Source organism: Agelaius phoeniceus, chromosome 31, assembly GCF_051311805.1.
Source record: "Agelaius phoeniceus isolate bAgePho1 chromosome 31, bAgePho1.hap1, whole genome shotgun sequence".
Lineage (NCBI taxonomy): Eukaryota > Metazoa > Chordata > Aves > Passeriformes > Icteridae > Agelaius > Agelaius phoeniceus.
In genome coordinates this window covers 2,252,549-2,378,092 of record NC_135295.1, presented here as the reverse complement: position 1 = coordinate 2,378,092, position 125,544 = coordinate 2,252,549, and the positions used below count along the sequence as shown (strand labels likewise).

Sequence of the window (125,544 nt, the reverse complement as noted above, 5' to 3'; positions counted from 1 at the left end):
TTTGGGAATGTCTTCATCACCCCAAAAAACCCCTTTGGGAATGTCTCCATCCCCCAAAAAACCCCTTTGGGAATGTCTCCATCCCCCCAAAAAACCCCTTTGGGAATGTCTCCATCCCCCAAGAAACCCCTTTGGGAATGTCTCCATCCCCCAAAAATCAGCTTTGGGAATGTCTCCATCACCCCAAAAAACCCCTTTGGGAATGTCTCTATCACCACAAAAAGCAGCTTTGGGAATGTCTCAATCCCCCCAAAAAATCCCATTCCCAAAAATTGTCTCCACCTCCCCAATATCCATTGCCAAAAAGCAGCCTTGGGAATGTCTCTATCACCCCAAAAAGCAGCTTTGGAAATGTCTTTATCACCCCAAAAAGCAGTTTTGGGAATGTCTCCATCCCCCAAAAAACCCCTTTGGGAATGTCTCCATCACCCCAAAAATCAGCTTTGGGAATGTCTCCATCCCCCAAAAAGCAGCTTTGGGAATGTCTCCATCACCCCAAAAAGCAGCTTTGGGAATGTCTTTATCACCCCAAAAAGCAGTTTTGGGAATGTCTCCATCCCCCAAAAAACCCCTTTGGGAATGTCTCCATCCCCCAAAAAAACCCCTTTGGGAATGTCTCCACCACCCCAAAAATCAGCTTTGGGAATGTCTCCATCCCTCAAAAAGCAGCTTTGGGAATATCTCCATCCCCCAAAAAGCAGCTTTGGGAATGTCTTCATCACCCCAAAAAACCCCTTTGGGAATGTCTCCATCCCCCAAAAATCAGCTTTGGGAACGTCTCCATCACCCCAAAAAACCCCTTTGGGAACATCTCCATCCCCCAAAAACCCCTTTGGGAATGTCTCTATCACCCCAAAAAGCAGCTTTGGGAATGTCTCCATCGCCCAAATATCAGCTTTGGGAACGTCTCCATCCCCCAAAAAGCAGCTTTGGGAGCCCCAGTGGTGAAAACCCAAATCATGCTCTGCCAGGCCATTGTTTGAATGAAGCCCATTGTTTCCAAGGGGTTCTTCCCTCAAACCCTGTCACCCCCTCCCCATTTCCCCCATTTCCCCCCCTGCCAGCTCCTGGACCCCCCTTTCCCAGATTTTCCTGGGATTTTGGACCCAGACCCAACCAATTCCTCATTTTCCCACTTAACCCCAGAAGAGCTGAGCTGAAACATCCCACAAACAGGGGAGAAGCTTTAGGGAGAGCCAAACCCCCACGTTCCCAGCCCGAACCGTGGGCCCAGGGGCAGCACAAAGAGCTCAGAGGGCTCAGGGCTGCAGCCCCTGCCCCGGGCCAGCCTCAGGGGAGGGTGAGGGTCTCAGCTTCCCCAGCCTCTCAGAAAAGTCTCCTCCATTCTAGCAAATAACCTTTATGTCCAGGGACTTGCAAAGTTTTGCTTTCTCCCTCCAGGGTTAGGCACAGCAGGAGCGACAGAGAAAGCCAGAGCTTGTAGGAGGTTCCTGTGCACAATAACCTCAGAGGAGTTTAGGTCTAAAGACTAAAAGGCTCTATTTACTTTCACTGACAAGGAACAATCTAAGCAGATGTCCTTTGATGGGATTAGTTATTAATCCTTGAATCATGGGTAAATGGGAAAATGATCCATTATTTTCTGCAAAATCCTTCACTACTTTAGATTTCAAGGATGGGGTAGGGGGGGGGTTGTTAGCTGAAAGGTCTCGACCTGTCTGTTTTGGAGGTTTTTAAAATGTATTTTTTACAGTTTGTGCCGTGGAGCGTGACTCTGAAACAAAATTGAAAATAAAATTAAAATAATCAAGAAAAAAGGGGGTTTGATTCCAAGGGGTTTGATTCCACTAACAGCTGAGAGCAGTGCACTGTGTCAGATACACAGCAGTGATGGGCATGGGCATTTCTTGGGTAAATGCTGGGAGGTTTATAATAATAATAAATTAATATAAATTAATATAGTATATAATATATTATATCAATATAATATTAATATATTATATAATATATTATAATATAATATATTATATATGTATAATATAAAATATATATTATACATATAATATATATAATATATATAGTATATATTATATATTAATATTTAATATATAATATAATATAACATAATATAATATAATATAATACAATATGATATAAAATATAATATAATATAATATAATATAATATAATATAATATAATATAATATAATATTTCTCCACAATTATTATATTAATTAATTAATTGATTGATTGATTGATTAATGGAGAAACGCCTGAGATTGGCTTCCCACCCCTGGGACAGGACAGTCTGAAGCTGTCAAGCTGAAGTTTGGAGCTGGGCTTGCCAGGGAACAGGAGAAACAGGGAAACAGGGGCTGGAATTGCCCATCCTGTGGGCAAAAAGAGCTGGAATTGCCCATCCCATGGGAAACAGGAGCTGGAATTGCCCATCCTGTGGGAAACAGGGGCTGGAATTGCCCATCCTGTGGGAAACAGGAGCTGGAATTGCCCATCCCATGGGGAAAAAGAGCTGGAATTGCCCATCCTGTAGGAAATAGGGGCTGGAATTGCCCATCCCATGGGGAAAAAGAGCTGGAATTGCCCATCCTGTGGGCAAAAAGAGCTGGAATTGCCCATCCTGTGGGCAAACAGGAGCTGGAATTGCCCATCCTGTAGGAAATAGGAGCTGGAATTGCCCATCCTGGGGCAAACAGGGGCTGGAATTGCCCATCCTGTGGGGAAACAGGGACTGGATTTGCCCATCCTGTAGGAAATAGGGGCTGGAATTGCCCATCCTGTGGCAAAAAGAGCTGGAATTGCCCATCCTGTGGCAAAAAGAGCTGGAATTGCCCATCCTGTAGGAAATAGGGGCTGGAATTGCCCATCCCGTGGGCAAAAAGAGCTGGAATTGCCCATCCTGTGGGGAAACAGGGACTGGAATCGCCCATCCTGTAGGAAATAGGGGCTGGAATTGCCCATCCTGTGGGGAAAAAGAGCTGGAATTTTCCATCCCATGGGCAAACAGGGGCTGGAATTGCCCATCCTGTGGGCAAAAAGAGCTGGAATTGCCCATCCTGTGGCAAAAAGGGGCTGGAATTGCCCATCCTGTGGCAAAAAGAGCTGGAATTGCCCATCCTGTGGGCAAAAAGAGCTGGAATTGCCCATCCTGTAGGAAACAGGAGCTGGAATTGCCCATCCTGTGGCAAACAGGAGCTGGAGTTGCCCATCCTGTGTCAAAAAGAGCTGGAATTGCCCATCCTGTGGGGAAATAGGGCTGGAATTGCCCATCCTGTGGGCAAAAAGAGCTGGAATTGCCCATCCCGTGGGAAACAGGAGCTGGAATTGCCCATCCTGTAGGAAACAGGGGCTGGAATTGCCCATCCTGTAGGAAACAGGGGCTGGAATTGCCCATCCTGTGGGCAAACAGGGGCCGGAATTGCCCATCCTGTGGGCAAAAAGAGCTGGAATTGCCCATCCCGTGGCTCTGTGGCCACAGCTCAGCTTTCTGGGGTGAAAACACCAACAGTCCCAGACAGACACAAACCCCAGCCCTGCCTCCATGCAGGGAAGGCAGGAATAGACTCCCAATGAATAATTTACTCTGCTTTCTTTTGATTTGTTCTGATTGTGCACAGCAGTGCAGGCTCGGAGGGGGAAACATGTTCTGATTAAAGATTTATACAGGGTCTATAATTTTGTTGTTGTTGCTTAAATCCACTTCAAAGTGTGAGCAGGGTGGGTGTAAAATAAACACTGGGAGCTTCTGGAGGGGTGTGAGTGCACGCACCAGTGCCAAGCTGGTGATGCCACGGATGGAAACTCGGTGCTCTGCAAAGGGGCTCTCCCAGGCATCCTCCTCGCACCAAACACCACCAAAAAGGGACTGAAATTACCTCTATTCCCTCAAACTGCTGAGCCCAGGTTCCTTCTGAGCCGAGAGCACATCTCAAAAATTAAAAAAATATAAATTTGGGCTTTGTTCTTTTCCTACTCTTTCACTATTCTTTTACTATCTTCACTATTCTTTTACTATCTTCACTATTCTTTTACTATCTTCACTATTCTTTTACCACTCTTTTCACCCTTCTTTTACCACTCTTTTCACCCTTCTTTTACCACTCTTTTCACCCTTCTTTTACCACTCTTTTTCTGTTCTCCCACTGTTCTTTGAGCACACAGAGAATAGTTTGTGGCTGCAGGGAGTGATTAGACCTGGAGCTGGAGGAGGATCTAACCGAGGGCCATCCCATACACAAATTTCAGCTTCCACCCTGCTCTGTAACAGAAACTGAGAAAAACTCCAGCTCCTTCCCAGGCTGCCAGGGCAAAGGATTTTCCCTTTTTCCCCTCCCTTTTCCCCTGGCTGCCACATCCCAGAGGAGCAGAGAGCAACCTCTGGCACAAAGGGAGAGCGAGACAAGCAGAATCAGCCCCCATTCCCAAAAGTGCCTTTGACAAACCCTCGGGGCTGCCATTCCCAGCTCCAGCTGGCCAAGCAAGAGCCAGAGCTTTGTCCAAGGGGCTCTCCTTGGAAAAAGCAGATTGCATCAAACGGCATTTTCAGCAAAAAATGGGGATTTTGGGGCTGGCTGTACGTTGGTACAAAGCCCTGCAAGGAGAAGCCCCTCAGAGCTGTGTGGGTTTGATGCCACTTTGCAAACTGTCCTTTGCCAGGAGTGGGAAGCCAATCTCAGGGGTTTTGCCATTAATTAATTAATTAATTAATTAATATAATAATTCTGGAGAAACATTGTTAATACAGTAATTAATTTTATAATATATATAATATATATATTTAATAATAATTTATTTTATTATTATAATATAATATAATTATATAAATTATTATGTTATGTTGTTATGTTATGTTATGTTATGTTATGTTATGTTATATTATATTATATTATATTATATTATATTATATATATATAATATAATATAATATAATAAAATATAATATTATATTATATTATATTATATTATATTTATATTATATTTATTTCTATTTATTTTACATTTATATTTATATTTATTTTATCATAAATATATTTATATTTATATTTATAAATACATATTTATATAAATATAATATATATCATATACATTATATATATTATATCTATATTATATATATTATATAATATATATAATATATAATATATATTATATATTATATGTTTATAAAAACATATATATTTATATTATATATTTATATTTATATTTATATTTATTAATATAATAATAAAGTTTCTCCATTAGCAGCCTCAGAAGGAAAGGCAGGGCTGATCCAGGGCTGATCCAGGGCTGATCCAGGGCTGATCCAGGTCCTGCATCCCTCACACAGGCTGGAAATGCTGCAGGCTGCCCAGCAAAGATTCAGGGCATGGTTTGGGTTTTGAGGGAACATAAAACTCACCTTGTCCCACCCCTGCCATGGCAGGGACACCTCCCACTGTCCCAGGCTGCTCCAAGCCCTGTCCAGCCTGGCCTTGGGCACTGCCAGGGATCCAGGGGCAGCCCCAGCTGCTCTGGGCACCTGTGCCAGGGCCTGCCCACCCTCACAGCCAGGAATTCCTCCCCAAAATCCCATCCAGCCCTGCCCTCTGGCAGTGGGAAGCCATTCCCCCTGTCCTGTCCTGTGGAAAGCCAGGGCAGCACTGGGAATGTTCCTGTGTCTGCTCTGGGCTGCCCTGACCCCCAGGGAGCGCTGACTCTGACCCTCATCCATGGAGAAAGTTTCCTGGATTTCAAAATAGACTGGAACCCACAAAAGTGTGAAATAGATTATAGACAGCAGTGTAGGTGGATCACTGGGTGAGAAACTGAGGGTTTGGGGTTTTTAGTGTGCAAGATGGAGGGCACAGGGTGTCATCCTGGGTTTCTTCTTCCTTCTTCTTCATGGGTTTGGGTGGCATTTTGTAATTGGGCAGAAAAGTCCTCATTGTGGGGTCTTTGGGGTCAGATATTGGGTTAAAAGGGAAAATAATTATAAACTGGATAGTTTATTCTTAAAAGACCTTGTGACAAGAGATTGTTGGCCAATTTGTGCCTTCTAATGAAAAGCTGCCCAACTCATGGTTGTGAGGCTGTTTTACTGATAAACACCTGGGTCCCAACATGAACTTCTGTCACAAGTGCCTTCAATCCTGACCCAGAGAAACTGAGAAACTGATACCATCCCTTCAAAGCCTTTCCAAAGTCCAGAACCCCTTTAGGCCCTGGAAGGGGCTCTGAGGTCTCCCTGGAGCCTTTACTTCTCTAAGCTGAACACCCCCGGCTCTCCCAGCCTGTGTCCAGAGCAGAGGAGCTCCAGAGCCCTCAGATCATCTCTGTGGCCTCCCCTGGACTCACTGCAGCAGCTCCTTGTCCTCCCTGTGCTGGGGAGCCCAGAGCTGGGGCAGCTCTGCAGGGCAGGGTCTCAGCAGAGCAGAGGGGCAGAATCCCCCCCTCACACGCTGCACACGCTGCTGGGGATGAGCCCAGGGCAGTTTTGGCTTTCTGGGCTCCCAGGGCACGGCTCAGTGAAGCCATTCTGGGGTTCTACTCCTTCCCAAGGAACTCAGGAACTGAGGAATTGACTGAGGAACTCAGGAATTGAGGAATTGACTGAGGAACTCAGGAATTCATTCCAGACTGAGGAATTCAGGAATTCATTCTGGACCGAGGAGCGCAGGAACTCATTCCAGACTAAAGAATTCAGGAATTCATTCCAGACTGAGGAGCTCAGGAATTCATTCCAGACTGAGGAATTCAGGAATTCATTCTGGACTGAGGAACTCAGGAATTCATTCCAGATTGAGGAATTCATTCTGGACTGAGGAATTCAGGAATTCATTCCAGATTGAGGAATTCATTCTGGACTGAGGAACTCAGGAATTCATTCTGGACTGAGGAACTCATTCCAGACTGAGGGACCCATTCCAGACTGAGGAATTCAGGAATTCATTCTGGACTGAGGAACTCAGGAATTCATTCCAAACTGAGGAACTCAGGAATGCATTCCAGACTAAAGAATTCAGGAATTCATTCCAGATTGCTGAATCCATTCCAGACTGAGGAATTCAGAAATTCATTCCAGACTAAAGAATTCAGGAACCCATTCCAGACTGAGGAACTCAGGAATTCATTCTGGACCGAGGAACTCAGGAATTCATTCCAGACTAAAGAATTCAGGAACCCATTCCAGACTGAGGAATTCATTCCAGACTAAAGAATTCAGGAATTCATTCCAGATTGAGGAATTCAGGAATTCATTCCAGACTGAGGAAATCAGGAATTCATTCTGGACTGAGGAACTCATTCCAGACTGAGGAATTCAGGAATTTATTCCAGACTGAGGAACTCAGGAACTCATTCCAGATTGAGGAACTCATTCCAGACTGAGGAACTAATTCCAGGCTGAGGAATTCAGGAATTCATTCCAGACTAAAGAATTCAAGAATTCATTCCAGAATGAGGAATTCATTCCAGACTGAGGAATTCAGGAATTCATTCTGGACTGAGGAACTCGTTCCAGACTGAGGAACTCATTCCAAACTGAGAAACTCAGGGATTCATTCCAGACTAAAGAATTCAGGAATTCATTCCAGATTGAGGAATCCATTCCAGACTGAGGAACTCAGGAACCCATTCCAGACTGAGGAATTCAGGAATTCATTCCGGACTGAGGAATTCATTCCAGACTGAGGAACTCAGGAACCCATTCCAGACTGAGGAATTCAGGAATTTATTCCAGACTGAGGAACTAATTCCAGGCTGAGGAATTCAGGAATTCATTCCAGAATAAAGAATTCAGGAATTCATTCCAGAATGAGGAATTCATTCCAGACTGAGGAACTCAGGAATTCATTCCAGACTGAGGAACTCGTTCCAGACTGAGGAATTCAGGAATTAATTCCAGACTGAGGAACTCAGGAACTTATTCCAGATTGAGGAACTCATTCCAAACTGAGGAATTCAGGAACCCATTCCAGACTGAGGAGCTCCCCAGTAGGTGACACAGTGAACAATGGGAACATCCCAAACTGACCCGCACCCCCTGGAACCCCCATTTCCAGCCTCCGGGGCCGCGGTGATTGACAGCTGTCAATCAGCGCCGCCTCGCGCTGCGCTCTGCTGCCACCTGGCGGCCGCTGGGGGGAAACGCACCCAGCCCGACCCCTCCAGCGCCCTCCGAACCTGAGCCCGGCCTGGAAATTGTCAAAGGAAATAAAACCTTGGCTTTAAATTTGTGAAAGGAATCAAACCCGGCCTAGAAACTGTTAAAGGAAATAAAAACTTGGCTTTGAATTTGTGAAAGGAATCAAGCCCGGCCTAGAAATTGTCAAAGGAAATAAAAATTTGGCTTTAAATTTGTGAAAAGAATCAAACCCAGCCTGGAAATTGTTAAAGGAAATAAAAACCCGGCCTAGAATTTGTTAAAGGAAATAAACCCCGGTTTTAATTTGTTAAAGGAAATAAACCTGGCCTAGAGTTTGTTAAAGGAAATAAGAACTCGGCCTAGAATTTGTTAAAGGAAATAAAAACCCGGCTTTGAATTTGTTAAGGGAAATAAAAACCCAGCCTAGAATTTGTTAATGGAAATAAACCCGGCTTAGAATATTTTAAAGGAAATAAACCCAGCCTAGATTTTGTTAAAGGAAATAAACCTGGCTTTGGATTTGTTAAAGGAAATAAACCCGGCCTAGAATTTGTTAAAGGAAATAAAAACCTGGCCTAGAATTTGTTACAGGAAATAAACCTGGCTTAGAATTTTTTAAAGGAAATAAACCTGGCCTGAGGAATTCAGGAATTCTGGGAACCCCTGGGCAGGAGAGGCGGGTCAGCCCCGCTCCTGCATCCCTGCAGCTGCTCCAGGATGGTGACACTGCCCTGAGCTCCTGCCCACATGGGGACAGCCACTGAGAGCAGCTGGGGCCCAGGATGTCACCAGGACTTGGAGATGGAGCCCAGGATGTCACCAGGGCCTGGAGATGAAGCTCAAGATGTCCCCAGGGGCTGGAGATGGAGCCCAGGATGTCACCAACACCTGGAGATGGAGCCCAGGGTGTCACCAGGACCCTGAGATGGAGCTCAGGATGTCACCAGGGGCTGGAGATGGAGCCCAGGTTGTCACCAGGGCCCTGAGGTAGAGCCCAGGATGTCACCAGGACCCTGAGATGAAGCTCAGGATGTCACCAGGACCCTGAGATGGAGCCCAGGATGTCACCAACACCTGGAGATGGAGCCCAGGATGCCACCAACACCTGGAGATGGAGCCCAGGATGTCACCAGGACCCTGAGGTAGAGCCCAGGGTGTCACCAGGATGTCACCAACACCTGGAGATGGAGCCCAGGATGTCACCAGGGCCTGGAGATGGAGCCCAGGTTGTCACCAGGGGCTGGAGATGGAGCCCAGGATGTCACCAGGGGCTGGAGATGGAGCCCAGGATGTCACCAGGACCTGGAGATGGAGCCCAGGATGTCACCAGGGGCTGGAGATGGAGCCCAGGATGTCACCAGGACCCTGAGATGGAGCCCAGGATGCCACCAGGGGCTGGAGATGGAGCCCAGGATGTCACCAGGGGCTGGAGAGGAAGCCCAGGATGTCACCAGGACCCTGAGGTAGAGCCCAGGACGTCACCAGGGGCTTGGAGATGGAGCCCAGGTTGTCACCAGGACCCTGAGGTAGAGCCCAGGTTGTCACCAGGATGTCACCAGGATGTCACCAGGGCCTGGAGATGAAGCTCAGGATGTCACCAGGACCCTGAGGTAGAGCCCAGGATGTCACCAACACCTGGAGCTGGAGCCCAGGATGTCACCAGGGCTTGGAGATGGAGCCCAGGATGTCACCAACACCTGGAGATGGAGCCCAGGGTGTCACCAGGACCCTGAGATGGAGCCCAGGATGTCACCAACATCTGGAGATGGAGCCCAGGGTGTCACCAGGACCTGGAGATGGAGCCCAGGATGTCACCAGGACCCTGAGGTAGAGCCCAGGTTGTCACCAGGATGTCACCAGGATGTCACCAGGATGTCACCAAGATGTCACCAGGTTGTCACCCTGCTGCACCACCCTGCCACACAGAGAGCAGGAAAGAAAGAGCCAGAGGCGTGGAAAATTATCAGAAACGTGTATTTTTTTTTCTTTTTAATAGTAAACCTCTTTACAACAAATATAGTGAAAGAGTTTCCAAACAAAACTCATAAGAATTTTCTCATGGTAATTATTATTATTATTATCATCATCTTTTTTTTTTTTTTTAATATAATTTTTTGTTTTTCTCCTTATTGTGGAATATACAATAACGCATCACCGTACAGCACAAAAAAAGGAATATTGAAAAAACGAAAATCGACGTCTCAACCACGTGCTGCAGTCCCTGGGAAGGAGCCACTGATTGTCAAGGGAGCGAGGGAGGGAGGGAACGGGACAGGGAGTGGGGATGGCATCCCCAGGGCACGGGAGGTTCCCAGCCAGGCCAGACCCCGAGGGTGCAAACACTTCAGGAAAGGTGGAATTAGCGGAAAATCGCGGTTAAAACATCACAAACTGGCGAAATGAACCCTCCCTCCCCTGGTGCCGCTGCTGCCGGGGAGGGATGGGCCGGTCCCGCTGCTCCTGCCCCGCTGCCCCATCCCTTGACTCGCACACACACACGCACACACCCACACACACGGCTGGAGGAGCATCAGGAAAAAAAAACAGGTTAAAAATATATATATATTTATATATATATATATTATAGATACAGTTTCTCCTTTTTTTTTTTTTCGTTTTGTTTTTTTTTTTTTGGGTTTTTTTTTTTTTTTCCCTTTTAAATTGCTTCTCAAAACAATAAATAAAACTCCTCGAGGGGGGGGAAGTGCACGTCCTGGTTTGTTTCTACCTGTGCAGCACCCTGGGGGGAGGATGCAGAGCTGCCTGTGCTGACTGAGCAGGGACATCCAAGGAACCATCACACAGAGAAGCTGACTGGGGGCAGGGGGGCATTTAGGGTTTTTTTTTTATTTTTATTATTTTTTTAGTGCATTATTGAAAGGTCTATTCTATTTTACAAAAGGTTTTGCAGACACCCCAGAGTTTGCTAACACCTACCTGCTTAACTGAGCTATGGGGAGCAAAGGGAGGACCTGGAGGCCGTGGGGGACAGGAGAGGGGGCAGCAGATGGTCCCCACTGCTCCAGCACCTCTGATTTGCCTGCAAAATGCTTGGAAAGGGCCGTGGGGAGGAGGGGAGTCATGGCCCAAGGTGGCCTTGGGGATGCCAGGAGCCCATGGGGACAGCCCAGGACAGAGCTTGGGGACGTTCCTACAGCTCTGCAGAGGGAGGAGCTGGGCCAGTCTCAGGCACCAGCACGAAAATCTCATTGTGAAAACGCATCTGAAGTGAAGAAATGCCCTCTGTGGCCCCCAGCACAATGCAGGGGCTCCCCATGGCCCAGGGTGGGTGTGGGGGGCTGGGGGGAGACACAGGCACCCATCCCCACCCAGGGTGGGGATACTGAAAATCCCTCAATTCCCAAAAACCTGGGGGATACTGAAAATCCCTCAGTTCCCAGCCTGGGGTGGGGATATTGCAAATCCCTCAATTCCCAAAAACCTGGGGGATACTGAAAATCCCTCAGTTCCCAGCCTGGGATGGGGATATTGCAAATCCCTCAGTTCCCAGCTGGGGGATACTGAAAATCCCTCAATTCCCAAAAACCTGGGGGATACTGAAAATCCCTCAATTCCCAGCCTGGGGGATATTGCAAATCCCTCAGTTCCCAAAAACCTTCCCAGCCGGGGGGATATTGCAAATGCCTCAGTTCCCAGCTGGGGGATACTGTCAATCCTTCAGTTCCAAAAACCTTCCCAGGGATGGGGATGTTGTCAATCCCTCCATTCCTGAAAATCTTCCCAGCCTGGGGGATATTGCAAATCCCTCAATTCCCAAAAACCTGGGGGATACTGAAAATCCTTAGTTCCAAAAAACTTTCCCAGCCTGGGGTGGGGATATTGTGAATTCCTCAATTCCCCCAAATCCTTCTCAGCCTGGGGGACACTGTCAATTCCTCAGACCCCAAAAACCTTCCCAGGCTGGGGAATATTGCAAAATCTTCCCAGCCTGGGGGGCATTGTCAACCCCTCAGTTCCCCAAAATCCTCCCAGCCTGGGGGGATATTGTCAATCCCTCAATTCCTGAAAACCTGGGGGATACTGAAAATCCTTAGCTCAAAAACCTTCCCAGCCTGGGGGATATTGCAAATCTCTCAATTCCCAGCCTGGGGGATATTGCAAATCCCTCAGTTCCCAAAAACCTGGGGGATACTGAAAATCCTTAGTTCCAAAAAACTTTCCCAGCCTGGGAGATATTGTCAATCCTTCAGTTCCAAAAACCTTCCCAGCCTGGGATGGGGACATGGTCAATCCCTCAATTCCTCAAAAACCTTCCAGCTTGGGGGATATTGCAAATCCCTCAGTTCCCAAAAACCTTCTCAGCCTGAGGAATATTGTCAATCCCTCAATTCCTGAAAACCTGGGGGATACTGAAAATCCTTAGTTCCAAAAAACTTTCCCAGCCTGGGGGATATTGTCAATCCTTCCATCCCCAAAAACCTTCTCAGGCTGGGAGATACTGCAAAACTCTCCCAGCCTGGGGTGGGGATATTGTGAATCTCTCAATTCCCCCAAAACCTTCCCAACCTGGGGGATATTGCAAATCCCTCAGTCTCCAAAACTTTCCCAACCTGGGGATATTGTCAATCCCTCAGTTCCCAAAACCTTCCCAACCTGGGGAATATTGCAAATCCCTCAGTCTCAAAAACCTTCCCAACCTGGGGGTATTGTCAATCCCTCAGTCCCTAAAACTTTCCCAGCCTAGGGGATATTGTCAATCCCTCAGACCCCAAAAATCTTCCCAACCTGGGGGAATTGCAAATCTCTCCGTTCCTGACACCTTCCCAGCCCGTTTGGAGCCAGTTTTGGCACAGCCTGAGCCACACCACCCTCTTCTGGTTTAACCCAGCACAATCCAAACAGGCAGAGAACGGAGCTTGGGAAGGAGATCCTGGGAAGTAACCGGGGATTTTCCCTGGTTGGGAAGAAGGGGGGAGCTGGAACCACCCTGCTCACTGCTCCAAGGTCCCTGATTCCTGCCTGGAGTGGGGGAGAGACCCAGAGCATCCCTGCCCAGCTGGGAGATCCCATTTAAAGCCACCCCTGGGTGTTGCTGAGCTCCCCAGAGCCATGGGGGTGTTGGGAACCCTGGGGAAAAGCAGGCCTGGAATTGAATATATCCCAATATCCCACTGCCAAATGGCTGCTCCTCGATCTGGGATATGGAAATTTGGGGAAAAGCAACCCTGGAATTGAATATATCCCAATATCCCACTGCCAAGTGGCTGCTCCTGGGTCTGGGACATGGAAATTTGGGGAAAAGCAGCCCTGGAATTGGATATATCCCAATATCCCACTGCCAAATGGCTGCTCCTGGGTCTGGGACACGGAAATTTGGGGAAAAGCAACCTTGGAATTGAATATATCCCAATATCCCACTGCCAAATGGCTGCTCCTGGGTCTGGGACACGGAAATTTGGGGAAAAGCAGCCCTGGAATTGAATATATCCCAATATCCCACTGCCAAAGGGCTGCTCCTCGATCTGGGACATGGAAATTTGGGGAAAAGCAGGCCTGGAATTGAGTATATCCCAATATCCCACTGCCAAATGGCTGCTCCTGGGTCTGGGACATGGAAATTTGGGGAAAAGCAGCCCTGGAATTGAATATATCCCAATATCCCACTGCCAAAGGGCTGCTCCTGGGTCTGGGACATGGAAATTTGGGGAAAAGCAGCCCTGGAATTGAATATATCCCAATATCCCACTGCCAAATGGCTGCTCCTCAATCTGGGACATGGAAATTTGGGGAAAAGCAGGCCTGGAATTGAATATATCCAAATATCCCACTGCCAAGTGGCTGCTCCTCGATCTGGGACACGGAAATTTGGGGAAAAGCAGGCCTGGAATTGAATATATCCCAATATCCCACTGCCAAATGGCTGCTCCTTGATCTGGGACATGGAAATTTGGGGAAAAGCAGGCCTGGAATTGAATATATCCCAATATCCCACTGCCAAATGGCTGCTTCTGGGTCTGGGATATGGAAATTTGGGGAAAAGCAGCCCTGGAATTGAGTATATCCCAATATCCCACTGCCAAATGGCTGCTTCTGGGTCTGGGACATGGAAATTTGGGGAAAAGCAGGCCTGGAATTGAATATATCCCAATATCCCACTGCCAAATGGCTGCTCCTCAATCTGGGACATGGAAATTGGGGGAAAAGCAGGCCTGGAATTGAATATATCCCAATATCCCACTGCCAAGTGGCTGCTCCTTGATCTGGGACATGGAAATTTGGGGAAAAGCAGGCCTGGAATTGAATATATCCCAATATCCCACTGCCAAATGGCTGCTCCTCGATCTGGGACATGGAAATTTGGGGAAAAGCAGGCCTGGAATTGAATATATCCCAATATCCCACTGCCAAATGGCTGCTCCTGGGTCTGGGACATGGAAATTTGGGGAGCAGGGAGCCCGGGGAGGGGGTGCAGGGGAAGAGCCAAGAGGGTTAAACAAGAAATCGCTGTACAACTCGGCCATGTCCAAAGTCAGTATTATTACAATATACTCTGACAAAAATATAATCTCATTTCATATCAATACAACAAAACAAAAAAAAGAAAAAAAAAAAAACAAAACAAAAAAAAAACCCAAAAATAAACAAAAAAAAAAGAACAACAAAAAAAAACCAACCCAAAACCAGTTTTCTGTACTGTTACCATTGCTAACAGATTGAAACTCGCTATTTACAGTTACAGTAGCCAGGTAAAATACTACAGGTGAGAGACCAGAGAGAGGAGGGGCAGAGGGACAGAAGGGAGAGAAAATCACCAGGGGAAAGGGGAAAATAAAGGGGGAAAGGCCCTCTTACATCCCAAATGTGGCTTCCTGCATTGGACAAGGAAGGGTGATGGATGGAGGTAGTGAAAACATAATACTTGGTTTAGGGGTCTGGTTGGGTTTTTTCTGTGGAAAGGAAAAGAGAAAAAAACCAAAAAGAGAAAAGTGAAGTGAGAGGGAAAGGTGGAATAAAAGGATGAACATGGGAAAGGGAAACCAGAGCAAAGCTTCAGCTGAAGCCCACTGTTAGACACTCTCCCACAGCCCAGGGAGAGGTGGATGGGGATGAATTTTCACTCTTTTGGGTGGTGAAAATCCCCAAAACATCCCCAAATGGTGCCCCCAGCTGGAGAGACGGGAGGCAGGATGTGGCAGGGCTAAGGAGTGGCTGGGAAATGCTCCTTGCCCAGCTGATGGATGCTCTCCCCTCTCTCCAGGAGGGCACAGGGGACTCCCAGAGCACCAAGTGCCCCTCAGCCCAGCCAAGCCTCGTCCCCAGAACTGGTGACAAACACCCCAATATCCCAATCCACACCCAAAGTGATGGGGGCAATCCCCCAACCAAGCAACACAATGGGAGAAAAAAAGCATAGGAAGTGAAATTTTCAAGGAAAAGGTGGGGATGGTTTTTTTTGTAAATTTGCTTTTTCCTTGGTTCGCTGAAATTATTCTGGAGAGGAAGAAGGAAGTGACAAAGGGGGAAGGAAAAGGAAACACGTTCTCTTCTTTCTCTTTGCCCCACTTTCCCCAGGCCCACACGTGGCCCATCACCACCAGCTCTGGATTGAACACTTCCACTGCCCCCAGACCCAACCTGGCAGGGGCCTCAGACACAAACCCCCTGCCCAAGGGACCCCCAGAGTGTCCCTGCCACAACCACAGCCCCTGGGGGCTCAGGTGCCCCTGACACCCCCAGAGCCACCGCCAGCCTGCCCCAGCACCGAGCCCAGCATCCAAACACCATGAACAGCCAGGATCTCTCTGTGTCCCTGCACAGCCAGGTCCCCTCTGTCCCTGCACAGCCAGGATCTCTCTGTGTCCCTGCACAGCCAGGATCTCTCTGTGTCCCTGCACAGCCAGGTCCTCTCTGTCCTTGCACAGCCAGGTCCTCTCTGTGTCCCTGCACAGCCAGGTCCCCTCTGTCCCTGCACAGCCAGGATCTCTCTCTGTCCCTGCACAGCCAGGTCCCCTCTGTCCTTGCACAGCCAGGTCCTCTCTGTGTCCCTGAACAGCCAGGTCCCCTCTGTCCCTGCACAGCCAGGATCTCTCTGTCCCTGCACAGCCAGGATCTCTCTGTCCTTGCACAGCCAGGTCCTCTCTGCTACCCCCAAACAACCCCTGAGCAGGAGTCACCCTGTGCCTGTGCTGACCACCCCATCCCAGCTGACCATCCAACCCCAACTGACCATGATCTCCAACTGACCACCCAAGCCCAGCTGACCCCAGCTGACCATTCAAATAACCCCAAATGACCATTTGAGCCCAAATGACCACCCAAACCCAGCTGACCATCCATCCCCAGCTGACCATGATCTCCAGCTGACCATCCATCCCCAGCTGACCATCCATCTCCAGCTGACCATCCATCCCCAGCTGACCATGATCTCAACTGACCATCCATCTCCAGCTGACCATGATCTCAACTGACCATCCATCTCCAGCTGACCATGATCTCAACTGACCATCCATCTCCAGCTGACCATGATCTCAACTGACCATCCATCCCCAGCTGACCATCCATCCCCAGCTGACCATCCATCTCCAGCTGACCATGATCTCCAGCTGACCATCCCTCTCCAGCTGACCATCCCTCTCCAGCTGACCATGATCTCCAGCTGACCATCCATCTCCAGCTGACCATGATCTCCAGCTGACAATCCATCTCCAGCTGACCATCCATCTCCAGCTGACCATGATCTCCAGCTGACAATCCATCTCCAGCTGACCATCCATCCCCAGCTGACCATCCATCTCCAGCTGACCATGATCTCCAGCTGACCATCCATCTCCAGCTGACCATGATCTCCAGCTGACCATGATCCCCAGCTGACCACCCAACCCCAACTGACCATCCATCTCCAGTTGACCACTCCACAGCCCCCAGAGCAGGCAGGACCACCCCCACTGGTCCATCACCATCCTCACTGCACCCATGCAGTATTTCAGGCCCCTTTTAGTGCCCTTCCCACTATTTTAGGTCCTATCCATCATTTAGGGTCCTGCTCCATCCCCGAATCTCCTCCAGGGCTGGGCAGGTGCCTTCTCACCCCATCCTTGCTCCTACAGCTTCTGGCAGCAGCACCACCCGAGCCAGCCACACCCTGGGACCTCCTCCCTTCCTCCCTCCCTTCATCCTCCTCTCTGCACACACCTCGGCCACCCCAGCCCATGGCAGAGCTCTGTGCCCCCCCAGGGATGAACCCCCTGCTCTGCCCCTGCCCCACACCAAAAAATGGGCACAGACACCCCCAAAAAACCTGGCACAGAGACCCCAAAAACGGGCACAGACAACCCAAAACCCGGCACAGACACCCCAAAAACGGGCACAGACACCCCAAAAACGGGCACAGACACCCCAAAACCCAGCTTTGCCAAGCCCTGGGAAAGACCAGCCTCCCCAGGCCGGGGGTCAGAGCCCCCCCTGTGCCAGCCCCCCTGGCTCAGCCCCTGGCACCCCTGGCACCCCCTGGGCACGGGGCCGTGCCGCTGCCCCCACCCCGCCTTACCTGGGCTCAGGTGAGGGCTGGAGCATCCACAGAGAGAGAGTTCAGAAGGTAAAGATCAGAAACAGACTTTGGTTAAGTAACCACACGTTTAGAAAGGAATATATCAGTTTGGAAACATCTCAGTGCATACTTCTTATATGAAAATATACACAAATGTATTTCATTCTCCAAAAAAGGAACAATTAAAAACAAAAGCAAACTAGCCCAAACACAATATATTAGCTGTTTTTTTGTTGGTTTTTTTTTCTTTTTTTTCTTGTTGTTGTCATCCTTTAAAATCTTTAACGCTACACTTTGTTCAGGTTACACTTTTTTTGTCTTTTTTTTTTTTTTTTGTAAATGCTTTTTTTTTTCTTCATGCATTTTACACCTTTATAGCCTTTGAGAATAAATAAGCTCCATTTTGCTTCCACATCTCTAAAAACTGCAGCATTTTAACTATTGTCATTTAAATCGTGCAATTTTTTTTTTGCAACACCCCTTTTAAAAAAATGGAAAATATATATATATATTTTAAAACTAAACCCTATACAACGCAAAAATTCCAAATTAAAAAAAAAAAAATTATACACAATTGTAACTGTCAACAGTACAGATGAGCACGAGAAATAAAATTAGATCAGAAACATATTTATAGAAGCACAAAGGAGGGTGTTGGTTTCTTAGATTGTCATTCTTCTTGTTGTCTTTTGAAAATTAGGAGGAGTTTACCAGATACTACAGTCTGGGGGAGGGGGGAAATAAAGGAAAATGACCCGGACAAAAAAAGGAAAAAAAAAAATAGAATATAATAATAAAATAACCCCAAGCCCCCAACAAAGTAAAGACCCCAACAAACAGCCCCCAAACCCCTTTCACTGCGACGTGAGGCCAACGGCGTGGGTGACCTGGGCATCCCCACCTCCCCACGAGCCTGGCACAGCTGTAGGTACCAACCTAGGGCTGGAGCTGCCCATGGCACCAACCCAGGGCTGGACCTGTCCATGGCACCAACCCAGAGCTGTAGGTACCAACCCAGAGCTGTAGGTACCAACCCAGAGCTGGACCTGCCCCTGGCACCAACCCAGAGCTGTAGGTACCAACCCAGAGCTGGAGCTGCCCCTGGCACCAACCCAGGGCTGTACCTGCCCATGGCACAGCCCAGAGCTGTAGGTACCAACCTAGAGCTGGACCTGCCCCTGGCACCAACCCAGGGCTGTACCTGCCAGTGGCACCAGAGCTGGACCTGCCCATGGCACCAGGGCTGTACTTGACCCTGGCACCAGCCCAGAGCTGGACCTGCCCCTGGTACCAACCCAGGGCTGTACTTGCCCATGGCACAGCCCAGAGCTGTAGGTACCAACCCCGAGCTGTACCTGCCCATGGCACCATGGCACCATGGCACCAGCCCAGAGCCAGAGCTGTACCTGCCCATGGCACCATGGCACCAGCCCAGAGCTGCACCTGCCCATGGCACAGCTGGAGGTACCAACCCAGAGCTGCACCTGCCCATGGCACCAGCCCAGAGCTGGAACTTCCCCTGGCACCAGAGCCATCCTTGCCCTGGCACCAGAGCCATCCTTGCCCTGGCACCAGCCCAGAGCCATCCTCGCCCGTGGCACAGCCCAGGGAGCGTCGAGTGCTGCAGCTGCAGATCCAGCCAGGCAGATCTGACCCTGCATCTGCCCAACCCAGTGTTTGTCTCTTGCATTTCGTGGTTCCAGCCTCTCAGCTTCCAGGCAGAAGGGTGAACTCGGGAGTCAGGGCGTGAAGTCAATGAGCAAAAATGGTTTTTTTTGGTTTTTTTCCCCCCCTCCTGAGGGTCGCTCCGCACCGACGGCGTCGAGTGCTGGGGGGGGTCTCCACTGCTGCCTCCTCTCCGGGGTCTCTGAGCCAGCTGGGCCCTCCTGCCACGCTGCTCCCGTGGGGTTCCTTGGGTTGAGTTTATTTTTTGCGAAGACAAAAAAAAAAACCAAAATAAAATACAAAAAAAAAAAGAAAAAACGAGAGCGATGAGACGTCATTATCCCGCCTAATTTCCAAAGCAAGGCCGTGCAAAGAGCTCAGGTGCGCGTCCAGCTACGTCCGGCGGGGCGGGCGAGGAAGACCACGGTCCACAGCAGCTCTCCTGCTTCCCCAAGGGCTTGGCAGGGATGAGGGAGGGAGGAAGATCCGCTCCTGGTGCTGGCATTGCAGAGGTGAGAGCCGAGCGTGTCCCTGGCACCCGCTGGGTGTGGCTGGGGAGGGGGCACGGGGGGGTTCAGCTGCACAAAACCTGCCAGGGGTCCTTGCTCCACCCAGAGCACGGAACAGGAGAGAGAGAATTGCAGATTGATGGCTGGAGAAGAACAAAGCTGTCACTTGTGGCAGAAGTTTGGTCTTTCCGAGGTGTGGAGGGGAGGGTTTTGTCTGGCACCTTGCCTTGATCTCTCTCTCTCTCTCCATGCCTTGATCCACGAGCAGGGATGGTGCTGAGGGTACCCAGAACGCCGGCACTGCTGAGCCCCCACCACCCACCCTGACCCACAAAACCAGCTCCTCATCTTCACCCAGCTTCTGAAGGATTTCCTCTCCTCCAACCACTCCCTTTAGGCTGCCCTATTCACTCCACAATAATCATCAGCTTTTTTTTTGCTTTTTTTTGCCTTGTTTTTTCCAATTTAGAAACTTTTTGGCTGGGAAAAAGTTTGTAAAACCCCGTAAATTTGGTTTTGCCCTCATCCTAGGAGGTTTTTATGCCATCTGCCCCATTCCAAGGCTGAGCTGGCTGCTGACAGCTGGCAGAGGGATCCAGGAGGGGGGAATAAACCCCACCCTGACTCAGCTCCTCTCCCTTTGCTCTGCCTCAGGGCCCAGCTGAAGCCCAGGAACCCCCAGCTCCTCCACAGCCCCCCAAGGCTGGCCAAGCTCCAGCTGGCAAAGGTGGCATGGGGCAGGTTTTGTGCCAGTTTGGGACTGCCAGCCCTGGGGTGATGGGGCTGGGAGGGGGCACCAGCACCTGCAGGGAGAAAGCCCATCCCTAATGGCTGTGCCAGCCAGGAACGGCCCCTTCTCCTCCAAACCCCCCAGCCATGAGCAGGTTGATGCATTTTGGGATCAGGGCACTGCCACCCATCCCTGGGAAACTGCCAGAGCAAGTGGTAACATGAGGAAATCCCTGGGTTTTTCCTTCTTCCTTCCACCAAATCACTGCTCAAGGAGATTTTCTGCACAGCTCACTGTTGCCTTTAGAGGCCTAGAAACCTTCAGGCAAAATCTCATTTTAGGATCATTACTTCAGTTGCATCTTTCAGCAAAAAAAAATCATTTCTTCCCATTTTCCTGATTTAAAGCTTTGGCCCACGTGCAACATTTCCAAAATGTTTTTATGGACTTTGTTTGCTAGAACCCACAATTTTCTCTCCAAACCAGCACTAAGATTCCCCTCTCCACACACCTGCTGTGCTCAGGTGGAGTTGAGGGAAGCAGGAGCTCCAGTGTTCCAGTGACCCTGGTGAGGAACAGTGGAGTTCCCTGCTCAGGTAGGAAATGGGACTGTCATGCAAATGGGACTAAGCCTTAAAAATCTGCCTCTTCCTCCTCCTGATGCAGCTTCCCTGAAGCAGGCTGAGGATGTGGCTGCATCCCTGAGCTGCTCTCCACCTCCCTGCCCAGCTGGTGCAGGAAAACCCTTCTGGAGGAAAACCCTTCTGAAGGAAAACCCTTCTGAAGGAAAATCCTTTTGGAGAAAACCCTTCTGAAGGAAAACCCTTTTTTCTGGAGGAAAACCCTTCTGAAGGAAAACCCTTTTGGAGGAAAACCCTTCTGAAGGAAAACCCTTCTGGAGGAAAACCCTTCTGAAGGAAAACCCTTCTGGAGGAAAACCCTTCTGGAGGAAAACCCTTCTGGAGGAAAACCTTTTTGGAGGAAAACCCTTTTGGAGGAAAACCCTTCTGGAGGAAAACCCTTTTTTCTGAAGGCAAACCCTTCTGAAGGAAAACCCTTCTGGAGGAAAATCCTTTTGAAGGAAAACCTTTCTGGAGGAAAACCCTTCTGAAGGAAAACCCTTCTGGAGGAAAACCTGTGCCTACCAAAGCCCTTCAAGCTTCCAGAGAGCTGCCTCGTGTCTGACCTGTCCCTCCCTGCACAGGGAGCCTGGAATGGCCAGGAAGGTGCATTTTGGGGTGCTCTGTGCCCCATCTCCCCCCAGAGCCCATCCTGCTGCAGGTGCTCTGCCTTAGGGCTAGGATCCCACCTCCCAGAGGGTCCTGCTGGTCCTCAGGGCAGCATCCCTGGGCTTGGTGAGGACACAGATCCCTCCCTGCAGCCCCCATTCCCCCCAGCCCTGGCCGGATGCCCTGCATGCGTCCCTGCTGCTGTGCTAGAATGAATGCCTACAAAACCCTAAAGCTATTTCTCAGGCAGTTTTATGATAACTTCCCCCCCTCCCTACACACACCCCACCCCAGCCCCATGCCCATCACCCGTTTTTACCCTCCCCCTGGCCCTTCCCAGCCCCTCTGGAGCTCGCAGGGGTGCCGGTTATGTGACCCAGGTATCCAACCGCATGCGCTTTACGGAGGGGCTCTCCCCCTCGGCCTCGCTGCTGGCTCGCAGGAGACCCAGGGAGGAGCCAAAATCGGGGCGGGCGGGGTCGTCGCGCTCGCTGCTGCCCTCGTAGGAGCTGGTGTTGCTGCTGAGGCTGTCGACGGGCGAGCGGCCCGTGGGCTCGTGGCGGGGCGGGTGGGGGAAGGTGCTGAGCGGGGTGGCAGTGTTCCTCTCGCGGTTGGGCGACACGGGCTCCGACTTGATGCTGATGTTGGGGTTGGTGTTGACAGTCAAAGTGGTGGTGTGGGATAAGTGACTCCCTTGTCTGCTCGGTGGGGGGAGAGGGGGAAAGGAGGAGGAGGAGGAGAAAAAGGTGGAGGAGGGGTTAATGGGAAATCTCTCATTGTTGTCTTTTTGGTGGCCTTCTAGCCCCCAGTGCACAGAATTCAGAACTTGGACGCACTACAGCTGAATGTTTATAAGCATTAGAATGTTTATAAACCTGAATTAGAGAGGTTTATAAACACTGGACACTTCCACGATTATAAACCTGAATTAGATTATTAATCTGGATTCATAAGCACAATTATGACTTCAGAATCAGGTATCACCCACAGAGATGGGATCAGACCCTGTGGGCAGCATTCCCCTTCCCCAAGCACCCCATGATCCAGCCCCAATCCCACCCAGTGTCCCTCAGCAGTGGCCCAAAGCCATGGGTGTCCCTACAGCTCTGCCCCTGCATCCCTGAGGCTGCACAGACCAGCACATGGTACAGCCAGGAAAAAACTGGGAACGTCCTCAGCCTCTACTACAACACAAAATTCTGTCCTGGCTTTCCACACATCCTACAGCCCCACTGCTGCAGGAGGTGCTGGCAGCTCCTGAGGAAGCTGCTGCCTGTCCTGCCTGGAAAACATGCACCAGGTAGTGAGGAAACACTAAACTCCTACACAAAACCTGGTCCATCCATCCATTCCTCTGTCCATCCACCTATCCCACCCCTTCATCTGTCCATCTATCCTTCCAGTCCTCTATTCATCCCCCCTTCATCCATCCATCATCCATCCATCCATCTGTGCATCCATTTATCATCCATCCATCATCCATCCATCCATCATCCATCCATCCATCATCCATCCATCCATCCATCCATCCATCCATCCATCCATCCATCATCCATCCATCCATCATCCATCCATCATCCATCATCCATCCATCATCCATCCATCCATCCATCCATCCATCCATCCATCCATCATCCATCCATCCATCATCCATCATCCATCCATCATCCATCATCCATCCATCATCCATCCATCCATCATCCATCATCCATCCATCATCCATCCATCCATCATCCATCATCCATCCATCATCCATCCATCCATCATCCATCCATCCATCCATCCATCATCCATCCATCCATCATCCATCCATCCATCCATCCATCCATCATCCATCCATCCATCCATCATCCATCCATCCATCATCCATCATCCATCCATCCATCCATCCATCCATCCATCCATCCATCATCCATCCATCCATCCATCCATCCATCCATCATCCATCCATCCATCATCCATCCATCCATCCATCATCCATCCATCCATCATCCATCCATCCATCCATCCATCCATCATCCATCCATCCATCATCCATCGATCATCCATCATCCATCCATCATCCATCCATCCATCATCCATCCATCATCCATCATCCATCATCCATCATCCATCCATCCATCCATCCATCATCCATCCATCCATCATCCATCCATCATCCATCCATCCATCATCCATCCATCCATCATCCATCATCCATCCATCATCCATCATCCATCCATCCATCATCCATCCATCATCCATCATCCATCATCCATCATCCATCCATCCATCCATCCATCATCCATCCATCCATCATCCATCCATCATCCATCCATCCATCATCCATCCATCCATCATCCATCATCCATCCATCATCCATCATCCATCCATCCATCATCCATCCATCCATCATCCATCCATCCATCCATCCATCCATCATCCATCCATCCATCCATCCATCCATCCATCCATCATCCATCCATCCATCATCCATCCATCATCCATCATCCATCCATCATCCATCCATCCATCATCCATCCATCCATCATCCATCCATCCATCATCCATCCATCATCCATCCATCATCCATCCATCATCCATCCATCCATCCATCCATCATCCATCCATCCATCCATCCATCCATCCATCCATCCATCCATCATCCATCCATCCATCCATCCATCCATCCATCCATCCATGCATCATCCATCCATCATCCATCCATCATCCATCCATCATCCATCCATCATCCATCCATCATCCATCATCCATCCATCCATCCATCATCCATCCATCCATCCATCCATCCATCCATCATCCATCCATCATCCATCCATCCATCATCCATCATCCATCCATCATCCATCCATCCATCATCCATCCATCCATCCATCCATCCATCATCCATCATCCATCCATCCATCCATCATCCATCTCCATCCATCCATCATCCATCATCCATCCATCATCCATCCATCCATCATCCATCATCCATCCATCATCCATCCATCATCCATCCATCATCCATCCATCCATCATCCATCCATCCATCATCCATCCATCATCCATCTATCCATCCATCCATCCATCCATCATCCATCCATCCATCCATCCATCCATCCATCCATCATCCATCCATCACCCATCCATCCATCCATCATCCATCCATCCATCCATCCATCATCCATCATCCATCCATCATCCATCATCCATCCATCCATCATCATCCATCATCCATCCATCCATCATCCATCCATCCATCCATCCATCCATCCATCCATCCATCCATCCATCATCCATCCACCCATCCATCCATCCATCCATCCACCCATCCATCCATCCATCCATCCATCCCTTCATGGTGCAAAAGTGCCTTTGGCTCAGTGGCTGGGGCACTCACTGATCCCCCCTCAATTCCTGCCTCTCTTTGTCCCGTGGTCTCAATGTGATCATGTGGCTTAAATCTTTCTTTTGACTTTGTGTGGGTGCTTTACTCCACACCAAAAACCCTGCTCTAAGGTGCAAGTGCCTGTAGGTTCTGCCCTGAGGAAAAGCAATCTCTTTGCAATACTAAAAGCCACTTTCCTCTGTACCAGCAGGGCGCAATTCCAGGCACCTTATCCTGCAATGTCCATCCCATCCAGCACTGCCTGTTCTCAGCTCCCCCCAGGTGAGTGCAGGGATCAATCCCACAGTGGAGAGGCTGCTGGATGAGGCTCTGGGAGCATCCCCAAATACCCTGATCCCAGCCAGGGACTCTGGGTCACCCCTACAGTGAAAGCACTGCCCAAACCTCCCAGCTGTGCACAGGGACTCTGGGCCACCCTTACAGTGACAGGGACAGCACTGCCCAAACCTCCCAGCTGTGCACAGGGACTCTGGGTCACCCTTACAGTGACAGCACTGCCCAAACCTCCCAGCTGTGCACAGGGACTCTGGGTCACCCTTACAGTGACAGCACTGCCCAAACCCCACAGCTGTGCACAGGGACTCTGGGTCACCCCTACAGTGACAGCACTGCCCAAACCTCCCAGCTGTGCACAGGGACTCTGGGTCACCCTTACAGTGACAGCACTGCCCAAACCCCACAGCTGTGCACAGGGACTCTGGGTCACCCTTACAGTGACAGGGACAGCACTGCCCAAACCCCAGAGCTGTGCACAGGGACTCTGGGCCACCCTTACAGTGACAGCACTGCCCAAACCCCAGAGCTGTGCACAGGGACTCTGGGTCACCCTTAGAGTGACAGGGACAGCACTGCCCAAACCCCACAGCTGTGCACAGGGACTCTGGGCCACCCTTACAGTGACAGGGACAGCACTGCCCAAACCTCCCAGCTGTGCACAGGGACTCTGGGTCACCCTTAGAGTGACAGGGACAGCACTGCCCAAACCCCACAGCTGTGCACAGGGACTCTGGGTCACCCTTACAGTGACATCACTGCCCAAACCCCACAGCTGTGCAGAGCCACACAGCTCCTGCCCCCAGGAACACAGCGTGGACCCACCAGGGCCTGGCACTGGGAGTCTGGAGAACACAGGGGGCTCTCCCAGCTCCCTGGGGCTCTGCAGGTGTGGCACCCCCTGAGGAATTGTCCATTTCCCTCTGGTGTCACTCACATTAAGTTTCCTAGGGACACCGGGACCAGGTGCTGCTGCTGCGGCTGCTGCTGCGGCTGCTGCTGCTGCTGCTGCTGTTGCTGTTGTTGCTGCTGCTGCTGCTGCTGTTGCTGCTGCTGCTGCTGCTGTTGCTGCTGCTGCTGCTGCTGCCAGGCAGAGATGTTGCCAAGGGACAGCCCTCCAGGTGAGCTGAAGGCCGGCAGCGAGGAGAGCTCAGCACTCGTCAGCTGATAATCTGCAAGGGAGGAGGCCTGCAGTCAATTCCATGTCAAAGCTGTGCCCACAGTGCCCCCAGCACTGAGGGAGGATGGAGACACACCAGAGACACAAACACACGGTGGATGGGGTGTCTGTGGCCAGAGCACACAGCTCCTGTGTGGATGGTTTGTGTTGGGATCACAAAATCAATCAGGCTGGAAAAGACCTCTGAGATCCACTTCAATCTAAGACAAAACACTACATCAGAAAAGGGACATTTAAAGGCCATCTAGTCCAACATGCAGGGACACTTCTCACTATGCCACACTGCTCCCTGTTCAACCTGGCCTTGGACACCTCCAGCAATGGGGCAGCCACAGCTTCTCTGGGCAGCCTGTGCCAGCACCTCCCCACCCTCAGTGTGAACAATTCCCTCCTTAAATCCAATTCCCTCCTTAAATCCAATTCCCTCCTTAAATCCAATTCCCTCCTCAAATCCACTTCTCTTTCACCCAGAGGGTGCTGCTGGCAGGACCTGCCCCCTCCACAACACCCCCAGTGCCCCTGGCACAGCAGTGCCCATGGCAGCTGTGTCTGGCTCCTCCCAGGAAGGGCCATGAACATGTGAGACCCCCCCAGAGCCCCCTCCAGCCAAATGTACAGAGCCAGACACAGCTCCTGCCCTCCTGGGGCAGCAAACCTGGCAGCTGGCACCCAGCTGGGCCTGGGCACCCTGACCTGGGCCTGGGCATCCTCACCTGTACCTGGGGCACCCTCACCGGGGCCTGGGCATCCTCACCTGTACCTGGGCATCGCCACCTGGGCATCTCCACCTGTGCCTGGGGCATCCCCACCTGTACCTGGGGCACCCTCACCTGGGCCTGGGCATCCCCACCTGTACCTGGGGCATCCCCACCTGGGCATCCCCATCTGTGCCTGGGCATCCCCACCTGTACCTGGGGCATCCCCAGCTGGGCATCCCCATCTGTGCCTGGGCATCCCCACCTGTGCCTGGGGCATCCCCACCTGTACCTGGGGCACCCTCACCTGGGCCTGGGCATCCCCACCTGTACCTGGGGCATCCCCACCTGGGCATCCCCATCTGTGCCTGGGCATCCCCACCTGTACCTGGGGCATCCCCACCTGGGCATCCCCATCTGTGCCTGGGTATCCTCACCTGTACCTGGGCATCCCCACCTGGGCATCCCCACCTGTGCCTGGGCATCCCCACCTGTACCTGGGGCATCCCCACCTGGGCATCCCCACCTGTGCCTGGGCATCTCCACCTGTACCTGGGGCATCCCCACCTGGGCATCCCCACCTGTGCCTGGGCATCTCCACCTGCACCTGGGTCAGCCCCACTTGTACCTGGGCACCCCCACCTGTGCCTGGGGTACTCTCATCTATACCTGGGGCACCCTCACTTGTACCTGGGGCATCCCCACCTGTACCTGGGGCATCCCCACCTGTACCTGGGCCGTACCTGGGACAGCCCCACCCATGCCTGGGACACCCCTCGCGCGCCGTGTCCCGGGTGGCAGCAGGGGGCGCTCCCTGCCCGCCATGGGGACACGGAGCTGTCACCGTGACCCCCCCTCCACAGGACTCCCCCACACTGTTCCCACCCCTCCACGGGCACCCCCCACCCCAGGACCCCCCCAGATTTGCAGGGCAATGCCTGTTCCCTACAGACCCCACTGAAAATCCCAGTGGGGCACCTCCAACCAGAGGGGATTTTACAAAGAATGCTGGTGGAGAAAGCCAGGGAGGGAAGGAGATGGTCAGGCCTTGGTCAGCCGTGTCAGCCTGCCACAGCCACCCAGCAAACCCTCCTCACACCCTCTCCTCCCCCTCCCTAGCTCTAATTTTGGGTGTCTCGTGGTTTCAGCTGTCCCCACCCCAGCAGCACACACAGAGGTGGCTGTGCTGGTGCTGAACTGCTGCCAAATCCCCAGCACACCCCACCCAAGATCCTGGCACCGGCTTCCCTGCTCCACACCCCCCTGCACTGCCTGCTCTGCTCTGGGAGCTCCTGACACTCCTGGCTGCCCCTCAGCCCCCAGCAGGGCTTCAGCCCCAGGTCACAGGGCTGGGAAGGGGCAGGTTTGACACCCCAGCACAGGAAAGGGCACAGAATTGTGGCCAAAGGGCAGCTCAGCACAGCTGCACCAGCCTGGAATCCAGGCAATGCCCACCCAGCTACCAGGTGAGTCCTGGGCAGTGCTCCAGGCAATGCTCCAGGGTGGGAGTTTGCTCAGGGCATCTGCAGCCCTCCACCACCTCTGCAGCACCACAGAACCACTGAATTATCTGGGCTGGAAAGGCTGTCCCAGACCATGGAGTCCAACTGTTCCCCCAGCACTGCCAAGGCCACCACTGAGCCATGTCCCCAAGTGCCACAGTCACCTCTGTTAAATCCCTCCAGGCATGGTGACACCACCACTGCCCCAGACAGCCTGTTCAAAGCCTGAACACCTTTTCCACACAGAATTTTTCCCTAATATCCCACCTAAACCCCCCCTGGGGTGGTTTCTCCTTGTCCTGCCCTTTGTCACCTGGGAGCAGAGCCCAGTCCTGGCTGTCCCCTCCTGTCAGGGAGTTGTGGACAGTGACAAAGTCCCTCCAAACCTCCTTTTCTCCAGGCTGGAAAGGCTGTCCCAGACCATGGAGTCCAATGGCTCCCCCAGCACTGCCAAGGCCACCACTGAGCCATGTCCCCAAGTGCCACAGTCACCTCTGTTAAATCCCTCCAGGCATGGTGACACCACCACTGCCCCAGTCTGTTCCAAGGCCTGAACACCTTTTCCACACAGAATTTTTCCCTAATATCCCCACCTAAACCCCCCCTGGGGTGGTTTCTCCTTGTCCTGCCCTTTGTCACCCAGGAGCAGAGCCCAATCCTGGCTGTCCCCTCCTGTCAGGGAGTTGTGGACAGTGACAAAGTCCCTCCAAACCTCCTTTCCTCCAGGCTGAGCCCCCTCAGCTCCTTGTGCTCCAGACCCTTCACAAATGAAGCCAATTCCTGCCCAGCTAACAGGGCAGCTCTGGCAGCACTGCCAGGTTCAGAGTTTGCACCCTCCAGTGGTGCCTCCACAGCACCTGGGCAGGAACACAGCTCTGCCCACGGTCAGCTGAGAGAAAAAATAACTGCAGAGAGCTGAAATTCAGGCTCCTCTGCTCTGAGCAGTGCACAGGGCTCAATTAAAACCTATTTTGGGGACTCTGGCTGGCTGGTGAACCACATGGTCACGCAGGAGAGCAGCCCCATCACGCACAGCCAGCATCTCTGGGACTGCACCTACTCATTAGGACAGGGAGTATCCAACTGCCACTTCTGCCTTCTTCCAGACAAGCAGCTTTTGTACATTTGTTGCAAACTTTTCCTCAGAACAAGTTACACAGGCAGCCAGCAAGCCCTCAAAGCCTTGCTGGAGGTCTGACAGGTGAGAGATGAGCAATTCTTGTGTTTGGGCAAGTGCACTGTCACTGTCGCCTGGGGCTGGTTCCAACCCAGCACCCGAATCAGCTGTGGCTGGGAGCAGGTTGGGTTGCATTCCTCCCAAACTTTCTGAGGGATTTGTTGTCATTATTACAACATCCCCAGAGCTCTGAGAGCCCGGGGATGGGTGTAGCTGTAATTAGCACCCACTTGCACAGTGCAATGGGCTGCATCAGCCCTCACAGCCCTTCTGGCTATGACAATGAGCTCTCACCACTGACACAATGAATTTCCCTTGCTTTTAGTCCTGTGGAGGAACCCTTGCACTCAATGTGCTGCAGTGGAGAGTGCCAGGAGCATCACTGCAGCTGCTCAGGGAGCCCCAGGCACACCTGCAGCAGCACATTTCCCTCTGGGGCTGAGACACCTGAGAGCTCTGTCCTGGTCAGGTCCTGTCTGCTTAAAGCTCTGTCCTGGTCAGGTCCTGTCTGTGCCAGAGCTCTGTCCTGGCCAGGTCCTGTCTGAGTCAGAGCTAACTGAGACACCTGAGAGCTCTGTCCTGGCCAGGTCCTGTCTGTGTCAGAGCTGAGACACCTGAGAGCTCTGTCCTGGCCAGGTCCTGTCTGCTTAAAGCTCTGCTCTGGTCAGGTCCTGTCTGCTTAAAGCTCTGCCTTGGCCAGGTCCTGTCTGTGTCAGAGCTGAGACACCTGAGAGCTCTGTCCTGGTCAGGTCCTGTCTGCTTAAAGCTCTGTCCTGGCCAGGTCCTGTCTGTGTCAGAGCTAACTGAGACACCTCAGATCTCTGCCCTGGCCATGTCCTGCTTTAGATTTCTGTCCTGGCCATGTCTCACCTGCTCAGATCTCTGTCCTGCCCATGTCTTACCTGTGTTGTAGGCTGTGGGCATGGCTGAGAAGGGCAGCCCCTGTGTCAGCAGACTCGGAGTGGCCACGGACACGACTGGTGTGGTCAGAGAGTGAGTTGCTTGAGAGACACCCAAGCGCTGTGTGTTCTGCTGTGGGAGCAAACAGGGAGGGAGTTAAACCATTCCAGATGGTTGGATTGGGTCATTTTCAGAGGTTGTGGCCCCCCCAGACCCCCTGGGCATGCACTGGGACTGAGCATGGAGACCGTGGGACAGGCAGGGTTGATCCTCTGGCCATTCCACACTGCAAAAAAGCAAAGTACAAACCACACCAGGCACTGCCACTCATCTGCAGGTCACGGCCTTGAGTCCCCTTCCTTCACCCAGCAGCACCAGCCATGCCCCTGAGTGCATGGAGGGGGAAACCACCAGGAGGCCTCAGACAATTCCTCACTGCTTTCCAGAGTCAGCCTTGCTGAGCTCCCAAGGAGTGACAAAGGCATCAAAGCAAACCAAAACCAGCACAGAGCTGACATCTCCCTGCAGCTCTGGTGGCCAGGAACAAACCCCTGCCTCAAGGGAAGCTGAGGACACCAAGCACTGGCCTCAGGATTTTAAAGGGACTCTGGAATCCCTAAACTCCAAGTCCAGAGCTCAGCAACCTGCTGGCTCAGTGCCCTCACAAGGTTTTGGTGACTCAGGTATTAGCAGGTCCACCATGGAAAAATTCTGCCCTTGGACCAGAGCACCCCAAGCTCCCCCCTTTGGTTTTCCAGGCAGTTATGTGGGCAGACCCACAGGTCAGATTCAGCCCTGTTTACAAGGCAGATAATCTGGGCTGTCTCTGCTGATCTGATTTAAATCAGACTCAAGAGGCTTGACTCTAATCCCAAGCACCCAGCACACGTCACCCTGTGAAGACTGGGGCAGTGCCCAGCTTGAACCACGCCTGGCACGAGGGTGCAACTGTGCAGCTCAGGGCTCCCCAGGCTGGGCACACACTCTGCAGTGCTCCCCCATGGCCAGGGAGACCCTCCTGGCACAGGGCTGGAGGCTGGCACCCTGCCCTGGCCACCTGCAGGGGCTGAGAGCACCTGGCTGTGCAGGATTTGCTCCCCTTGCACCCACACAGTGCCCAGCCCCGGGTGCCCCTGGTGGCCTGGGCAAGGAGATTAGCAGGGCTCTGACTGCTAAAGCTGTGGGGGGCTGCAGGAGAAGGTTTTCCTGGCACACATCCTGCTGGCAGCCAGCCCTGGCCGTGCTGTGGGTTAAGGATGTGGCACAAAAGATCTTTACAAAGGCACAGCCCTGTCCCTGTCCTGCCTGCATGAGAGACCAGGGGGATGCAGGGCCCACAGCCCCATCCCTTCTGCAGGGCCCACAGCCCCATCCCTTCTGCAGGGCCCACAGCCCCATTCTGCCCCTCTCTGCAGCCCCATCCCTTGTGCCCCTCTCTGCAGGGCCCACAGCCCCATCCCTTCTGCAGGGCCCACAGCCCCATTCTGCCCCTCTCTGCAGCCCCATATCCCTTGTGCCCCTCTCTGCAGGGCCCACAGCCCCATCCCTTCTGCCCCTCTCTGCAGCCCCCACAGCCCCATCCCTTGTGCCCTTCTCTGCAAGGCCCACAGCCCCATTCTGCCCCTCTGCAGGGCCCACAGCCCCATCCCTTGTGCAGGGCCCACAGCCCCATTCTGCCCCTTTCTGCAGGGCCCACAGCCCCATTCTGCCCCTCTCTGCAGTCCCCACAGCCCCATCCCTTGTGCAGGGCCCACAGCCCCATTCTGCCCCTCTCTGCAGCCCCATATCCCTTGTGCCCCTCTCTGCAGGGCCCACAGCCCCATCCCTTGTGCCCCCACAGCCCCATTCTGCTCCTCTCTGCAGGGGCCACAGCCCCATCCCTTGTGCAGGGCCCACAGCCCCATATCCCTTGTGCCCCTCTCTGCAGTCCCCACAGCCCCATCCCTTCTGCAGGGCCCACAGCCCCATCCCTTGTGCCCCTCTCTGCAGGGTCCACAACCCCATTCTGCCCCTCTCTGCAGGGCCCACAGCCCCATCCCTTGTGCCCCCACAGCCCCACATCCCTTGTGCCCCCACAGCCCCATCCCTTGTGCCCCCACAGCCCCATATCCCTGGTGCCCCCATATCCCTGGTGCCCCTCTCTGCAGGGCCCTGTGCCTTCCCTGGCAGGGCACAGGGGTGAGTGTGGCACAGGGACAGCAGCAGGGCAAGCTGTGCCAGCCCCAGGAACCCCCCTGGTGCCCTGAGGTGAGCGTGGGCGCCGTTGCCATTGTCACAACGCCCGATTTTCAGCGCAATCCACGCAGGGAGGAGCTGTGCAAGCTGCCCCCCACACCGTGCCACTCACACCGTGCCCACAGACAACACTCCCAGGTGGTGCCAACCATGCAGCATGCTGCCAGGGCATGGACCCTGCTGGCTCTGCAGTGGTGGGAGGGTGGACAGCAATGGGGGGACACCTCTCTGAAGCCTGGCAGGGAGGAGAGCAGGCTCAGAGCTGCAGGAGCAGCACTGAGGGTGGCAGGGCTGGGGCTGTGGGCACTGGGGATGCACTGGAGGGATCCTGACTCATCTTACAGCTGCCTGGGATGAGGTGGGAGCTGCCACTTGCAGAGAGGATCTGCTGTGTGTGGGCTGAGCAGCGTGGAGGGAGCAAAGCTGGGGAGAAGCTGGAGGAGCAGGGGGGATCTGTGGGGCACACACCCTGCAGTTCCCTTCCTGATGCAGCAGTGCCAAGGTGCCTGTGCCAGCCTGGCCACATTTCACCACCCTCACTGGCATCCACCTGACTGCTGCCACCTTGGCTGGGGCGAGTGTCGCAGGCATCTTTTATGGAAAATAATCCTTTCCTTGGGAATTTTCCTCCTGAGAAGCTGGGAGGCCTCAGGAACAAAATGCAAACATTGATTATCTGCTGCTGTGGAATGCAACAGGTGCATCTGGGATTGGGCTCATGTGGTTGTTTCTCATTAATGGCCAATCACAGCCCAGCTGGCTCGGACTCTATCAGAGCCACAAACCTTTGTTATCATTCCTTCTTTTTCTATTCTTAGCCAGCCTTCTGATGAAATCCTTTCTTCTATTCTTTTAGTATAGTTTAAATATAATAACTCTCATAAAATAATAAATCAAGTTTTCTGAAACATGGAGTCAGATCCTCATCTCCTCCCTCATCCTCAGACCCCTGTGAACACCCTCACAAGGTGAGGACGTTTTTCACTTCAGGCCAAAAGCCACCAGGTGAATTCAGCCCAACAATTAAAACTGCAAATGCCACCCCAGTGGATTTGCACCAATGCTGCTGCAGTGTGCAGCCAGGGAATGGGCACAGGGATCAGGAAGGAGCAGATGGGGAGGGCAGAGTGACTGCTCCCCCTCCACACACGGGGAAACTGAGGCACAGAGATGCTGGAAGGGGGCCACTAAGCAAGAAGGGTTTGGGGACACAAAGAGCAGCAGAATTTGTGTCTGTCATGCCTGGCCCACCCTTGCCCTGGCCAGGAGTGTCTCAGTGCAGGCTGCCAGAGGGATTGGCTTTCTCCTGTGTTTTTGGAGAGCTTTTCCCTGGCTGTGGGATCTGCATCCTGCAGCAGCTCCTGCCCTTCCCTTGCTGGGCTGACCCTGTCTCCCATCTGCCCTGCACCAGAATAGCAACAGAGCAGAGTGAATCCTTGCCACAAACAAGGTGGCATTCACTTTGCTGCCAGGGAGAGGGGAAAAAAAAAAAAAGCCATAAAAATAACACAGAAAACTGCCCTGTGCACAAGGGAGGTTTAGGGAGTGCACAAAGCAGCCAGTGGATTTACACAGGCTTTAAATAAAATCTTTAATATGGGAAGAGCCTGATTTACTCCCTGTCTCCCATGTGCTGGCCATGGGCCAGGTCTCCCTGTGCTGGAGCTGTGGTGGCTCCAGCCAAGCCCCATGGGCAGGTCCAGGGCAGTGGCAGTGCCCAGCTCAGCTCCACAGTCCCCACAGGGACCCTGGCTGACCTCCCCAGGGGGACCAACACAGCAATTTTGGCCTTGGTGGAGAAACAGGCCCTTTGCAGCTCCTGCCAGCTCCTTTCCCACAGGGAACTGGGTTTTCCTAAGAGCTGTTTTTCTCTGGATTTATTTTCTGCAGCAGGACTGGATCCAAGCTGGTGCCCACATTCCCACCACAGAGAGCCAGTGCCCACCCCTCTGTGTGCCCCATGCCAGGCCAGGACAGGACTGAGGGGACAAACAGCCCATGGGCCACCACACCATGCACACCCAGAGGGGAACTCACCAGAGCCAGGTGGTCCTCGGTCTGTGCAGGGGAGAACAGGGAGAGAACCGAGAGCACTGTTAACTCACACAGCCCCCCCCAGCAGCACCCTGCCCACTGGCACCTCACCCTCACCTCCAAGGGGCACACACAGGTCAGGGTGGTGCTTGGGAGAGGGTTTGTGCCAGCCATGGGGCACAAACAGCTCAAAATGGTGATTGGGAGAGGGTTTGTGCCATTTATGGGGCACAAACAGCTCAAAATGGTGATTGGGAGAGGGTTTGTGCCAGCCATGGGGCACACACAGGTCAGATGGTGACTGAGAGAGGGTTTGTACCATTCATGGGGCACACTTGAGTCAGGGTGGTGATTGGGAGAGGGTTTGTACCATCCATGGAGCACAAACTGCTGAGAATGGTGCCTGGGAGAGGGTTTGTACCATCCATGGGGCACAAACTGATGAAAATGGCACTTGGGAGAGGGTTTGCACCATCCATGGGGCACACACAGGTCAGATGGTGCTTGGGAGAGGGTTTGTACCATCCATGGGGCACAAACTGGTGAAAATGGCACTTGGGAGAGGGTTTGCACCATCCATGGGGCACACCCAGCTCAGAGTGGTGCTTGGTACAGGGTTTGTACCACCCATGGGGCACACACAGTGTCAGGGTGGTGACTGAGAGAGGCTTTGCACCATCCACGGGGCACACCCAGCTCACAGTGCTGCCCGCTCCAGGATGCTGCAGGCACGAACCCCATCCTTCCCCCTCACATCTCCCCTCCAGCACGGCCCCATCCAGCTCCCAAATTACCACTACAGCCCCAAATTACCCCTCTGGCACCCCTTGGCACCCCCTGGCAGCCCCAGCAGTGGCACGGTGGCACTCACCAGGTGGTGCATCAGCCCCTTGCTGCCCTGCGAGGTGATGACTCGCAGGTCGGGCTTGCGGCTGTTGGGGGCCAGCTGAGCTCCGTGCGCCCCCGGTGGTGGAGGGGACTTGGCCGGGATGATCTTGCCCAGGCTGCTGCCGTTGGACACGGGCAGGAGCCCCGGAGAGGCCCTGGCACTGACGTAGCCGTTTCCTGCAGTGGGAAAAATGCGTGTGTTTAATGATTGGGTTTTTTGCAGATATTCAAATGGATGTTAGATGGGTTGGGTTAGAAAGTGATGCTGTGTTCATTCTCTTAAGTAGTGTGGTAAATAGAGTTTTAGGTTATAACAAAGTGTTAAAATAGAAATGATGCTGTGTAGGATACTTTTCTAAAGAAAGGACTTGAGATAGCAGCCACAGGACACCTCAATCTTTCAGAGAAAGAGAATTTATTGCCCATTATCAGGAGAAACGAATTTCTTCCTGCCTCAAAGGTGCTGTTAGGATTCAGAGGAAGAAGTTGATGATGACCAGACAGAATCCTGTGTTTGAATGGAATTTATGCATCATGTATGAAGTGTATGAATATGCAACAGGCTGCTGTTTTTAAGGGTTAATCCTTTGTTAATGGGGGTCCTTTTTCAGGCTGGTGCTGCCCAGAAAAAGGCACCTGGACATCCTAACTCTTTGTGTCTCTATTGTCTCATATTGTCCTAATTCAAATTGCCAAAATTATTATTACTCTAATTGTATTACTACTTTTTATAACCATTTTATTACTAATAAACTTTTAAAATTTTAAAAACAAGTGATTGGCACAGGAACAGGGGGCACAGAGAGGGAGGAGGTGAAGGCTGGAGGAGTGGCAGTGGTGATGGTGATGGACACACTGCACTGGGGCTCCATCAGTGCTCCAGTGCTGGGGAAGATGAAACATGATTTAAAACATGATTTTTTTCATCATTTTTAGAAGAAAAATGATTTATAAGGAAAGCCTTACAAATATGATTGTCTGGCAAAAGATTTTGAGAATATGGAAACTATAAGCGAGATTGAAATGAAAGCAAGCTTTGAGATCCCTCAGTTACTGAACAACTGGAAAACAATGGTGTGGCTGGACTGAAGGTGATCCCCTTTTGATGGAACAACACCCTCTGCTTGCAGACAGGCCCAAGGGGCAGAGCAGACCCTACAGCTTGGCAGAAGGGGCCCAAAGAGGAGTTTTTAGGGTTTAAAATGTAACACAGGATGGTAATGTAATGATTCTTATAGGCTGGATGGAAATGCTGTAGGATTTGTATCTTGTACTGGATTGGTGAGTGAGAATCAGAATATTCAGCACAGAAGAAGATTTATTGTATTGTAATGGGAACCTCACTCTCTTACCCCTTTTACTCTCTTACCCTTTTAAGCTCTTACCCCTTTTACTCCTTTACTCTCTCACCCTCTCATCCTCTCTCCCCCTCTCTTCTCTCAGTCCTGCTCCAGCTGTGCCTGGCAGCTCCCAGCAGGGCCCTGCACCCAGGCCCTTTGCAATGAACCCCAAATCCCAAAAAGCCCCTGCACCCAGGCCCTTTGCAATAAACCCCAAACTCCAAAAGGTCCCTGCACCCAGGCCCTTTGCAAAAACCCCAAATCCCAAAAGGCCCCTGCACCCAGGCCCTGTGCAATGAACCCCAAACTCCAAAAGGCCCCTGCACCCAGGCCCTTTGCAATAAACCCCAAATCCCAAGAGGCCCCTGCACCCAGGCCCTTTGCAATGAACCCCAAACTCCACAAGGCCCCTGCACCCAGGCCCTTTGCAATAAACCCCAAATTCCTGACCTGGCTGCAGAGATTCCTCACCTCCATCCATCCCGACCATCCTACACTCCATGACTGCTCCTTCCTGTGGGAGAGCAGCACCTCATCCCCCCCAAATCCCTCCTACACCCCAGCAGGTTCACCCCAGGACAGGCAGCAGCCCCCAAGCTGCCCAACCTGCAGGGACTTCCCTTTGTGTTCCTGCAGAAACACCCAGCAAATCTGAGAGCCTGATCTGCAGCCAGGCTCTTTCCCTGCTTTGCTTGGGCACCACAGCCCTGCCAAGATGGGTAATTATTGGCACATTCACTTTTAAGGCCTCTCTCTGCTCCTGGGGCAGTGAAAAGGGGCTGTGGCAGAGTGAGGACTCAGTTCACTGCTCCCACTGCCCCTTTGAAGATCTGAGGTTCCCTCCTTTCCTCCTCCTCCTCCTCCTCCTGCTGCCCCACTTAAGGATTTTATGTGCAAAGAGAAGGGGAAAAAAAAAAGAAGAAAGGAAAGGAAGAAAAAAAAAATAAAAAGGAAAAGATTTGATGAACATCAGGAAAGGAATAAATTGGATCAGATTACTGTTCTGATGAGGGTTGGTTTTTTTTCATGAATAGGCCCCAAAGATAGAAAGGCGTTCAGCAATCACCAGGATTCAGCCCTCACATTCATTGCACGTTAGACCGGGAAAAATAGGTCGCTGATTGCATTATTAATGACATGCACATCGAGCTGCAGCTGCATTCCAGCAGGGGCTGCTGCCACCAACACTGCAGGGAGGGGGGCTCAGCAAAACCCCTGCACCCCTGGAGCTGCCCAGGGTGGGCACAGCGGGCACAGGGGTGGTAATGCTGCCCTGGATGCCAGCCCTGGGCCAGCTGTGGGACCAAGGGGAGCATTTCCAACCCCTGTGCCATCTGTGGGACCAAGGGAGCATTGCCACCCCTGTGCCATCTGTGGGATCAGAGCATTGCCATCCCTGTGCCATCTGTGGGACCAAGGGGAGTGTCACCACCCCTGTGCCATGTGTGGGACCAAGGGAGCATTGTCATCCCCTGTGCCATGTGTGGGATCAGAGCATTGCCATCCCCTGTGCCATCTGTGGGACCAAAGGGAAGTGTCACCACCTCTGTGCCACTTGTGGGATCAGAGCACTGCCACCCCCTGTGCCATCTGTGGCACCAAGGGCAGCACTGCCACCCCTGTGCTATCTGTGGGACCAAGGGGAGCATTGCCACCCCTGTGCCATCTGTGGGGTCAGAGCATTGCCACCCCTGTGCCATCTGTGGGATCAGAGCATTGCCACCCCTGTGCCATCTGTGGGATCAGAGCATTGCCACCCCTGTGCCATCTGTGGGATCAGAGCATTTCCACTCCCTGTGCCATCTGTGGGACCAAGGGGAGCATTGCCACCCCTGTGCCATCTGTGGGACCAAGGGGAGTGTCACCATCCCTGTGCCATCTGTGGGACCAAGGGGAGTGTCACCATCCCTGTGCCATCTGTGGGATCAGAAGGGAGCATTGGTGACACTCCCCTCTGACCCCACAGATGGCACAGGGGGTGGCAATGCTCTGATCCCACAGATGGCACAGGGATGGTGACACTTCCCTTGGTCCCACAGATGGCACAGGGATGGCAATGCTCCCCTTGGTCCCACAGCTGGCACAGGGATGGCAATGCTCTGACCCCACAGATGGCACAGGGGGTGCCAATGCTCCCCTTGGTCCCACAGGGGCACTGGCTTTTAGATTTATCAACAACAAAGGTGCAGAAATTCCTCAGGTGACCTGCAGTGCTGGTGGCCATGGAAAAGCCAAAAGAAACATTGAACCCTTTGATATTCTCCCTCCAATGCCATGGAATAGCCTAAAGAAATCTTAAATTCTTTGATATTCTCCTTCCCAAGGCCATGGAAAAGCCATAAGAAATGTTAAACTCTGATATTCTCCTTCCCAATGCCATGGAATAGCCAAAAGCAATGTTAAATTCTTTTATATTCTCCTTCTCAAGGCATGGAAAAGCCAAAAGAAACGTTGAACTCTTTGATAATCTCATTCCCAAAGCCATGGAAAAGCCAAAAGCAATGGTAAACTCTTTGATGTTCTCCTTCCCAGGGCCATGGAAAAGCCATAAGAAATGTTAAACTCTTTGATATTCTCCTTCCCATGACCATGGAAAAGCCATAAGAAATCTTAAATCCTTTGATATTCTCCTTCCCACTGCATGGATGCCCACGGGGCTCCCATGGCGAGCCTGTTTGAGGCACACCCTGTATCCCTGTGGGTTGGGGTGGCTCCCTGGGCTGCTTTGGGCTCCAGTGCTGCCCCCACTCACCCCCAAAGATGGGTGGGGTGGCCTTGGGCTGTCATTGCTTCTGTCATTGCCACGTGCAGCCAGCATGGATGCAGAGACAGGGGCTGCACTGCCCAGCCAAGGGAAGGAGTCTAAAAGAGGAGCTGTGACCATGTTCACAGGGCTCTGAGGGGAGAGATGAGGATCTGACTCCATGTTTCAGAAGGCTTGATTTATTATTTTATGATATATATTATATCAAAACTATACTAAAAGAATAGAAGAAAGGATTTCATCAGAAGGCTGGCTAAGAATAGAAAAAGAAGGATTGTCGCAGACATCTTTTATGGAAAATCCTTTCCTTGGGAATTTTCCTCCTGAGAAGCTGAGAGGCCTCAGGAACAAAATGCAAACAATGGTTATCTGCTGCTGTGGAATGCAACAGGTGCATCTGGGATTGGGCTCATGTGGTTGTTTCTCATTAATGGCCAATCACAGCCCAGCTGGCTCAGACTCTATCAGAGCCACAAACCTTTGTTATCATTCTTTCTTTTTCTATTCTTAGCCAGCCTTCTGATGAAATCCTCTCTTCTATTCTTTTAGTATAGTTTTAATATAATAACTATCATAAAATAATAAATCAAGCCTTCTGAAACATGGAGTCAGATCCTCATCTCTTCCCTCATCCTCAGACCCCTGTGAACACAGTCACACATGATAACAAAATCCTGGGACTGACTGAGACAGTCTGGACAGCTGGGCTGTGATTGGCCATTAATTAGAAACATCCACATGAGCCCAATCCCAGATCCACCTGTTGCATTCCACAGCAGCAGATAACCATTGGTGACATTTTTCTCCTGAGGCCTCTCAGCTTCTCAGGAGGAAAAATCCTCAGGAAAGGATTTTCCATAGAAGATGCCTGTGGCAGGAGCCCTCTGGCTCCTCTGGGCTGCCTTTGCAGGGGGAATTTGAGCGGGGACCCTCAGGGCTCAGCACCCCCAAAGGGGCAGGGGTGGGTGCTGCATGCCCAGGGTGGCACAGCCATGGAGTGTGGGCAGCATGCAGGGACACAGCACTGCAGGATCCGGCCAGAGGCACCCGCAGCTGATGACTCAGAGGCAGCAGGTGATCACTGAGTGCTGCAGAGACTGCAAGCGAGGAGGAGGAGGAGGAGGAGGAGGAGGAGGAAGAGATGTAGCAGGTATTTGAGCACTGCCAGAGCCACAGTGCCCTCCCAGAGGCACGAGGGGAGCCCCAGGGAGGGCGGGGAGAGTCTGGGGACAGCAGGGGTCTGGGGCTGGCCCCGCTGCTCAGCCCCATTTCCTGCAGTGGCAGCAGGAACGCAGGGAATGCTCGGGTGACGTCAATGCTGACATTCAGGGGCCCTGCCAAGCTCTGCACCCGCAGGGGCTGCTCCAACAGCTGACACGGGGGTGGATGGGGGGGAACGAGGCCCCAGAGCTGCCTGGGGCACGATGGCCCCTTCCCTGTGCCCTCCAGGATCAGCAAAGCTCCGTGCTGGGTGCTGGGAGACACTGCCCCTCAAAGCACCCTGGTGGGTTTTGCTGTGTGAACAAATCCCTCTGGGGCTGGCACGGTGCTGCCCAGCACAGGGAAATGGCAGAATCCAGAATCCTGAGTGCTCTGACAGCTGACATGGGGGTGGCTGTGGGGAATGGAGCCCCCAGAGCTGCCTGGGGCACGATGGCCCCTTCCCTGTGCCCTCCAGGATCAGCAAAGCTCTGTGCTGGGTGCTGGGAGACACTGCCCCACAAAGCACCCTGGTGGGTTTTGCTGTGTGAACAAATCCCTCTGGTGCTGCCCAGCACAGGGAAATGGCAGAATCCAGAATCCTGAGTGCTCTGACAGCTGACATGGGGGTGGATGTGGGGAATGGAGCCCCCAGAGCTGCCTGGGGGCTGTGCCACGATGGCCTCTTCGCTGTGTACCTCAAGGATCAGCAAAGCTGGGGGCTAGGAAAGCCCAGGGAGACACTGAGACACTGCCCCACAAAGCACCCTGGTGGGTTTTGCTCTGTGAACAAATCCCTCTGGTGCTGGCACAGTGCTGCCCAGCACAGGGAAATGGCAGAATCCAGAGCTGTATGATGGCCCCTTCCCTGTGTACCTCAAGGATCAGCAAAGATTCGTGCTGGGTGCTGGGAGACACTGGGATACTGCCTCACAGACCACCCTGGTGGGTTTTGCTGTGTGAACAAATCCCTCTGGTGCTGGCACAGTGCTGCCCAGCACAGGGAAATGGTTATTCCTGGCAGAATCCAGAGCTGTATGATGGCCCCTTCCCTGTGTACCTCAAGGATCAGCAAAGCTCCGTGCTGGGAGAGCCCAGGGAGACACTGAGACTCTGCCCCACAAAGCACCCTGGTGGGTTTTGCTCTGTGAACAAATCCCTCTGGTGCTGGCACAGTGCTGCCCAGCACAGGGAAATGGCAGAATCCAGAGCTGTATGATGTCCCCTTCCCTGTGTACCTCAAGGATCAGCAAAGATTCGTGCTGGGTGCTGGGAGACACTGGGATACTGCCCCACAGACCACCCTGGTGGGTTTTGCTCTGTGAACAAATCCCTCTGGGGCTGGCACGGTGCTGCCCAGCACAGGGAAATGGTTATTCCTGGCAGAATCCAGAGTGTAGGGGATGGGGGTCAGGTGGCACCATGCTGCAGAGCCAAAACTGGACCAACTCCACCCGAAAACCAGCGGGATCTGGCTCCAGTTTGGTTTCATCTGGGGTGATGTGGAATTCCACGCTGCTCTGTGCTGTCAGCTGGGCACCTACTGCAAAAAGGGGTGAGGAGTCAGGCTCAGGAGCTTTTGCTTGTGCCCTTGCCCTGGGATGGATGGCATCTACCCTGCCAAGGCTGGGAGCACTGCCAAGGCCAGTGCTGAGAGCAGCAGCTGCTTCCCAGCAGTACCCAGGGCTGGCTCTGGTTTTTGGGCTGTGCCTGCACCAGCAGTGGCCCAACATCCTCAGCCTGCAGATGGCAGAGGCAGATGTGGGGATGGAGATGTTGTTAGTGCATTTTACAGCTGAGGAGCTGAGCCATGAGGCCTGAGCCTCATTAGCACTGAGGCTCTCACAGTGGAAAAGGCCCTTAATGAGCTTCTTTTCCTTGCAGTAAAGTTCCTTTATAGGGCCCAAGCACGAGGAGGAGCTGGGTGTTAATTGATCAGAGAATTGGCTGCAGCAGCAGGAGCTGAACCCAGAGCTACCCAAATCCTGCTCTTTGGGGGTCACCTCCCTGCTCTGCAGCTCTCCCCAGAACCCTGGGCAGATGGAGACTGCTTGGTCACTGAAACCAGCACCCCCACCAAAGGCAGCCTGGAGCTCCACATGCCAACCCCTCCCACTGCCAAGAGCAGCAAAACCTTCCCCAGTGCTTCCCCACGGGCTCAACAGCAAAGCAAAATCCTGTGGGAGGTGTGGGGAGGGCAGGAGTGCCCCATGGAGCCAGGGCAGGGGCTGAGGGCTCCTTACTCACCCACGGGGCTGGGGCAGGCTCCGTTCGTGTTGTTCAGGTCTCCCCCAAGCATCGCCCCTGCAAAGCAAGAGCAGAGATGGGATCAGCATCAGGGCAGGAACAGGGGGAGCATCCCCGCTTTTGAGGGGCAGGGAGCACAGTGGAGGAAGGCAAAAAGGGAAAAAACAGGACTGCCTTGCTGGGGAGAAAGTCCTGGGCAAAAGGAGCAGCATTCCTGGTGATCAGGTTGGGAAATGTTATCCAGGCAGATCCGTTTCCTTTGGGAAGGAGCCAGGTGCACAGAGCCTGCTCCAGAGGAGGCAGCTTGGAAAACACTGCAGCTATTTGATTCCAAGCCCCCCTTTTGGGGGGGACACAGAGCTGGTGCTGCTGGGGGGAGAGAGAGCCCCAGCAGCATGAGAGGAAACAAAATCCCCCCCCCTGTAATGTTCACAGGGATGGAAACCACCCCACACTGCCAGGACACCACAGAGATCCCCACTCCCATCGTCCCAACACTTGCAGCAAAACGCTGAAATTCCCCACCAGACTGGGGAAAACTGGACCTTTTTATTCCCAAAAGGTTCACACCGATGGAAACCATCCCAAACTGCCAGGACACCACAGAGATCCCCACTCCCATCATCCCAACACTTGCAGCAAAGCGCTGAAATTCCCCACCAGACTGGGGAAAACTGGACCTTTTTATTCCCAAAAACCACAACGTTTTGCCTCGCCTGGAAGAAGACTCGATCTTTCTTCTGCCTTGTTATGAAGTTATTTCTGAAAGCCACCTATTCCCCAGCCGGGGCTGCCTGACCACGGCTGCAGCCAAGAGGCGGCGCGGAGGCTCCGGAGCTGCGACCGCAGTCAACCCGGAGCCCCGGGCTGGCCAACAGGGGGCTTTCGGTGCCAAACCCCACCTCTGAGCACTGCCCAGCCCTTCCCAAGCCAGATGGAGAAACCTGAGACACGAATCTTGATCCAGCCCGTGGCTCTCAGCGAGCCCCTGGAAGATGGAGGAGGGTGGGAGGGCTGAGCTGAGGGGAGAACAGTTACTCCTCATACGGCCCCAAAAATTGTATGGCCTGAGAAAGGGTGAAGTGACCCACTAGGTGTGGCGAGTGTGACACTGCAGCACCTCCCTGAAGGGATGGGGAGGCAAAGCCAGAGGTCCCTGTGCCTCCCAAGTGGCACAGAAGGGGCTCCAGCAGGGTTTTGTGGCTGTGCCCTGCTGTGGGAGCCCACCTGCAGCCCAGGCACTGTGGCCATGCTGCCACCTCCGTGGGTGAGTGATGCCAACCCACCCCCAGCCCTGTGCACCCACCCTTGGCTGCCCTTCTCCCACAGCATCCCTGAGCCAGCAGCACCAGGCACTGTCAGGGTACCCACCCAGCGCTCGCTGTGCATTTGCTTTGGAAACAACACAACCAGCTCTGGTGCAATGCTAAAAAAAAAAAAATTAAAAAAAAAAAGGAAAAAAAAAAGGATTTTTTTTCTAACATGCAAGGCCCTGGCTCCTATAAACAGGATTTCTTCCGTGTCCCAGGCAGCCAGTGAATGAGACACAGATGGCCAGACTTGGAACACCTCTGCGCTCACAACCACAAAATGATCCCCTGAAATGAGCAGGGAGAGAGCTGGAAACAGCGAGCCCCCAGAGGGGTCTGCTCCACCAGGAAGCCTCTTCTGCTCTCAGCTGAGGGGCCTCAGAGAGGGCAGGAGATCCCTGCAGCCTCAGCCATGGCTGCATGTGCCCGAGGAGGGCTCTGCCAGCCCTGCCTGCAGGGAAATGCTGCTCTCTGGGACTGATCCTGGAGGAGAATAACCCCTCTCTGCTCTCTGGGATCAGTCCTGGAGCAGAATGTCCCCTCTCCTGCAGCTCTGGGGCCTCATCCCGATACCTGAGTGCTCTGAGGCACTTTGGAGATGGTGGTGAGAGCAAAGAAGCTGTCTCTGAAGCACAGTTCCTGCTGCATCCCAGCCAGGCCATTCCTCCTGCTCATCCTGAGCCAGCACAAACCTGCTTCTGGAAGCACCTCCCAACCTTCCCTCCAAATCCATCCCCTTTGCAAAGCTCCCCAGAGCTCTCAAAGCCCCAGGGACCACAGCTGAGGACCCAAATGGTGCTCACTGGCACCAGCTCTGCCATTTGCAGCCTGGGTGAGTTTTACAGTGGCATCCAAAATAGGAGGAATATGATTTATGATCATAAAAGAGAGCCAGGCTGTGGTCACACACATTGTCCTGTCCCCCCTGCCACTACAGGGGACGTGGGTGACAACTGCTCTCTCCCCCAGCCTGTCCTGTGCCACCATGGGCTGGTCCCTGCTGGAAATGTCTGCTCCTCAGATCTGTCAGCACAGCCACATGAGTAATCACCCACAGCCAACTGCAGGCAGCACAGCCCAACTCAGAACAGCCCTTTTTAGGCAGCCAGACCCATGTCACCAGAGTGCCACCGGCGAGCTGGGTGCCAGCAGCCACCCCCAAGCCTGGGCATGGTGCCAGGTGAGTCATCTTGCACTGGCCAACCCAACCCAGCTCCTGCAGGGATCCAGCCCAGATCCTGCAGGGATCCAGCCCAGATCCTGCAGGGATCCAGCTCTCAAAGAGCCTCGGTAAGGTGGGGAGGTTGCCCTCAGTTTGGGGCACAAACAGAGCATCCATGGCTGGCAGGAGGTCACACACACTGAGGGGCAGCAACACTTCCAGAGAGCTTCTGCCACCCACAGGTGCTGGAATGTGGACCCTGGACAGGGGATGGAAGCAGCAGGGGTGTCCCCTCTCTCAGGATGCCCCACACTGGGTGCTGCAAGCCCAGCAGGCAGGAAGGATGAGGAGGTGAGTGTTGGGGAAGATGGAACAGGAAAGCTTTACAAATATGATTGTCTGGCAAAAGATTTTGAGAATATAGAAACTATAAGTGAGATTGAAATGAAAGCAAGCTTTGAGATCCCTCAGTTACTGAACAACTGGAAAACAATGGTGTGGCTGGACTGAAGGTGATCCCCTTTTGATGGAACAACACCCTCTGCTTGCAGGCAGGCCCAAAGAGGAGTTTTTAGGGTTTAAAATGTAGCACAGTATGGTAATGTAATGATTCTTATAGGCTGGATGTAAATGCTGTAGGATTTGTATCTTGTACTGGATTGGTTAGTGAGAATTAGAATATTCAGCACAGAAGAAGATTTATGGTATTGTAATGGGAACCTCACTCTCTTACGCTTTTGCTCTCTTACCCTTTTTACTCTCTTACCTTTTTTACTCCTTTACTCTCTTTCCCTCTCATCCTCTCTCCCCCTCTCTTCTCTCAGTCCTGCTCCAGCTGTGCCTGGCAGCTCCCAGCAGGGCCCTGCACCCAGGCCCTTTGCAATAAACCCCAAATCCCAAAAGGCCCCTGCACCCAGGCCCTTTGCAATAAACCCCAAATCCCAGCAGGGCCCTGCACCCAGGCCCTTTGCAATAAACCCCAAATCCCAGCAGGCCCCTGCACCCAGGCCCTTTGCAATAAACCCCAAATCCCAGCAGGCCCCTGCACTTGGCCCTTTGCAATAAACCCCAATACCCAAAAGGCCCCTGCACCCAGGCCCTTTGCGATAAACCCCAAATTCCAGCAGGGCCCTGCACCCAGGCCCTGTGCAATAAACCCCAAACTCCAAAAGGCCCCTGCACTTGGCCCTTTGCGATAAACCCCAAATCCCAGCAGGCCCCTGCACTTGGCCCTTTGCAAAAACCCCAAACTCCAAAAGGCCCCTGCACCCAGGCCCTTTGCAATAAACCCCAAATCCCAGCAGGCCCCTGCACCCAGGCCCTTTGCAAAAACCCCAAATGCCAAAAGGCCCCTGCACCCAGGCCCTGTGCAATGAACCCCAAATCCCAGCAGGCCCCTGCACCCAGGCCCTTTACAATAATAAACCCCAAACTCCAAAAGGCCCCTGCACCCAGGCCCTTTGCAATAAACCCCAAATTCCTGACCTGGCTGCAGAGATCTCTCATCTCCATCTGTCCCGACCATGCTACCCCCGACGCCCCGGCAGGTGAGGGGCTCCCAGTGGCTCACCTGCACTGGCTGGCCTCTGTGGCAGCCCTGGGGACACCGTGTTCCTCTGCAAGGCTGGCTGCTGTGGGGACAGGAGCCGGGGGTCTGTCAGCGAGGAGGTCACCAGGGACTGGGTGACCAGGGAGCTGCCAGGGTTGCTGAACTGCAGCGAGTTCTGGTTGGTCACCGGCACCGTCACGGGCATGGCGAAGTTCGGAGCGGGCACTGTGGACTGAACAGAGAGCAGAGGGTAAAGGGGAGCCAAGTTCCTGCAGCACAGCACAGCACAGCACAGCTGCTGGCAAAGGGGGCAGGCTCCTCAAACCTGCACTGCTGTGCTTGAACCCTGGCACCTTGCAGGGCATGCACCTGAGCCCAGTTCCCCAGCAGGAAAAGTTCCTGCAGCACAGCACAGCTGCTGGCCAGGGGGGGACAGTCAGGCTCCTCAAACTTGCACTGCTGCACTCAAACCCACACTGGAACCTTGCAGGGGATGCACCTGAGCCCAGTTCCCCACCAGGAAAAGTTCCTGCAGCACAGCACAGCTGCTGGCCAGGGAGGGACAGGCAGGCTCCTCAAACCTGCACTGCTGTGCTCAAACCCACCCTGGCACCTTGCAGGGGATGCACCAGAGCCCAGTTCCCACCAGGGAACACCAGCAAGAGCAATGGGCCGTTCTCTTGGACATAGCCAAGCTCTGCAAACAAGTGTTCTGGCCTCTTTTTCAGGCTGTATTTATTTACCCTCTGTGCTTTCAGGGCAGGCAAGGAGAGGCTGGGAGCAGCCCAGAGCATGAAGGTGGGCACCAGCCTGGTGGTCTGCTCCCAGCAGCACTGAGAGCAGCCCAGCTTGGCACTACCCTTCACCACAAGCAGGATTCTATTCTCCCTTCCTCAGCCAGCAGGAAGCCAGCAGTGGATCCCCATTCTGGGTGGCCAAGCACCTGGGAAGGACTCGTTTTGCTCCACAGAGCCCCTGGGTCACTCTGGGATCCCTCCTGTCTCCGCTGGGAAGGATGAGCTGACCCCAGGGATGCAGAGCATCACTAAAGCCCTATCCTTGGCTGCAGGTTGAGGAGCAGCTTCACCTACCAGCATCCCGTGGGAGCCAGAGCCGCTGTGATTATCCCAGCCACTTGTCTTATGTCACTGATTTGCTCTTCGTTAACAGGAGCTGGCACCTGCTTAGAGGCTTTAGCACGGGCTTTGCTTAAGTCCCACTTTAATTTGCTCTGGGATGGAGAGGGAGAGTAGCCCAGCACTGAATGGGACCATCGCAGAGCCAGAGTGGATCCCCAGTGAGGGAAGAGGGACTTGCAGCCTCCCCTCCTCCAAAAATCTGCTCCTCTTTAGGTCCTGCTCCTTAGGTGAGAGAGGGGGATGGCAGGAAGGAGTAGGACAGTGCTCACCCACGCCTCCCTGCCAGGAACTCTCCCCACCTGCCTCCCAAGGGCATCCTGTCCTTCAGAGCTACCCCGTGGCTGCAGCCGAGCCGCGGGGCCAGCGGCTCTGAGCCTGCGCCCTGGGGCTCAGCAACTCCCACAGCACCAGGGAGAGCTGGAACACGGAGCCCTCCCTCTGCTTAGCCCGGGAGCTCATCCTGCACGGCAGCAGAATCACAGGAGGAGGAGGAGGAGGAGGAGGAGGAGGAGGAGGAGGAGGTGGAGGAAGGTTTCTCGGGCGTTGCACGAACACCGGAGCAGCGTTGTGTAATAAATCACTGCCAACGCGTCCGCGCGCCTTCAGAGCTCCCAGAGAGGGAGAGGAAGAGCTGGAGCTCCTCCACACCACGGCATGAGCAGTGCCATGGTGGAGCTGGGAGCTGATACAGCAGCCCCAAGAGCTGAGATTTGCCTTAATGCACCTGCAGACAGGTGGGAGGCTGCCACTGCCCCGGCACAAGGGCAGCTTGCACATGGGTCCAAAGTCTGGGGGAGAAGATGCACACATCAGCCAAAATCCACCATTTCTGCTCTTGTTAGAAGGGAGGGCAAACACCAGAGGCAGAAGCCCCACAGGGCCCCTTCGTTAGCAGACACAGCTGTTGTTAAGCTGCTCCTCTGGGTTAGTTCTGCTCACACACAAAACCAACCCAGCGTTAAAATGGAAAAGCGTCTCCTTCAACCACACACTCCACCTGCACTGCTCGGCCCCTTGCTGCCAGGGAGGTTTAGTGGGGGAGCCAGATGCTCTATGCCCTGATGAGGAGCCACCCAGCACTTGAATGCCACCTGCTGAAAGGAGCCCTGGGCACAGATTGTCCCTGTGGATTGGCATGTCTGGATGGTGGGACCCCACTCAGGGCCCTGCCTTTGCAGCAGGCACGGTCTGAGGCTGAGCAGCCCCTGCTCACGAGGGTGTTCTGCACTAAGGACAAAGCTCAGGTGGCTTTCCAGCCTATTTTCCACTGTGGTAGGGCTTGTGCCAGGTGCTGGAGGGGTGCATGTCCTGCTGGGGCTCTACTCCCACCCCACACACCCTGGCAGGGTGGGAATCTGCACCCTCCTAGAGAAACCAGGGAGGCTGAGGCAGATCCACGTCCTGACAGAGCTAATCCTGCCCTGAACCCCTCTCCTCGCTGTCACAGCAGAGCTGCAAGAGATCATCACCACCTGCACTTTCCTCCACCTCCTCAGCCCCTCCAGGTCTCAGGGCAGCCTCCCCACCTCCTCCACCCTGAGATCCAGGGGATCAAAATGCAGATTTTGGGATCCTTTGCAAGGCTCGTGGAGCAACACAGCGCTGAGTCAGCAAAAAACCCCCAAAACCTGGAGATTTCACAAGGCCCAGTTCTCAACAAAAGCCTGAATTTTAACTTGTGGGGGCTTGCAAAGCACAGGAGGGCAGATTATTTTGGGTGGGGCTCTGTGTGTGTGTGTCATTTTTGCTGTGCTGCATCCAGCCCTGGACAGGAGCCTCCCCCCTGCTCCCACAGCATTAATTACTGCTGCAGCAACTCGGGGCTAATCCCCTGAAGAGCCCTTGCCTGCATCAATAGTCTCTGCTCCCTTGAACTAACAACTAATTTGAAACGTGTCCCCCTCCTCCTCCTCCCGTCTCCTGACACAAATCCCTTTCAGCACTGTCCTGATGCCACCCCAGTGCCAGTGACAGCTCTGGGATCACAGGCTAAAACCTCCCTGGATTTCTGCCACAGCCACCAGCTGCCCTGAGGGCTCGGTGGATTTGGGGGGAATTAATGTGGAATAGCCCAAACCAGGCTGAGCTTTGCAAGGATGTGAGAGGTCGGCGCCCGCCACCAGCTCACATGAACACCGGGATCTTAACCCAGACAAAAATCTGGGGGTTTTTTTTTGAGGAAAAGAGGGTGAAAAAGGAGACCCTAATCCAGCAGAGGAGATGAGACAAGCAATACCATCCTGCACTGCCTGGCCAGAGCCAAGGAGGGTCAGGAAGGAGTCTCCCAAGGCTGGGCAACAGGAAGGGCACTCAAGAGCCAGGTGCATTCAGGGCTGCAGGGGCTGCTGGCATCGGCTCCAAAGCAAAGCCATGCAAAATCCAAAATCCACCCCCCCATCACCTGGAGGCACCGGGGAGGGGGCCAGGGGGGGCTGCAGGCCACCAGCTACTCACTGCGAGCCGGTAACTCTGCATCATTTTATCAAACTCCTCATCAATCTTTTTATATTTCTCCTCCGTCTGCGGGGTCAGAGCAAACACTTCGTCCCCCTCGGGGCTCTCGCACTCCCTGTGCTTCTTGTTCAGCGCCTGTTACGTGTGGGGGGACACAGGGGGGGCCAGGGACAGGGCGAGGGGAGGTCGAACAGAAGAGAAACAAAACAGAAAAGAACATATAATGAAGGATTTCCAGCCACGGGCAGGTACTTACACCATATCTCTTGAACAGGATATCCAGATCCTCGCTGCCTTTGCGGTATTTATCCTCCATCAAGGGGCTCTGGTCTATGGAGTCGTCGCCGTCGGGCTCTGGGCTGTCACAGCCGTTAAAACCTTTCTTTCTTAACGTCTGCAAACACAACCGGAACAGTCTGAGGTGGGGAACGAGGGCAGCTCCCTGTGGGAAAGCCAGGGCAGCACTGGGAATGTTCCTGTGCCTGCTCTGGGCTGCCCTGACCCCCAGGGAGCGCTGACTCTGACCCTCATCCATGGAGGAAGTTTCCTGGATTTCAAAATAAACTAGAATCCACAAAAGTGTGAAATAGATTATAGACAGCAGTGTAGGTGGATCACTGGGTGAGAAATTGAGGGTTTGGGGTTTTTAGTGTGCAAGGTGGAGGGCACAGGGTGTCATCCTGGGTTTCTTCTTCCTCCTCCATGGGTTGGGGTGGCATTTTGTAATTGGGCAAAAAAGTCCTCATTGTGGGGTCTTTGGGATCAGATATTGGGTTAAAAGGGAAAATAATCCAGGTGTCAGCTCTTAATTGGATAGTTTAGTCTTAAAAAACCTTGTAACAAGAGATTGTTGGCCATTTTGTGCCTTCTCATGAAAAGCTGCCCAACTCATGGTTTTGAGACTGTTTTACTGATAAGAAATAATAAACACCTGAGTGTTTATTTAAACATGAACTACATCTCAAGTGCCTTCAATCCAGACACAGAGAAACCAACAACTGGTACCAGGTCCCCCCAAGAACCTCCCCTGGACCAGCACTTGCCCCTGTACAAACCAACAGCATCACCCCAAGACATCACTGACTTCAGTGGGGTTAAAAAATCAGGATACAACCCCTGGGCTTTGATGCCAGGGTGTCTCTAATTTAGGAATTACAGCATGGGGAGCAACAGAGAGGAACTTCCTTGTTTTTAAAGGTCACTGACTTCAGTGGGGTTAAAAAATCAGGATACAACCCCTGGGCTTTGATGCCAGGGTGTCTCTAATTTAGGAATTTCAGCATGGGGAGCAACAGAGAGGAACTTCCTTGTTTTTAAAGGTTCTGTTTACACCAGGACTGATTTGGCCATGCACAAACTCAGGTCCCCCCAAAAACATCCCCTGGCCTGCATGGACCAGCACTTGCTCCTGTACAAATCAACAGCATCACCCCAAGATGTTGCTGACCTCAGTGGGGTCAAAAAACCAGGATACAGCCCCTGGGGTTTGATGCCAACTTAGGAATTACAGCATGGGGAGCAACAGAGAGAAACTTCCTTGTTTTCAAAGGTTCTGTTTACACCAGGACTGAATCTGGCCCTGCACGAACTCAGGCATCTTTGTCACCTTCAGGTGCCACAACATCACGAAGGGGAAAAAAAAAAACCTTCATGCTCTTTGCTGTCCTGCAAAAAACAGGGAAAACCTGCTTCCAAGCAGCTAAACAGGAAAATAAACCCCGAAATTATAGGCAAATTGTCCAATCTGACAGAATTTCCTGACAAAAGCAGACGAGCGGCATTTGCCAAACGCAAAGGTGCCACAGGAAGAGCAGGACAGGACAGGGCATGTGGCACAGTGACAGCTGGGAGCCCTGCTGGGGTGACACAGGGGGTGATGGTGACAACACTGGGCAGCAAAGCCCATGCCAAGACTGGGCTCACAGACAGGGAAGGTTTGGGCACTGCTGCATCGTGTGGGAACTCAGCACATCGCTCCCGATGTCCAGAGATGCCAGGAGAACCCTTGGGGGTCTCGGAAATCCTGGAATGTTGCCAAGAGTGACAGCAGTTTGAGGACATGAGAATCACTTTAGAGTGAAGGGTGTAACAGGGACACATTTAGAGGGTGAAATATAAACTTTAAGGTTTTTGGTACAGGGGGGTTATGGAGACAAGATGGAGGGATCAGGGCGTGTCTCGTCCTTCTTCTTTCTTCTTCTTGTCTTCCATCTCCTGTGGTGATGTTGGCACTTGGGGATTGGTTTATGGTGAAGGTGCACTTGCCAACATGGGTGAAAAGTATTGGGAAATAAAGGTAAATATTGTGTATGTAGATTTTAGTATAAAAAGACACGACCGCCCCGTGGGTGGTCAGAGTGCCCTTGGCTGCCTTGCAGGTCAGACCTCTGCTGGGCAGACAGAAAATTTTGTAGATAAGAAACAATCAACAATCTGAAGATGGAAAAGCTGAAGAGTCCAGACTCGTCCTTTGAAACGCGGGGCACCCAAGAACCGCCCTACCCGTGTGGGGCAGAGACAGACAGACAGACAGACAGACAGACCCGACAGCATCGAGGTGATGAGGTGAGACAAGCACTGTGCCCCCAACAGGGCACAGGGACACCCCAAAGTGCCTCTCTCATGCTCACCAGCACACTGAGACCCACTTTAAATCCCTCTGTTTCCAACATATCAAAAGCAATGAAGGCATTATGATGGAACCAGCACTTGCCAACTCTTTTTCTTGTTTTTTTTTTTGCAGGAGTCAAAGATACAGAATTTCCTGGAAGTCTTGATGCCTTTTTATGCCAAATTCAGCAAGGGAAAAAAAAAATAATCTTGACAATTCTCTGTCTTCCTAAACAGCAACAAACATCTCCGTTCTGAGGCCAAAGCTTATTTGGGAGTGGCTCTTCAACTACCTGAGAGCTGCAGGAAACACAGGGCCCCTGGGGGAAATAAAAACCCTGCAGTGAATAAATCCCAGATGGGTTGGGAACTCTGCTGGCAGCATTTGCTCAGCACCACAGGTTGGGCTCGGTGGATCCTTTTGCAAGCAGAGGGCACCACACCCAGCCCAGCCTGATCTCCATCCAAGCTGAAGCTTTTCACAATATTTCCCATTAAAATTGCTCCTTCCTGGGCCTTCCCAGGCACCACTTTCACCCTCATTCCTGGATTCAGCTGCAGAGGGGAAATGTTCTTGTTCACATACAGAAGGACCCCACTCACTCCTGACCATGGTGGCATCTGATGCCCTGTCTGGTGTCACCAGTGATTCCTGACATCTAATAATTATTAATTAATTATCTGATAATAATGATTAGGAATAGTTCTTATACCTAACATTAACATTATACATATTATATTGTATTATATTATATTGTATTATATTAATATATTATATTATATTATATTATATTATATTATATTATATTATATTATATTATATTATATTATATTATATTATATTATATTATATTATACTATATTATATTATATTGTAGTATATTATATTGTAGTATATTATATTACATTATATTATATTAATATATAACATTATATTATATGAATATATTATATGAATATATTATACGAATATATTATATTATATTATATTATATTATATTATATTATATTATATTACATTATACTATATTCTATTATACTATATTATATTAATATAATATATTAATATATTCTATTATAATAATAACTGAGTAATTCCTGGTGTCCCTAATTCCTGTGCTGAGTGTCTGTAGAACAAGGCACTGGCAATCAGTCACTGCCATGAACAGGAGATTCCCAGGCCTTTTTCTGCAGTTTCCTGAGGACTTTTCCCTATTATTTTTCTATTTTAGTACGTGTCCTTGTTTGTTCTCAGAATGGCCCAAAAGAGGAAGAAGTGCTGCTGCTGGGGAAGGAACAGCTTTGCCTTTTTTTTTGGTGGTTTTTTTTTTGAAACTGCTTTTTGTGGATTTTTTTTTTTTCCAAAACCTTTTGTTTCGCCGACGCAGCCAAAAGACAGAAAGTTGAGCTTTTCCCTAAAAAAAAAAATAAGTTTTTTTTTTTTTCCTTTTTCTCTTTCAGAGGCAAAATGGAAAAAAAGTTGTTCCATGAGCAGCGAAGCAATGAAGCTGGGTTTCCTCTCTGGTGTCTAACACGGGGCTGTGCCCATCTCAACACAATTCCCTCTGCAGGGACAGGAGCTGGAGCTCTCATTTCTTCCCTACCATCCCTGCCTGGGGATTGGGAAGGTAATCCGTGAAAAAAAATCAAAATAAAAAAAATCAAATCAAAATCGAATCAAAATCAAATCAAAACCAAAAAACTAAAATTAAAAAATCAAAAAAAAAATCAAATCAAAGCCAAAAAATCAAAATAAAAAATTTAAAAAATCAAATCAAAAACAAAAAATCAAAATCAAATCAAAATTTAAAAATCAAATCAAAATCAAAATCAAATCAAAATCAAAAAATCAAATCAAAATCAAAAAATCAAATCAAAAACAAAAAAAAAAACAAATAAAAAACAAAAAGTCAAATCAAAATAAAAAAATCAAAATCAAATCAAAATCCAAAAAATCAAAATCAAATCAAAATTTAAAAATCAAATCAAAATCAAAATCAAAAAATCAAATCAAAATCCAAAAAATCAAATCAAAATCAAAAAATCAAATCAAAATCGAATCAAAAACAAAAAATCAAAATAAAAAAATCAAAAAAATCAAATCAAAATCCAAAAAAATCACAATCAAATCAAAATTTAAAAATCAAATTAAAATCAAAAAAAACAAATTAAAATCCAAAAAAATCAAAATCAAACAAAAATTAAAAAATCAAATCAAAATAAAAATTTTAAAAAAAATCAAATCAAAATTCAAAAAAATCAAAATCAAACCAAAATTAAAAAAAAAATCCTTGAAAATTCCTCTCCTCCAGCAACAGCTGTTGGCAGGTTCAGAAGATGTAGGGATGGATGGATTTTTTCAAGAGGTTCAAGCCAAGCAAAAAGATCCTTTTTAAAACCTGCAGCAACGATGCCACCAGGGAGGTTTTTAGGCAGCTCCCAGAGCCCTCAGCTCTGCCTGTATTTGACACCTGAACCAAGCACAGGGACGAGCACAGGGCTGCCACCACCAGCCCGAGCATTTTGCCACAATAAATGGCAAAAAAATTCAAAATACATTTTTAAAATTATAAAATAAAAGATAAAAAAATTTAAAAATAAAACATATAAAATCATCCTGGGGGTTGTTTCCTCAAAAACTGTCAAGGAAAGCAGTGGGACAGGGTGGATGTGGCTCTGCTCACCCTGAAATATCTCACAGCATCTGCCCTTCATCTCTCCCCAGCTCCTTCTCTAACACATCTTTGTGTTTGCTAACCAGCTCTGCCTTGGTGATTTTGCTCTCCCCATAAAAAATCAGCCATAACTTCATTGTCTGTGACACCCACAGTTCCTTGCATTCTGGGTTTGCAGCAGCTGAGCTGTGAGGGGCAGCTGTGGTGCCACCATCCCTGCTCCTGCAGGAAAGCCACCACCAGCCCCAGCATTTTGCCATTTCTAAACCCACATAAAATCATCCTGGGGGTTGTTTCCATAAAGACTGTGTCCAGGAAAGCAGTGGGACAGAGTGGATGTGGCTCTGCTCATCCTGAAATATCTCACAGCATCTGCCCTTCACCTCTCCCCAGCTCCTTCTCTAACACATCTTTGTGTTTGCTAACCAGTTCTGCCTTGGTGTTTTTGCTCTCCCCATAAAAAATCAGCCATAACTTCATTGTCTGTGGGACCCACAGGTGGGTTTGCAGCAGCTGAGCTGTGAGGGGCAGCTGTGGTGTCACCATCCCTGCTCCTGCAGGAAAGCCACCAGCAGCCCCAGCATTTTGCCATCTCTAAACCCACATAAAATCATCCTGGGGGTTGTTTCTTCAAAAAACTGTGTCAAGAAAAGCAGTGGGACGGGGTGGATGTGGCTCTGCTCACCCATACCCTGAAACTGCTCTAAGCATCATCCCTTCATCTCTCCCCAGCTCCTTCTCTAACACATCTTTGTGTTTGCTAACCAGCTCTGCCTTGGTGATTTTGCTCTCCCCATAAAAAATCAGCCATAACTTCATTGTCTGTGGGACCCACAGGTTCTTGCAGGGTGGGTTTGCAGCAGCTGAGGAGCAGTGAGGGGCAGCTGTGGTGTCACCATCCCTGCTCCTGCAGGAAAGCCACCACCAGCCACAGCATTTTGCCATCTCTAAACCCACATAAAATCGTCCTGGGGGTTGTTTCCTCAAAAACTGTCCAGGAAAGCAGTGGGATGGGGTGGATGTGGCTCTGCTCATCCATACCCTGAAACAGCTCTCAGCATCATCCCTTCATCTCTCCCCAGCTCCTTCTCTAACACATCTTTGTGTTTGCTAACCAGCTCTGCCTTGGTCTCTCTGCTCTCCCCATAAAAAATCAGCCATAACTTCATTGTCTCTGAGCTCCTTGCATTGTGGCTTTGCAGCAGCTGAGGAGCAGCAAGGGGCAGCTGTGGTGCCACCATCCCTGCTCCTGCAGAAAAGCCACCACCAGCCCCAGCATTTTGCCATTTCTAAACCCACATAAAATCATCCTGGGAGTTGTTTCCTCAAAAACTGTTCAAGGAAAGCAGTGGGACGGGGTGGATGTGGCTCTGCTCATCCTGAAATATCTCACAGCATCTGCCCTTCACCTCTCCCCAGCTCCTTCTCTAACACATCTTTGTGTCAGCTCAGCTTTGCCTTGGTCTCTCTGCTCTCCCCAGCCACCAATGCTGTAAAATCAGCCATAACTTCATTGTCTCTGAGCTCCTTGCAGGGTGGGTTTGCAGCAGCTGAGGAGCAGCGAGGGGCAGCTGTGGTGTCACCATCCCTGCTCCTGCAGGAAACCCACCAGCAGCCCCAGGAAACATCAAACCAGAAAAAAACAACACAAAAAAATCCTTCCTGTAAACCTGTGACAGCGACCCTGAGCTGGGATTGTGGCCCTGGGGCTGGGCTGTGACCTGTGACACTGAGAGGAGCTGCAGGGAAGGGGATGGGGACAAGCCCCAGGGCTGAGCAAGGCGCTGCTCTGCAGCACAGGAAGCACCAGGCTGGAGTGGCAGCAGGACACGAGCCAGGGCAGCGTGCCTTGCAGCAATCTGCTGCTCTCTGAGACAACAACATGAGAGCTTGGGGACAACAAAATGCCATTTCCAGCCATACGGGCGTTGGCTGCTGCTTCTTTTGGGTTTTTTTTACCAAAAAAAAAAAAAAAAAAAGTGCATCCCACATTTTGAGCTTTTTTGTCGAGATGATGTAAAAGGAAAATAATTCTGCTGGAGCGGGAATGAAACCCAAAGATTCCTGTGTTTGGGATCTCTGCAAGGTCTTTTAGAAAAGAACTTTCCTTCTCATTCTTCCTCTTTTATTTTGCCAGGGAAAAAAAAACCAAAAAACCAGAAGATGCAAAGAGGTTTTCAGGAAACCTTTCTGTCACTGGGCTGCAGCCAGCAGAACACAACAATTTTTCATATGGAAGAAATTTAAAAGCAGAAAATTTTCAGAGAGAACCAGGGGGAGAATTTCCCATTGCAAAGCCCACCTCAGTCATCACCTGCCCCTCAGGTCCCCCCCATTCTATCAGGACCCGCTGCACATCCTGCTTTTCCAGGCAATATTCTCACTTCCATGACTGCAGCTCACAGGGGAGCAGATTTCCAGCCCGAGGAGGGGAAGAGAGCAGCAGGAAATGCAGAACATGTGAGAGGAAACCATGCTCAACCAGGATGCAGTCGACTTCCCTTAGAAGGAGGGAGCCTCAACCACTCTGGGCTTTGGGGAAGTCTGGATGAGGATAAGGATGAGAATGAGGATGAAGACATTGACACTGGCAGCTGCCCCTGCATTTCAGCACCTCCCCAGCATCCTGCAGAATGCCTGATTTAACACATCCTGGGGAATGCCAACCCCGCGAAGGCGACCGAGGGGGAAAAATCAGCCCCTCCGGGACACTCAGCCAAGCAAAGGGCAGAAACAGCTGGGTGCCTTTAAGTGGCTGTGGAGCATCCTGGTGCTTGCTGAGCTCTGCCCTGTCCAAGCCCTCTCTGAGGAGCTGGCACGTCAGCCAGGCTGGCAGGAAACGAGAAGCGACAGCGAGCCCCAAAGCCGGCGTGATCCCGGCTGGGCGGGCACGTGGCACCCAGCGTGCCCAGCTGGGGGCTCAGCTGGCCCCCCCCGACTCAGGAAACCCCCCTCTCTGCACCAGAGAGATTTTCTCTGACTTAAAAGCCTGCAGGAACCGGGATTTGGTCTGGCACGGAGAAGCTGCGGGGGCTGCGTGGCTGGATCCCGCTCCTGATGGACAAAGCTGAGCCCTGGCACTGCTGAAACCCCACCCTGGGGGGGTCCCTGTCAGCACCCAGGACACCCCTCTGGCTGTCCTGAGCAGCCCAGAGCCCGGCCAGGGGGCTCAGGGAGCCTGGCACAGAGCCCACAATGCCTGTGTGGGTTTGATTATGACCCCTGGAGCAAGTCACCAACCTTAGATGAAGATCTGCAAGCCACAACAGTTTAAGTAGAATAATAGTGAAGTTATCACGGGGTGGAAAAGTAGATTTTGGGGTTTTCTGGTATGGGGGTTCAGGGGGCAAGATGGAGGGATCTGGGCATGTCCAGCCTTTCTCCTTCTTCTTCTTCTTGGCCTCCATCTTCTGCTGTGATGGTGGCACTTTGGGATTGGTTTAGAGTAGAAGCTCAGTGTCTAACACAGGTGATAGGTATTGGGAAGTAATTGTAAATATTGTACAGGTAGTTTTTAGTATAAAGACATAACCCTGCCCTGGGGCAGGCAGAGTGCCTGGAACTGTCCTGCTGGATGGACCTTGGCAGGGCAGGAGAGAATTTTTTATAGATAAGATACAATAAACAACCTTGAGAGCGAGAAATGAAGAGCCCTGACTCCTTCTCCAAGTGCTTGGGCTGGGAAAAGAGACTTTGGAACTTTTCTTGGGGTCACTGTGAGCAGCAGAGATCCCAACAGGGAATGGGCCCCAAAAGGCAGCTGGGGTGTGGGACCCCTCCTGAGCTAGGGCTGGGTATGCTCAGCATGGAGCAGCTCTGCCTCTCACTAAACATCCACAGGAGAAACCCCTCGAGGACATTCCTGTGCCCTCAGTCCCACCCTCAGATGCACCTCCCCAGCACCAGAAACCAGGAGATCTCATGTTTGCTGTTGTTTTCAAACGTAATTTGGACAGAGCAACTCATGCTGCCTTGAGCTGTGGTACCAGTGCTGCTGGGCCCAGCCTGGCAGTGCTTGGCTTAACCCTCCAGAGCCACTGCTCGCTCCCCTTCCAGCAGAAAAACAAAATCAAGAGGCTTCTGCCTCAATTCCTCCAGGTCCTGGCTGCTCCTCATCCTTCCTGAGATGCTGCCAGAGCCACTCAGGGCCGAATCCCTCAGCAGGAAGGGCAGGCAGACATCACAGGGAAGGTGGGCTGATGCAGCAGCCCCTTGAAATCCACTTAAAATCACATTCGGTGGGAAAATCCCAGCCTGGGCTGTCACAGTCTCTAAATGCTCAATGTGGGGAAGCTTCCAGAACGAGAAGAAACTTTTTGTGAGTCAAGTTCAACTGGGAGCCACCAAGAAACAGGAGATAAATTGGATTTGTGTGCAGTGGGGACACAGCTGGGCTGTTGGAACCTGACCTGGGTGAGGAGAAAAAGAAACCAGCACCGAGAGTAGGAATGGGGGGGCTTGGATTGAGAAAACATTAAAAAATCTTCAAGCAACCCCAACTCCTCCCAGACAAGACAAAGATGAGGAGGGATGCTTGAGCAGCCTCCAAACCTGCCTGCACCCCAGCAGGTTTTGCTCCATGAGAGCTCTGCCAGCAATCCAAGCCGAGCCCGGCGTGTTTGGGTTTTTTTCCCTGCCATCCACCAATATCCTTCCGCTCCCGATGTTCCTCTCTGGCTGGCTTTGGATGCAGATCCAGCTTTTCATGTGGTGCAAACACAACGTTTCTTTGGGTGCCAAGGACTGTGTGTAACTTGTCGGCTTGGGAGTGTTTGCATCTTGGACCATAAGGGAACAGAGAAGGCTGCCCAAAATGTTTATGGTATTTTTAGGCCAAGACAAATCTGTTCAATGCTGCGAGCGCGGGCTGAGCATCCCGGAGAGGCTGCCAGCATCTGCACAGCAAAAAGGGGCATGACCTGCATCCAACTGGCCAAAAAGGACATTTTGGAACCATTTTTAAGGCTCCTACAAAGCTGTGCTGTGGCAGAAGGGTCTCCAAACTCCCAGCGAAGGAAGGCAGATGCTGCGAGATGCTCGGTTCAGCCATGGGGTGAAAACTTCAAGTTCAAATCTCTCAAAAAGATACATTTTACAGAGCATAAAAAAGAAGAGGAAAGCAAGATTTTTGGGGCAAGATGCAGGCTGGGGTTTTTTTTCCCTTCCCCATGAAATCAAAGGCTGAGCACACTTGCCAAGGGGCACCAAAGGAATTCAGAGGCAGAAGCAGTGCAGGCTGTGCTGCTCCACTCTGCCACCAGTGGCTCTGAGGGCATTAACTGCTGCCCATAAAGTCACTAATTACAAAGCCAAGCCCTTCATTTGCCTGTCTGTCCTGGTTTAATGGCAGCTGCCCCCATGCTGAGGACCCTGCAGCTCCATCTGCCCAGCCACTGTGAGGGGGAGGATGTGACCAAGGACCCAGGCACTGCTGGCACTGTCCTGAGAGCCAAATGTGCCCCCTGCTCCAGCCCAGAGATGCTCTGCCAGCACCAGGGACAAGGACAAAGCTGAGCAGAGGGCCAGTGTGGGCAGCTGAGCATCTCCTGCAATGGCAGCAGGCTGGAGGAGGGCAGCCTTGAAGTGAGCAGAGCTTGGGCACGGTGCCAGTGGCAGTGCTGGGCATGGGTCAGACTGAGAGTGCTTGGGCCATCCCTGGAGACCCACAAAACACAGCCAGACAGGCCTTGAGCAAACCCACCAAGCCATGAGCTTGGCCATGCTTTGAGCAGGCCCTGGACCATCCCATGAGCTTGGCCATGCTTTGAGCAGGCCCTGGTCCATCCCATGAGCTTGGCCATGCTTTGAGCAAGGCCTGGACCATCCCATGAGCTTGGCCATGCTTTGAGCAGGCCCTGGACCATCCCATGAGCTTGGCCATGCCTTGAGCAGTTCCTGGTACATCCCATGAGCTTGGCCATGCTTTGAGCAGGCCCTGGTCCATCCCACCTGGACCATCCCATGAGCTTGGCCATGCTTTGAGCAGTTCCTGGTCCATCCCATGAGCTTGGCCATGCTTTGAGTAGTTCCTAGACCATCCCATGAGCTTGGCCATGCTTTGAGCAGGCCCTGGACCATCCCATGAGCTTGGCCATGCCTTGAGCAGGCCCTGGACCATCCCATGAGCTTGGCCATGCTTTGAGCAGGCCCTGGACCATCCCATGAGCTTGGCCATGCCTTGAGCAGGCCCTGGACCATCCCATGAGCGTGGCCATGCTTTGAGCAGTTCCTGGTCCATCCCATGAGCTTGGGCATGCTTTGAGCAGGCCCTGGACCATCCCATGAGCTTGGCCATGCCTTGAGCAGGCCCTGGTCCATCCCATGAGCTTGGCCATGCTTTGAGCAGGCCCTGGACCATCCCATGAGCTTGGCCATGCTTTGAGCAGTTCCTGGTCCATCCCATGAGCTTGGCCATGCTTTGAGCAAGGCCTGGACCATCCCATGAGCTTGGCCATGCTTTGAGCAGTTCCTGGTCCATCCCATGAGCTTGGCCATGCCTTGAGCAGGCCCTGGTCCATCCCATGAGCTTGGCCATGCTTTGAGCAGGCCCTGGTCCATCCCATGAGCTTGGCCATGCTTTGAGCAGGCCCTGGACCATCCCAGCTGGTCCATCCCTCCTGAATTCCCCTGCAATTTGGCCACTGGTGCCCTCCCACAACCTCACTGTGTCTGAATATCAGGTGGGGGCAGTGTCACCAGCTGCACCAGGTATTTCAGAACAATGCCACCAGCTGCACCAGGCATTTCAGAACAATGCCACCAGCTGCACCAGGCAGTCCAGCAGCAGCCCCAAATCCACCTCATGGTTTGTCTGGATTCCACAGCAGGGTCCAACACAGCAAACCTGCCCCTCAAGCTTCAGGCCAGCGGATCACCACACAACTGGAGACAACTCTACCACCCAGAACAGAGTTATTTTCACGGCTTTGCTGAACCCAAACCACGCCAAATCCACCTGAGTGTGGCAGATCTGCTTGCCCCATGCCCTCCCTGCGTGCAGAACGGTCCCAGCCTCAGCCCTGGCCCCAGCCTGGTGGCACAGCTGGGCCTCACCTCGATGATGTCGGCGTTGGTCCGGCTCTCGTGGGGCTCGTTGTACTCGGTGTACTTGAGCAGCACCTTGTCCATGTCGGTGCTGGCATACTGGAACAGCTTGTTGGAGTGGTTGAAGATGATGAGGGCGATCTCACAGTCGCACAGCACGCTCAGCTCGTAGGCTTTCTTCATCAAGCCAAACTTACGCTTGGTGAAGGTCACCTGAAAGCAAGGACAGCCACGGTCAGAAGCTGTGGCCACGCTGCCAGCAGCTCCCAGAGGCAAATGGAATGACCACTGGGGGAAGAGGAAAAGGAAGAAGGGGAATGCAGAAGGAATATTCTGTCTCAGTTTCCCCAACTGGAGCCAACCCCAAGCTCTCCTCTCTCGCCTCCCTCTTCCCAACGGTTCCTATTGCTGCCTATTTTGGGATCCTCCAAAGGCAGACACTTCACAAGCACAAAGATGATTATCAGCCTTGGAAATCACATATTGCCAAATCAAGAGAAAATAAATTTCAGCAAAATCCCCAGCAGAGCTGCCATCTGTCCGGGGGCTGCGGGTTTTTAAGTGGAATATTCAAGCCATGGAGATCTTGTCCTCTCTCGCTGCAGCTGTGCTGTGAGTGCCCAACCCTGGGGGCCACAGAGCTGGGGCTCAGCACCCCAAAACCACCCAGGGGTAACCACTTTCCTGCTCACCAGCCCCCATTGATCCCTCCCCCAAGGGCACCATGAGCCCCCCTATGCCAGGGGCTGCCCAGCTGCCACTTCCACCTTGCTGAACCAAAACCTCCCACCTTGCTGCCCCTTTGTGGGACCTCACTGGGGGGTTCTCCTTTCCTTGCCTGCCCAAATGGGGTCCCCTGTCTCCCCAGTCTGCCCTGCTTTGAGCTGTGAGCAGAGCAGGAGCAATCCTGGAGGGCTGGGGCTGGGTGCTGGCTCCAGCAGCAGCTCCAGCTGCAGGGCAGACGTTGGGCTGTGACTCCCAGCCCACGCTCAGCTCTCACCACCACACTCCTAACAGGAGCCAGCTGCTGGAGAAGGAGCTGGTTTGGGGCTCCCTGGCCCTGCTGCAGTGCAGACAGAGCTGCTGAGGGTCCCCCACCCCCTGAACAGGCAGCACGCTGATGGGGAAGGCACGAGGCTTGGCCAATGCCCTCCGAGCAAATAAAAAAACAGAAGAAGAAAAGAAGAGGCAGGAGGTCATGGCTTTGTGCTAAGCATTGCTCTGGGAGCAAAGCAGCCTCCAGGGAAGGGTTGGAGATGAGCTGAGATGCCCTGGGGTGCCAAGACCTGCTCCCTTCTCCACGTGGGAAGGTTGCACTCCACTCTGGGCCTCCACCACAGCATCAGTTTTGCAACTGAACAGCTTTAATTTGCAGAGCTGAGGGAGGAGAGTGAATGAGGCTGCTGCATCCCAGCCACAGGCCATGGAGCTGCCAGCAGCACCCAGAATGCAGCCTCAGGGTCCTGCAGCCCTCGAGACAAAGCCACGAGTGGCAGGAGGGCAGAGCAGGGGCAGCTCTGGGCACGCTTGGCAAGGGAGCTGCTGCCCCTCCCCAGCACCTCCCAGAGATAATTAAGCAGTAATGAGATTCTGCTCTAATCGCCTCGGCCCCTGGGAAGCGCTGGGCTGGTCCCTGTGCTGCTGTGGCCGCCACGTGCGCCCGCTCTGGGCTCTCACATCACACCAGCAGCACCCCAGAGCACTCTGCTCAAATGGAATCACCTGAGGGCAGCTCCTTTCACCGACAGCTCCCCCTCCCCAGCAGCATTCTGCCCTTCTCAGCCACCCAAAACCTCTGCTGGGGGGCAGCTCCCAGCACCAGGAGCTGGCAGTGCCACAGGTGGGAGCCAGCTGTGCTTCTGCTCCTGCAGCTGTGGCAGGACAGGCTCTGAAACCAAAACCTGGTATCTCTGCCCCCTTCCCCAACAGGACCTGGTATCTCTGCCCCCTTCCCCAGCAGGACCTGGTATCTCTGCCCCTTTCCCCAGCAGGACCTGGTATCTCTGCCCCCTTCCCCAGCAGGACCTGTCTTCCTGACCCCCTTTGCCAGCAGGACCTGTCTCTGCCCCTTTTCCCAACAGGACCTGTCCCTCTGCCCCCTTCCCCACCCAAACCTGTCCCTCTGTCCCTTTTCCCAACAGGACCTGTCTCTCTGTCCCCTTCCCTACAGGACCTGTCCCTCTGTCCCCTTCCCCACCAAAACCTGGCCCTCTTCCCCCTTCCCCACCAAAACTTGTCCCTTTGTCCTCCTCCCCAACAGGACCTGTCTCTCTGTCCCCTTCCCTAACAGGACCTGTCTTCCTGACCCCCTTCCCCACCAAATCCTGTCCCTTTGTCCCCTTCCCCACCAAAACCTGTTTCCCTGCCCCTTTTCCCAGCAGGACCTGTCCCTCTGCCCCCTTCCCCACCAAAACCTGTCCCTTTGTCCCCCTCCCCACCAAAACCTGTCCCTCTGCCTCTTTTCCCACCAGGACCTGTCCCTTTGTCCCCTTCCCTAGCAGGACCTGTCCTTCTGCCCCCTTCCCCACCAAAACCTGTCCCTTTGTCCCTTTTCCCAGCAGGACCTGTCCCTCTGTCCCTTTTCCCACCAGGACCTGTCCTTCTGCCCCCTTCCCCACCAAAACCTGTCACTCTGCCCCTTCCCCACCAGGACCTGTCCCTTTGTCCCTTTTCCAACCAGGACCTGTCCCTCTGTCCCTCTTTCCCCACCAGGACCTGTCCCTCTGTCCCTGCTGGGGTGGCCTCCAGGCTCTGCCTGACCCTCCAAGCAGCTGGAGGAGCCCCAGCAGGAAAACACCTGAGGGTCTCCACCAGAACAAAGAGCCCAGGGTTGTTCCTGCAGCCACAGAGCCAGGGACAACCCGGCCAAACCACACCTTGATGGGCTCAGCCACCAAGACTGGAGGCAGTGAGGTGAGGCTGAGATGTGGGGTTCAAACCATGGGGCAGCTCTTGGCTTTGAAGAGCAGGGACAAAACATGGTTTGGGTTCTGCCCTCGAGCAGTGAAGAGTGTGGGGTCACCTCCCCCAAATCCACCAGCAACCTGGGCACAGCTCAGCAGAACACAAACCACCAAATCACCCCTGTAGAGATGAGGGGATGCTCCCTCTGCAGACAGAGCCCTCCCTATTGGCACCATCTTGCAGGGGAAAAGCAAAGATTTGCCCTTTAGCCACCACATCACACAAAAGCATCACCCACCAGGGCTTTGTGCATCCACTCATGACCTGGGACAGAAACCTCAAACCTCCCCTGACACTGTGCATGAGCCTCATCTAGAAGAATTAACCTTGTAAGTCTAAGAGGGTAATCAAATCTCATGCTCCAGGGCCTAAGCCGATCACCAAAGGGGTCAGGAAGGAATTACTGCCCCACACTAGCAGGGATTTTTTGCCTTTCCCCTGATGTAAAGCATATTGGCAGTTGCCAGAGTCAGCAGCCTGGCCCTGAAGGACTGATGGCCTGATCTGTTGTGGCAAATCCTCTGCACTAATTCCTCTAATGACATTAGTGACTCTTACTTGCTCCTCTCCTCCCCTGGGTTTGGCTGCTGCTGGAATTCACACAATCACACACTGGGCTGGGTTGGAAGGGATCTAAATGCTCATCTTGTCCCACCCCCTGACATGGGCAGGGGCATCTTCAACTATCCCAGGCTGCTCCAAGCCTTGTCCAGCCAAATATTGCCAAATATTGCCAAATATTGCCAAATATTGCCAAATATTGCCAAATATTGCCAAATTGGTGAGAGGGGAGAGCCTGGGGTTGGGGCCTTGGACATTTCCAGGGATGGGGCATCCACAGCTTCTCTGTGCCAGGGCCTTCCCATCCTCACAGGGAACAATTTTCTCCTGATATCCAACCTAAATCTCCCTCTTTTCAGTTTAAAACCATTCCCCCTTTGTCCTGTCACTCCAGGTCCTTCTCCAAAGTTCCTCCCCAGCTTCCCAGAGCCCCTTTAGATCTCCATGGAGCCTCCTCCAGGCTGAACAGCCCCAGCCTGGCTCCAGAGCAGAGGGGCTCCAGCCCTCAGAGCAGCTCTGTGGCCTCCTCTGGACCCACTGCAGCAGCTCCACGTCCTGCTGGAGCCTCTTGTGGCCACCACCACTGGGGAACCCCTCATTCTCCAGGGCATCCCTGCACTATTCCCACTGCTGTCCGCCCCAGGCATGCCAAGGAGACACCAGGATATGCCAAGGAGACACCAGGATATGCCAAGGAGCCACCAGGACGTGCCAAGGAGCTGCCAGGATATGCCAAGGAGCCACCAGGACATGCCAAGGAGCTGCCAGGATATGCCAAGGAGCCACCCAGGAATGCCAAGGAGCCACCAAGGAATGCCAAGGAGCTGCCAGGATGTGCCAAGGAGACACCAGGTCATGCCAAAGAGCCACCAAGGAATGCCAAGGAGCCACCCAGGAATGCCAAAGAGCCACCCAAGAATGCCAAGGAGTCACCAGGACATCCCAAGGAGCCACCCAGGAATGTCAAGGAGCCACCAGGACACCCCAAGGAGCCATCAGGGCATCCCAAGGAACCACCAGGGCATGCCAAGGAGCTGCCAGGATGTGCCAAGGAGCCACCAGGGCATGCCAAGGAGCTGCCAGGACATCCCAAGGAGCCACCAAAGAATGCCAAGGAGCTGCCACGACATGCCAAGGAGCCACCAGGTCATGCCAAGGAGCTGCCAGGATATGCCAAGGAGCCACCAAGGAATGCCAAGGAGCCACCAGGACGTGCCAAGGAGCCACCCAAGAATGCCAAGGAGCCACCAGGACACCCCAAGGAGCCACCAGGGCATGCCAAGGAGCTGCCAGGACATCCCAAGGAGCCACCAGGACATCCCAAGGAGCCACCAGGACGTGCCAAGGACAGTGTCTGGCACAGCTGGGGCATCCAGCCCTGCATTCCAGCAGCTCAGGAGAGCTGACACTCAGCCAGAGCAGGGGGAGAGCTGCCCTTGGGGCAGGGCTGGGTTGAGGATGGTCCCAGGCTGGGTTTAAGGCAGTGAGGGTGCTCCCAGGCTGGGTTTAGGGCAGTTCAGGATGCTCCCAGGCTGGGTTTAAGGCAGTGAGGGTGCTCCCAGGCTGGGTTTAGGGCAGCTGAGGAGGTTCCAGGCTGGGTTTAAGGCAGCTGAGGATGCTCCCAGGCTGGGTTTAAGGCAGTGAGGATGCTCCCAGGCTGGGTTTAAGGGCAGTGAGGATGCTCCCAGGCTGGGTTTAAGGGCAGTGAGGATGCTCCCAGGCTGGGTTTAAGGCAGCTGAGGAGGTTCCAGGCTGGGTTTAAGGCAGTGAGGATGCTCCCAGGCTGGGTTTAAGGCAGTTCAGGATGCTCCCAGGCTGGGTTTAAGGCAGTTCAGGATGCTCCCAGGCTGGGTTTAAGGCAGTTCAGGATGCTCCCAGGCTGGGTTTAAGGCAGTTCAGGATGCTCCCAGGCTGGGTTTAAGGCAGTGAGGATGCTCCCAGGCTGGGTTTAAGGCAGTTCAGGATGCTCCCAGGCTGGGTTTAAGGCAGTGAGGAGGTTCCAGGCTGGGTTTAAGGCAGCTGAGGGTGCTCCCAGGCTGGGTTTAAGGCAGTGAGGATGCTCCCAGGCTGGGTTTAAGGCAGTTCAGGATGCTCCCAGGATGGGTTTAAGGCAGTTCAGGATGCTCCCAGGCTGGGTTTAGGGCAGTTGAGGATGCTCCCAGGCTGGGTTTAGGGCAGTGAGGAGGTTCCAGGCTGGGTTTAAGGCAGTGAGGATGCTCCCAGGCTGGGTTTAGGGCAGTTCAGCTGGCAGCCTGCAGCACACATCAGCTCCTCATCACTGACCCACAGCAACAGCAGGAGAGGGAGGGGAGTGAGAAGCCAGAGGTGGCTCTGGGGACACCTCAGTGCAGCCTTGCAGCTCTTAAGGGGCTTAGCAAACACACACACAGGGACTTCTTACATGGGGAGATGGTGGTGGGACAAGGGGCAGAGTTTCAAACTGAAAAAGGGGGGATTTAGAGGGGATATTGGAAGGAAATTTTTCCTGGGAGGGCGGGCAGGCCCTGGCACAGGTGCCCAGAGCAGCTGAGGCTGTCCCATCCCTGGCAGTGCCCAAGGCCAGGTTGGGCAGGGCTTGGAGCAGCCTGGGACAGTGGAAGGTGTCCCTGCCATGGCAGGGGGGTGGGATGAGATGGACTTTTAAGATCCTTTCCAACCCAAACCATTCCATGGTTCTATGAGATAAAATGACACAGGACACTTGTGACTCTGGGGATCAGATCCTGGCATTGCATGGCCCAGGAGAGTGCAGCAAGAGGCTTCTGCCCCTCTTTACAGCTCCTCCCACAGTGGATGGAGGAGACCCCACTGCCTGCAGCAATCCTTTATCGTGAAATGTCCCATCTTCCTGTATGTTTTCCTGTATGTCCTTTTTTCCCAAAGAAAGGGAGCAGTGAAAATTGATTGCAAAGCTGTGCTGCTGACCAATTTACCAATTTACACCCCATCTGATGGGGATGGCTGCTGGGAAGCAAAGCAAGATGTGCTGCACTGGCTTGGAGAGCGACGCTCCCGTGCTGGGTTTTGGAAGAACCAGCCCAGCCAGGAAAAACCAGGGTCCCCCAGCCCTGGGAAATGGGATTTGGGGACACCTGATGTCAGAGATGCACTAAAGCCATCATCACACCCAGCCATGCAAAAAGCAACTCCTGCTGCCAAATCCCACCCTCAGCAAGGGTCTTCATCTCCAGCCAGGGCTGAAGAGCTGCTCATCCCTCAGGAACACCCCATCACTCAGCTGCTGCCTCCTTCCTTTCCCCAAGGTCTACCCAGCCATTCCCCTCCAGCATTACCAATTATTTTCCATTTGTCTGAACAAGGCTCCAGTCACTGCAGATCCCTCACTCCCCCTGTGCACCCCATAAAATACACTCCAGATCCTCCAACAACCCCTAAGGCTCTGTTTCCTCCTCATGATGGATCTAAACAGCCCCAGGAGCAACTGGGACATCAGCAGAAAGAATTTGATGCCCACCCCCAGCCCCCATCACCACGTGAAGCTATAATGAGGAAAATCTGCCATTTCCTATTGTTTTGCTGAGGAGCAATAAAGTGGTTCACCCAATTCTGTTCTCTGACACTCTTTAAGGATTAACAATATATCCACATGCTTTTTTTGCTGTTTTTTTTTTTTTTTCTGTTTTTCTGGAGTGAAAGTGGCAGGAAAGAAGTGTGGCAGGTCATGCTGGACTAAAGGCAGAGGCTTGGATCTGCTGAGCCAAACTCCAGGAGCACAGAAAGCAAAGGGAGCTGCCTGGAAGTCCTGTGGTAATGGGAAATACATGGCCAGAGTCATCCCTGGGCTGGCAAAGTGCTGCTGCTCCACCACTCCAGTTGAAGGAACATGGAAATTTGGGAATAATCTGCTGGTTTTTGTTTTCCCTCTGAGATACATGAATGCATTCCTACACACATGCACATGCGTGTCTCGGGCTTGGCTTCAAAAGAGCCCCAAGGAAAAAAGCCCTGGAGTCATTTAAGTCTACAATTGAGGGGGGGGAAAAAAAAAAAAAAAAGGGAATAATTGGAGTTGTTTGCGTTCAGCAAAATGGATACTTGTTGTGGCTGTTTATGATTGGAAAAACCACATGGAAAATGTCAACTGAAATATATTTTCTGCGAGACAAAAATAAGAAATAAAAAAAAAAAACAGGGGGGGGGAACTAACTAAGTGGGGAAGATACTTTCTTCTGGAAAAGCACTTAGATGGAAAGAGCTCCAAGAGCTCCAAGGCGAGGAGGAGCAACGCCTTGGTCCTGGATCCGCCTGGATCCGGCCTAAATCTCAGCTTGTTTTATGGACTGGGAAAAGCACGGCTCTGGTAGCCCTGGAGGGATGGGAATGGGTGATTCTGGAGCCCCAGGGGCAGCAGGGACACACAGCACTGACCTGCCGGTTGCGCTCGTCCGTGATCCGCTGGATCTGGATCTTTTTCCTCCCCATCTTCTCGGGAAATCCTCAGCGCAGCCGGGACCACTGGGGCTCAGCGAGGGGAGCAGCAACCCCACTTTAGAATGCTTGCATCAAAAAGCTTTGGATGGGGTGGGGGGGCTTTGCTCTCGGATGGAAAACAAACCCAAAAAAAGCCAAAACCAAAAATATAAAAAAAAAAAAAAAAGTTGGCGCAGCTCCGTGCTCAGTTCATGGTACCGTCCTGCACAGGCAGATCCAGCGGGGACGAGGAGGCAGCAGCTGCTCAGAAACCTGCACAGGACAGAGACAGCAGTGAGACTCTGCTCCCAAACCCCACACAGGCCCAGAACCCAGCCAGATCCCAGCCCTAGGCCAGAGTGGGCTCTGCTGCTTTGTCCCAGCCAGCTCGGGGCCAGGAGAGCTGCAGAGGGATTTATGGATTTATTTATCCAAACTGGTCTCCAAGAAGCCCGAGGATGGAGGCCAGGAACACACATGGCACAGGACACACGATGCTGGGTGAGGAGGAGGAGGTGGCAGCAGTGAGCCCCTGAATCACTGCTCCTCTCTGACACTCCAGACTTTTTTTTCTTTTCTTTTTTTTTTGCTCTTAATAAAGTCATAAGCAGTCGAGTGGCTGGTGATTAGCTTGGGCAATTTAAATCCGTCTCCAGTTTCTGCACTAATCTCCAATTTGGAATTTTTAAAATGTCTTTCTTTGATTGCTTGAAAGGAACCTCATAACCAGGCACAGAAACCCAATTCTTGTAGGAAAGGAGGACTCTGAAGGCAGCTGAGACAGCCTGGCCTTCACTGGGCTCAGCCACAGGGTGTTTCCATGGATCTGGGGCTTGGCTTGTGCCCAAAACTCTCCCCAAAGGGATGAGTTCTGCAGCTCTCAGGGGCTCCCACGTGAATCTGCATCCCCCAGCAGCAGAGGCTGCACCCAGATGTACCAGGGCACCTCCTGGCACAGCCCCCCAGCCCATCTCATGCCATTTCCCAGCACTGTGCTGCACTGCAGGGACAAAGAGGGAACTCCAGCCAGTTCATTTTCCACAGGTATGTCCTTCTCCCTGCTCTGAGCAGCTGGGTAACAGCAGTGATAACGCTGCATTTAAGGCAAGGTGCCCTGTGCCAAGACCCAGGCAAAGGGAAAAGCCAGTCCCAAAATAGCTTCCTATCTGCCAAAACTTGGCAGCCCCCAGCCTGACACAAAAAGCATTAAAAAAAACCCAAAAAAACCAGGTTTTTCTCCCAAATTCAAAGCAGCAGCCACAGCCAACCTGACCAAGCTCCTCCTGCTCCTCTCCCACCCCAGAGCACCCCCAGACCCTGCTGAAGACCTTGGCCCCATCCTTCAGCTCCTCACCAGACCATGCTCCAACAAGAAACCCAAATGGTCTCACTACCACACTCAGTTTTGGGGTTCACTGAGTCATGTGAGTCACTTCATCTTTTTCTCTGCTTTTTTTTGGGGGGGGAAGTTAATCATGGTGCATCATGTTCTGTGGTTCCCCATCCTGACACCCACAATTTGCCCTCCAGGGAGGATGAGGTATGGGGAGGCCAGGAAGAAGACCAGAGAGACAAAGGGCAGCAAAACCTGGTTTTTTTACCCATAAATCCCATCAGTAAAAGACTCTTTGCAAGGACAGATCATACAGGGATGGCATTTAATTCTTAAGTAATTATTTACCAAAAGAGGTGCATGTTTCCTTCCCAGCAGCAAAATGGGAGCAACCATGCAGCTGTGAGGAGCACTGTCACCATGGGGAACACTGAGCCAGTGCTAGGGGCATCCTTTGGCTGCTGCTGCCCATCCCACCATGGAAAGCCCCAAAAATACAAGTCCCAGAGCATCACCAGCTCCAGAGCATCACCAGTTTCAAGGTATAACCAGCTCCAGAGCATCACCAGTTTTGGGGCATCACCAGTTTCAAGGCATAACCAGTTTCAAAGCATCACCAGTTCTGGGGCATCACCAGTTCTGGGGCATCACCAGTTCTGGGGCATCACCAGTTCTGGGGTATCACCAGCTCCAGAGCATCACCAGCTCCAGGGCATCACCAGCTCTGGGGCATCACCAGTTTTGGGGCATCACCAGTTCCAGAGCATCACCAGTTCCAGAGCATCACCAGTTCCAGAGCATCACCAGCTCCAGGGCATCACCGGTTCTGGGGCATCACCAGTTTTGGGGCATCACCAGTTTTGGGGCATCACCAGTTTCAAAGCATCACCAGCTCTGGGGCATCACCAGTTCCAAGCATCACCAGTTTTGGGGCATCACCAATTCTGGGGCATCACCAGTTTTGGGGCATCACCAGCTCCAGAGCATCACCAGCTCCAGAGCATCACCAGCTCTGGGGCATCACCAGCTCTGGGGCATCACCAGCTCTGGGGCATCACCAGTTTCAAAGCATCACCAGTTTCAGAGCATCACCAGTTTTGGGGCATCACCAGTTTTGGGGCATCACCAGTTTTGGGGCATCACCAGTTTCAGGGCATCACCAGTTCCAAGCATCACCAGCTCCAGGGCATCACCAGCTCCAGAGCATCACCAGTTTCAGGGCATCACCAGTTTCAGGGCATCACCAGCTCCAGGGCATCACCAGCTCCAGGGCATCACCAGTTTCAGAGCATCACCAGTTCCAGAGCATCACCAGCTCCAGAGCATCACCAGTTCCAGAGCATCACCAGCTCTGGGGCATCACCAGTTCTGGGGCATCACTGCTCCAGCTCACACCATGTGAGCATCCCTCGAAGGTCAGTGATAAAGCAAGACCCAAAAGGAAAAGAAGGATTTTTATTTCATCCACCTGGAGCATCCTCTTGGTATTTCCCTCACTTTGAGCCCACCCAGGAGAGACCCCACAGCCCAAAGGCTCAGAACCAGGGTGAGGATTTTGCACACACACCAAGAAATTTTGGAAGAGGGGGAACTTTTTGTCGGGTTTGCTTTGCTGCTTTTCCCTTCAGAGTCGCCACTTCTCTAAACTGGCTGAAAAATATTCACCTTCAACATCTTCAAAACCACCAGCAGCAGCACAAAGCAGCAACAGCTCCACAACCAGACACAGGGCAAGATGCTAATTCTTTCCGTGTGCTGCAGCTCTTGGACAGAGAAAGCCTCTGAAAGACAGCGGATTTACTGTCCAAACCAGAGAGGAACTCTCCAGAAGCAACAATAAACACTGCAGAACAACGGGCAGTAAATTTCAACTGAGTGAAAGGAAACATATTTTAACACAATTTCGTTGTGGGACTTGTTCACAGGATGCTATGGCAGCCAAAAGCTGCACGGTGCTCTAAGAGATGAGATGGGATGAGGATGGGAAAAAGGCCCAGGGCTGCTCATCCCTGCCCTCAGCTCCACACCAGCTGCTGTTTCTTACATGGCAGCAGTGAATTTCCAACCACATTCCTCTCCCCAGGCCACAAACACAGCCCAAGTGTTTCAAACCAAATCCCCTTTTTCAACCACCAAACCGGGTTCCTCCTGCTGCTCTGAGTCCTGACTCTGCATCCTCAGCACCTTGGGGACAATGGTCCCAGCCTCAGGGTTTTTTGGTGCTGCTGGATAAAGTTTTCCACAGGAAAAAGGTGATTTGACAGGTTTTTGCTCATCATCATGGGGAGAAAAGGAGCTGCCATGTGATGCTCTTGACCCCTGTACCCTGCAGGAGAAGGAAAAAACCCCATGGGGAGGGCAGCCCTAGGATGGGGTGAGGAGCAGGGATGGAGAAGAGCACAGAATGTTTGCTGCCCTCCAAATGCACCTGACAGAGGGGATTTCAAACCCCTCCCTTTTCTCTTCATGGAATTGGGGTTTTGGGGTGACTTCATTTGTTTTTAGGTTGGGTTTTTTCCCCCACCGTATTTTTAAACCCAGGTATTTTCACGTTTCCTGCCCAGGTGGCTCTTTCAGAAAGTCCAACCACTGGTTTGAGTTTCTGAACAGCAGCTGGAAGGGCAAGAAACCTGGAGAGCTGCCCTCATCTCTGCTGGCCCTGCTGCTGCTGGGGCTCAGCCCCAGCCCAGGAGGATCCCTGGAGCTCCCTCTCCCTCACCACCACATTGCTTTGGCTCCCTCACTGCCCAGCCTGAGGCACCCAGAGCACCCAGGACCCTCCTCTGTGCTCAGGTGGAATTCAAGCACCTGAACCAACACCCAGATCACCCAGGACCCTCCTCTGTGCTCAGGTGGAATTCAAGCACCTGAACAAGCACCAAGATCACCCAGGACCCTCCTCTGTGCTCAGGTGGAATTTAAGCATCTGAACAAGCACCAAGATCAGCCAGGACCCTCCTCTGTGCTCAGGTGGAATTCAAGCACCTGAATAAGCACCAAGATCACCCAGGACCCTCCTCCATGATCAGGTGGAATTCAAGCACCTGAACCAGCACCAAGATCACCCAGGACCCTCCTCTGTGCTCAGGGGGAATTCAAGCACCTGAATAAGCACCAAGATCACCCAGGACCCTCCGCTGTGATCCGGTGGAATTCAAGCACCTGAACCAGCACCAAGATCACCCAGGACCCTCCCTCTGTGCTCAGGGGGAATTCAAGCACCTGAACCAGCACCCAGATCACCCAGGACCCTCCTCCATGATCAGGTGGAATTCAAGCACCTGAACCAGCACCCAGAGCACAGGACTGCCACAAGGAGCTGAGCTGCTAAATAACTTCTCACTTTGGGGGTCTTGAATGATTTTATAAACAATAACCCCGCTCATTAAAGCATCATCTCCTCCTTCTCAGACAGCAGCTTCTTCCTTTCTCCTGAGCCTCGTTTTCCAAGGAAACCACGGAGCATCCCAGCTCCCCCACCCTGACAAGGAGGGTCCAAGGGCATGGAAAAGGACCTGCAAATCCGCTGGAAAAAAGCCAGCCCGAGCCTGTGGCACTGGCAGGAATCTCAGGCAGGATCAGGGAGCTGAGCATGAGAAGCTCTGGGCTGGAGGAGCTCCCCCCTCCCCGCACTCAGCTCGCACAAGTGTGACTATCACGGCAATTAGCACACATGCCAATTAACTCCGAGCAGGTGCTGGTTAACTCTGTGCTGAGTAATTCATCCCCGGCTCCCAGTAAATTGCTCCAAATTGGAGAGACAGGCGAGAGAGCAGAGTTAGCATTTTGCAAACGGGAGGGGGGAAAAGAAAGAAAAAGCGCAGAGGAATCTCAGCTGGGAGATGTTTTTACAAAACAAGGAATCTGGGGAGCTGAGCACACAGAGGAGCTGATATCTCTTTCAAGTCTTTATTTCTGGATTTATTTTTTTTTTTTTAATCTGCTGTACAAACTTCTGATCTGGTTCACCTACTTCTAAGTGGTTTCACCTTTGCTTTTTTGCTCAGGCAGCGGGGGGCTCTGCACTGCTCCATAACTCGTCCCTTTTCCAGCCCCACGTTTCTCTGGGCACAAGCAGGGAACGCTGAGAGCCTCACATCCACTTTCTATGGCCGTTTGCTATTTTTAATATACTTTTATTGCATCCCTTTTTAGTTGCTCCTTACTAAAGTTAGCTCGACACACCGCCCCTCTCCAGAGCAAAGGAATTCTGCTGCCCTTCCTTAACACCCCCCTTGCAGTGCTCTGTGCTCTCAGCACAATGTCAGCTGAAAGAAACCAAACCTTGGCCATGCAGCTGCAGAGGCAAGATCAAAAAGATTAATCTGAAAGCTTTAGGAAGATAAATAAAGGCAAATAAACGCATCCTTTCCAAAAAAATGTATTTTCCTTTGGAGCTCTTTGCTTTTTCCCAGCATGTGGCACCGTGCTCCTCAGTGCAGGGACACACAGCAGAGCCAGTGATATGAGGGAGGGCAAAATTGGGATGGGTTGGCACCTGTTCAAGGGATGTTTTCCTGATCTCCATCCCCAAAACAGGCCCAGTGCAACGAGAACATCCTTGGCTGCAAGGAAACCTGCAAAAGGAGCTTCAAAGGACATTGGAAGGTTGGGAAAAGGAGAAAAATGCTGCTGTGAAGACACAGCTCATCTTATGGAGGCACAGAAAGTCCCAGCTTGGAGGGAGAGATGCAGGTGACAGGCATGGCAGGTCACAGCCCAGGCCAGCAGCTGCTCCCTCCAGGCACCCAATGCTCCCACTGAGGGACCAACCCAGCTCTTACCCAAGATTTGCAGAAAACACCTCCCCAAGATGTGTTTCTCCTTAACAGGCTCCATCCCATCGAGGTCTGGCTGAGAGTAAAGGGAGGCTCCTCTCTGCCACAATCCCCCCCCTCTCCCAAGGAACAGGAACTGAATTAATGGACCCAAGCCCCAGCACATTTTGGGGGCTGTCAGGTTTACCCACATACAGAAATGACAGCAATAACTTGTCCCAGCCTTGCAGCTTCTCTGTGGGAAAAAGGTCATGGCAAGGGAGTTTCAGCACACAGCCAGTGGGCAGGTGGGGTACAAGGTGTTAGAGAACTCTACAATGGTCAGATTCTTAAAGCTCATCTCATCCTCCCTCTCTGTCACCCACTCACAGGGACACAGTTCTTCCCAGGACCCCACAAATTTCTTCCCAGCACCCCACAGATTTCTTGCCAGGCCCTTTGGCAGTGGGAAGCCTTGCTCCATCACTCCAGGTCCTTGTTCAAAGTTCCTCTCCAGCTCTCCTGGAGCTCCTTTCCACACTGGATGGAGCTCCAAGGTGTCCCCAGACTCCCCTACAGCCCCAGCTCCCCCAGCCTGGCTGCAGAGCAGAGGGGATCCAGCCCTCAGGGCATCTCCATGGTCTCCTCTGGACTCACTCCACAACATTTGTGCTCTTCCTCCTGAGCTGGAGGCAGCACTGCAGGGGTGTCTCACCAGAGTGGGGCAGAGGGGCACAATCCTGGCCCCTCACAGGCTGTGGGACCAGCTGGGCACAGCAGTGGCTCTCCAGGCTGCCAGCACTGACAGCTGGGCCATGCCCATCTCCTTGTCCACACCAACTCACCCTGTCTGTCCACTCAGGCAGGAGAGCCCAGGTGAGGAATGCAAACCAAGCCCTGAGCTGGCCTGCAGTGGGAAGTGGCTTACACCACACTGAGCCCCTCACTGGCCCTGCTGGGCGAGGGAACAGAGCAAGGGGGGAGGAAGCAGTGATGCTTTGGAGGTGGCAGTGATGCTCTCGAGGTGGCAGTGGTGCTTTGGAGGTGGCAGTGGTGCTTTGGAGGTGGCAGTGGTGCTTTGGAGGTGGCAGTGATGTTTTGGAGGTGGCAGTGATGCTTTGGAGGTGGCAGTGATGTTTTGGAGGTGGCAGTGATGCTTTGGAGGTGGCAGTGGTGCTTTGGAGGTGGCAGTGATGTTTTGGAGGTGGCAGTGGTGCTTTGGAGGTGGCAGTGATGCTTTGGAGGTGGCAGTGATGCTTTGGAGGTGGCAGTGCTGCTTTGGAGGTGGCAGTGGTGCTCTCAAGGTGGCAGTGGTGCTTTGGAGGTGGCAGTGGTGCTTTGGAGGTGGCAGTGATGCTTTGGAGGTGGCAATGGTGCTTTGGAGGTGGCAGTGATGCTCTCGAGGTGGCAGTGGTGCTTTGGAGGTGGCAGTGGTGCTTTGGAGGTGGCAGTGATGTTTTGGAGGTGGCAGTGATGCTTTGGAGGTGGCAGTGATGCTTTGGAGGTGGCAGTGATGCTTTGGAGGTGGCAGTGGTGCTTTGGAGGTGGCAGTGGTGCTTTGGAGGTGGCAGTGATGTTTTGGAGGTGGCAGTGATGCTCTCGAGGTGGCAGTGATGTTTTGGAGGTGGCAGTGATGCTTTGGAGGTGGCAGTGGTGCTTTGGAGGTGGCAGTGATGCTTTGGAGGTGGCAGTGATGCTTTGGAGGTGGCAGTGGTGGCTTTGGAGGTGGCAGTGATGCTTTGGAGGTGGCAGTGATGCTCTCAAGGTGGCAGTGATGTTTTGGAAGTGGCAGTGGTGCTTTGGAAGTGGCAGTGATGCTTTGGAGGTGGCAGTGGTGCTTTGGAGGTGGCAGTGATGTTTTGGAGGTGGCAGTGGTGCTTTGGAGGTGGCAGTGATGCTTTGGAGGTGGCAGTGGTGCTCTGGAGGTAGCAGTGATGCTTTGGAGGTGGCCAAGAGCAGCTGCTGCACCACTCCTGCCCCAAAGCTGCAGCTTTTAGCTCAAGCAGCAGCTGCATGGGGAGGTGAGATGGCCCCACTGCCCCAGCAGCCCCCAGCCCAGCTGAGACCCCTGCACCTGCTGCCAACAGCCACCAAAAGCAGCTGCAAATAAAGAGCAGCTGCAGCTGAGGTCTCTGAGCCTCACCTTGAGGACACCAAGTCCTGCAGTGACACAGAGCAAAGTCACTTCCCCACCCATGGCCAGGCCTGGATCCCATCCCTTAAGGACATGGATTTAGCTCAAGTCACCTCTTGAACCCGCCTGTTTAACTGCACTCCTTGCCTTCCTGTTTCCTTTCTTGCTGCCTCTTGTGAGCTAATTGTTGTTTTTTTAACATATCCTCCATGCTGACACCAAGGACTTTTAGTTTCCTTCTGTGTGGTTTCTGGATCAGCAGGACTGACTTCCTTCTCCTTTGCAAAGCCCCTTCCCTAAAACACACAGCCAGAGCTCATGTTAACCTTGCTCTTCCTCTCTGGCAAAGGCCCTGGCACGGTGCTGGCTGCCAGCCCTGCTCTGCTGTGCCACGGGGGCAGTGCTGCCAGGGGAAATGTGGCCCTCAGGAGGGATGCAGCACCCAGGGATGTGCCTGGCAGGGCAGCAAGGGAGGTGCCAGCGAGTCCCCAGCACCCTGAGGGACTCCAACTCGCCAGCTTTGCATTGTTTAGCACCTCTTTATCTCCAAACCGAGATAAAAACCGCACAAACATGCTCGAGTCTCCTCCAAAGCTTCTATTCTGGTTTCAGGATGATGCTATCTGGGTTCCTGTGTCGAACCTCCAGATGCAGGCAGGGGGAGGGGAGAGGAAGGCGCCCGAACCGTGGCTCCAGAGCAAACCTCCTGCTCAGAAACGCAGCTGCCCGACCCTGCCCGGGGCCAAATCCCGCTGGCCAGGCAGGTGCCAGCCCAGTGCTGAGCTGCCAACCCTCCTGCACCCCTGGCAGGGCTCAGATTTCCCGGGGATGGGCAGCCAAAGCAGCCCCCAGCTCCTCCTGGCAGCTGCAGGTAGCTCAGGGGAGCAGCAGTGAGGATTCAGGATTCAGTGAGGATTCAGGATTCAGTGAGGATTCAGGCAGGCCCCCAAGGAATTGGAAAGACACTCACACACACACACACAGAGATATTCCTGACCCAGATTCAGGCACTCTCCGAAGAAAAGCAGATGCCAAGCGTGCAACCAGCTCTGCTGAGCTGTAACAAAACCTCACATCGTGCCAAGCCCAGCCCTGGCACTGGAGAACTGGTGCTTGCTGAGCAAGGGTGGGTGAAAGGAAGGATTTGGGGGAAATTATTAAACTGGGGTTGATCTTCTCTTCCCCCACATTGTGTGTGCCAGTGTGGAGTCAAACACCAGCACAGGGTGACAGTCCCAACACCAGCACAGGGTGACAGTCCCAACACCAGCACAGGGATGACAGTGCCAACACCAGCACAGGGATGGGGATGACAGTCCCAACATCAGCACAAGTATGTCAGTGCCAACATCAGCACAAGGGTGACAATGCCAACATCAGCACAAGGGTGACAGTCCCAACACCAGCACAGGGATGACAGTGCCAACACCAGTACAGGGATGTCAGTCCCAACATCAGCACAGGGGTGACACCAGCACAGGGATGGGGATGTCAGTCCCAACATCAGCACAGGGTGACAGTGCCAACACCAGCACAGGGATGTCAGTGTCAACATCAGCACAGGGTGACAGTGCCAACACCAGCACAGGGGTGACAGTCCCAACACCAGCACAAGGGTGACAATGCCAACACCAGCACAGGGATGACAGTGCCAACACCAGCACAGGGATGGGGATGACAGTCCCAACATCAGCACAAGTATGTCAGTGCCAACACCAGCACAGGGATGTCAGTCCCAACATCAGCACAAGTATGTCAGTCCCAACACCAGCACAGGGGTGACAGTCCCAACATCAGCACAAGGGTGACAGTCCCAACACCAGCACAGGGATGTCAGTCCCAACACCAGCACAGGGATGTCAGTCCCAACAGCAGCACAAGAACTGGAGGCAGCACCCAAAGCAGGAACCCTGGTGCCCTACAGCCCAGATCACAGTTTCATCCCACACCACAGGCAGCCAGGGATGCCAGCACATGCACAGAACGACCAGCACATCCCAAACTGGGGACATGTTCTGCACAGGCAGGGTGACAGTGACCTTCTCTGCACTGCCAGCACAGCCAAGGACAGCAGAGGCTGGAGGGGACACAGGGCAGGAGCTCCACTGGCAAACCCACAGCCCTGCTTGGTGCTGTCCAAAAGCCAACCAGGGAACCCTCACCCGAGGGAAGGACCCAGTTTCAGGAAGGAAAAGCCTCTGGGACCAGGACAAGCAGGGCCTTGCAGCCCCTCACACCACTTGGCTTCCCAGAGAGGCAGCTGGTCCTCTCTCCTGGAGATGCTACAGGGAGGGAGGAGCCACTGCAGGGCTTGGAGTTAAACAGCAGGGCTTGGACAGTCCCCTACTAAAGGGACCTTCAGAGCACCCTGAGAACAGCTACCAAAGGTGATGCAGCTGCCAGATTAAGCCTCATGACCTTGAGCAGTGACCTTGGTGGTGGCATCCTTGCAGCAGAGGTCACCCTGAGCCTGACTGTGCTGTCCCAGGTGGCTCAGCAGCTTCTTCAGGTGTGCCCATCCAGGCTGGGAACCCTGCATGCCCTGGGGGCACCTCAAATATGCCCAGAGCATCCCCTTCCCCAGTGGTACCAACTGCATCCACCCTCATCTCCTTCCACCTTTCACCCTCCATCCCCAACCCCTCCCATCCCCATCTTCACACCCAGGGAGCAGCAGCCAGACCCCCAAAGCTGCTCCCCCCTTCCCCCATGTTCTCCATCTCTCACCAGCTCCACAGGTGCTCCCTGGGGGCACCCCAGAGCTTCCCCTTCCCCAGTGGTACCAACAGCAGGCACAGGGCAGCCCTGTGCCATCCCTATCCACCCTCCAGCCCTTTCTATCCTCACTCCCAGCCTCCCTCATGCCCATTTATCCTCCATCCCCATTTACCCTCCATCCCCATTTACCCTCCATCCCCACTTATCCTCCATCCCCATTCACCCTCCATCCCCATTTACCCTCCATCCCCATTTATCCTCCATCCCCATTTACCCTCCATCCCCATTTACCCTCCATCCCCATTCACCCTCCATCCCTATTTACCCTCCATCCCCATTTACCCTCCATCCCCATTTATCCTCCATCCCCATTCACCCTCCATCCTCATTCACCCTCCATCCCCATTCACTCTCCATCCCCATTTACCCTCCATCCCCATTTACCCTCCATCCCCACTTATCCTCCATCCCCATTCACCCTCCATCCCCATTTACCCTCCATCCCCATTTACCCTCCATCCCCATTTACCCTCCATCCCTATTTACCCTCCATCCTCATTTACCCCCATCCCCATTTACCCTGAATCCCTATTTACCCTCCATCCCCATTCACCCTCCATCCCCATTTACCCTCCATCCCTATTTACCCTCCATCCCCATTCACCCTCCATCCCCATTCACCCTCCATCCCCATTTACCCTCCATCCCCCATTTATCCTCCATCCCCATTTACCCTCCATCCCTATTTACCCTCCACCCCCCATTTACCCTCCATCCCCCATTCATCCTCCATCCCCATTTACCCTCCAACCCAACCCAACCCCATCCCAATTTCCCCAACCACTCCCATCCCAATTTCCCCCTTCACACCCAGGGAGCAGCAGCCAGACCCCCAAAGCTGCTCCCCTTCCCCCATGTTCTCCATCTCTCACCAGCTCCAGAGGCAGAGACTGGGGGTAATTTTTTTTTTTTTTCCCTCTGCACTAAAGTAGGGTTTTCTAAATGATGGCAAGCAAGCAGGAGCCCATTATCCAGCTCTTGTTGCCCACCCCCACGGCTCCCTGCAGGGCATGAAATAACCACCTGCCAGCTCCCCGGAGCCCCTGCGCCGTGGCAATGAGATCTCAGCTTCCCCTGTCACTATTGTCAGAGCAAAATTTAGATACCTGGTAATGAGGAGGTTTAATATGACAGATGAGAGGTTGACTCATTAAAAAAAAAAAAAAAGGAAAAAAAGAAAGAGTGAGAAGGAGAAGGAGCTGAATTCGGGGTCGGATGCTGCACTCGGTAAATCAGGAGGCTGTCACAGCTCAGCCTGCACTGCTGGGGTGCAGGAGCAGCTCTGCACCCCAAACCAGCCCCATGCTGGGCACCCTCACTGGTGCTGAGGCCACAGGGAGCAAAGGGGAGCCATGGAGGGGGTGGACACGGCTGCAGCTTTTGGGGCCACCCAGTTCTGCTCCCCTCCTGCTCTGGGGTGGGGGGATGTGAGCCCAGGAGAAGCTGAAATGTTCCACTCTGAGGGTTTTCCTCTCCCAAAGAACCTCAATATCACCCCAACATTGCCTCCATCCTCCTCAGCACCCCCTGCCTGAGGGTGCACCCATAGCCCAGTGCAGCATCACCTCAGTGGTCACCAAAGACATGGGGGGATGTAAGCCCAGGAGAAGCTGAAATGTTTCACTCTGAGGGTTCTCCTCCCTCAGTGAACCCCAGTATCACCCCAACACTGCCTCCATCCTCCTCAGCACCCCCTGCCTGAGGGTGCACCCGTGCAGCATCACCTCAGTGGTCACCAAGGACATGGAGGATTTGTCACACAAGGCGCCCAAGGGGGACAATCACTGCCTCCAGCTCCAGCACAAGGCAGGATCTCAGCACTGGGACCCACTGGGGCAGCTCAGCAGCATCAGGGCAAAGCAAATCCCTCCCTGCTGGCAATTTGGGGGCTCTCCATGAAGGGATTTCCTCCCAACAGCACAGGGGACAACTGTGTCTCCTCCTGGTGGGTTTTACCCAGGGGAAATCCCATCAGACCCAACTGCTGCTCCAGGCCATCCAGAGAGCAATGGAAACCCACAACAGCCCCACAGGGAGTGAAACTGTCCCAGGGGAACTCTGCCCTTCCCTCCTGTGTCACTGGGATGGGGACTGGGCAATGCCCTCAGCACCAGCCTGGCACATCCTCCTGCTCTCTGCCCAAGGGCGCTGTGGGCACAAATCATGAAATCCCAGAATGGTTTGGGTTGGGAGGAAACTTAAAACTCATTCCAACCTCTATCCCAGGCTGCTCTGAGCCCCATCCAACCTGGCCTTGGGCACTGCCAGGGATGGGGCAGCCCCAGCTCCTCTGGGCACCTGTGCCAGGGCCTCAGCACCATCACAGGCAAGAATTTCCTCTCAATATCCCACCTAACCCTGCCTGCTGGCAGTGGGAAGCCATTTCCCCTTTGTCCTGTTGTTCCAGGCCCTCATCCCTCCCCAGCCAGGTCCAAAGCCCCTCTCCAGCTCTCCTGAAGCCCCTTTAGGTGATAGAAGGGGCTCTAAGGTCTCCCTGGAGCTGTCCAACAGTTCCAGCTCTCCCAGCCTCATCTCCATCCCCAGCCCTGACAAATGTTCAGTGCCTCTGTGCCCCATCCCCACCCAGAGCAGCTTTGCAGACCCTCCAAAGCCCAGGGTGGGCTCAGCCTGGGAGCCAGGGCTGCCCAGAGCCCCAGTGCCAGCCCAGAACTCAGCCCTGCAGCACAATCCTCCCTCCCAGAGCACCACCTCAGCAGCGCCGCTCCCAAAGGCCACCAAGATCTTTCAAGCCCACCTCCCACAACCATTTCTTTGTTGGATTTGCACCCCCAAGCACTGCTGAGGAGCAGCCATGGTGTCCAGAGGCTGCTGATTTGATTTAATTTGCATAAACTGACTGCTGACTGCATCCATGCCCAAGGCAGCCATCACTTCTGTCAGGGCCCAAGCAGGCAATGCAGATGTTGCTCCTGCATTGTCCCAGGCATTCTCCATCAGGGTTTCCATGTCTTGAGCTCCTGGGGAGGAAGCACCAGGTTCCCCCAGGGGCTGCAGGGTCCAGAATTCATTTGGGGTGCAAAGGAGCTGGTGAAATCAGGAGCCCCCCAATGCTGGGAAGGTGATGGTGGTCACCAGAAGGAGAAGAAGCAAAAGATCTTAATTTGGCACTGATATGGCAATGTTAATTACTGTGAGGGTGATGCCATAGCAGAGCTCACCAGAAGGAGACATGGATGGAAAAAATGTGGCCAGCACCAAGAGGCCCAGGCAGGACCACGCTCCTGCCTCCATCCCAGGGCTCACACTCCCCCAGCACAGCTCCAACCTGCCCGTGGCGCTTCCAGCCTGGAAACAGAGCCACAAAAATTGGCATCCTGGCCATCTGCCTTCCTCAGAGGTGACAGGCCCACCCATCTTTGCACATTCCCCAAAAGCCACTGTGGTCCACAGCCCCAGACTCTGCTCAGAGCCAAACTAGAGCTGGAAACTCACCACCAGACACTGTTATTCCATGTAATAAATGAAACCAAGGCCCAAACCTAGCACTGGGGATGTAAAAGCACCAAAACCAGAGATCAAGGCCCTGAGCATAGGAAGCTGTGTGAGGAGGAGCCACCAAAGCCCACCAGGAGGCACAGCCCATGGTCTGGCTGCCACTGAACCCCAACCCAACTGGCTCTGAGCAAACAGGAGGAACTGGGACAAGATGCCACATGGCAAAGACTGGTTTAACTTCCTCTTCTCCTGTGCTGCCTTGAAAACACAGCGTCTGCAACCCAGCCCATAAATAAACCAGCCACCAGCAGCACTCTGCTGTCCAGAGCTCAAGCAGGGCACCACTGGAGCATCCCAGGGTGCAGAGACACAAACTCAAGGTCCCTCATCCCCAGCACGACACAGGGATGCCCCCTGTGCCCCAAAGGCTCTGCCATCAGCTGGGAGCCAAGCCCAGCTCAGCCACAGCCTGTACCCACGTGCATCCTGAGCCAGAGGGGTGAGGATCCGGCCCCAGGCTCATCAGGCAGCTCAAATCCAGCAGGACAGCTGGCTCTCAGCTGTTGCTGCTCGCTCACAGGACACACATTCTTGTCCCAGGCACACAAATCCTGTCCTGCTGCTCCCCAGCACCGCCCAGGCCACAGCCATGAGCTCTGCTGACCCCACAGCAGCCCCCACAGACCTGGATGATGCTTCCCACTGAGACAGATTCACCCAGAGCCCATCCCAGCACACATCCTCCTCCAGGAACAGCGTCCTGTCTCAAAAGGGGATTTTTGAAGGCCAAATTCTGTGTTTCAGCAAGGGGGATTTAGGTCCCCAAGCAGCTGAACCCTTCTCTTCAAAAGCCACCTGCCAGAGGGATGATGACTGTGGCCAGCCCTGGGGATGTGGATATTGCCCACAAGGACATCCCAGCAGAGCATGGAGGTGACGCTCAGGAGAGCAATGGGAAATGCCAACGTTTGGCACCTTCCAGAAGCACTATCACACCCTGGGTCTGGCAAAATCTGTGCTGGAGAATCACTGGCACATGGCCATAGCCCAGGCCAAGGGCTTGTCATGGTTCTCAGCCACATTGTCAGAGGGATGGCAGAAAAGCCACAGGGATGCTCCCAAAGCACACAGGGGATGGACCCCGAGGGCAGGTAAGAGCCATTGTGAGTGCAGGAATGCCATGGATGAACACCAGCCACAATTCCTCTTGGAAAAGGGAAAATATTGGGTAAGAAAATCAAATACCACAGGTTTTTGTCAATACTCCCCATGCCAAGATGGGATGAGAAAAAGTAAGGCATGAGTTTGTAGAAAGAAATGAAAATATTTCGATCACAAGTTTTGCTGAAGGATGGGGATGTAAAAATGCATCAATGAAGAGTTGCCCAAATGGGTTGTTTGCCCAAAAGAGGAGGAAGAGGAGGAAAGGGCTCTGCAGCTGCTGTTGCCTAGGGCAGCACTGAGGGCAGCCCTCAGTTCCAAAAGCAGAAACCCTGGGACCCTGTAGTGGTTCCCCAACAAAGGAGACCAACCCTGTGACACGTCCCTCCAAGGCAAGCAGAGGGGAGAACCCACCTCAGGCACCCAGCAATGGGAAAGGGCAGGGTTTAACTCAAAGCACAGCCAAAGTTTATCCTCCAGCCTGACCCATGAGCATCAGAGCTAGAGCAGCACATGCCTGGGAAGGGAAACACTTCTCCCTCCCTCCCTCTTGGGAGGGAAACACTAAAAACACTTCTGAAAGATGCCCTTCCTACAGGCTCTGCACCTTCATTTTCACAGACATGGATATGAACATTATCAGCATTATTAACAGTTATCCCAAAGCAGCAACAGCATAAAAACCCTGAAAAAATCAAAAGGAAAAAGCTTTTTCTAGGATGAGCCCTGGTCCCAGCCCCACTACATCCATCCCCACCACATTTAACCCAGCCAGGCTGGGCTCTAGAGCAAAACAAACATTCAGGAAACTGTCAGGGGAGGAGAAGGAGCTGGACAGAGAGCCCCAGTGTGACACCTGGCCTGACACCAGCGCCTGGCACCTGGCTCACCTCCGATGCGCCCGCGGCTCCTGCCGGGCATCCAGCCCTGGCCGAAAGGACCCAGCAGCAAAGCAGGAAGGTGTTAAAGTCCCCAGCACCAACCTCTGAGGAACCACAATAAATAACCTCTGAGTAAACACAGCGGCTGCTCCCCATTCGCCTTCCTGTTTGCTTTCGCAGATCCGGGCTGGGACGGACACTTCCAGCTGCTGGCCCCGGCCCGGCCCGGCAGAGCTCCCGGCGGAGCCCCGGCACCTCCGGGCCCGAACCGGCCCTGGGCAGGGGGCACGGGCTTTGCAAAGGGATTTATCCCCCGGGACAAGCACTGGTCCTGCGTCTGAGCCCGTTCCTGCTGCCTCTTCCTTCCTGGTCTATGTTTGTTTTGATTCCTGAAAGAGGAAATCCCAGCTCGCCCACTCCCCCCATCAGGGAGCTGTGCTCACCTCTGTGCCTCAGTTTCCCCCTCTCTCCCTCCCTGCTCAGCCAGCCCTGGAATAAACAGAACAAAACAAAACAAACAAAAAAGCAACGGGTCCTGATTCCTGATTTAAGGGCACTTCTGTGCTTTAGCACGAACACAAAGGAGAGGGAAAAACAACAACTCACAGCGAGAATTTGTGTCAGGAGCAACAAGGGGGTCCGGGGCAACCCCTCCCTGGCAGAGCAGCGCCGACCGTGGAGGCTGACAATAGATAAGGGTCTAAATTCGGCGCTGGGCTCCGGCCCCGGGCTCTGTAAGGCGATCGGGGTGGGGGAGTGAGTGCCGAGCTGTTTATTTGGCTCCAAACTCCGCACCGACACTGCAGCGTCACCCGTGTTTAAAATAGGAAGGAACGAAAAGAAGGGGGGGGGGGGAAAAAAAAAAAGGAAAAAAAAAAAAGAAATAAAAAGGGAGAAAAGTGCACGCACGCGTTGAACAATAACAACAAAATAATAAAATAAAAAAAAAATCAAGAGAAAAGGAGGCGGGCGGGGGGGGTAATAAAAGAAAACCCAGTTGGGCTGGCGAGCTTTAAAGCGACGCCTGCCTTATAAAAAAAGAAGTTTCTAATTTTAACTCTCCAGTGGAAAGAGTGAGAGGTACTTACAGGAGACAGGGTGGCTGCGTCCTTCTCCGCGGCTGCTGCGCGCTGAGGGCCGGGAGGAAGCGCCGGCCGGAGCCGCCATCCCCGAGCGCTGCCCCGGCCCCGAGCCCCGGCACCCCCGGCGCCGCGCTCTGAAGGGCACAGGCAGATGCGGAGGCAGCAGGAGGGGGTGGTGGAGCGTGCAGGGGGGAAGGGAGCGGCCGGAGCTTGCCAAAAGCAGCGGCCGGGCTCGTTTCCTCCGGCAGCCCAAAGCCGGGGCAGGCCCGTGGCGAGCGGACGCCGCAGGACCCCCGGGAGGCGTGAGCCAGCTGCTGGGTCAGATGACATTTCTGCGCCGACGTTTCTGACCAAGCTGGCTTTTCCCCAAGGGAAAAGGGCTTTGAAGACACGGGGTTTTTTTTTTTTTTCCCCCCTCTCCCGCCCGCCAGTGGCAAAATAGCGGATGAGCTCAGAACCCAAAGCGCAGGGCAGTGCCGTGACCAGAGAAGGCCACCCGGCTCCACGGGGACTGGAAAGGTGACCTCCAACAGCTCAGCCACATTTCAGCTGCGGCAAACACAGCAGGAGCCACTGCCTCGCCAAATTCAGTATTCCATATCCCAAAGGGTCAAGAGTGGGGATTTGGTTTCATTGTGCCCACTGGCTGGATTTTACAAGCTCTCCCTGGAGATCAGGAGGGTCTTGCAAAGAGCCAGGTGCCAGGTGTGGTGGCACACTCACTCCTCCAGGACAGTGGGAGCCTGGGAGTTGCGAACTCCAGCTGCCAGTGAACCTCCAAGAGAACATAGGCAAGGGCTCAGAGAGCAGAGGAACAGACCTGGTGAACCCAAGGGCTCTTCCCAAGCAGCTGGAAATCAGCCTCAGGATGCAAAATCTCACAGGGTGGCACATCCCTGCATGCAGGGCTGGACGCGTCATTTACCGAGCGTGGCTGCATCAAGACCATGCCACCGTCTTCAGGACACGAAAGAATGGATTCAATTAAGGTCACAGGCCCTTGAAGAGTCTTCTGCCACAGAAGAAGGTTTGCCTGGTTGGCCTCAGACGGGGCTGGCCTCAGACAAATGCCTATTGATGGCAGGCAGTGATGCTGCACGTCCAGGACGTGGCTTCACCGGGATTCAATCGCCCGGTGCCGGCTGTCACAGCTCCCGAGGCTGGGTCGATACTGCTCCTCTAATTGCTCAGCTCCTGTCACTTGCACAGCCAAGGGGACAAGTCTTAAAGCAGTCCCCAGAGATGCTTTTCCAAATCCTCCTCCCTGAGCGCACCACTTGCTGAGCTGCTGCTTGGAGCGAGCAGTTCTGCAGTCGCAGCCATCCCTAAACTGCTCCTCCTCGCTCAAAACTCTGTGCTGGCAATACGAGGGCTTTGAGGGAGGACACTGCCAACCCCAAACCCAAGAATTTGTGTGAAACTAGAGAACAAGGAGCTGTTGTCACTGGTCAGAGCTGGGCAGTGATGAGGGGGAGAAGGCAGTGACAGAGATCCTGCCACCGCCCACCTGCATCCGGGCTGGGGCACGGAATGTGCCCTGTCCCGGGGTGTTTGGGAGCCAGGGAGGGTGCTGCCCTCCATGCACACCCCACAGCAGACAGAGCCACTGCCCCAACACTCCAAGTAATCACTCACCACACCAGAACACGTGCCCTTGAGGTAGTATTCATTTGTGCCCAGGGGAGTGGATCAGAGCTGGTCCCACAGCAGCCCCCAGAACACTCTCAGAGCACTCAGACAGAGCCAGCTAAGCCCTCAAACCTTCCTGTGCCTTGGCCCATCACTGGCACACACCAAGCACCGCTGAGACACAGCAGGGCCCTGCTGCTGCACCCCCTGACCCAGCCTGGGGAGCTGCTCTTGGTTCCTATCAGCAGATGAAGCCCTTGGTGCTGACCTTGCAGAGGACGCAGTGATGCTGCCCCCAGCTCCCATCACCAGGCCTCCAAATAAATTACCTGCCCCCTTCTCCAGCACTAAAAGTCATCACAACCCCACAAAACTGCTCACTAAGCAGTCGTGACAGAGCCCTCTCCGTTCAGGAGCTAGGGGCATATTATTTTAAAAAAATCTTTCCTTTTATTGATTCCACTCTCAGGTACAGAAGATGCATTTCATGAAACCATAGAGCCCTCATAAAGCAGCCCGCAGTGGTGTCTGTACCACAACCTCACTGCAGACACAGGAGACACAAACATTTACTGTAAGAGCAATAAACAGGCCAAGAAGGTTGAAAAGGAAGAAACCCTGGACATGAGGCCCTCTCCCAGCAGCACCTTATTTTAGAGGAATGCAAGGGACAAAATAACAGCAGGTTTGGCCACAAGTCTTGTCCACACCGGGAGAAAACAGGGCAGGAAAACCCTCCCTTGCACTGATCCACAGGGCTGTGTTGCAAAACACCCAGAGAACCCCAAATCAGTGCTGTGGCTACGGCTGGGAGCCATCAGAGCTGTGCCAGCTGGGGAAGTGAAGGGCAGGATGGGCACTGGGGAACAGCAGTGGCAGCCACCAGGACCCCCATGGGCAGAGCAGGTGAGGGGTGCACAGTGCAGGAAGGTGTTCCCTGTGCCCCTCCTGCACCAGCCCTCACTGGAGCAGGGCTGCAGGGTCTGGCTGGCACCACTGTGGGAGCCTGAGACCCTTGAGGGGGTCTCTGTGGGACCCTCTGCAGCACACAGGGCCAAGCAAACGCAAAGGGAAGGCAGGAAGCCAGAGTTTGGGATACTCCCCATACCTGCTATGCAGCCTCCTGCATCTTCTGCTCTTGGCAGGGATGAGCTGCAGCCACCGCTCCTCAATCCAACTGCAAAGACAAAGCAAGGAGCTGTCAGTGTGAGGGGACAGAGGTGGGGACAGAGGCAAGGACAGGACTCCCCGTGTGTCCCATCCAAGCACAGATGGAGGGAACAGCGAGGGGAGCCCAGTATCCCCTGCACTCCTGGCTGATGGGTCCCCTCCTGCACTGCCCTGATCCTCAGCATCGCTGCAAGGGCCATGCAGGCTGGGTGGGACCTGGCCAGGTACCTGCAGGGATCCAGGAAATCAAGAGCCCTGGGGCTGTGCAATGTGGGAAGCACCTCGGTGTGACCAGAGAGAAAGAAATTAAAAAGAGTTCAGGAATTAAACAAACCATGAACCAAAAGTTAACATTAATGAGGGATGTGGCCCAGACCGACAGCGTGGCCAGCAGAGAATTGCTCAAGGCTGAGGTGAACTTTGTGTTTTCTGGGAAGATTCTCATGCACATCCCACAAGAACAAGCACTGACCAGCTTGCTCAGACACTGTCCCAGGGAATGCATGCAGCACATGTGCTTGGCCCAAGGAGAATCTGCCACGGCCCAGAGGGAAACACAGCTCCTAAAACTCATCCCACTCACACTGGGAGACGGGAGGAGACCCATGGGGCAAAGCCTCAGCTGGCCTTGTGCTGGTCATCTACTGGTGGTCACAAGCATCTGGCACTTGTGCAGAGCCCACCACAGCACACTCCCATGAAGGGAACAGGGTCACAGGCACCTTTTATCAAAAATCCTTTCCTTAGGATTGTTCCTCCTGAGAAGCTGAGAGGCCTCAGGAACAAAATGTAAACAATGGTTATCTGCTGCTGTGGGATGCAACAGGTGGATCTGGGATTGGCCCATGTTGGATGTTTCTAATTAATGGACAATCACAGCCCAGCTGGCTCGGACAGAGAGTCCGAGACAGAGCCTTTGTTATCACTCTTTGCTATTCTATTCTTAGCCAGCCTTCTGATGAAATCCTTTCTTCTATTCTTTTAGTATAGTTTTAATATAATATATATAATAAAATAATAAATCAAACCTTCTGAAACATGGAGTCAGATCCTCATCTCTTCCCTCAACCTGAGACCCCTGTGAACACCGTCACAGAAAACGGTGCTGAACAAAAGGGAAACTGAGGCACAGAGCTCCCGAGCTGCAGCCTCACCCCCAGCACCTGCACCAGAGCGAGGAATTGTGCTCAGCTTTCCGGCGTCCTCATCCTCCGCTCCAACCACAAACCAGCCTTCCTCCCCCGGCCTCCTCCCCTCCCACAGCCAGCTCATTTCCTGCCATTACAAAATTCCCCCTGAACAAAGCTGGAGCCAGGAGCGGCTCCGGCCGGGGCTGCCCCTTCCTCCCGCTGCAGGAGCCAAGCACAGGGGACAGCCCCGAGGTGTGAGCTGCTCTCCAGCCTCAAACCTCGCAGAACTCGGGCTGGAGTCCTGCAAATGCACCAGGCACAGGGATCCCCTCGTCAGGACAGACAGACGGGCCTGTCCTCCACAACAGGGAGCAGCAGGGACAAGGACGGGGGGCTCCTTGTCCCATTAAGCCCAGACCAAGCTGCCACCTCCCCTCAGGACCACTCCTTTATTTCTCTGAATCCAACAGTGTCCTGCAGAATGACTGACCACTTGGGGACAGGGACAGCCACAGAAGAAGCACCACCCTGCGAGTGCCACGCTGCCAGCCAGGACAAGGGAGGTGCTGTTCAATGCCAAGGGTCTCTCAGAGGGCTCCTGAACCTCCTCTCACTGGCCCAGCAGCTCCCACTGGTCTCAGCACTGCAGAGCCATGCAGGGATGGTGGCAGAGCCACACGGGGACCAGGGACCAGAGGCTCCTGAACCTCCTCACGGTGTCCCAGCAGCTCTCTCTGGTCTCAGCACTGCAGAGCCACATGGGGACTGGAGACCACAGGCTCCTAAACCTCCTCTCAGTGTCCCAGCAGCTCCCACTGGTCTCAGCACTGCAGAGCCATGTGGGGACCAGGGACCAGAGGCTCCTAAACCTCCTCTCAGTGTCTGACCAGTTCTCTCTGGTCTCAGCACTGCAGAGCCATGCAGGGATGGTGGCAGAGCCATGTGGGGACTGGAGACCACAGGCTCCTAAACCCCCTCTTGGTGTCTGAGCAGCTCCCACTGGTCTCAGCACTGCAGAGCCACACAGGGACCAGGGACCAGAGGCTCCTAAACCTCCTCTCAGTGTCTGACCAGTTCTCTCTGGTCTCAGCACTGCAGAGCCCTGCAGGGCTGGTGGCAGAGCCACGTGGGGACCAGGGACCACAGGCCAGGCTGAGTGGAGGATGTGGCCAAGGCTGGCTCTGCTGTGGGGGGACTGGGGTCAGCTCCACAGCCCACTAGGATGCAGTGGGGGACATGTGGCCAGCCTAGACCTCAGATGTCTGTACACAGAGTTGTTTTGTCTCAGTGGGAGATGCTGCTGGACACACCAGGAATATCCAGGATGCTCATGGTGCCATGGGACAGCCAGCACAGCCACACAGTCACCACTCACAGACTCTTGCACTGACAGAGCTGCCCACAGCTGGAGGTGGGCAGCAGCCACATCTGGCTCCCAGAGCCCTCCAGGACAATGACTTTGGACAACAACTGACCCCACCCAGCCCACAGTGCCCAGATGGTGACAAATAACAGCAGTGCCTTTGCTGACCCGATCTGGCAGATGAGCTGCCCTTGTAGGGCCAAGGTGGGGAACTCCAGGGGGAGCAGGATTGGTTTTGGGGTGTTCAGCCTGCAGATAACTCTGACATTGCAGGGCTGCAGCCCCGTGTCACCCGAGACAGGGATGAACAGCACCCGTGGGGTGATGGTCCTGAGACCCTGACCCTCCAGAGCTGCTTCACGCCCCAAGCTGCAGAATCCGCTGCCCTTTGGACTTTTGGTGGGACTTCCAGCACCAGCAAACCCCAGTGAACCCCCAAGTCCCCATTTTGCAACATTCTGAGCTGGTACAAAGGAGCAAAGCCCCCGCTCAGTGGCACTGCCAGCTCCCTTGTCTGTCCATGCTTGTCCTTTGCCCTGCCAAGCGAGGCAAAAATCCTGGCACTGCTCCCAGCAGCTCTGGAGCATTTCAAAAGGTGACCATTCGACCTGCACAGTGACAGCAGGCCCTGCTGAGGGGCTGGGGCTGGGTCAGGCCACTGGCCAGGGCTCACCCCACCACACACGTGCTTTGCAAGCCTTCTCCTCATAAACAGAGCAATGCTGCCCAGGGAAGGGGGAAAGTATTGTGTTTTCAAAATGCTGTTATTTTATAAGCTGAGGGAAAAAAAAAACCCACATAAGGTAGGGATGGAGGTGGCAAAGGCAAGTGAATTCCTGTTTCTGAGTGAGAAAAGAAGGGGAGAGAAAGGGGTAAAGACAAGACAATCTTTATGGCCAGCTTTGGGGCAGAAATGCTGAAGTGCTAACACTGTTGCTATTTGAAAACCAAAGCTTTGGTTTCACCAAGTAACAAACCAAAATTCCTGAGGGCAGGAGAACCAGGGGAACCTCCTGGGATCCCCATTTTGAACTGATGCAGTCAGGCTGGCACAACCTGCCACGCAAAGGCAGCAGGGAGCTGCTCCAACCTGCCCATAAAGATCCTGGAGGATGTGCAGGATTTGGTGACTTCCCTGGATATCTGCTCAGCTGATGCTCAGCAGCCCCTGTGCCACAGCCAGTCTTTGCTTGCACCCTCAAACACATATATATTCCCACATATGTAACTCCAAAAAATATATATATTCCCATACACATAGCCCTCTCAAAATACCCATATTCCCATGTATGTAACCCACCAAATATATGTATATATATATAAATTTGTATTATTTATATATTTGTATATTTTTTTGTATATTTTGTATTATTTGTATTATTTGTATATATATAAATGTTGGGGTTTATCTATACATATATATTTATATATTTATATATATAATATATATATATTTTACATATTTTTCTTTTTTATATATATATTTTATATATATTTCTATATATATTTATATATTTTTATATATTTTATATATATTTCTATATTTTATATATTTATATATTTTATATATTTATATATAATATATATATTTATATATATTTTATTATATATATTTATTATATATATATTATTAGAGTATATATCTATTATATTTTTATTTATTATATATTATATATATATTCCCACATGTATAGATAAACCCCCAAATACAAATTTATTCCCATGCATATAAACCCCAAACACATACAACCCCTGCCTACACCACACATACAAAAAATACCCAGAAATAAAGAACCATGGCCACTGCCATGGGGACCTCCAAGCACACATCTGGAAAGCCCAGGGGGGATGGATGGGCAGAAGAAGGAGCTCTGGGGCTGGAGGGGCCAAGAGGGAGGCGCAGATTTTGGAGGGGAAGAGCCCTGACCGCAATCTCTCCTTCCCCTTTTCTCGTGTTTCCTCTAGCAACGGGCTCGGGGCTGCAAACATTTGGATGCCAAACCCAAACTTCCCCACCTCAGGCTCCCAACCCAGCCCACTGCTCCTCTGCCAGGTGCTCATGGACTCCCACCCCAAACCAGGGAGACCCCAGACCCCATTTCCCAGAGCTGGGCCATGTCAGTCTCAGGGAGTCCCAACAGCAGCAAGGAGCAGACAAAATAAAATTTAAAATAAAAAAGAAAGAAAAAAGAAGAAAAAAGAAGGAAAAGGATTTTCTCCATTTTTCTCCATTTCCCCAGTTCATGAAACCAAAGCATCTCAGTCATGGCCCAGCCTTCAGTTTGCACCAGCCAATATCTCCAAGGTTTAATTAGACCTTGTTGAGCCTTTTCCAGTTGGGTTTCCTCTGGCTTGACACCACGAGGTGTGAAAGAACAAACTGGGAGAGATCTCACTCCAAGCAGGGGCATCAGGCAGGACAGGCTGGCACTTAAACACAGCAAGGAGCCCCAGCTCCCAGCCATCCAGTGGTGCCAGAATCCCAGCAGCACAGCCCCAGGGGCTGTGGAAAGGGGGACAGGAGGAGGAAACCCACCTTCAGTGGCATGGAGGTGCCCAGCTTGGCAGGGCAGAGGTGAGCAGTGCCCAAGAACGATGGCACCAGCCAGCTGTGCCAGGGGCACATGCAGAGCATGGCACCTGCACTGAGCTCCTCCAAAGCCCACTGAGGGATGGCATCAAGGCACCCCAGATCAAAGCAGTAGGAATTGTTGGAGTTCACACCCCTCCAAATCCCATGGAGGGATGGCATGAAGGCACCCCAGATCCAGGCAGAATTGTTGGGGTTCACCCCTTGCTCCTCCAAACCCCATGGAAGGATAGCATGAAGGGGTTCACACCCTGCTCCTCTAAACCCCACAGAAGGATGGCATGAAGGCACCCCAGATCAAAGCAGTAGGAATTGCTTGGGTTCACCCCCCTGCTCCTCCAAACCCCAGATCCAGGCAGGGTAGGAATTGTTGGGGTTCACCCCCTGCTCCTCCAAACCCCATAGAAGGATTCCATGAAGGCACCCCAGATCCAGGCAGAATTGTTGGGGTTCACATCCTGCTCCTCCAAACCCCACAGAGGGATTCCATGAAGGCACCCCAGATACAGGCAGGGTAGGAATTATTGGGGTTCACACCCCTCCAAACCCCACAGATGGATGGCATGAAGGCACCCCAGATCCAGGCAAGGTAGGAATTGTCAGGGCTCACACCCTGCTCCTCTAAACCCCATAGAAGGATGGCATGAAGGCACCCCAGATCCAGGCAGAATTGTTGGGGTTCACCTCTTGCTCCTCCAAATCCCACAGAAGGATGGCATGAAGGGGTTCACACCCTGCTCCTCTAAACCCCACGGAGGGATGGCATGAAGGGGTTCACCCCCTGCTCCTCTAAACCCCATAGAAGGATTCCATGAAGGCACCCCAGATCCAGGCAGAATTGTTGGGGCTCACCCCCTGCTCCACCAGGTCACCCTGCCTGGCACCAAACACAGCCCTGGCTTTGGGCAGGGGAGCTGGGGCTGCTCTCCAGGCTCCAGGCAAGGTCGGAGCAGCACAGCTGTCACTGCAAGTGTTGCAACAGCGGCTGCTGGCCCTGCAAGGACCACGGGGACATGAGGGGGCGTCGAGGGGGGGGTGGTGGCACAAGTGCAACCGTTGGAGCCACCGAGTTTCGCTCTGGCTGGCTGAGTTCCCCTTGGGCAGCAGAGATGCAGAACTGAAACCTGCAGCTGCGTGGCCGTGGGGGCGGCCGGAGGTGCAGCAGGGCTGGGGGCCCAGGGCAGAGCCACGCGCCACCACACCAGTGACCAAAGGCTGCTGGGGGACCCGGGCAAGCTGGAGAGCACAGGGGTTTCCACAGAGCCCATCCTGCTCCTGCACAGCTGGGCCACCCAGCTCCCTGCACATCTGGCGGGAGCAGGAACACCCTGGGTGTGCAGGTACCCACAGCTGGGCAGGCTCCCCGCTCCAGGAGCCCATCCAGGGGCTGACAGTGCTGCAGGACAGTGCAATCCCAGCCCACTGAGCAGCATGGAGTGATCCCAGCAGCAGCACCTCCTAATGCAGGGAAACTGAGGCACAGAGAGGAGACATGAACCACAGAGCATCTCCCAAACCCCAATTTCCTCCCCCTAAGCAAGCCACTCACCTCTTGTCCCAACCTGCTGGCACAGCAGCACAAGGAAGACCCCAAAAGTGACCCCAGAACCCCCAGCACCCACCTTGCTCCTGCCCTCGCTGCACAGCTGGGCCACCCTGCACATCTGGCGGGAGCAGGAACACCCTGGGTGTGCAGGTACCCACAGCTGGGCAGGCTCCCCACTCCAGGGGCTGACAGTGCTGCAGGACAGTGCAATCCCAGCCCATTGGGCAAGTACTGGGCAGCACAGAGTGATCCCAGCACCAGCAGCACCTCCTAATGCAGGGAAACTGAGGCACAGAGAGGGGATGTGAACCACAGAGCTGGACACACAAGCATCTCCTAAAGCCCAATTTCCTCCCCCTGAGCAAGCCACAGCAGCACAAGGAAGACCCCAAAAGCGACCCCAGAACCCCCAAGGACATCATGGGGGCTCCTATAAGAGCACAGGGACAGCGAGACGTGGGTGCCCCATACCCCAAGCAGCCAGCACTGTCCTCACCCTGGTGACAGTGACAATACTTCAGGCCACATTGCCACCTGCTGGCACCAGCCCTGGGGGCTGAGAGCGCTGGCCCCTTCCTTGATGGGGACAGCGAGTGGCTCCGTGCTGGGTGTCAGGTCTGGGATCATGTCCAGGTTTGGGTACAGCAGGCCACTGCCAGATCCAGCTGGAGAAGCCTCTCACTCTCCTGAACTCGTTTTATCCAATTTCATGGCAGCCTGGGACAGTGCATGTGCAACCCAAAGCCATCCCAGAGGTGCTGAGAGGGGCTGTGGGTGCCCCCACGCTGCTCACAGCCCACACACTCTCCTGAGCACCAGGGAAAGTGCTGCTCCAGGGGTGCAGGAGACCTCACAGCAGCAGGGAGAGCTGCTCCAGACCTGCATTTCCAGCTCCTGCTGGCATTTCCAAGGCAGAGGTAAAGCAGAGATGGCACCATCAAGTGTTTTGCAACCCAGACTCCCTGCAAACCTCTCCTGTCTGCTGCTGCCTCTCCCCAGAGGCCACAGATCCAATTCCCACCTCTCCCTCGCGTCCCATGGGGGGACAGATCCTCTGCCACTGCTCTGCAGCCCTCCATGCACGCAGCCATCCACGTCTCTCATCCCCACAAACCCCACCCGAGGCGTGGGGGAGTGCAAACGCCACCTGCACACACCAAAACTTCATCCCTGACCCTCTGTGGCCACTGAGTAACCCAGCCCCTCCGTGGGTTACACAACCAGAGCTGCAGGAAAACCAACCCAGAGCGTGGAACAAGCAGAGCCACTGTCCCCAGAGGGCTGGAGGCACAAGGAGCAGGTGGGTGATGCTGGAATCACAATCTCATCCCAGCACACCTGGGCACACAGCATTAGCACCAACAGCCTCATCACAGGCAGGGCTCTGATGTGCAGCTGCTGTGTCCAGAGTGAGCAGCTCAGGGAAGGCACAGGAGCTGCTGTGTGCACGCCCAGCATGGGCAAAGCCTTGGCATGAAGAAGGTGCCAGCTCCTCTCACTGCCCCATCCTGCACGGGCAGGGTCTCCAAGGACCCCATGGGAGCTGCTCTGTGCATGCCCAGCACAGGCAAAGCCTTGGCATGAAGAAGGTGCCAGCTCCTCTCACCTCCCCTTTGGGAAGGGTCCTGCACAGGGCAGGGCTTCAAGGACCCCATGGGAGCTGCTCTGTGCACGCCCAGCATGGGCAAAGCCTTGGCATGAAAAAGGTGCCAGCTCCTCTCAGCTCCCCTTTGGGAAGGATCCTGCACAGGGCAGGGTCTCCAAGGACCTATGGGAGCTGCTGTGTGCACGCCCAGCAATAGCAAAGCCTTGGCATGAAGAAGGTGCCAGCTCCTCTCACTGCCCCTTTGGGAAGGATCCTGCATGGGCAGGGTCTCCAAGGAAGGACCCCATGGGAGCTGCTCTGTGCATGCCCAGCAATAGCAAAGCCTTGGCATGAAGAAGGTGCCAGCTCCTCTCACCTCCCTTTTGGGAAGGATCCTGCACAGGGCAGGGCTCCAAGGACCCCATGGGAGCTGCTCTGTGCATGCCCAGCACGGGCAAAGCCTTGGCATGAAGAAGGTGCCAGCTCCTCTCATCTCCCCTTTGGGAAGGATCCTGCATGGGCAGGGTCTCCAAGGAAGGACCCCATAGGAGCTGCTCTGTGCATGCCCAGCATGGGCAAAGCCTTGGCATGAAGAAGGTGCCAGCTCCTCTCACTGCCCCTTTGGGAAGGGTCCTGGCACAGGGCAGGGTCTCCAAGGACCCCATGGGAGCTGCTGTGTGCATGCCCAGCAATAGCAAAGCCTTGGCATGAAGAAGGTGCCAGCTCCTCTCACCTCCCCTTTGGGAAGGATCCTGCACAGGGCAGGGTCTCCAAGGACCTATGGGAGCTGCTGTGTGCATGCCCAGCATGGGCAAAGCCTTGGCATGAATAAGATGCCAGCTCCTCTCAGCTCCCCTTTGGGAAGGATGCTGCACAGGGCAGGGCTCCAAGGACCCCATGGGAGCTGCTGTGTGCATGCATGGGCAAAGCCTTGGCATGAAGAAGGTGCCAGCTCCTCTCAGCTCCCCTTTGGGAAGGATCCTGCAGGGGCAGGGTCTCCAAGGACCCCATGGGAGCTGCTCTGTGCACGCCCAGCAATAGCAAAGCCTTGGCAAGAAGAAGGTGCCAGCTCCTCTCACTGCCCCTTTGGGAAGGATCCTGCATGGGCAGGGTCTCCAAGGACCCTATGGGAGCTGCTGTGTGCATGCCCAGCAATAGCAAAGCCTTGGCAAGAAGAAGGTGCCAGCTCCTCTCACCTCCCCTTTGGGAAGGGTCCTGCACGGGCAGGGTCTCCAAGGACCCATGGGAGCTGCTCTGTGCATGCCCAGGAATAGCAAAGCCTTGGTAAGAAGGTGCCAGCTCCTCTCACTGCCCCTTTGGGAAGGACCCTGCATGGGGCAGGGTCTCCAAGGACCCATGGGAGCTGCTGTGTGCATGCCCAGCAATAGCAAAGCCTTGGCATGAAGAAGGTGCCAGCTCCTCTCAGCTCCCCTTTGGGAAGGGTCCTGCACGGGCAGGGCTCCAAGGACCCCATGGGAGCTGCCCCAGGCAGACACAGCCCTGGGAACCTGGCCCTGGGTGTCTCCAGCCTCGCTGGTGTCCAGGCCAGCTCAGCCCCAGCTCTGGCTCTGTCACACAGGTCCAAACTCCAGGGCCATGGGGTGAGGTGTGGCCAAGGCAGGTGGGGGAGACGATCACCACCACTAAGAGCAAAGCCCAGGCACCTCATGGCCTTGGCTCTGCCATCACCTGAGTTAGGAACCACCAACCATGGGGAAATTCTTCATTGCCACAGCCTGGGCAGGTGCTCAGGGTATCACCTGAGGTCACTCAGCCTGGCCTCTCCCCATGGAAACCAAACAAACGTGATCACCCGTGTCCAGAGGCCATCCACCTCCCTGCTCTGACAGGTGGTAGCAGCTCCTAAAACACCTCTCAGCTGCAACTGGCTGGCATGCTGGGCTGGCAGAGGGCTTTCCCACTGCTGGCTGCCACATGAGCCCCCAAAATCCCTTCCAACAGCACTGCAAAGGCAGAAGGAGGAGGTAGGCACGTGTAAGGTAGGGGGACCAGAAAAATCTCAGCTGCCCCTTGCTGCTGTCCTCCATTCCAGCCCAGCCCTGCAGCCTTGCTGGAAGCTGAGAGATTTTTGTGAACTGTTTGCAAGGGCAAGATGAGGAGGAGAGGGAGGAGAGGGGCTGCTGTCAAACACCAGCACTGGGAGGCTCACGCTTCATCCTGGGCTGTGCTGCAGCCCCTCTGGTGTGTCCAGAGTGGAGCCAGCCCTGGGCAGGGCTGCTGCCCTCCAGCACCTTTCAACAGCCCCTGCCAGCTGTGCCAGCATCAGAGCAGCTGGAAAATCACCTGGCACAGCCATGATGTGAGCCAGAGCCAGGGCTGCTCGGCCTTGGGGAGCAGGGAGGGTGTGTGCAAACCCTGACCCCTCACACACACACCCACACTCAGGGGCTCGTGGCTGAGCATGGATGTTTGCTGCATCCAGAGAGGCAGGTGGCACATCCTGCTGGAGCAAGGCTTTGCCACCCAGCTGCCTCTGGAAAGCCAGCAGGGAAAAAACCTGAGCCAGAGACAAAATCATCCTCGGGGCAGTACAAATCACCCAGTTCGAGCCCCAGCTCCCTTTCACGTCCTTGACAAATCTCTACTCCCCAAACTTCAGATCCACTATTAAAAAAAAAAAAAAAACACACAAAAAAACACAAAAAAAACCCCAAAAAACCAACAAAAAAGAAAAAAAAAAGATTAAAATATTTCTCCCCAGCGAGGTGCAGAGAAACACACAAGAAACACACATTCGGTGCCGTCGTCAGCAACTCCTACACCAGCCCCCACGTTCACCACTGCAAGGGGGGAGCAGAAGGGGGTTCACAGGCACCTACACTGAAAAAATGAGATTTCTGCCTAATTTGGTTAATCAGCCAACCGAGCAGCATGGATCCATAGGAGACTGTCCTGTGTTCCCCTTGTGGGGCAAGAAAACCTCCGTGGCCAGTGCAAGCATCACCTCCCTCTGACAGAAGCAGTGATCCTTGCAAAATTCCAAATTCCAAATGCTGCTCCCAGTTTAAAAAAATAAAAAATAAAAAAAAAAATGGGGTTTATCAAGTCTTGGAATCACCAGAAAAAGTTGTGGTGTTGTCAAAGGGGACCATGGACCTCAGCATCCTCAGTGATTCTCCCCCTCAAAACCCTTCAGTGGTTAAAGGAAAATTCAGAGAATTTCAAAGGGAAGGGAAGGGAAGGGAAGGGAAGGGAAGGGAAGGGAAGGGAAGGGAAGGGAAGGGAAGGGAAGGGAAGGGAAGGGAAGGGAAGGGAAGGGAAGGGAAGGGAAGGGAAGGGAAGGGAAGGGAAGGGAAGGGAAGGGAAGGGAAGGGAAGGGAAGGGAAGGGAAGGGAAGGGAAGGGAAGGGAAGGGAAGGGAAGGGAAGGGAAGGGAAGGGAAGGGAAGGGAAGGGAAGCAGCTCACTGGCCCAGAAGCCAATTACAACCAATGGAAAGTGTTTTGCTTTTTAATCTCCTGATTTTTTTAGCTAATCTCTCCTTTGGAAAGGGACGATCAGCTCAGCAGCAGGATGCTGCCAGGGGGATACAGCACGTGTGGAGTCCCAGTTGGAATGGAAACTCAAGCCCTTGCTCTCCAATCCTGTCCTTTTCGGGTAGATTTATCCTGGTTTTTTCTCAGAACGACTGTACAGGGGCAGAGAAACAACAGCAAAACTTTGGGAAACTTCTGACCAGGGGATTTTGCTGTGCTTCTGTCTCTCTTTTCTGAAGAGGGGAGTTTTCTCTTTTCAAAATACTCTTTTCACTTTGAGTTTCTCACCAGTTTGCACAGGAGGATTTGGAGGTGGGAAAACCCTCCCCAGCTGCTGCAGACCCTTCTGCTTCTGTGGGCTTTGCCCTCCTTGGAAGAAAAGCCAAGTCCTGTTCCTCACCTGCCCAGAGATTGTGGGATCACAGAACTACAGAATCATTTCAGTTGGAAATGGTCAAAAGATGATCCTTTTCCTGCTACAAAGGAAGTTCCATTCTGGGGAAGTTCATCAAAATGAGAAGTTTTAGAACTGAAAAGGACACACACACACACCCAAAAATGTGTTTGTTTCCTTCTCCAGTCCTGGGCAAGGCCTCTGCAGGACCCAGCAGAAGGGGAAAACCAGACCCAGCAGTCCAGGAGAAGACAGGACCCTCCTCATCCACCACCAGTGCACAGGACAGCAGAGCTGGGAACCAGCTGGAACCTCCTCACCCACCCAGACTCTCCCAAGCACGTGGAGAGCCAGGGGAGGGAGGAGGCCCTTGGATGCCATCCCCAGAGCCCATAAATTACAGCAGGGAACAGAATTGCATTTGCCCTATTTCTTATCTGCTTGGAAATTGCGCTGCTTTCCCAGCTGCAAAGGCAGCTCTGTTCCCAAGAATTTCAGCAAAGCCATGACCTCTTTCCAGGATCGTACAGTATATGGTGGCAGGGAGCCAGGGCTAATTATAGGCACAGGAAAAGGGGAGAGAGGCATTTGGAAAAGCTCTACCTTCCCAGGCACAGGAGGAGAGTGGGGCAGCACAGGCACAGCCAAGCCCCTGACAGGAGCAGCCCAAAGGGCTGCAAAAGCCAGGCAAGGAGAGCAAATCCCAGGGATCCCGTCCTCCTGGGACTTCACTATCCTCATGTTCTGGAAAGGTGAGGAAAGATGGAAGGATGATGGAAAGATGAAAGCCAGCATAAATCTTATCTCACAATAGTTCACAATTCCAAGGTGCTCTGGTGGGGAGCAGGACAGGTACAGCACCAGCCCAGCCCCAGCCAGAACCTGTCTGTCAGTCCCACACCTGGAATCTGAGCAGCTGGGGTTCCCTGCTCAGAGATCCCATCTCCAGAAGGTGAAGGATGCCACAAGCCCCTCACTGTGCCCCTGCACCGCCCGAATGCACGACCTGCAGAGCTGCTCCCCAGTCTGGGAGCAAACAAACCTGCATTAATTTACAGCCCAGGCAAGGCTCTCAGGCAAAGCTTGGAGCCGAGTTCATTGTCACTCACTGAGCAATGTCACAGGAGCCACCTCCCTCCCTCAACCCCGTGCAGAAGTGGACAAGGACACGGTGACACATGTGCCCACGAGACCTTCCAGCAGGGAGGAGGCCGGGCAGCAAAGTACAAAACAGGCAGCGACACTTTTAACCACCAGGCTCCTCTTCAGAGCCACATTTCTGCACGGAACAAAACCTGGGGAAGGTAAAAATCCCACCTAATGTTTTTCTTTGAGGAAGGAAAAAGAAAAGGCAGGAACCTTCTCGCTCGCCGCAATGGTTTTCATTTTCCACCAAATTAACTCGAGCCTCGGCTCTGGCTGCCGGCAGATCCCCTCCTGCCTGCTCACTGCCTGTGTGCTTGTGGGAATGTGTGGGTGTGTGGGTTTTGTTTTGCTTTCTGCACCGCTCTGCAGACCATCTCCTGCTCCGGGCCAGCGCAGCCTGCACGGCTCAGCCCAGCTCCAGCAGCCAGCAGGGAGGGTGGACATCCCACCCCTCCAGCTACACCCTCCTGCTCCAAGGGCTTCCAGAAACGTGGCCTGCAGGTATCCCAGCCCTCAGGGTGCTGCAGAGCTGTTGGCATTGCCAGTCACGCTGAGAAGGTCGCTGTGTGGAGGGAAGGGTGCAAAGTGCTGGCATGGCTGTGGCCCCTGGGACAGGGGACAGCAGCACCAAGCAGGGCACAGCCTGCCAGCAGGAGAGCAGCTCTCACTAAAGGAAGGAACCTGCCTGCCCATGCTGGCTCCAACTGGTGCCCTTTTCTAACACTCTCGTGGCAGAGGGCAGGGGGATCAGTGCAAACCCCTGGGATTGTGTCCTGCCAGCTTCCAGGGTAACAACCCCAGCTAAAACCCTGCCCTTGGTGTCCAGCCCCGGGACTGCAGGTGCTCCCAGAAATGCCCTAAAGACTGACCAAGCCTTGGTACAAACCAAAACCAGCACTTTCTACTTGACACCCCCCCCCTCCCCAGCTCCAACACATCAAGGAATGGATGGGAAGGCAAACAGAAAGAGAAACAACATCCCCACAGCTCACACCAAAAACCAGCACCCAGCACCCAGCCCAGCAGCAGCACAGAGCACAGACACCCATCCCCACAGAGCTGAGCCCACCTGGCTGGTGCTGCTGGCACATCCTGGAGGAGGTTGGGCCAAGGCAGCCCCTTCCCTTCCCTTCTTCCCTTCCCTTCTTCCCTTCTTCCCTTCCCTTCCCTTCCCACCCAGCTCGGCGGGCGCCGCCACGCACGGCTCAGCCCTAACGGGATAACAAGCTCACAATGAGATCCTAATGAAGGATTAGCGAAATACAGTTTAAAGAGATTAAGGCTGGGTGCAGCACTGAAACTTTTTTATTTATTTTTTTTTCCTCCTGAGAGCCCAGCAGAGGTGAGACACAGATTTAGAGCCAACACGGATGGAGCTGGCATTCGCCGCCGGCTCCGGCGGCTCGGGATGGTTTTCGCATCGCATTCGTGCAAAGAGGGGCCAGGGCTGTAAAAAGGATGGAGGAACACACAAAAAATGGCTCGTGGCGCCTGCAAGCCCTGCCCAAGGCGCTTCACAGCCAGCCAGAGGCTTCCTTCATCTCTCCCCTCCCACATCAGTCCCTTCCCATCTGCATCCCAGCTGCGCCCGATGCTCTCAGTCCCGTTCCTAATGACTGTTGATGTTATCCGCCCAAGCCGGAGCCTTCCAAGGAGCCCCAGGGAAGCAGGTACTCAGCTCTCATTCAGGGAAAGTTATTAATAGTAATTTCTTGGCTCTACACAAACAGAGCAAGAAGTCAGCCCTGGCCTGGGAGAGCTTGGCGTGACTGCCAGCCCCACGTGCTCCGAAAGGTCAGGAGTCTGGTTCGCCCCCAAATCAAACGAGGATGTTTAAAATAGAAGGCAACACATCTGGGGTTGCTTTTTGGCTTGTTTTGACCACTCGTATTTTTTTCTTCAACCACCAACACCACATATTTTCTCCTCCTGAGAAAGGGCAACGTGACTGTCGCCCCATCACGGGCACCCAGGAGTGGGAATTTGCTAAACCAGCCCCAAAAGTGCAAATGCCCAGGGGGGAAATGGGAGAGCAAGGCTGGTGCTGGGGGGATCTGCTCCAACCCACCCCTCATTTCAGCCAAGTCCTCAAAAGCCACACGACAAGAGGGAGGTGGGGAGCTGAGAAACATCCCTGTTGAGAGACTACAAAACAAATCAAATGAAGATGTTTGGAGCAGATCCAGATGTTTATTAGTGACGCACATGGAGGTATAAATAATTATCCGGTAGGAATTTTGTTCACAGGCAGCTCTCCCTTATCTAATCAGATCTCAGTGCGACATGGCCCCGGCCTCCCCCTGCTTGAAAAGTCTTGAGAAAACCAGATGCAAAAGAAAAAAACCTCACTAGGGGCACCAATTTAATCCCATTAATCACTGGATACTGGGAGCAGAGCTGCCAGCACTCAGATCTCATCCAGGCACAGCTTAAGGGAGGATTTTTTCCTCCAGCAGGAGCACTGGCAGAGGGTCAGATCCTGCACGAGGGTGCAGAGAAGGGCCAGGAGCTGAACCCTCACACCCTGCCCCACGTCCAGCACCAGGCAGGGGTAAAGTGGCATCTGTGGGCACAGGAGCCACCGTGGCATTGGCTGGGCCCCTCCACACCAGCGCACAAGGAGCTGCACAAGCTCTCTCCTGTAAGAAACCAACTGCTTAAAATATAACTGGCCAACAAACCCCTCCCTTGTCCGGCTGCGTGGTACCGAGCGGCCTCTCCACGCCCGGACACTGCAATTACCTAAAAATAAATGGACCACAAACCTCAAGAGGCCAAATGGCTGAGGGGGATGAGGACAGCAGGGAACGTGCCCCAAGCAGCACCGAGCTGGCTGGAGGGACCAGCAACCATGAGCGGCTCTCAGGCACCACCACGAAGCCCAAGCCAAAGGGTTCACATGCAACCAAAAAACAGGTAGGGAAAAAGGCTTTCCTTGCTCAAAAAGCACCACCTGAGCTGATTTTTCCTGGCCCTTAGCATCACCTAGCCCATGGGAGGTGCTGGCACCACCACCCCCCACATCAGCAGCCCCTCACCCTGCCAAGCCCCCCAGCACTGGAAATGCCAGCATTTCCCATGGTTTTCCAAAAATTGAACCAGCCCAACCCACCAGAGGAGAGGCTGCAGAGGGTTTTGCAGTGGCCAGAGAGGAGCAGTGTTGGAAACTTACTGTACGAAATTGGCCGCTCGGCTCCAGCTCCTTGTCCCTACTGGTGGGAAAGTCTATAAATCTCTAATAAAGAAAAAAAAAAAATCCCCTCCCATTTTATTCCTTCTTCTCTCCCCCCTTTCCAAAGGATTGCGAAACTGAGAGGGCAGCCAGGGCTTGGATTCGCAGCATTTCTGAGTTCCTACAGAGTCTGGGCTCCCTGCCACCAGCAACAGCGGCTCTGGGGGTGTGGAAAAAGGGAGGAAAAAAAAAAATAAAAAGAAGAAGAGGAGTAAAAAAAAAATAATATATATATATATATAAAAAAAAAGTCCTGTTTATTTTGGGGGATGAGAGAGAAAGCTTGCACTGCACAAAGCGGGGTGGAGGGGGAGCGAGGCTCTGGCACTCCTGCAGGCACCACACATTTGGGAATCAAAAGGGTTTGGTTAAAACACCTCAATATTGGGTGGGAATCCTGAGCTTGCAGAGGATGCTCTTTCCCAGAGTGTACATGAGCAAGAAGCAGTCTCATACAGAAGAAGGCAGCGCCCTCCAGAGCAGCTGGACCCCCTCGAGGGCACCCATGGGTGCCCTGCCCTGCCCTGACGCGGCCCCGGGTGCTGTAAGGGGAATTACTGAAGACAGGCTGGAAGAAAAGCCTGCTCCAGCCATGACCCAGATTCCCCTCCAGCCTGATCCCTCACTGAAGTCATAATCCTTGGAGGGCTTCTGGTCTTTTTTTTTTTTTTTTTTTTTTAAATACATCCCTGAGCGTTGCCATGGTGACGAGGGGGATGCTATAATTTCAGCATTATAGACTTCAGCGCGAGAACAGGAGGGAGAAGGTGGTGGAAATATGGATGAGCAGCACTGGTAATGCGTTTTTAGGGGAAAAAAAAAAAAAAAGAATTAAAAAAAAAAAAAAAAGAAAAGAACCAAGGCAGCACCTTTGCTTGGGCAGGCTGAAAGGATGCAGGGGATCATGGAATCATGGAATGGTTTGGGTGGGAAAGGACCCTAAAGATGTTCTCATTCCAACCCCTGCCATGGGCAGGGACACCTTCCACTAGACCAGGTTGCTCCAAGCCCTGTCCAACCTGGCCTTTGGAACTTCCAGGGATGGGGCAACCTCTGCCAGGGCCTTACCACCCTCAGAGGGAGGAAGTTTTTCCCCATATCCCACCCAACCCTGCCTTCTGTCAGTGTGAAGCCGTCCCACCCTCGTCCTGTCACTCCAGGCCCTTGTCCAAAGTCATCTCCAGCTCTCTTGGAGCCCTTTAGGCACTGGAAAGGGCTCTAAGGTTTACCTGGAGCCTTCTCTTCCCTGGCATGGGGACCTGCTCCTGTGCCTCAGCCCCACGTTGGGGCATCGTTGGCACAGCAGCTTCCCTGGGCATGGGCACTCCAGACCCCACAGGGCTTTGGGGGATGCAGCAGCCACCCTGCCAGGATGCAGCAACAAGTCCTAAATCCCCCCAAAAAAAACTTGTGGAACCCAAGGTGCCCCTGAGCAGGACCACCCTGTTTTGGGGTGGCCTTAGCCCAGCCCTCCACGCAGCCAATGCCAAAACTTTGCAAAGAAGCAGCTCAAAAAGAGCTGCCCTCCCCTTTTTACCTCTATTTCCTACCACCTTTCCTTTCCACCTGCAGGTCCCCAAGGTATCCCATTGTGAGCAGCATGTGGGAGACCCTGTGCTCCTGTCCAGCTCTCTGCTGGAACAAAACCCAACACTGCCTGTGTTCTTGCAAGGACACGAGATACCTCTGGGTGTTCTGAAGTTCAGAACTTCACCTTGCTTCAGCCCTAGAGAGCCCCTGGGCTGATGTCTGTGAGTTTTCAGGCTGCTAAGTGATCTGTGACCCCATAGGAGGGATGAATCAGGAACTCACCACTGCCCATGAGATACCTCTGGGTGTTCTTAAAGTCACACCACCTTGGTTCAGCCCTAGATGTCTGTGGGTTTTCAGGCTGCTAGGTGATCTGTGACCCCACAAAAGGGATGAATCAGGAATTCACCACTGCCCATGAGATACCTTTGGGTGTTCTGAGGGTCACACCACCTTGGTTCAGCCCTAGAGAGCCCCTGGGCTGATGTCTGTGAGTTTTCAGGCTGGCAGGTGATCTGTGACCCCACAGAAGGGATGAATCAGGAACTCACCACTGCCCATAAGATACCTTTGGGTGTTCTGAAGTTCAGAACTTCACCTTGCTTCAGCCCTAGAGAGCCCCTGGGCTGATCTTTGTGAGTTTTCAGGCTGGCAGGTGACCTGTAACCCCACAGGAGGGATGAATCAGGAACCCGATGGCTTCAGCCCCACGCAGACCCCAGGGAGCTCAAGCTCTCCTGTGGCACAGAAATAGCAAAACTGTATGAGCAGAAGCCCAACCAGTTTTAGCCACGTTTCCACCCCGCTCACAAGCCCCGCTGCCGGGCACTGAACCGGCACCTGCTGTGACGAAAAATTTCCGAAAGACGCACAAATAAAAATAAAACCATAGACAAACAGCTCTGCCCAAACCCAGCCCAACGGCCCATGACCCCATCACAAGAGAGACGGCCTGCCAGGGACTCATGGGGTCCCAAAGGAAGCCACACTGCCCCTGGGGATGCCAGGGCCACACCACGCACAAGCAGGGAGGTGACAAAAGGCTGGTGCATGGCACTTGGCACTGCATCCTCTGGCCATGCAGCCTGCACCCCTCAGCCTCTCTGAGGGGTGGCAGAGAGGTCCTGACCACAAAACCCAGGTGGTCAGGGTCAGGGACACTGAGATATCAGTCCTGCATTGGAGCCCCGGTGCCTGGGCACAGCTCAGAGGGGATCCTCGAAGGGCAGCTGGGACAAAAGGGGCTCCTGAGCTCTAAAAGCCTAAATAAAACCACAGCACATCACTGCAAAAGTGGGAACTCCAGTGCAGGGTGGCAGCAGGTGCCAAGGACCCCCAGCAGGACTCAAAGTGCTTGTTCCTTGCTGCAGAAAATCTCGTATAACCTCGGTGGGAAAAATAGCGTGACTGTTTTGTTTCCGTGCCTGAAGGGGAGCCAAACACCCAAACTATCACCTTCAGCATCTGACCTGTCAGGCCTTGGGCCATCAGGGCGCTTTCAGCAGTGCCCCGAGCTCCAAATTTAGCCTCAAAGGTATTTATCTCTGAGAAGCTAAAACCAAAGCTCCATTTGCATAACAAAAAGACCCCGATGCTCGGTGCAAGTGCTGCTGGCAGGGCAGAGGACATGCAAAGCAGCCTCTTTCTCCAAGCAAAGGCGCTGAAGGTCACCCAGGCAGATGCTGAGCTTACCGTGGCTGGTCCTTTCCCACTGGAAAGGACAGGGCAAGAACATCTTCCCATAAGGAAAGCATCTTCCCAATCTTCCCACTTGCACCTCGTCCACTCGGAGCAGCTCTCTCCAGCACAAAGGCAGGTGTGAAATCCTGCTCAATAAAGCACACACTCACATCTGGCCCTAAAGCTGAAAGACCTGAGGGCGACTACCAGGAGTTTTCCAAACTCTCTCAATCTGTGTTGAGAGCTGGGCTCATCATTTTCCTCTCCTGGGTGCCCATGGCTGACACAAGGACAGGCAGCTTTGTCCCCTCCAGAGCAGTGCCCATGGGGCAGCAGGAGGCACCCAGACCTTGGCCTTTTTCCAGCAGCTCCCACGACCCCCGGGGCCCCCAGGAGCCCCCAGGAACTCACCCCACGGGACCCCCACCCCTCCCATGGGAGCAGCTCCGTGCTCAGCTGTCAGACACCAGGTCAGCACCTGCTGCCACGCCGTGCCCGCGTGCCCGCGGCTCAACCCAGCACGTGTCCCTTTGTTTTGGGACAAAGTCCCTCCAGGAACTGGCACCACCCGACCATCTCCTCCTTATCTCACGCCGACTGAACCCCCTCCCGCCCTGCCATCCTCACAGCTCGCTCAAAGCTCATCTGTGCCAAACCCCAGGGCGCCACACCGAACCCAACAAAGCATCGCTGCGCCCCAGGCCGCCCCAAGAGCCAGATGTTCACCTCTCCCCCCGCAAGGAAATGCCAGCTCTGGGGGGGAGAGGATTGATGGAGGAGCAAGAAGCAGCCACCAGCTGCCGCGGGAAGAGGCCTTGGCTGCCTTCACCACCAGCATCTTGCTCCAACCATTTGTTCTGCTTCTATTTTCGAAAGCGCCGGGGCTCAGCGCTCGGCAGATCCCAGCCTCCCTCCCAGCCTCCCCACCGCCGAGCGAGGCGACAGATTTCTGCTAAGAGGCAGCGCAGGCTCCACTCCCCATCTTGGCAGCCTCCATGCAGGACTGGGGGATATTTTTGAGCGAGCGAGCCGAGAGGTGCGAGTTTTCCCGGCGGCTCGTTGCCGGCGCGTGGGAAGGAACGGCCGCGGGAGTCAGGGAAGGTTGAGGATGGATCCGTGATTGATCCCTGGGCTTCAAAGCACTGGAGATGGGGCGTCAAATCCTCCTCAGTCATGCAAAGCCACACGGCCAGTGGTACACGGAGCTCTCTGGGAAAGCAGCAGCCAAGGGGTGAGGCTGGAGGTAACGCCCGGCTCTGGCTGCATCCCAACCCCATGAGCCCTCCCCAGTGCCCCCATAGAGGAGACAGAGCTGGCATGGACACGCTGTCCATGTGATCCCAAGTGCTGCTCCTCACTGGAATGCTCGATGGAAAACTGCCCCACATCCAGGTAAGCCCTGCCTCCACCCAACCCTTCCACATGCTGTTCCAGTTATTGAAATAAACTTGCTGCTACTACCACAGGGCAGAGACATGTCTCCAGGGAACGTGTGGTTTACCCCCTGGGATAAACCCAAGGGTTGGAATGAGATGGTTTTTAATGTCCCTTCCCACCTAAACCATTCCATGAGTCTGTGATAACTGTGCCTAGAGGCACCTCCTCGCCTCCATGACCTCCCCAGTGGTGCCAGCACCAGAGACACTTGGTGACACACAAACACTTTCCTTTCCTCCTGGTTCTTCCAGCAAGTTCTGAACCAGTCCAAGCACCCCGTGTCCGACAGAGCCAGAGCTCCCTGCAGGAATTCCCAGCAGCAGGAGGGTGCTTGTGGCAGAGCCAGGCTGCAGCAACACCAGGATTTTCACAAACTGTGGGGTTTTCAGCCACCCATCATCGAGCCGAGCAGCTCCAGGGTGCCCACCCAGAGGAGGTGTCACAGGTGCCACAGGGCACTGCACCCCAGGGATGGACACCATTCCCAGCCACTGGAATTCGGACAGAGTGGCTGCTCCTCCCAGGGCTGGCAGCTCCCTCAGATGCCAGCCTGGGTGGGTACCAGCTCCACAGAGACATTTATCACGATATTTAGACTAAGGACAACAGCTCAGCCCTCACCTATAGTTACACAAACACACAGCCACTCTCTGCCTCTGTATCTTGGGTGAAAAACACACATTTCTGGCTGTCCCAGAAGGTTCTTCCCTATGGATTCCACCATGGACCAAGAGCACCCGTGCCTGGAGCCTGATCCCTGCCATTCCCTGCCCCAGCCCCTCGTCACAGTCATTTATCTCCTGCTCCCAGCACTGAGCACAGCAGCTGCAGGGCAGGACAGGCTCGGTGACTGCCCGTGCAAAATAAAAAAAGCCCGGTCAGTCAAAATAATTTGTCCACATTCTTTATTGTAATTTTTTTCTTGCCTGCCAGTGGAAACTCCTGCTCCGGCACCATGTCTCAAGGTTACTGCTAGGGGTGGGGGAGGATTTCAGGTTTTACAACTGAAAAATTCCAGACAGAAACCCAGAAATGTTGCCAGTCTTTCAGTGAACAGAAGTTCTTTATCCAATTAATTTATTTAACTTTTTTTTTTTTTTTTTACACTTGATGCTGCAGGTTTAAGCAAATTCCTGCCCCTCAGATTTTGTCTGCTTTGATAGAAAATTCTCACTGATGCCACGAACATTTCCAATTCTCAATTTCCTTTTTAAGGAAAACCCAAACCAGATGAATCTGACCCCACATATTTTCCCCACCTGCACGACATGGGATGTGTTCCTGGGTATGGCGCCTAGCAATTTTTCCCTGAAGTCTTCCAAAAAATCGGAAAGGAAAAAATTTAAGAGTAAAAAAAAAAAAAAATTTCATCTTCAAAATAAGAAGAGAAAAAAGACGCTTTCGAAAAGGATGGAGGAAAGTCACTTTGTTCCAAAAGGCACTTCCATTTAAAAAAGAAGATGAAAACTTCCAAGCAGGGCTATTTATAACCACTGCTTATATCCATCAATAAAAACCTTGCACCTGAAGCTCCACCACATCCTCTGGAGCAGGTACCCCCAGGCCCACAGCCCCAGAGCTGCAGGATCCATCACACAGTAGATGCTGATAATCCCCCATTGGCAGAAGGAGGAGAGAGGAGAAGGAGAAATCCCACTAGAAATCCTAAGATGATCCCTTGGCAGCCCTGGGGTGGGCTCGGGTCAAGGACCCGGCCCTATAGGCAGGTATGGCTTCCCAAATCTCATTACTACTTTTTGGGGATGGGAAAAAAAAAAGGTTAAAAAAAAAATAATTTGGGAGCCATGGATTTGTCCTGCCTCCTTCCAAAAAAAAAAAAAAAAAAAGAAAAAAAAAGGCTGATGCAACAGCAGTGCTGCAGTGGGAGGTCACCCTTCCCCACAGCCCCAAGCACCCAGCCAGGGGGGCTGCAGGGCTGGAAGCGGTTTGGGGTTTGTGCCGGACGTTTGCAGCAAGCTGTTTGAAGCTCTGGAAAGAGAAACCATTCCTCCTCCTCCTCCTCCTCCTCCTCTTCCTCCCTGCCCAGAAATAGGTCATTTAATTACCCCCTTTCCAAGCCCAAGCAGCACTGACTCAGGACAGGAGGTGGGAGCGCTTCCACCCCGCGCCAGCAGCAGCCCCAAAGCCACCGTGCTGGGCTTTGACCTTGAGCCATTGTGCCAGCAGCACTGGGCTGACAGGGCACAGCCAGCACAGATGGCAGGGGCTCAGCTCCCCACCTCTGCATTCCAGCTCCTGCTGGTCACTCACAGCCAGGAGGGTCAGGCTGGGGTGCTGCTCCAAGCACAGCCCCAGCAGGGCCATCGCTGCCTCCAGGAAAACCAAGGGCTGATGGCGATCTGGGAAACCCTACGTGTCCTGCTCAGCCCCTGGCTGCTTTGGGGTGGGTGGGAAGGTCTGGTGCCTTCCTCACACTGATCTGGGACAAGGACAGCAAAGGCACAAGGGCGAGAGGCCACCGTGGTCTGAAGAGAGAGGCCGGATCTGACTGAGCAGCACTGGTGGCATGGCCACCACGGTGGCTCCTGGTGGTGGCTGGAGCCTGGCACATCCCAGCACAGGCACCATCCTGCCCTTCCAGCTCATCCTCACCGGGCACCAGGACACTGTGGCAGCACAAGAGCTGCACCCCACGCCTGCTCTGCTGGGGACTGGAGGGGCACGGAGCTATTTAAAGTCCCACTGGGCAAGCTGGCATTATCCAGCACTGGGAACAGGCCCCAGCAGCTGCTCCAGCATTCCAGCAGTCAGCCACAGCCAGGACATGTCACCATGAGCACAGCCCTCTGGGTGACACAGATCCCCACCACTACTGCATGCACCTCATGTCATTGCCCCCTTCTCTATAGGGGAAGGTGCTCACCAGAGTTAGAAGCAGCCTGGGAATCATGGAGCAGCTGCTGTGTCCAGCCTTGTTGTGACCCACACAAAACCAGGCCAACTTGCCCCAAAAAACTGTTCCCATGCAGCTCAGAGACCCAAGTCCCCCATCTTCTGCACCCTCATTTAAGAGAAAGCAAACCTAGACCTCACCCCCCCAAAATAAATCACTCCAAAGTGGAGTATTTAGCAAACCTTTGCTCTCCACATGGGCACTTTTTTAGGATTTTTTTAAAGGATGTGGGCTCTTGTCTGTTTTGCAATCAGTGGGGAGCTACAGCAGGGAGACACTAAGAGTGGAGGGGAAAGGAAAAATTAAAGAAGAACCACAAGCAAAGCAAAGTGGAGTGCAAGATGCAAACCGACAGATCCGGGGAGGCAGAGCTGCTGGCAGGCAGACGGCGAGATCCATCTTGAAAGCAAAAGCAAACTGCTGCTCACACAGGCAGAGGGAAAAACCTAAAGGTCTTCAGCGCTGCCTGAGCTCTGATCAAACAAAGTGATTAACAAATCTCAGCTTTTTATTGAAAGCTTTTCTAATTAGAGGCAAAAAAAAAAAAAAAAGGAAAGGAAAAAAAACCAAAACTAAAGCCCTGAGAGTGGCGAAGTCCCAGACAGTGCTGGGGGAGGTGAGGGGGTGATGCACCCCACGGTCCTGCTGGCACAAGGAGAGGGCAAGCACAGCCAAGGGCACCCAGTGCCACACGTTGCCTTCCTCCTCCTCCTCCCCTTCCTCCTCCTCACTCACTCCCTGCTCACCACAGCGGGCTCAGCAGCAGAGCTGAACCTTCCCGGGAGCAGGACTGTCATCTACAATAGAGTCACCTCTGAACCCGGCACGGCTCAGCCGCCAGGAACTGCCAAAATAGCGATAAAAATAAGAAAGAGCCCCTGGCCTGAGGAGTTCACCCTCGGAACAGATGGGACGGCGGCAGGGTGAGGCAGGGGGATATTTTTAGCTCTGCTTGCAGATGGGGAAGTCCGGGACAGCATCGACACGGCAGCCCCACCGCCGCCTGTGCAGCTCACCGTGCCTTGGGTCACCTCCATGTGCGCTCCCGGGTATTAACAGGATTTAATGGGATGCTGCCTGCTCACTTCCTGAGCCTCAGGCACCACCTTCCAGGCCAGCTCACACCATCACAGCTCCACATGGCATCTCACCACCACTGCTGGGGGCAACCCAGTGGGGCAGTGGTGGTCCAGGGGAGCGGAGTGAATGTCAGCAGCCCACACCCCGCTGCCTCTTTTGCCTTCACTCCCAAAAAGGCCACATGCCTGCAATCCATCACAGAGGAGATGCCACGCAGCACCCCATGGCAGGTTCCTCCCAGCACGCTCCAGGCAATGCCAACCTGACCCTGGCAAGCACTCTGGCTTGGGGAAAAAAACAAGAGGGAAAAGCAATTTCTGCCCCTCACCACAGAGGCTTTTTTAGCTTCAAATGACTTGCCCAGGGTGTTAGACGCAGAGCTCTCCACACCTAGCTGAAGCCCTCCTGCTCCTTCAGGATGTGCCAGGCAGCATCTCCCCCTACCCTCACACCCATCCTTCCCTCGTGAGCCAGGGCCTGCACCAGCAGTGACACCTCCGTGCCAGGCAGCTCCCAGCACACGGCAGCTGGGTCGCACTCCTGTACTTTTCGTCCGACACTTTGGGCTTTGTTCTCCCTCTCACAAAGCCGCCGTGAGGCTGCCCTGGCAGCACGAAGGGACCTTGAAGTGGATGCAGTTTATGACCATATTTAGGCTCCTTTATGTTGCCAGAGTCACAGTAAAGGGCTGCAGGCATTAAATGAGACTCAGACCCCACTTGTTTCACTTGGCAGCCTGGGAAAAATCCACCCCGGGTGACTCCAGCACCGTCCATGCCTCCGCCCTGCCCGCTCGGGGACAGCACAAAATAGCAACAGCCCTTTCCAGCTCTGCAGTTGCACTTCCCAAGAGGAGCCAGCAGCCCCATACCAGTGAGGAGGGGGGGGATTAAACACATTAACCACCTCCCCCGTTCCGAGAACACCACCAAAACACGGGGAAGCAAAGGGACGTGCCCAAGGTCACCTATTGCCAAAGCCAGCACTTCCCAAGGTGCCAAGAGCCCCCCAGCAGGACTGAGCACACTCAGGGACGCGACCACTCAGCACGAGGAGCCCCCCCGAGCCGGTTTGTGCTGGGGGAGAGCCTGGGCAGGAATGGAAACCCCCGAGCCACCTGACACGGGAGCTGATGTCCCTTCAACATGAGCTCGTTAAATCCCTGCTGTGGCAGAGGCACCAGCGAAACCCGAGCAGTGGCCCCCGCTGCTGCTGCTGCTGCTGCTGCTGCTGCGGGGACATCGGCCACCTGCTCGAAGCCAGCACAAGTGCAGATGCCTCAGCTCGACAACTGCAGGGGCTGAAGGGCAAGGTGGGAGTGGAAAGGAGGATCCATGAGGCCCATCCACAGGTCTGTGACCTTCAGGAGCCCGTTCCAGTGATCCTGAGGGCAAGGCGAGCAGCTTGCTCTGGAGCTCCAAAGAAACAGGGGCAGCTCAGCGCTCCCACGCCAGGGCCACCTGCACTGAATCAGCTCAGGGAAGGAAAGAACATAATGAGAATAATCCTTACCTACAACCCAAAACCTGCACCCCTGGCCTGATGAGCGTCCCTGTCACACCGAGGCCGGCACAGCCCCTTCTCCATCAGCAGCAGGACTTCAGGTTGGCTGTCCTGGGACAGTGGTTTGAGAACATCCACCTTGGCAAAGCAACGCCAGCCCAAAAACCCATACAGAGCCACGCACTGTGGGAGAAGGGGCTTTGGAGGGACAGGATCAGGCCTTCCCGGGGTGGGGGCAGGCAGAGGCGCTGAGCTGAAGTGCCAGAGGAATTTGCAGCAGCACAGGTGTCCCTGTCCCTGCCCAGACCCCTGCCCACAGCAAAGAGGGAGTCACTAGCCAAAACCGCGTGGCAGCTCCGACACTTGTGGAGGATTAGGAGGAGGGGACAGCCCAGCTGGTGGCCGTGCAGAGCTGGGGGTACCATGGGGTACCGCGGTGCAGGGGTAAGAGCTGCGTGTGTGGCACAACTGACTGTACTGCTCTTGTGCGTGAGGAGAGAAAAGGCAAATAAATAAAAGAATAAAAACCAACGACAAAGCCGAAGGGGTTTGGGAGCTGCAGGGAAGGGATAAGCTGCGGTCCAACGGGCGTCACAGATGCCGAAGAGCCGCAGATGCCGGGCGCTCTGTCAGCGCATCCCCGCTCAGCATCGCCGGTCCCTCCGGCCAAGGAAGCGCTCGGCACCGCGGGGAGGCCGCGGCAGCAGTGACGCGGTTCGGCCCCACACGACACCGTGCTCCGGCCGCTGTGGGATGGAGCCGAGGCGCTGAGCCCCCCCCGGACAAACAATCCCAGCTGTCGGCTCCGGAGCCGGCGCACGGCCAAGGCATGGACGCTCCAGGATTCGATTTACCCAAAATCTGCTCTTGCCAATCAAACCGCAGCCCCCAGCGGCACCCGGAGCCGAGCCGGCGGGTCCCCCATGTCATCACCCCGTGTCCTGCCAGGGAGGGCACCCCGCAACCCCCGAAATCCGCCGGGCCCTGCTTCTCCCTGCGTCCCGCCAGGCCGCAGCGGGTCCCGCTCGGGGTGGGCGCAGTGTCGCGGTGGGTTCGTGCTCCGTCACCACGGGGGTCCCACGGGGACATTGCCCAGCGCCCCGCAGCGGGGTGGGCACCTCCAGTGCTGCCCCCACCGCACCGGCAGCACCCAGCGGGACCATCCCCGTGTGCCGCACCCGGCACCCGCATCCCCCCGCGTCCCGCATCATCCCCTCGCTGTCCCGCACCCCCTCCGCGTCCCGCGTCCCTCCGCGTCCCGCGCCGCCCTCACCTGTCCCCGCAGCGCCCAGGCCGAGCCGCCACCTCTTCCCCTTCCTCCCGCTCCCTCCTTCACCTCTGCACCATTTTGGTGACGGTTTGTTTTGAAGCCGAGGGGGGAGGAGGAGGAGGGAGGAGGGGGGCGCGGGGGAAGGATGTGCCGCTGCCGCCGCCGCCGCCGCCGCCGCCGCCGCCGCCGCCGCTGCTCCCGCCCCCGCCCATCCCCGCGCCTCGGGGCGGCTCCGTGCGGCTCCGGGGGTCGGCAGGGGGGGGGGGGGTCCCTCCGCTCCGTTCCCCCCACCCCAAACAGCGCCGGGCGGAGCGGGGCTCCGCGCCCCCCCAAGGCCGCCCGGGGAAGGAAGGGGGGGGGGGGGGGTGCCGTTCTCGGAAGTAAGCGCCAGAAATCGCGAAACGTGAAAAGAAATCCAAAATAATTAAAAATAACAATTAGAAGGAGGAGGGGGGGGGCGGAAAAAAAAAGCCGACGGCGAAGAAGCGCGAGAGGAGCGGGAGGGACCCACCTGAGCGGGGCGCGGACCGGCCGCTGCCGGGGCTGCGGCGGAGCCGGCGGGGAGCGACCATGGCCGGGCCCGGCCCAGCGTCAGGGGCGGCGGCGGCGGCGCGGGCGGCCAATGGCCGCGGCGGGGGGGAGCGAGCGGGGCCGGGGGGGACGGGGTGGGACCGGGGCCAAGGGGGGCTGAGCCGGGCACGGGGAACCGAGGCCTAGCGGGGCCGGGCCGGGGCCGAGCCAGGCCCGAATGGTTCGCTGAGCCGGGCACGGGGAATGGCAGCCGGCGGCGGGGTGTGCTGGGCCCGGAGCTCCTCTCGGCCGCCCTCAGGGGCTGGCCCGGTCCCACTCGTGTTCCCCGGGCTGGGCAGGAGTGTCCGGCCGAGCCCCGAGGCCACAGCGGCTGCCCGGGGTGATGGGGGCATGGTGGGCTCTGCCCGGCTCCCATGGGGGATCGGGCTCAGAACAGCAGGTCAGTGAGGTCCAGGTGTCCCTAAAGCTACACCGGTGCCATCAGCTGCCCCCGAAGGTGCCAGATGTGCTGCCAGCATGCTGGATACAGCACTCAGATGCAGCGGAACGTCCCAGTTGTGTGTCCAGCACTGAGCCCTCATGGGTACGATGCTGTCCGGTGTGCCCGGACACAGCCCAGGGCTGCTCCTGCCTCTGGTATCCTCACTGCACTGGGCTTCTCCCAGCCCTCACCCCTTCTCCCAGCCCTTGCCCCTTCTCCCAGCCCTCACCCCTTCTCCCAGCCCTCCTCACCCGGCCCTTCCTGCAGTGACAGAGCACATGGCACCGGCACTGTGCTCCTCGGCAGCCCAGACCCTGCTCCAACTCCATCCCCAGCTCCTAAAGTAGCTGCAAGCCAGATAAACCAGTCTGTGCTACCCGTAAAAAATCCAACAGGTCGAACAGAGACTCCCCCCTCTGTGCCAGGACAGTTTGGGGCTGTGAATTTGGGCAGGAATCTGGTTTTTAGGGGGTTGGGTAACTAGTTCTGTTCCTGTCTCGCCACCATGTCCAGTGCTGCTTATCCACAGCCTCAGAGCAAGGTCGGTGGTGGGCACAAGCATCCTTGGGGCTGGGGGGACGCAGACCACCCAGCTTCACCCCAGGTCTGCACTGGTGGGAGCTGGTGATCCCACTGGATGATCTCTCCCACTGCTGGGAATGCTGGAGCAGTGCCATATGGCAGGGCTGGGGGTCGGCGTGGGGCACAGGCTGTCCTTTCCCAGGCACGGCGGGCCTGGGCAGGCTCCCACGTGCCACACGAAGCAGTAAAAATAAAAATCAGGCTGGTGTGGGACTGCTTCTGGCAGAAAAAGACAGGTGCCAGGGGTCAGAGCCTCCACAGTAGATGTTTCATGGGTTCCCCTGACGGGCAGAATGCAGCCCACCTTCCATACTGGTGACACGGAGCCAGCACCAGTCTGGTGCAGCTCCAGTGCTCCATAAAAACACTGAGCGATGGCTCTGTCACGTACAAAGCCACTGTCCCAGCTCGAGGGGGCAGTGACAGGGATGTGCCAGCCCTGTTGGGTCACATTCAGCTGGAGCACTGAGAATATGAGTGCTCCCAGTGTCACAGGGGAGCTGCCAGGCATGGGGACAGAGTCACTGTGTTTTCACCCAGATGATGCCCAGAGCCATTAATGCAGCAGCACGTGGTCCCCGTGCACTGGCCTCCACAACACAGGGCACTGCACAAGCCCAAAACACCCAATTTCCTCCCCAAAGGCCTGGAGTGGGTCTGGGCTGTGCTCCCATCACAGCTGTTGGTCAGGGCCGGCTCTGCCCTGAGCCCCATCCCAGGCCAGGAGGGCAGGGAGAAGTTCCCCGATGCCAGTGACTCAGCTGAGGGGGGTGTTTTGCAACACGCTGGGTGTGGGAGGCTCCTGGTGTGTGGAAAGTAGGTGGCAAATTATCCAAATGATCCAAGGTGTGTGGTGAGCTCAGGGCCTGGTGGGCACAGAGCAGCATTGGGCTGAAGGACCCACACCCCAAGCTGGGGCAGGGGGTCCCACTCCAGGCTTTCAGCGGGTGCTGGTGACTCTGGGATCAGCGTCCCCTGGGTCTGGTGCCTTCCTCACACTGATCTGGGACAAGGACAGCAAAGGCACAAGGGCAAGAGGCCACCGTGGTCTCAAGAGAGAGGCCGGATCTGACCGAGCAGCACTGGTGGCATGGCCACCCCTCTGACTCAGTGACACAGTTTCCTGCTGGCTCCTTCCCCCATCCCAATATGTATTTCCAGTGGACTTTTCAATGTGTTTGGCTTTTTGGGGCTGTTTGTTGTCAGTTAGTTATTTTATTATATTTATTGTTAGAAATAAGGCTATTTTTAGGATGCTGTTGGTTTAGATAGAGATGGGATTAGTCATCTCACCAAGAGCTGTTTGCAGTCTCTCCTCAAGGATTCTCTGGGGTTTGTTTTCCAATCAACTGAGATCATGTATCCAAAGATATAAAAAATAAAAATAGTCAGAATAACATGCAGCAGCCGCGCTCTGGTGCCTCTCTGTGAGTTACAGGATGAAAACGAGGGAAGGATCCAACCCAGGATATTTATGAGACAAAGACGAGAACATTACTATGAACCTCAAAGTATTTTGGAAAGTCAGTTTGAGCTGCTTTTTTTTTTTTCTGCTTTTTTTTTTTCCTCTTTTTTTTTTTTTTGTCTCTTGGGAACCAAATGCTGAGTAACTCCCTTCCCACACCAGGCTGCTGCTTTGTACAGCTGGTGCGCAGCCTCTTGACAGTGGAAACTGCTTTCCCTTGCCCTATGCCAGCAGGAAGGAGGCAGGACTCCTGGGTCCTCCAAGATATGCAGCCACCTACACCCTCAGGCTATTAAAACAAAAACAAAACAAAAAAATGCACCCAAAAACCTAAAGTGGGAAAGATATTTGTTCCTGTCCTGCACACAGCTCAGGGAGGGGAGTGGGGAGAGGGCTGGGGGCAAAGCCAAGAGGCCCAGAGCAGAGTCTGGTACTGCAGAGCAGCATCTCTAGCCTCTTTGCCACGACTTTTTTGTCTCTCTCTCAGTGTTCCTCCCTCTGAACCAAGTGGGAGCAGAGTTCCATGCAAGTTTTGGGGAGACCAGTGTAGCTCCTAAAGATTGGGGTTGGATGCAGGGAGGAATCACAGTTTGTGGCTCATCTCATCCCTCCCTGGATTGGAAGGGCTGCTCCAGCTTGTCCCTGGCAGTGCTGGGGCCGTGGGTATGCAGAGCTGGAAGCTCTGGAAGAGCTTTGAAAGCTCTGGAAGAGGGAGGGCAATGGGGGTCCTGCCCTGCCACATCGGCTGGACCCTGGCCCGGGATGGGGGGATGCCCTTGGGGTGATGCCCCCACAGCCCATCTCAGGATGGGGAGAGGAGCAGAACTGGGCATGGAAGGGCACTCATGGGGTCATTGCCAGCTCCTGAGCCAGGGGACAGCCCCGGTGACCACCAGGGTCTCTGCCACCCCCATTCCTCGCCCACCCATGACCGGGGTCATTCCCAAACCCAGGGACAGCCCTGGTGACCACCAGAATCTCTGCCACCCCCATTCCTGGAGCACCCATGACCGGGGTCATTCCCAGCTCCCAAACCCAGGGACAGCCCCGGTGACCACCAGGGTCTCTGCCACCCCCATTCCTGGGGCACCCATGACCAGAGTCATTCCCATCTCGGGATGGGGAGAGGAGCAGAGCCGGGCATGGAAGGGCACTCACGGGGTCATTGCCAGCTCCTGAGCCAGGGGACAGCCCCGGTGACCACCAGGGTCCCTGCCACCCCCATTCCTGGAGCACCCATGACTGGGGTCATTCCCAGCTCCCAAACCCAGGGACAGCCCTGATGACCACCAGGGTCCCTGCCACCCCCATTCCTCGCCCACCCATGACCGGGGTCATTCCCAAACCCAGGGACAGCCCCGGTGACCACCAGAATCTCTGCCACCCCCATTCCTGGAGCACCCATGACCGGGGTCATTCCCAAACCCAGGGACAGCCCTGGTGACCACCAGGGTCCCTGCCACCCAGTGACCACCAGGGTGACCACCAGGGTCTCTGCAAGCCCCATTCCTCGCCCACCAGGGTCATTCCAAGCCCCAGCCCAGGGACAGTCCCAGTGACCACCAGGGTCCCTGCCACCCCCATTCCTCGCCCACCCATGACTGGGGTCATTCCCATCTCCCCACCCCGAGCCGAGGGACAGCTCGGTGACCACCAGGGTCCCTGCTAGCCCCGTCCCTGGCCCACCCGTCCCCTCCTGCCTGAGCCGGGCTGGCACGCCCAGGGCACAGCACGGCACGGTCGCTGCGTGCCCGAGCCGCGCGGGGACAAGAGTGGCACACGTGTGGTGACAATGCGGGGGGGGGACGGGACAGCGGGCAGGGAGGAAGCGACGCCTTCACGTGGCCCCTGTGGGGGCTTGGGCAAGGCAGGCGGATTATTGCCCTGGCAGCTGGCCCTGCTCCCAGCCTGTGCCGGGCAGGGGGTGCGCAGGGTGGCACGGACTGGCAGCGCTGCTCCGGGCGCGATGCTCCGGGCTGCGTGCGGGGTCCCTCCTGCCCCGGCCGTGCACCCCCCGCCCCTGCAAGCGCTGCCTTCCTCCCTGCCCCCCCCTTTCCTCTCCAAGTCTAAATTCTCCCACAGCGTCCATTGACGTCCTGCCTGCGTCACCGTCTCCAGCACAACCAGACAGCACGTGGGAGAGGCAGGTTAAAGCGGCAGGGCCCTGGGAGGGCTCCAGCTGCGCACCCCCAGCAGCGGGGCCGCCTGGGGAGGGGCTGCCCCCGAGCCCCCCACCCAAACGGGACCCGCTCCCGGAGCCGCCGGGCGGTGCTTCCTGGGCAAAGCAGCGCGGGCTGGGGCAAGATGAGGCTTTGGAGCGCCTCTCGCAAAGCTTACACGGACGGCACCGTGAACATTTTGCATCCTCCCTGCCGTGCTCCAAGCCCACCCCAAATGGGGACGGGCAGTTCTGTTGGCCGGGGAAGGCGGCTTGCGTTGGCTCCCAAAGCCAGAGCCAGACCCGCAGTGGGGTTTTCCCGATGCCGGGCCCCCAGCCGGTCCCTGTGCCTCCACATCTGGGCTTTGCCTCTGCCCGAGTTACGGTGCAGTTCCTGGGGGCTGGGAGCAGCCTCTGCCCGCAGGGGAAGAGCCGCAGCTCTGCCCGGCTCCCCCGAGCCCCCCACCCAAACGGGACCCGGTGTTTCCCGCCTCGCCCCGCCGGGAACCAGCGCGGGCTGGGGCAAGATGAGGCTTTTTCTCGCCCCTCACAAGGCTTACACGGGACCCTGAACATTTTGCATC

At 54.0% G+C, this 125,544-nt stretch overlaps 1 protein-coding gene and 1 long non-coding RNA gene across 23 annotated transcripts; both read right to left on the bottom strand.

Annotated features, from left to right (window-relative positions):
• Window positions 1–10,058: 10,058 nt before the first annotated feature.
• LOC143696254 (uncharacterized) lies at window positions 10,059–12,621 on the bottom strand. 5 transcript variants are annotated; one of them, XR_013185682.1, is made up of 3 exons: window positions 12,417–12,621; window positions 12,166–12,243; window positions 10,059–11,883 (listed from the first exon to the last, which is right to left on the bottom strand). It is a non-coding gene; the product is annotated as an uncharacterized LOC143696254 (long non-coding RNA). The 5 variants fall into 5 exon arrangements; XR_013185683.1 differs by having other exon boundaries at window positions 12,462–12,621; XR_013185680.1 differs by having other exon boundaries at window positions 10,059–11,968; window positions 12,166–12,621.
• Window positions 12,622–17,676: 5,055 nt separating this feature from the next.
• Window positions 17,677–120,347, bottom strand: MEF2D (myocyte enhancer factor 2D). Of its 18 annotated transcripts, none has more exons than XM_077192133.1 (15): window positions 119,747–119,922; window positions 91,787–91,855; window positions 71,426–71,740; window positions 63,521–63,724; window positions 51,439–51,576; window positions 47,611–47,821; window positions 43,569–43,625; window positions 36,001–36,194; window positions 35,133–35,153; window positions 30,863–30,992; window positions 26,344–26,578; window positions 19,016–22,440; window positions 18,811–18,964; window positions 18,656–18,733; window positions 17,677–18,557 (listed from the first exon to the last, which is right to left on the bottom strand). In XM_077192133.1, exons 3-12 carry the CDS (start codon window positions 71,477–71,479, stop codon window positions 22,110–22,112), a joined length of 1,575 nt encoding a protein of 524 aa, XP_077048248.1. In that variant the 5' UTR covers window positions 71,480–71,740; window positions 91,787–91,855; window positions 119,747–119,922; the 3' UTR covers window positions 17,677–18,557; window positions 18,656–18,733; window positions 18,811–18,964; window positions 19,016–22,109. The 18 variants fall into 18 exon arrangements, with proteins under 18 accessions (XP_077048248.1, XP_077048250.1, XP_077048249.1 ...); XM_077192135.1 differs by having other exon boundaries at window positions 18,656–18,810; window positions 18,888–18,964; XM_077192134.1 differs by lacking the exon at window positions 18,656–18,733 and adding an exon at window positions 18,734–18,810 and having other exon boundaries at window positions 17,677–18,586; window positions 18,888–18,964.
• Between the last annotated feature and the right edge of the window lie 5,197 nt (window positions 120,348–125,544).

What these genes read in the sequence shown, in the direction of transcription:
- MEF2D (XM_077192131.1), bottom strand. Translation starts at nt 71,479, where the DNA reads ATGGGGAGGAAAAAGATCCAGATCCAGCGGATCACGGACGAGCGCAAC. An exon ending in CGGACGAGCGCAACCGGCAG is followed by an intron (nt 63,725 to 71,425) that starts GTCAGTGCTGTG and finishes CCTTGCTTTCAG; the next exon opens with GTGACCTTCACCAAGCGTAA. An exon ending in ACAGAGGCCAGCCAGTGCAG is followed by an intron (nt 43,626 to 47,610) that starts GTGAGCCACTGG and finishes CTTGCTTTGCAG; the next exon opens with GGGCGATGCTTGGGGGAGAC.